The following is a 137,541-nucleotide window of genomic DNA, read 5'->3' as shown; positions in this document are numbered from 1 at the left end:
CTCTGTTAACATATCTGGCATAATGGGTAAGTTCCCTCCCTGTAATTAGAAACGACAGCCTATCAGAACGCCTAACCTGATTTAACCAAGTGAGACATGTTCCTGGGACAACATCGTTGTTGACCCTGGAACAAACATTGTGATTAACCAATCAGATTTGAAGAACCAGTTTATAGATTTTTGTGAAGTGTATGCTTAAAATCAGTGTTGGATGCTTGTACATCAGTGTCATTCATTTATCATATCCTCTGATTTTAGGGATTACTCATGGTTAAGGTTAGGTTTAGGTGTAGAGATATGGTTAAGAATATATTTTTGGAGTAAAATGTTGTTCCAGGGTCAACAAAATATTTTGACCTAGGAACACATCGGACTTGGCAAAATCAGGACGTGCTATCAGAACATGGTACTGCTGATACTGATACTGATGTGTGTGTTGTGTGTGTGCGCTCGCACACATGTGTGCATGTGTGTGCGTGCGTGTGGGGAGGGGTGGTTTCTGCTTTAAAGGTATGTTGTTAGCCGTTTGGCTAATGTTGCAAGAACTCTGGCATATCAATTAACCAATTAATTTATTGTAGCTGGAATATCATCTGCTTTGCGGTGGTGTGTAAAACTGCCATCATTCCCGGGTAGGTTTAGTTTGACTTCAGTGTTTGCGTGGAGTTTGGACTCGCTGTAACTTCCATGCTCCCATTCCAGCTGGGTTTGAGTTCATTCATCTTCAAATAAACTGAGACTTGTGCTGTGAGCAACTGTATAACTTGTCTCCTGATGACCAAAATCTGCTATGTATAGTTTCACTCTTTCTTAATGAGTAAATTTGACAAGTTAATGAATCATTGTTTTTAGCAGGACTATCTTTGGGAGCATTCTGTCCTGTTGGGGGTTGGGGCAATCACTTCCTTCATTAAACAGGATTACGACGATGTTGCTGTTTTGCTGTGTGTTTGTTTATTTGTCCTTCCCACTCTTGGCTGTAGCTGCTCCAACTAACTCCACACTGTACGTGTTGGGCTCCCATCCTAGAATTACCAGCTTTGTAAAAGCATGTTTGTTGTGGTTTTCTTTGGTTTTGGAGATTTGTCTGTTTTCTTTATACTGTTTGTGTATTGCTTTGTTTATTGTATTGGTTTCTTTTATTTACATGTTTCTTGCTAAGTTTGATTTGGCTTATTTTGTAATTTTATAAACCCTCTGTTTGTGTATCTTTTTTAAGTGACAATTGATTTTCAGCTGAATCTTGTTTATTTGTAATTTAAGAATGCCATATGTCTCCAATCAGGCTCTGGTATAACTTTGTTTGTATTTTGATTAATTGTTTTCTCTTGTGTTTTAGGTTTCTGAGCAGGGAGGCTAGTGTAGTAACCTAGTGGTGGCGTTTGGAGCACAAAGTGTGGATTGCCGTGTGTGTGTGTGATCACTTATCTGACTGTGTATGCGTGGGTCAAGAATAATCACTAGGGCTGGCCTACCCTGCTACAGTTAAGCCTTAGTCATTATTATTATGCATGTGTTGTACTGAGTTGTAGTTGTTTAACCCACTGAGTTATATCTTAGTCTGGTCGTTTTAAAGTGTCTTATCTGATTATTGTGAACTTAATAAACATTTTGTATTATGATGCCCATGTCTCTGCCCTCCATGGTAACGAACCTGTGTGCCCATGTTTAGTTCCCCTTACGTGAAAGGGGTGGCGTAGTCAGCATTAACTTAATTCTTGTTTATTGTTCATTGTGCCATTTACTCCTCCGTGGCCACGCTACACATACATTGAATCTTTCCATTCCACATAAAGATATTTCAAGTGAAAAACATGTTCTATTAATTTTTGTTCAAAAGCTTCTTCTAAGAACTGTTCACTGATAGATTATTTGTGAATCCAAAATTAGACCTAACAGGGGCTTATGAATAAAATACATAAATAGTATCAAATACTATTTATTTTATAGAGCGCTCTGGAATGCTTGATTCTGATGGTCATTCTAATCAGTCTGTGGTCAATGTTTTTGCAAAAAGACGATGAACTGGTTGGATGCCTCTCGAGTCCCTTATCTCTTTTATAAATATATTGTATGTCTATTTATGAGAAACTCACCCAGCTTCTTTCTCCGCCTCCAGGTTACTTTGGCAACAAGAGCAACAATCAGTAACAGCATAAACATGGAAAGCAAACACGTGACCAGAACCACATCAGACCTGTAGGGATGAACATTACATTTATTCATTTAGCAGACTCTTATCCAAAGCGACTTACAAATGAGGACAGTGAAAGCAATCAAAATCAACAAAAGAGAAATGATCTATAAGTGCTATAACAATTCTCAGTTAGGTTAACACAGTACACAGAGGGTGGGTTTTTTTAATAATCTAAAAAGAAAACCGATAGAATAAAAAAAGAATAGAGCAAGCCAGTGTTAGAGGTCTTCACACATTCACACACACACACTCACATATATATATATATATACAGTGTGTGTGTGTGTGTGTGTGTGTGTGTGTGTGTGTGTGTGTGTATAGTGTAAGTGTTAGAGGTCTTTACACACACACAGTTGCATAATAAATGAAAATAAAATAGAATACAAAAAGGTTAGAAAGGTAGTTAGATTTTTTTAAATAATAGAATTACAATAGTGAGTGTTAAAGTTAGAGGGTCAAATAAAGATGGAAGAGATGTTTTTTAAGCCGATTCTTGAAGATGGCTAAGGACTCAGCTGCTCGGATTGAGTTGGGGAGGAGGGAACATTTAATTTAAAAGACTGTAAAAGAGACTTTGTGCTTCTTTGGGATGGCACAATCAAGCGACGTTCACTTGCAGAACACAAGCTTCTAGAGGGCACATAAGTCTGAAGTAACAAATTTAGGTAAATGGGTGCAGAGCCAGTGGCTGTAGTTTTGTAGGCAAACATCAATGCCTTGAATTTTATGCGAGCAGCTATTAGAAGCCAGTGCAAATTGATAAACAGAGGTGTGATGTGTATTTCTTTTGCCTCATTAAAAATTAATCTTGCTGCCGCGTTCTGAATTAATTGTAAAGGTTTGATAGAATTGGATGGAAGACCTGCCAAGAGAGCATTGCAATAGTCCAGCCTGGACAGAACAAGAGCTTGAACAAGGAGCGGTGCAGCATGTTCTGAAAGAAAGGGCTTGATCTTCTTGATGTTGAATAAAGCAAATCTGCAGGACTGGACAGTTTTAGCAATGTGGTCTGAGAAAGTCACCTGATCATCAATCATAACTCCAAGGCTTCTAGCTGTTTTTGAAGGAGTTATGGTTGATGTGCCTAACTTGATGGTGAAATTGTGATGAAACTATGGGTTTGCTGGAATCACAAGCAGTTCTGTCCTGGCAAGGTTGAGTTGAAGGTGATGGTCCATCATGCGGCAAGAAATGTCTGCTAGACAAGCTGAGATGCAAGCAGCTACCATCAGATCATCAGGATTGAATGAGAGGTAGAGTTGAGTGACATCAGCATAGCAGTGATGAAGAGATATATTTGTTTTTATCTTAAGAACAGCAGTTCAACCTGGTAAAACTTTGTAATTTAGAGATATCATTTTAAGAAAATGCCTTAAATATCTACTTGTTTTGCTCATCTGTGCTGCTGTGTATGTCAGTGTTAACAGTCTCTGAGACTACTGTTAGAGATCGATGGGTTTCAGCTTGACTCCCAACCCTAGGGTTGTGGGTTCGAATCTCGGGGTGGCAATAAGACGACTAAGAGTGCCTTGAGCACTCTGTGTGCACTTTGGATGGGTTAAATGCAGAGCACGAATTCTGAGTATGGGTCACCATACTTTGGCTGAACGTCATGTCACTCACTCACTTTGTCACTTACTTACCTGTTTGTCTCAGGTGTTGAATCAGATGTCATAGCTCTTGTAAATAGCAGAAATGGAGAAACAAGTTTATTAATGTCATCATTATAGCTGTTTGTTATTGAAGCCCATTTCCAAGAAAATACACTCTTTGGCAAATCAGTATTCTTACATGAAAAGTAGAAAATTTGTATGTAATTATAACTTTTTCATCTCGAAAATTGGACTTTGTCATAATTGTAACTTTTAATCACAAAGCTATGACTCACGTATGTCATAATTTCAACTTTTATTTCAAAATGTCAACTTTCCAACTCAATTTATTTTTGTCATAAATTTAAATTTTAGTTTTGGTTTAGATTTTCAGTTTTATCTCATAATGTTGACTTTTTACGTCAAATTTAGCCCTCATCTCATATTTTTGACATTTTATGTCATAATCATAATTGTGATTTACCAAAAAATGAACTATTATGTGGCAGAAATGGGTTTCAATAGTATATTGAGCATCCAGAGTATTTTACATTGGCTTTTATGGTTTTTCAGATAAATTATTGATTTTATAAATTTCATATCTTAATTAACTATTACAGTTCCTAAGAAGTCTGATAAAGGGATTCAGTCTGATAAACTCTGTGTAACGGTTCCTTACTGTTTATTATATATTTGCACCTAAACTGAAAGTTTTTGCCTTTTTAATTTTTAGCATTTTTGATTTTTACTTTTGTGATGTCACATTAAAATGTTCTGGCTAGAACAGTACTGGATGTGACTGATTTTTAATGCTCAAGAATGTTTCACCTACATGTCTGCCTCCGAGTCAGATGGTGCAGTTGCTGTAATAGTTGTAAATGCTTGAAAAGAAACAAAAATATGTGAGTTTTAATAAAATTAAGAGTGTCCACTTATGGCAAAAGTGGTTTGTGATCTTACCTCTTTTGGGTTCAGTGACTGTGAGTTGAACAGGAACCTGCAGATCTTCTACAGAGCAGCAGTACCAGCCAGAATCAGTCCGTCTCAGTCCAGTCATCAGCACAGTGAAGGATCTTCTCCCATCATCTCTGATCTGCACTGATGAATTCTGGGATGTGTCAGTCCTCCCCACTGTGTAACATCTCTGATCTTTATATCTGCACCACTGTTTGACTTTATTCTGATATCCAGAACTGTAGAGACACTGAACACTGATATCACCACCTTCATGTCCAGAGACACTGCTGCTCACCACAGACACATCAGGAGCTGAACACAGACAGCAAAAGATTAGAGTAAGATTTTTAAATCAAATGGCTTATTGTTTTCCAGAATATATATAAAAGCATGGTTATACACAGTATAAATAGTGTTTGTGGTTATAAAAAATCATATAATTTAATAGGCTATGCCCCCTTCAAAAAATAAATAATAAATAAAAATAATAAATAAATAAATAAATAATATGGTTACTACATTTTACTATAACAAAATCGTGGTTAATTTTTGTATTGTCACACTTGTAACACAAAAAACATATATAATCTGCATTCAGCGATCAGACGAATCCGATCCAGAACGACTTTTACAAGTTGGTTATGAGTTAAAAACAGAATGGTCCAATTAATTCTTGAGCTGGTTTTTATTTTAGTGCATCAGCACACTTACCGTGTGAACCATTCAGCACGGTGTCTGTGATCTGATTCATTCAGAGGAATTATATAATCTTAGTTAATGTTTATATTAGGTCACAAAAAAAACATATTAATTAAACGCATTTTAATAAATTCTGTTCACGTCGGTTCACATTAGGCCATAGTCATTGCCCTGTCACGTTGTCCTTTTTTTTTTCAGCTACAGAGAAAAATATCTATCACATATAATCCAACAACTACCTTTTATATAATTTATAGCATTACCTAGCGACATTATTTATTACAATAATTTGGAAAAATATTCTTACCTGACTCCACCTTCAGATACAAATAATACCCGTCATCTGGAGAGCCACCGATCTCAACAGCACACCAGTAATATCCAGAGTCTGACGTCTTCAGATTCTTCCACTGCACTGTAAAAATACTCTGGGTTGGATAATCAGTGAGGGAATATTTTCCTTTCTCATTTGTATATGCCAATATTTCACATGAAATCCAATATGTCCCCTTACACCAGTATTTACGGTTTTCTTTATGTTTTTTATCATATAGACAGGGAATATTTACAGGTGATCCAGATTTCACTCCGACATTCAGTGCATGTATTATAGCTTCATCTGTGAACAAGATTTAATGTAAATGAAAGCATCCATAATCTGCACATATACGAAACGTAAGAATTAAAAGCTCAAATAAGTTCAACTTAAACAATTTTCAAAATGCACGTTTAACATAACATCATGCAATAGTTTAATAACACTAAAAGGAGAATTGTATGCGTTTTAAGTGTTTTACCTGAGATGTGAAGTAAAATCCCAGAGAGAATAAGAGGGTAAATCATGTCTATAGCAGAGTGCATGTGCATGAGAGCAGCTGGTCACTTCTTGCAGTGTGTCTGTTTCCTCCTGATTCAGAGGAAGAACAGAAATATCGCCTTTAAACCGCATAAGCACCAACAGGTGAGTAAAATTAGCCAGATGCAGCCATGTAATCTCACACTAGCAACAACAAATAACTTTTTTATGGGCTCTAATTTGATTTGTGAATATATGCAAGCAGTATTGACAGTAATGTAATTTCTGTCAAAATGTTTAAGATATAATATATTAAGGCTGAGCTGATGACTTTCTCCATTTACTGCGACTGATTGAACAACATTTTTTCAATATCAGCCACTAAATTGACACAACTATGAACACAGTTTAAGTCAAGTCAAGTCAAGTCACCTTTATTTATATAGCACTCTCAACAAAATACATTGCGTCAAAGCAACTGAACAACATTCATTAAGAAAACAGTGTGTCAATAATGCAAAATGACAGTTAAAGGCAGTTCATCATTAAATTCAGTGATGTCATCTCTGTTCAGTTTAAATAGTGTCTGTGCATTTATTTGCAATAAAATTCAACGATATCGCTGTAAATGAAGTGACCACAACTTAGCAAGCCAGAGGGGACAGTGGCAAGGAACCAGACGAAACCAGTATTTCAATTCCAGGCTGCAGCAAAGTCAGATTGTGCAGAAGAATCATCTGTTTCCTGTGGTCTTGTCCTGATGAGACAAGGTCTTTACAGGGGATCTGTATCTGGGGCACTAGTTGTCCTGGTCTCTGCGGTCTTTCAGGGATGTAGAGGTCCTTTCTAGGTGCTGATCCACCATCTGGTCTGGATTCGTACTGGATCTGGGTGGCTGCAGTGACCCTCTGATCTGGATACAGACTGGATCTGGTGGCTACGGTGACCTCTGAATAAGAGAGAAACAGACAAATATTAGCGTAGATGCCATTCTTCTAATGATGTAGCAAGTACATCGGGTGTTATGGGAAGTGTTTCCGGTTTACCTAATTAATGCCACCCAAAAATCCTTTAACGGATTTGGATTTTAAAAGCATATTAGTATGTTATGTGTATGCCAGGTTAAAGAGATGGGTCTTTAATCTAGATTTAAACTGCAAGAGTGTGTCTGCCTCCCGAACAATGTTAGGTAGGTAATTGCAGAGTTTAGGCGCCAAATAGGAAAAGGACCATTTCAATAATCTAACCTTGAGGTCATAAATGCATGGATTAACATTTCTGCATTTGACATTGAGAGCATACGCATACGCATTTAGATATATTTTTGAGATTGAAAAATGCAGTTTTACAAATGCTAAAAACGTGGCTTTCTAAGGAAAGATTGCTATCAAATAGCTCACCTAGGTTCCTAACTGATGACGAAGAATTTACAGAGCAACCATCAAGTCTTCGACAGTGTTCTAGATTATTACATGCAGAGTTTTAAGGTCCAATAATTAACACCTCTGTTTTTTTCTGAATTTAGCAGTAAGAAATTACTCGTCATCCAGTTTTTTATATCGACTATGCATTCCATTAGTTTTTCAAATTGGTGTGTTTCAACAGGCCGCAAAAAAGTATTATCAGCATAACAGTGAAATATAGCACCATGTTTCCTGATGATATCTCCCAAGGGTGACATATAAAGCGTGAAGAGTAGCGGCCCTAGTACTGAGCCTTGAGGTACTCCATACTGCACTTGTGATCGATATGATACTTCTTCATTCACTACTACAAACTGATGGCAGTCATATAAGTAAGATTTAAACCATGCTAGTGCACTTCTATTAATGCCAACAAAGTGTTCAAGTCTATGCAAAAGAATGTTGTGGTCAATCGCAGCACTAAGATCCAATAAAACTGGAGAGATACAACCACGATTAGATGATAAGAGCAGGTCATTTGTAACTCTAAGGAGAGCAGTCTCAGTACTTGTCACACTGTCTGGTCTCTGTTTCCCTGGGTGTCCACTAGTGGTCTCACTTCCCCATAGGCACCTTACCGTAGGCACTACAATTCCCTCAAAGCCTTGTCCCTTCATCACGGTAATTGCACACCTGTTAATTGCACTCAGGTGTCTTCACTTTCATAGTCATTATCCTGCCTATTTAAACCGTTCTGTTTCTGTTTTTGTTTTTAGAATTTAGAAGATTTAAGATTTTAGAAAAATAAAGTAGTTCATAAAGTCATTACTGCTATGATGTTGGGAAATGTCAACACTTGTTGAGGCTTTAGTTTTCGTTAATTTAGCCACTGTATTGAATAAATACCTGGGGTCATGTTTGTTTTCTTCTAAAAGAGAAGAAAAGAATTCGGATCTGGCAATTTTTAATGCTTTTATGTAGGATTGGTTACTTTCCCACCAAGCAAAATGAAATACCTCTAGTTTTCGGGCTTCTCTCTTTAGGGTGCGAGTATGCTCATTATACCATGGTGTCAGACTGGTTTCCTATAAGCGTAAAGGAGCAACTGTATTTAAAATGCTAGAAAAGAGAGAGTCCATAGTTTCTGTTACATCATCAAGTTGTTCTGAGGTTTTGGATATGCTAAGGAATTCGGATACATCAGGAAGATAACTTAAAAAGTAGTATTTTGTGGTAGAAGTGATGGTTTTGAAAATAGAAACTTTTACCAGACATTTTTAATATCTGATCCATTTTTTTACTCTTATAAAGCTATGCTGTATGAACATGTTTGTGCAGCTACTAACAAGTGGACTACAGTATACATTTTTGTAAATGCAGTTATGCTGGTATTTTCATAATAAAATGTCGTTTGTTTGATATCATATTCGCCACTATATATATATATATATATATATATATATATATATATATATATATATATATGTGTGTGTGTGTGTGTGTGCTGAACTTCTGAGCAAAAAAGAAAATAATGTGAGAATTTGAACTGTGGGTGTTGGACAGAAATCAACCACAAAAACATAAGAACAGAAGCAGTGCTTAAACATTCAAGCAGAAACACTGACTTCTGCTCCACTAACAGTGGTGTTGACTGCTGATAAGCGTAGACCACAGAGAGCGACGGCAGCAGGCCGATACATACATATGAGCTCACCACAATGTCTGTGATACTTTTATACAGAATGAGCAGACCTTTTGTTGACGGCATGCAAAAGATGTGTATACTTATTAGAAAATAAGGCATAGGACAAGGATAGTAACCTGAGACACATACAACTGCAAAATACTTTTTTAATTATTATTTTTTTTTTTTTCATTTTAGCCATGCTTGTTTGGTCAATATACGTTTTGATCATTTCATTTCCTATTTAGAATTCAGTAACGAAAAATGGAAAAATGGTTGGTTCATTAGTTTTTCCGTTGAGTTTAACAAACGGAAAATTAGTTTTTGGCTCGATATCTCATTTTGTCATTTGGTGTTTACAAATCGGTTTAAGGCTTCAATATTTCATTCTCACTTGTGGGCGGTGCTGAAATGCTGCTTTCATCTGTTTGGTCGAATCATGAAGTTTGTGTCTGACTCGTTGCTGTATAAATGGTCAGACTTACCTTCCCAAAAATCCTAGTGACTTTTGTTACCCGAGCAATGAAGGCCTTAACGCTTAATGTCCACTAGAGCGGATGACAGGATTTCTTTTTACATCAGTTTAAATGACAAATATATACATGAATTTCATGTGTACTGCCATGAATATGCCATATCTGTGTACAAGAATAAACTTCACACTTCAATCTGTAAAACTACTTAAAACTTCCCATTCTGGCCTTTTCAACCTACCTCCAAATTTATTTTAAGATATTGTTTATTCACCGTGGTTTATGCATTTAATGTTTGTCCATCTGGAACTTTTATGTTTCATGAGCTCTATATTTTAAGATGTACCAGGTGTTCATAAATCACATGCACTGAATGTAAAGAGCTAATTTCATGGGCTCTCAGTCGTTCTCCTGGAGGGCCTCTGTCCTGCAAAGTTAAGGTACCCCAAATAAACACCTGTCACCTAAGCTAAGCAAGGTCTTCAGGATCAGTAGCAATGTCCAAGCAAGTGTGTTGGAACTGAACTCTGCAGAACATGGTTCTTCCGGTTCAGGACTGGGTTTTAAATCTATGAATGTATTTGTACAGTTGAGTGTCTGCATGCAGAGGTGTACGTCAGTAAGTGCAACGGAAAATGTAATCTATAAAGACAAAATCTTTAGATCTGCATTTAGGGCACTGCCTTGAGGTCTCCATTCATTGGTCAAAACAGACCTCGCACCCCACCACACTCCTGCTAGCTGTCAACATTAACTGCGGCTGGTGCCAAATAAAAATTGGAAATTAGCAAGTCAAATGTAGAATAGAGAGCCACACACTTACACTAAATGTTGCATTGAATAGACTGAATATGAGCAATACCCATGTTACTGTTTTAGCACCATATTTTTAGGCTAGGATATTTAAAGATGCAGTTTTTGTTTGTGTGTGGGGGGGGGGGGGTACCTCTGCAGATATGACACATGAATGTTTCCTTTAAGATTGTCACTATGTTTGCCTGATGTGCCAATCCTTGTGTATTGGAAACAATCTCCTGAATCTGTCTGGAAACATTTTCCAGGCCGTGAGAAGCCTCCAACAGACGTTTTGAAGTAAGGAAGGATAAGCGAAAATTATTTATGTGGTAATTATGTATATATATATATATATATATATATATATATATATATATATATATATTAGGGGTGTGACGATACGCGTATTCGTATTGAACCGTTCGGTACGACGCTTTCGGTTCGGTACGCGGTACGCATTATGTATACCGAACGGTTCGTTGGAGTAATTAATTATATTTGAAAAAAAAAAAAAAAGAGAGAGAGAGAAATATAATGATATGCGTTCAACAAGGTAGCCCAATAACCCAAACAACGTAACAGGCAACGCCCCTGACACTCCCGAAGAAGAAAAAAACACCATCTTATATGTTTATGTTAGGCTACTCAGCAGGCGCTCGCTCACTCAGTACGCGCTGAAGGCTCGTTGCAAAATAGCCAATGCGTTTAACAGACTAGAAATGAGAAGATCCTCCAATAACCAACAGGTCTGGTGTTTGGGTGCACTTTGGATTCCCTTTAAGCTATAATGGTGATGGCAAGAGAGTGGTGGATAAAAAAACAACGGTATGTCGCATCTGCAACATGACAGGGTACACCAGCGGGAATAAAAAAAAAAAAAAAAAAAAAACACCAGCGGGAATATCTGGGATATATGCGTCAGTACTATCTGGGAAAATACGAAAAAAAGGAGAAACATGCACGCAGCAAACTATCCCTGCAGCATTTAGAAACTATAGCTTACAGGGAATCCAACCCAAACACCAGACCTGTTGGTTATTTTAGGATCTTATATTTCTGGTCTGTTAAAGGCATTCGACATTTTGCAACGAGCCTTCAGCGCGTGCTGAGTGAGCGAGCGCCTTAGGGGCCGTTCACATATCGTGCCTAAAAACGCATGGAAAACGCTAAGCGCGTCTTTCTCCTCCTTTCCAAAGCGCTTGGGCAGAAGCGCTCATGAGGCGTCTGTCTTTGCTAAGCAACAATGACGTGCTCTCTCCATGAGACGCGGAAATTTCAGCGAAGGATAAATGGATTTGCAGCTCTAAAAATCGCTTGCAGTAGCTCTGCTACTAAATTTATTTCAAAATTGCAATCCATATACAACTATGATCAGCTGATCCTTCATCTTGGCTGAGCTCTCAACGTTGTTACGGGAAAGGATGAAGCTGATTGGTTAGTTCTTGTCACATGACCCGCGGTGCGCTTGCGGCATTCTGAAAAGTTGAGATGTTTTTACATTTTGCTGTATCTAAAACGTATCGAACCGAACCGAACCGAACCGTGACATCAGTGTATCGTATCGAACCGAACCGTGAATTTTGTGAACCGTTACTATGGAGCCAGAAGAGTCTCAATAAAGATAAATGCACACACTACATTCACATATGAACACACAGGATTCATAGATGCACACACATGATTCATAAATACACACACAAGATGCACAAATGCGCACAAAATTCACAAATGCACACACAAAATTTAAAAAGCACAGAAGATTCACAAATGCATACAAAAATCAGAAATACACACACAATTCAGAAATGCAAACAACATTTACAAATGCACTCAAGATTCACAAATGCACAGGACAAGATTCAGAAATGTATTTCTGATGCACACACACATATATCTTGATTTACAAACTGCTTGCGGTCTGTGAACTTCACTGCATTTGTGTGTGAATTTTGAGACTCCCCTGACTTGGCTCAACACACAAATGCTTTTTTTTTAAACAGGGAATGATCTGCAACCAATCAGATATCTCCCTTGTTTTAGCCAATCACAAGAATGCACCCCATGTGGGGGGATTGTTTACTTATAAGCCAATCACATGAACGTGTTCACACAGCAATTGTATTAAATTGTATGAAAATACAGATGTTTAGATTACAATTCAGGTTTATTTTTTATTATTTTTTACAAAATATAAATTAAAAATGTCTCAATACATATAGCCCAGTGACTGCAGAAAAAAAGTTAACCATGGATTCATAAATTTGCAATAGGCAATTATTTCATTTTATTGAAATATTTTAATGAAAGTAAAAAAAAAATGTTTAAACCTTTTTGAATATTTAAATATATCTAAATATTCTTTTGGATGCAATATAGAAGTCACTTTAATTATAATATTCAGTCCCTACATGAAGAGAGAGTCAGTGGTCCGCTGCGAGAGGAAAGTGGCTCTCTGGCTGCGAAAAGTGGGTCTCCGGCTGTCGTTCGCTTAGGAAAGTGAGTTGATCGCTGCGTGAGGAAAGTGAATCGTTCGCTCAACTTCGCTGCTTGAGGAAAGTGAATCGTTCGCTGAGGAAAGTGAGTCGCTCGCTGGGTGAGGAAAGTGAGTCGTTCGCTGCGTGACTCCTGAGGAAAGTGAATCGTTCGCTAAGGAAAGTGAGTCGCTCGCTGGGTGAGGAAAGTGAGTCGTTCGCTGCGTGACTCCTGAGGAAAGTGAATCGTTCGCTAAGGAAAGTGAGTCGCTCGCTGGGTGAGGAAAGTGAGTCGTTCGCTGCGTGACTCCTGAGGAAAGTGAATCGTTCGCTGAGGAAAGTGAGTTGCTCGCTGGGTGAGGAAAGTGAGTCGTTCGCTGCGTGACTCGTGAGGAAAGTGAATCGTTCGCTGAGGAAAGTGAGTCGCTCGCTGGGTGAGGAAAGTGGGTCGTTCGCTGCGTGACTCGTGAGGAAAGTGAGTCGCTCGCTGCGCAAAGTGGGTCGCTGTCTGGGTGAGGAAAGTGAGTCGTTCGCTGCGTGACTCGTGAGGAAAGTGAATCGTTCGCTGAGGAAAGTGAGTCGCTCGCTGGGTGAGGAAAGTGAGTCGTTCGCTGCGTGACTCGTGAGGAAAGTGAGTCGTTCGCTGAGGAAAGTGAGTCTTTCGCTGCGTGAGGAAAGTGAGTCGTTCGCTGATTGGCTTATAAGTAAACAATCCCCCACGTGGGGTGCATTCTTGTGATTGGCTAAAACAAGGGAGATATCTGATTGGTTGCAGATCATTCCCTGTTTAAAAAAAGGCATTTGTGTGTCGAGCCAAGTCAAGGGAGTCTCAAAATTCACACACAAATGCAGTGAAGTTCACAGACCGCAAGCAGTTTGTAAATCAAGATATATGTGTGTGTGCATCAGAAATACATTTCTGAATCTTGTCCTTTGCATTTGTGAATCTTGAGTGCATTTGTAAATGTTGTTTGCATTTCTAAATTGTGTGTGTATTTCTGAATTTTGTGTGCATTTCTGAATTTTGTGTGCATTTCTGAATTTTGTATGCATTTGTGAATCTTCTGTGCTTTTTAAATTTTGTGTGTGCATTTGTGAATTTTGTGTGCATTTGTGTATCCTGTGTGTGTATTTATGAATTATGTGTGTGCATGTATGAATCCTATGTGTGCATATGTGACTGTAGTGTGTGCATTTATCTTTATTGAGACTCTTCTGGCTCCATACGTTACACCCCTAATATATATATATATATATATATATATATATATATATATATATATATATATATATATATATATATATATATATATATATAAAATCACAATGATGCTGAGCCCTCTGTTTTTCATAACCTCAAATCGCAAATTGAGGATCTGTTGGGGGCAGAGGTAAAATAAAAACTGCATCTTAAAATATCCTAACCAAATCACAATAAACTAGAAGGAACAAATATGGTGCTAAAACAGTATCATGTGTATTGCTCATTTTCAGTCTATTCAATGCTACATTTAGTGCAAGTGTGTGGCCCTCTATTATACATTTGACTTGCTGTTTTCCAAAACATAATCGTTTTTATTTGGCACCAGCTGCAGTAGTTAATGTTGCTTTATATTATACAGCTATCATTGAGCTAAGGTATACCCCAAAACCCAACAACCCCCCCACCCCGCCGCTATCATTGAAGAAGCTGTGTTCACCTCGTGCTGCAGGAGTGTGTTGGTGCAAGGAGGATGGAGATCTCAAGGCAGTGCCCTAAATGCAGATCTGAAGATTTAGTCATCACAGAAGTTGCAGGCCTATCCAAAGTTCCTGAAGAGTTTTGTGTAACAGAAGACTAAGTATAGAAACATTATTCAATTTAGTATGTATTAAAACTAATATTACTAATTTATTTCATAAATTTAACTATATACATTTTCACAATTATTTATTAACGTCACACATACACATACCTAGTGCCTTTTGACTTAAAAGACAAGACTGGTAGATGTTACAGACATATTATCATGGAACTGTTCAGTCTATTATTGATTTTTTTTCCACTTGAACTATTTGCACTGTATTTATCAGTGGGACAATATTCATACAATACTATAACCTAGAAATAATTTAAAGGGGTCACTTGCAAGTCGCAGCAGCACGAATTATGTGTCCAGCAACATCTGATTCAAATATTATATTAATAAACAGCGACGAGCCATGTTTCCATTTCTCGTTACTGAATTCTAAAATAGGAAATGAAATGATCAAAATGTACGCTGACCTTGCTTGTATTAATGCAAACAACAGAGCACTGTACAAGTAAACTTAAAGTGATTTTTACAGTAACCAAATTAAACGGCAATAATATATATTAAAAAAAAAGGTTGTGATGCCATTCCGCTGCTGTTGATTGTGTTTCTCTTGGTCTGTTCTTGTGTTGTTCTCGCTGTTGCTATCAGTGTGGAGCCACAGTGCTGTATATAATGCTGTTTATTGCTCCACCTGCTGGAGACTTCATCGCTTCACTCCCAGGAACATGATCAATAGTGCTGTAGTAGATTATGTCATTAACGGGATCCTGTTGAGAAAGGGATTGTATAATAAACAGGATATATAATTATGTATGAATTAATCAAATCAATGCTTGTCTGGTCATGCTGTATATGACAAATCTACAGGGGCCATTTCAGAAAGGAGGTTAAGTGAAAACTCTAACCCTGAAATGAGGGAAACAGGTTTTCTGTTTCAGAATGGGAGGTTTGTAAAACCCGAAAAAGCTATGGAATAACATTTGGTTCAATAAAAATGAACGAAACTTTATAAAACTGAATGTGACTTTTTCAGAAACTATAAAAAAAAATATGCCATTGCAAAAGAAGAAAAACACAATGAAAGTGAAAAAATGCACAATTTTAACAGGCTCTTCGAATATGCTTCATTTTTTGTTAATGTTTTTCAAAGATTCGTGGATTCTGAATTCATTGTCTCAGATTTCGCTCACGATTCACAGTGTTTCGTTTGGTGTTTTGAAACAAACCTCTCGTGGGGGCGGGCTTAACAGTGATCTATTTTGATTGGATAGTGAACTTTTGATGGACAGGTGCTCTCTGACCGGGAAGTACAGACGCCACTCAGTGGCGCGCATATTGAAAGCTCTCGCGGTGATTTGTACTATCAGAGGCCCGGCGTTTATTTGACTACCGGTTTTTCACTAGCTAGGACCACGCCACAAACCAGCTATGCAGCTGGGGAAGAGTAGAAAGAGGATGAAGGGGTCGAAGGAATGGGATGATGGTCAGGTTGATCAGGGCATCTTGAATTGATGGCTCAGGGAGACTCAGGGTGGGGGTACCGTCTCTAGCATATATTTAGGCCAGACAATGAGGACCCCCTGATACAACCTGATAGAAATATAATGTGGGATAAGGTTGGCTGAATGGATGAGAAAGGGAGGGAAGGGTGGGTTCTCGAAAAAACGAGACTAGCAGAGCGGTATGAGGTGGCCCGGTATATATGGAGGTTTGGAAGTCAGGTGATTGTTTGAGGCGTGGCCCTGCTCCCGTACTTTAGTTAACCTCACTTAACTCCATTTATTTGAGGAATTACGGTACTTCGGTAACACAAGCTTACTTCAAGCTGCCTTGAAGGACAAGAGCACACCTTTACATACTGAGACGATCACATGTCACATTAGAATTTATTTTCTAATTTATTACAGCTGTTCTGTAACCGAAAACTCAAGAGTTTCCCATCTCAGGGTAAGTCAACTCAGAGTTCAAGTTTAAACTCAAATTTGGTTGAACCTCCGTGGTGAAACGGGCCCCAGGCTTAGAGTAGATCTGCATTTCACACAAAACAATATTGAAAATCAACATGTGACTCATTTAATAAACTAAAGGTTCACAAACCCAGTGCATGTCAATTTGTGGCTGTTTTCCTCTTCACTATACATGATTTCACATGAAAGAAATATATAAAAATGGATATGCAAATGTAAAACACTGCTGCAGAAAAATAAATGTACTGTACAGTGTCAGACAGTGACTTCTTGATCCGGGTATGTAATTGATCACAGACACAAATAAGAAACACACCTTGGCAGGCGTCAGTTTCAAAAAAGGGCTGTTGCAAGGAATAACCATCTAACTGATATCTGTGTACTACAGTTGGTAGTCAGTGCCAACAAAAAATAAAATAAAAATGATATGTTAAATAAACATCCAAATATTTTGACCAGTGTGGCTTACACAATGACAAGTAAACTTAAGTCGGCACTTAGCAATTTACTGGCACAATAACTGTTTTGAAGCGTGAATCAAATGTGAGTTACATCTACATTTTGTGAATGTTAAAGATGTCAAAGATGGTTTAAAAAATAAGCCAAACTGAACATTGCTTTTGTCTTACAAACATTATCATAAGTAGTTTCTCATAAAGTAAATGACTTACTGTGTCAGTGGTTGTACTGCTTTTTCTCTCTCTGATTTGGTGTTCATCCTGCTCTTCATTTAAAAAAAAAAATAATAGAGCATCAATAACATTACATTAACAAAATGTATTTATATATATATAGAGAGAGAGAGAGAGAGAGAGAGAGAGAGAGAGAGAGAGAGTGAGTGAGAGAGAGAGAGAGATTGAGCTTTTGAAATATGTTTAAAAATGGAATTGAATGAAATGAATTAAAAAAAGAAATAAAACTGGAGGTCAAACTGACTGGGTCTCCGTCTCAGTCTCCAGATGAAAACACTGATCAGAATCAGTAATAGCAGAAGCGCAGCTATAACTAGAAGCCCCACAGTCAGGAGGTCATTATCTCTGTGAAAAAAAAGAGAAACATCTTAAAATATTTTCAAACGTTTTTTTTAATTATGTGGAACTAATTAAACTGCATAAATGGCACCAGAAAATAAGAAATATCTTTAATATATTAGCCTAATAGTCGTAGTTAGTTTGAGCTTTATTTATTTTAAACAATACAGATGTAGTACTTTTGTGGTTTGTCAAGGATTTAATTTGTATTTCAATCAGGACCACTTCCGTCAATTATATTTAATGACAATTATAATTGCACACAGTTAGTGTTGGCGGTTTTCTTATGTTCTGGGCAACACTCCACACGCCCGTCCATGCAGCCATGCTTGGACAGAGCGGGGAGAGCAGCAAGACAAACCCCCCCGGGGTACAGAACAGAACCATTATAAGCATACATTATTACAATTCACAATTACATGTGTTGTAAACAAAATGTCACGGAGACTGCTTTCAATGAAGACACTGTAAAGAAAGAACAAGTTAGATCAGATTACAGGTTCAGTTGGTCGAGTTGGGGTTGGAGGAGGGAGTTAACTGCAAGCAGCAATGCGATGGAGAGACACTGAATAATGGGAATTTAAATAGACCGCAGGTGATAGGTGTCGAGACTGGATTGGTACACGCCAGGAACAGCTGACTGTCAGCTGATGCAAGCATGACTAACATGACCTGACTGAACTAACGCAATGCTCAATTATTATTATTCTTGTGATGTCATGTTCGCCTGTTGCACTTCTGGGGCCCGCTTCAGAAAGGAGGTTAAGTGAAAACTCTAATTATGTTAACCCTGAAATGAGAGAAACTCTAGGTTTTCTGTTTCAGAATGGGAGGTTTGTCAAACCCGAGAAAGCAGGGTTAGTCAAGCCCATTTCTGAAAGAGAGCTAACTCATACTCAGAGTCAGTTACCGTAGTAACTTACTCTATAAACCTAACCTGGTCAGGAGCAGGTTTCTTCGATAAACCCAGAGTTTCTTTCTGTCTCCTCCAACTTTTTTAAAAAACTTCAGTGATGCAAACTGGAAAAATGCTCTTCTTACTTAGTGTTTTTTTTCCCCCAATTACAAATATAAAAACTAAAATAAAAAAATAATAAAGATATAATTTTCTATATAAGAAAATCATATAAGATACTTAGTCTTGTTTCCTGGGGGGATCTAATTTTACTTTAACTAAAATTATATGCCATTGTGGTAATAAAAATTATCTTAATGCAAATGGAAAACAAGATTATTCTGAGTATCTATTACTGAGAGAAAATCTACTGTAAAATCTACACATTAGAATTTATTTTCAATAAAAATTAACAAAATGTTCTAAAAGTGGAAGTAAAGTGCCTAATTATTGTTTAATAATGATACAACTATTTATAATTGTAATAAATATAATCATTTACAATCTGTTATTATTGCATCCTGTTAATGTATAACAATACTGAGGCGCAAATGTATCTGCATAAAGTATAACTAGCATCTAATTATTTACACTGGTTATTTACATGGTAAATAGAATATATCACGATTTTCACTGTAAATTTTTTCTGTAAATAGCATCTAGAGCTACTTGCACTTAGCCTACCGTAAATAGGATCTATCGCTAAGAAAGTATGTTAATTCCACTTGGTGTAAATAGCCACTGCCATATTTTTCTTACTCTATTGGCAGATCATTTGTAAAATAAGAAAAATCCACTTTAAATATTGTTATTAATATTTTTTTATATATATATATATATTTTTTTTTTGCCCATGAGATACCATAAAAATGATTAGCTACTAGTTCATTATTCTGCTAGTTTTCATCTTTAATATTATGACACTATTATGAATTACATTTGTATTGCGTCTGAAGTATGCAGACGGCTTTTTGGCGGGAGCTGTTGCCATGGTGAATCATAATATCGGCACTCCATTGATAATGGCTTTTTGTGCACGCGCTAAACTCAGAGTCAGTCAATTTAGAGTTGATTAAACCAACTAATTTCATCTGTTCTGTAACCGAAAACTCAGAGTTTCCCATCTCAGGGTAAGTCAACGCAGAGTTCAAGTTTAAAGTCAAAGTTGGTTGATCCTCCTTATTGAAATGGGCCCCTGCAAAAAAAAAAAAAAAAAAGACAATGCAGTGAAGAAATTATTGTTAGAGTAAAAGGGAAAAGAAACTGAAGAAATAGAGCATGACAACAAAATGCAGACAAATATAGATCCATTCCACGAAGATGATTCTGAGAAACGTTATTGAGAAATGTTTGATACTGACGTGACTTTCTCTTTCTCTGGTTTTGCCTCCGTTACAGTGATGTGAACAGGATTAATAACGTTGCCAGCACAGCAGCAGTACCAGCCAGAATCAGTCCGTCTCAGTCCAGTCATCAGCACAGTGAAGGATCTTCTCTCATCATCATCTCTGATCTGCACTGATGAATTCTGGGATGTGACAGTCCTCCCCACTGTGTAACATCTCTGATCTTTATATCTGCACCACTGTTTGACTTTATTCTGATATCCAGAACTGTAGAGACACTGAACACTGATATCACCACCTTCATGTCCAGAGACACTGCTGCTCACCACAGACACATCAGGAGCTGAACACACACACACACACACACACACACACAGCAGTCATTTGAGATGATAAAACACATATTTATCATCAGAATGTTATTAAAATGATTACAAAATCTCTTACCAGATTGAACCTTGATATAAACCTCATATGTGATGCTCATTATTCCTTCAATGTCAACAACACAATAATAAAGTCCATTGTGTTTGTTCTGCAGGTTTCTCATAGTCACAGTAAAGAGACTCTGATCAGGATGATCAATTACTGACAGATCCTGCTCTGTTGTGTTTGTGTATGTGTATGTTTTATCAATCTCTGAGTACCAGGATTTCTTCTGCTGTGTGTATTTCTTGTCATAATGACATGGGATGGTGACAGATCCTCCAGTCTGAACAGTTAATACAACGGTCAGACCAACCATCATAGCTTTCAACACCTAAACAAACAACACGCAAATCATTATTAAATCAAATATTAACAATAAATCACCTCTAAATTAGTTTGGTCTTCTCAGAAAATAAAATGAAAGCAACAGTTGAGCATAAAATGTGCCATTACAAGATGATAAACATGATCTATTAAAAACAAATATCAAAACATTTAATACTCACCTAAAATAAGCCAAAACCCTACTGAAATGTAGAGTATTTTTGTCTTTGGTTGTGCGGCCATTGTGTACGTTTCTCTTCCTGTATCTGAGCTGTTCTAACTTTGGTTGTATAACTGCTGCACTTCCTTTTTCATTCAAAATATGCTGAGCTAGGTGCACGAGGACTGGAATTGAGAACCGCTGGTTTAGAGCTAAAAAAAAATGGCTTGTTTGTAATGGGTTCTATTGTTTTTGTCTTGTTGTGCAGTGTTCTGACTGGGAAAAGCATCACAGTATGGTGAGGTGCACAACATTTCCGTCATGCGCTTGAGATATTCGGCCAATCACAAAGCACTGGATGGCTGGCCAATCAGAGCACACCTCACTTTTCAGACTAAAAACCGATGCATTTCAGAAGACGGGCACAGTGGAGAAACAATAATGTACAATGTGTGGAAAATAATGCTTTTTTAACCTTAACCTTAAACACATTTAATTACACCAAATACACAAAATAATATTTTTCGCATTCTGTATCGTTATACAAAAAGTTGATTTTGAGATGAATTCAAACTAATATCTGTTCAGTCAGGACCACTTTCATCAAAGTATATTTATTACCATTATATTGCATACTGTTCTCACTGATGCAGTCTGAAACTTCATCAAATAATATATTTCATCCACTCTTTTTTCATGTTAGGCTCTGAAGGGAAACAATGCAACAGTGTTTTGGTTTCAAAGCTACCTTTATTGTTTGGTTTCTGTGTTGAGCTGCGTTCACCTCTTTCTTTATTCGGTGGGCGGGACTAAACATGCAGCGATGTATAAGCAGGTGTCGATCTTCTGCGGAGATGGTGTTTATTCACACTATTACATGACAGAGTAAAACATTCTACAGCCTGTTCTTTTGGCAGACTGGATTCAATATAAGCTGTTTTTAGATTAACAAGATATTTCTGAGTTTTGAAACTTACAGGATGCTTTTATAGTACAATGACCTCTTAAATGTTAAAAGATTGAGGGAAGTTTGGTTTCTCAGTTTATTACCCATTTAAATACTACTACTTTTACAAGTGTAATTAAAATGACTACAAATGTATGAAACTTTGAGACTGGAGATTACTGGGCCAGTCACAATACACACACTGGTGGTCTTGAGAGCAAACTCAGAAGTGAAGACCAGGATACTGTTGGGTATCTTCAGCAGGCTTCTTTATTATATCATGCAATTGAAGTATTCAATTATAGCAACCTGACCCATTTTACCAGTCCTGATCTAATCAGCATAAATACTTAAAGACAGCGGCAAAGAGCCATTATACAGTAAAGGTTAGTCTCAGTAATCTGACTCATCTGATTTACAGTAAGAGAACAGGAGCTGACAGGAACCTGTTGGCTTCAAACTTTAACAAAACTGTTAATCTGATGTCATCTTCTTTATAACCATTATTATATTATGGGATACGATAAACATTAAATATAACGTATTTCACCGTATTTTTTCAGATGATTGTATGTCAGGATATAAATTCTTAAATTTGTAACCCCACAGCACAAAACAGGAGGTGCCCAAGACTGTCTCAGGTCTGAAAAATGGCCAAGGTTTATGCCCTTAACACACAGAAGGTATGTGAATCTCATCATGCATCACGTTCAGGAACTCATGTGCCCTGAAATCTTCAAAATGTGAAGAAATAATTCCTCTGTAAGTTAAACAAATCTTAAGATGTTACACCTAATTGGGTAGTAAAACAAAGTTTTGCACATTTAGTTTTGTTGCAAGATGGGTGTTTATTTTACTTAATTATAAGAACCACAATTACTTAATTGCATAATCTTGTTACATAGTGTGACGGCTGGTGAAAGACAGTCCGGAAACAAATGCGAGTTAACAGGATTTAATGAAATGAAGACAAGTAGAACAATGATACACAAAGACGATGGGACGATAACACTCCAGGGAGACGGTGGTTGGTGAGAAATCCGGCCTGAGGTGGAGTGTAGGTGGGAAGTCCGGGTCTTGGTGGCGTGAGGCAGCAGGAGAGAGTGGCACAGGAACTGCGGGGAATAGAGCCGAAGGTAAGTGTCCGTGGCTGAGTGATCGTGCGGAGAGTGGATGAGGTTCTAGGAAAAACACAGACATCCAAACGCAAACTAACACTTTAACCAGACGGGGGTAACACAACGACATGAAACAACGATCTCACAAACACAAGACGTGAGACAAGCCATATATATAGGAGATGAGTAATGAGTGGCAGCTGTTGCTGATACAATTAACGGAGACGCCCACAACTAATCAGTGCAAACGCAGAACACACAGAATTCACAACAAAGTGTAAACAACCCGAGATCACGGTTTACCAACCGTGACAGTACCCCCCCCCTAAGAACTCCTCCTGGAGTTCGCCGAAGGGCCTACCTGCTGATTGAATTCATCAATAAGGGAGTGATCCAATATGTCCCTAGCAGGTACCCAACTCCTCTCCTCCGGACCGTAACCTTCCCAGTCCACCAGATACTGGAATCCTCGTCCCCTCCGTCTCGAGTCCAGAATACGATTAACCGAATATGCTGGTTCCCCTTCTACGAGACGCGGCGGCGGGGGAACCGGAGTAGGCGGATTAATACGTGCATAAAACACGGGTTTAATTTTGGACACATGAAAGGCGGGGTGTATCCTCTTGTACGCAGGAGGTAGTTTGAGGCGGACTGTCACCGGACTAATGATCTTGGTGATAGTGAACGGGCCGATAAATTTGGGAGCTAATTTGTTAGAAACGGATCGCAATGGAATGTTACTGGTAGAAAGCCACACTTTTTGACCCACGACGTAGACGGGAGGCTTTGACCGGTGGCGATCGGCCTTGGCCTTAGTGCGCTCCCTCACCCGGAGCAGAGTCTCACGGGCTCTGGTCCAGGTGCGGTGGCACCTCTGGACAAACACGTGAGCGGAGGGGACCGTGACTTCAGATTCCAGACTGGGAAATGCTGGTGGCTGGTACCCTACACTACACTGGAACGGAGAGAGGCCCGTAGCAGACACTGGCAACGAATTGTGGGCGTACTCCACCATAGAGAGTTGTTGACTCCAGGAAGAAGGATTCTTGGAGACCAAACATCTCAACGTCCTCTCTAAATCTTGGTTGGCTCGCTCAGACTGTCCGTTGCTTTGGGGATGATAACCCGACGACAAGCTAACTGACGCTCCTAATAACTTGCAAAATTCTCTCCAAAATTTGGATATAAACTGGGATCCCCTGTCTGAGACCACGTCTACCGGGAGGCCATGAAGCCGAAAGACGTGATCTAACACAGTAACCGCTGTCTCCTTGGCTGTAGGTAATTTGGGCAAGGGAATGAAATGTGCCGCCTTCGAGAACCGGTCCACTACAGTCAAAACGACTGTCATGCCATTAGAGGGCGGGAGGGCGGTAACAAAATCTAGAGCGATATGTGACCAGGGTCTCGAAGGGACAGACAGCGGTTGAAGGAGCCCATCAGGAGGTCGGTTAGATGACTTACCACTGGCACACACTGAGCAAGCCAAAACAAAATCGCGGACGTCGCGAGCCATACGTGGCCACCAGAATCGTTGTCTAACCAACCCATTAGTTCTACTTATCCCTGGATGACAAGCCATGTTGGAACAATGACCCCACTGGACAACTTCGGACCTTAACTCCTCCGGCACAAATAAGCGGTTCGGTGGGCAACCGGACGGAGGCGTTACCCCTTCTAAGGCCGTCTTGACCTTCGACTCGACCTCCCATACGAGTGCTGAGACAACTAATCTCTCAGGCAAAATACACTCAGGAGTAACGGGACGGGCGGAGGGATCAAAAAGACGTGACAAAGAATCGGGTTTAACATTCTTGGAACCCGGGCTGTACGATAGGGTAAAATCAAAACGACCGAAAAAAAGTTCCCACCGAGCCTGCCTGGAATTGAGTCTTTTAGCAGTTCTAATGTATTCTAAATTCTTATGATCGGTCCAAACAATAAAGGGAACCCCTGAACCCTCTAACCAGTGGCGCCACTCCTCCAACGCTAATTTGACCGCCAACAACTCTCTATTGCCAATGTCATAATTACGTTCGGCAGGAGATAATCGATGAGAGAAAAACGCGCAAGGGTGGACCTTATCGTCTGAAGCAGCACGTTGGGACAACACTGCTCCTACCCCCACCTCTGATGCGTCGACCTCCACCACGAACTGCCGTGTGGGATCAGGGGCGACAAGGATGGGAGCCGAAACAAAGCGGCTCTTTAGGTTGGAAAACGCAGTTTCAGCTGCATCAGACCACCTGAACGGAGTACTGGGGGAAATCAAGGCTGTCAGAGGTGAGGCTAGTTGGCTGTAATTACGAATAAAACGCCGATAGAAATTGGCGAACCCCAGAAACCGCTGTAGGGCCTTACGGGAATCTGGAGATGGCCAATCTATCACAGCCTTTACCTAGTCAGGGTCCATTCGTATTCCCTCAGACGACACGATAAACCCTAGGAAGGGGACCGACTGTGCATGGAATACGCACTTCTCCGCCTTGACAAAAAGCCCATTCTCTAGTAACCTCTGGAGCACTCGTCTGACATGTTGGACATGTTCCTGGAGAGATGAAGAAAAAATCAGTATGTCATCCAGGTAAACATATATAAACTGATCTACCATATCTCTCAACACGTCATTTACGAGTGCTTGGAAAACCCCGGGCGAGTTGGAAAGCCCGAACGGCATAACCAAATATTCAAAATGCCCTCTAGGGGTATTAAAGGCAGTTTTCCATTCATCCCCCTTCCTGATGCGGACCAAATGATAAGCGTTACGTAAATCCAATTTTGTGAATACCGATGCTCCCTGCAACCTCTCGAAAGCTGAAGACATGAGTGGTAATAGATAAGTATTCTTAATAGTAATGTTGTTCAGCTCCCGGTAATTAATACAAGGTCGCAGAGAACCATCCTTCTTACCCACAAAAAAGAACCCCGCCCCCGCTGGAGATGAGGAAGGACGGATGAATCCAGAGTCAAGGGAATCAGAAATGTATTTCTCCATGGCCTCCCTCTCAGGAATAGAAAGAGAGTATAACTTGCCTTTAGGCGGAGATTTACCTGACACTAAGTCTTTGGCACAGTCGTAGGGACGATGCGGAGGAAGAGAAGCAGCCCCGGACTTACTGAACACTTCCTTCAGGTCCAGATACTCTACGGGCACGTTTGGCAATGCCATGATCTCCTTCTGAAAGACAGACACAGGAACAACAGGACAGGCAGAAACCAAACAAGACTCATGACAACTTTCACTCCACAATGTGATAGTGTTCGAACCCCATTCCACTCGTGGATTATGTTTGGACAACCAGGGGTGACCTAAAACAATGGGAGCAACAGGGGAGTCCATGAGAAAAAAGGATATAGTTTCTTGATGATTGCCGGATGTGATGAGTGTGATGGGTTCAGTATGATGGGTGACAGGAGGCAGTTCCTGGCCGTTGAGTGCGGTGACATGGATGGGGAGAGACACAGGAAGGACAGGAATGTTCAGGTGATGTGCAAGTGAAGAATCCATGAAATTACCTTCGGCTCCAGAGTCCAGAAGAGCTTGGCATTCATGATGTTGATTCCTCCACCGCAGTTTCACCGGAAGGAGGGTCAAGGATGTGGGTGAGGACTTCTCGGCGGAGATCCCACCCGATAGTAGCCTCAGGTTTACTATCGGGCTGACTCTTTTACCGGGCAAGAGTAGTTGTTATGATTAGCGCCTCCACAGTACAAGCATAGTCCTTGGGACCTCCGCCGTTCCCTCTCCCTCCGGGATAGCCGAGCTCGACCCACCTGCATGGGCTCGTGATCGTCGACTGAACCGACCGTGTTCTCTCGACTCAAGCGCCCCCTACCGGAAGAGAAGGGTTGTCTGGAGGGACTGTGTTGACGGCCCAGGCGATTAAACCTGGCCTCCACCCGCAACGCCAGGTCAATGAGTTCGTTGAGGGTAGGAGGCAGCTCGAGGAGGTAGATCTCCTGCTGAACACGGTCGGATAACCCATGCAGGAATCTATCCCACTGCGCCGCCTCGTTCCACTGGCACGCGGCCGCCAGGGTCCGGAACTCGATGGAGTATTCAGTGACAGATGAGTGTCCTTGTTGGAGTTCCGAGAGGCGATGGGCGGCCTCCCTGCCGGTCGCGGCCCGGTCGAAAACTCTCTTCATCTCTTCAGATAGGAGGTGGAACGAGGCACAGCACGGATGTTGATTCTCCCACACCGCCGTTCCCCATAAGGCAGCCTTGCCTGATAATAGTGTGAGCGTGAACGCTACCTTGGATTCTTCTGAGGCGAAAGTGCGGGGCTGCAGAGCAAAATGCATAGAGCACTTGTTAAGAAATGTTCTGCAATAAGTTGGCTCACCAGCGTAATTCTCCGGTGCCGGAAGTCGCGGCTCAGGCCGGAAGTGGTCCTGGGGAATCCCCGGGGGAACGGTCGGCGCAGGCGGGGCGATGGGCGCAGTGGGAGACGTGAGCTGATGGATCTGCTGGGTGAGCTCGGACACCTGTGCCACCAGCGCTTGGACAGCGCGTCCGGTGTTCGAGATGCTCTCCTGCTGCTGATCCATTCTCTTGACGCTATGGTGCATGAAATCGGTGAGGGTGTTGGTGCTCGCTGCTTCCATGTTGGTGAGATCGTTCTGTGACGGCTGGTGAAAGACAGTCCGGAAACAAATGCGAGTTAACAGGATTTAATGAAATGAAGACAAGTAGAACAATGATACACAAAGACGATGGGACGATAACACTCCAGGGAGACGGTGGTTGGTGAGAAATCCGGCCTGAGGTGGAGTGTAGGTGGGAAGTCCGGGTCTTGGTGGCGTGAGGCAGCAGGAGAGAGTGGCACAGGAACTGCGGGGAATAGAGCCGAAGGTAAGTGTCCGTGGCTGAGTGATCGTGCGGAGAGTGGATGAGGTTCTAGGAAAAACACAGACATCCAAACGCAAACTAACACTTTAACCAGACGGGGGTAACACAACGACATGAAACAACGATCTCACAAGCACAAGACGTGAGACAAGCCATATATATCGGAGATGAGTAATGAGTGGCAGCTGTTGCTGATACAATTAACGGAGACGCCCACAACTAATCAGTGCAAACGCAGAACACACAGAATTCACCACAAAGTGTAAACAACCCGAGATCACGGTTTACCAACCGTGACACATAGGTACTATACATTTTTTAAGCTTGCAGCTTAGGCTCATACATGAAATGCATTTAGTTGTGTACACAAAAATGTATGTATTGGTGTTTCATCCAGATGGATCCAGCGTTTTGGGAGAGTGAAACCAGTATTATTTGAAACTGGGTGGATAAATCTGAAAACGACAGCCTTGCATTTTCGTGTGTACAGCCATTCCATATAATTTGGGGAAAGATGATGTCATCACCCCACAATGACTCTAATGATCATATGTTATTAGAGATACAGTCATAGACTTTTAAAAAAATTGATAAAAACCATAAAATCTATATTTTAAAAAAGTTATGTAAATGTTATGCATCAATTACTTGTAAATTATATATAAAACATGTATTGATAAAGTCTGAATCTGTACAGTCATCTGAATATGTTTGTTCTGTCATTAACATTGGCAAAAAAACTAATGTTGATCTTTTCTCTTTTCAGGTACTGATTGCAAAACTGGATCAGCTGACAGATTGTTAACAGTTCAGACTGGAGGACCACTTATTATTCCATGCTATTACAACAGAAAATACACAGAACATAAAAATAAATGGTTTTTTGATCATCCAGATCAGAGTTTCTTTACTGTTACTCTGAGTAACCTACAGCATGAAGACACTGGAGCATATTGATGTGCAGTGGAGATTGGAGGAATACATCTGGATGTGACAGAGAAGCTTCAATCAGTTCAACAGTTCAGTGTGTGTGTGTCTGTGTCCAGCTCCTGATGTGTCTGTGATGAACAGCAGTGTCTCTGGACATGAAGGTGGTGATATCAGTGTTCAGTGTCTCTACAGTTCTGGATATCAGAATAAAGTCAAACAGTGGTGCAGCTATAAAGATCAGAGAAGTTACACAGTGGGGAGGACTGACACATCCCAGAATCCATCAGTGCAGATCAGAGATGATGATGGGAGAAGATCCTTCACTGTGCTGATGACTGGACTGAGACCGACTGATTCTGGCTGGTACTTCTGCTCTGTAGGAAAACAGGAGGCTCCTGTTCCACTTAATTTAAAAAACGAATATCACAAACTAATGTTAAAACTCATTCACTTATTTATTTATTTTGCATGTGGCGTAGTCATTGCTTATTTTTTCTTTAGTTTTCCAAAAGCAAGTAATATAGACTGAATACATCAAATCATGCAATTCTGCTTCATTCCTACATTTTCCCCTGACATTTCTGACAGCAGCTTTGAGCTCTGAGAACGATATAATATTTACAGTTTCATTATTCACGTTCATTAAAAGATGAGCAACATATTTAACAAAATCTTTTTTTCACAATGTGTCCTAAATCATAATTTCATTTGTACTGTAATGCAATTGTCAGAGTTCATCTTCTGTATCTCCAGAGCAGTCAGTATCTGTGGAGGACAAGGTTACTCACAGCCCTGTGCACAAACTGAGAAGTTACAGTGTTGGTTATATTCAATAACCACAGAATATTTTACACACACACAAACACACACTGAATATGTGAGAGCATCTCACTGTTATAATAATATAATAATATATTATAATAATATCTTAATCACAGGTAAAAGCCACTAAACATGAGAGCAAAATATGAACACAATGGCACTAAAGTTTAAAGTAATTACATTTACATTTACATTTATTCATTTTAGCAGATGCTTTAATCCTGCTGTAAAAGTGTAAAAGTGATTTACAAATGAGGACAGCATAATTGATAATATAATTTCATTTCTTTTCTTTAATTCTTTATTTTTTTTATTTTTGGCATACTTTTCATGCCAATTATTAATCCTGAGAATGCAAAATACAAATTACAATAAAATTATTTATTTGTACATTGTAATTGACTGTTCCTATGGTGACTTAGTGCTGCAAAAGAGAAGTTTTACTCTGAAAGTTAAAGCAATTTACTGTTCAAATGTTCTTTAGTAATACTAAATGTGGCACTGTGTAAATTGTTGTTGGGAAAAAGCATGATGCACTAATATATAAAGTTAAGTCAATAATATATAAAGTTTTAATGTGCATTACTTGAGTGTGGCAATAAAATATCAAAACTGCTCTCAAAAATAAAATGTGCTATAATTGGCTTTTGTGTATTAATTATTTGTTTGTTTGTATATTTAATTACACATAAAACAATTACATTTGGTCCTCTAATTGGCTGAGGTTCCTCCATCCATAACTTTTTCTAATAGATGCGTTATCGGTGTGCTGCACAGACTGATTGATGTAGCTCAGCTTGCCAGACAACTTCGGTCCTGGAGTGTCGATGTCCTGCAGAGTTTAACTCCAGTCCTGAAAAAAACATCACTTCTCTGTGTGTTAGATGCCTCTCTCCGTTGCGAGCCCTATCAAGCAATTTACTGATTAATCTATCTCTTCTTCTCCTCCTGCAGCTCTTTGTCCCGCATCACTCACCACAGAGCAAGCTCTTGATAATACTTCTGTGAAAACGTGGGAAAAGCTGACGAGGAAGAAGTTGTGATGAAGTGATCTTTATATAGGTGGAGCAAAATACTTCATCGCTCTGTCTATAGCGCATTGGATGTTTACACTGTCAATAAATGAGAGCACAGACTCCAATACATAGAAGGACACATTAATATTAATACAGTTTGATTAATGAGATATATTAATATTTGAGCAAAATATTTTTACAATCTACAGTACATCAAGTGATTTTTTCAACACTCATATATTTACATCTTTGTGCTTAATCATTCATATATTTTCTCTTTCAATTAAATTCAATTCTAGTTTATTTGTATAGCGCTTTTTACGATACACATCATTGCAAAGCAACAGAAAATTAAGTTTCTACAATATTTAGTAGCTTATCAGTGGTGACTGTCAGATTATGTGCATATGACAGGAATTATCAGAAAAATTAATACAAGACAGTCAACCAGATGATGAACACTATTAACAGCAGTTATTATATGATGCAATCACACTTGTAGCAATATTTGTCAGTTCTGTATGTTATTTCAGGGTTAGCATCATCTCTTCTCAGGTGTTCTGGATCCAGACTGGAGCTTGTGTAAATCCCGTGGCAAAACAGAGAAACAAATAAGAGACATCATTAGCATAGCTGTTCTTCCAAAAAAGTAAAATTAATTAGTTTAACCCAAGCTAAAGAATAAGAATGCACATTTGATCAGATGCAACTACACTCACAATTTAAGATACATTATTCGAATGCTTGGCAAAAGAGATGCGTTTTAATCTAGATTTAAACAGAGAGAGTGTGTCTGAACCCCGAACATTATCAGGAAGGCTATTCCAGAGTTTGGGAGCCAAATGTGAAAAAGCTCTACCTCCTTTAGTGGACTTTGCTATCCTAGGAACTACCAAAAGTCCAGCGTTTTGTGACCTTAGGGTGCGTGATGGGTTGTAGCGTGGTAGAAGGCTAGTTAGGTACACAGGAGCAAAACCATTTAGGGCCTTATAGGTAAGTAATGATAATTTGTAACTGATACGGAAATTAATAGGTAGCCAGTGCAGAGACTGTAAAATTGGGGTAATATGATCATATTTTCTTGACCTGGTAAGGACTCTAGTTGCTGCATTTTGGACTACCTGTTTCAGATGGCACATGATGGAGAATTTCAGTCTGTCTACAAAGAGGTTGTGTGTCTACAGAGAAGTAACAGAAGTTCTTGCAAAACTGGATTACTGTGGCTAATCTTATGTAAACTGACTTTGTCTTGTGGCAAGTCTATCCATCCTCTATCTTTCCATCTGTCTGTCTGTCTGTCTATCGGTTTCCCACTATATTTAATATATTGTTTTTTTAATCCAGATCTCAATTACAACTCTCTCTGTGTAAGGATTAGCAGCAGTCCAAATGCATAAATGGTCAGTTTTTGAAACATTTTCTTTTGTGGTCACTTTTTGTGGCCTTTTTTAGACACCAACATCTTTCATTTTGGGTACTAGATTTGTAATGTAGTTAAGTAGCAAAGACCTACTAAAAATTTGAACTACTTAATCTATTCCCATTCCTGAGATTATATAGCTAAATGTGAATTTGTTTTGTTTTAAATTATAAATAATATAATTCTTTGTAAGTGAAGAAAATATATTGTGGCTTTGAAAATCCAAATATATACATGATGTGACAACATCTTGATGGTGTGCTATTATAATTTATCTTTCAGATGGCATTTCTGTCTATCACAGAACTAGAGGAACATCCAGTTATTAGAAAAGTGTTGATAATAAGCCTTATATTTTGTATTTGCTTGATACTTAGTCAATTTTGTAATCGATTGCCTACTTTTGTGAATCATTTGTTTCAAACCAGGATTCAGAGCATGTATAAAACTGCCAGTAAATGAAGATTCATTACATCATATTGTTTCATAATTCCAGTGTTTCTCAGTAGACACGTCCACACACCCACACTTGTGGTGTTTACCAGTTGTCTAGGCTACATATTTCCTGTATTAGGCCCAAATGTTAAGACTTCAAGTATGTGCAATTTTTTTAATAACTGGATGGAAAACAGTGTTATAACAATGTAAGGGATTTATTTTGATTTCCAATACATTGCAGTTTAATTAGCAGAATGCTTGTCATACAGCAGTATATGTCTGCCACTTACATGAGTGAAATTAATTATAAACAAACACAAAACACTTGCCTGTTATGAGCTAATATTAAAACATTATGAACAACTTAAAACAGACAGTCCACTCCTTTTGTTAAAATGTTGCAACGTTTCTTAAGACATCTTAATCATTTCAGTCTAAGTTTTTTATCTCAAAAAAGCTTGTTGCTCAAGGACATGTGACGATGATCTTAAGTCATAGGTTTCTATGTTTCCTGTATATGTATTCCTGTAATATTATTTCCGGTATACATTCTGGTTGTTTTTGTTAAAACAGCCTTCCTGCTTGATTATAAAAGTTGCATACAACTCCATCTCCATACCCTGGAGATTAGGTTGAATTTGTTACTGTTGCATTTTCATTTACACTGCTATCCGCTGCTTTCCAGCCAAATGACAGCTGTCCCCAGCACAGGATTGTGGCACTGCTAACCACTGCTACCAAAATCAGTTTAAACTCATATATGTGTCCATGTGTTGTGAAGACAACAATTAACAACGAGTTGTTGCAGTGGTTAAAGTTTTATTCAAAGTGCGAAGTAAATGTCAGAAGTGTAACTAAGGGGAATTACCGGAATCAGGGATGGACTGGAATAAAAAATTGGACCTAAAGTCTTTCCAGAGGATTTGACTGCTCAGTGCGACTTAATGTCAATGACCGTTCATACCTGATATAATCAATGCATAATTAAATAGAGAGATATAGAATATCCTGTAACACGATGGTGCCATACTTTTGTAAGACTTTGCCGTTTTAGAAGACACTGAAATCATCATGAGATAATTGAGGGTAATTGTTACTTTAGTTATGCGTGACATTGAGGAGAGCAGTGGATATTCTGAGAAGCATTTTACGCAACAGGACAGAAGAAAACCACTGTTTCCATTATTTGTAGGCCTAAATAAAAATAGATTTGTGTATGAAATTGTTGTGTCTAGTGACTCTGGTACAAATCTGACATTTGTACGGTAACGATTGATTTGTACTGTACGTAGTGGTTGTGATCGATTAATATTTAATTAATAATTACAATTACTCTGTCCTAACAATTAAGAAATGCCTATTTACTACAAAGGCTATTCTAATAATCTTTAGCTTTTTCCTGTTTTACAGCTTTATTGCAACACTTTTTGACTTCACCAACGCACACACATATACATATGAATGACTATATGAATGTATTTAAAGCACCTTTCTTTGCAGAAGTCAGTAGTTCTTCATTATGCTGAACAAAGGTACAACAAAACCAGACGATGAACATTATTAATATTATTAATTAATAATTATTATATGATGCAGTCACACTTGTAGCAGTATTTGTTTGTTCTGTTTGTTGATTGAGGGTTAGCATCATCTGAGGTAACAGCTCTTTCAGTAATTTAGTGGGTACATGATCTAATAAACATGTTGTTGGTTTACATACAGTGATAAGTTTATTTAGTTCTTCCTGTCCTATGGTTGTAAAGCACTGCAGTTTATCTTTGGGTATGATGGATGAAACTGAAGTGTTAGACACTGTAGAATCTACATTCGCTATTGTATTTCTAATGTTATCTATTTTATCAGTGAAGAAATTCATAAAGTCATTACTATTTAACGTTGGTGGCATATTTGAATCAGGTGTCGTCTGGTAACTAGTTAACTTAGCCACTGTGCTAAATAAAAACCTTGGATTGTTTTGGTTATTTTCTATGAGTTTGTGTATATGCTCTGCCCTAGCAGTTTTTAGAGCCTGTCTATAGCTGGACATACTGTTTTTCCATGCAATTCTAAAAACTTCTAAGTTAGTTTTCTCCATTTGTGTTCAAGACTACGAGTTACTTTCTTGAGAGAGTGAGTATTACTGTTATACCACGGCACAGTACGTTTTTCTCTAACCTTTTTCAATTTGATAGGGGCTTCTAATGAATTAGAAAAAATAGTGCCCATGTTGTCAGTCATTTGTCAGTCAGTTTGTATTTTTGGGTACAAATAGCAGTTGAGATAGATCAGGCAGGTAATTTGTGAATCTGTCTTTGGTGGCTGGAACAATAGTTCTGTCCAGACGGTAACGCTGAGACATATAGTTAATATCAGTGATATGCAACATGCACAATACAAGGAAATGGTCTGTAAAATCATCACTTTGAGGTACAATAACTATAGCAGTAAGACCGATTCCATAAGATATAATTAAATCTAGTGCATGATTAAAACGATGAGTGGGCCCGGTGACTCCAAAAGAGTTTATTAGGTCAGTAAACGCAAGTCCTAATACATCATTTGTATTATCAACGTGAATATTAAAATCTCCCATGATTAGCGCCTTATCAACTGTAACTAGAAGGTCTGAGAGGAAATCTGCAAATTATTTTAGGAATTCTGTATATACACAGTAGACAGAGTAAGAGATTTCTTTTGCATGTCTGACAGCGTAACATTAAGCAGAAGTATTTCAAAAGAGTTAAACCTGTATCCTGTTTTCTGGGTAACATTGAGAATATCACTATATATTGTTGCAACACCTCCGCCACGACCAGTCTGACGGGGCTCATGCTTATACCTGTCACTTACGAGTGCAAAAAGCATCCAGAGATACACAAACAGAAGAGACTCTGCACTATACGTGGATCATAAGTAATAGTTTTCAAGTTCACTTTTACATGTTTTTTGCATAAATGCTATAATGATTAAATCCACTGGCTCCTTTATCTTCCTGCTTGAGCATTTAAGAGCAGCAGAAAAAAAAAAAGTCTTATTATTAGAGCTACGCAGAGATTATTCATTCAAGAATACTGATTGATTGAACACTTATTTTTTTAAATTTTGGGGTCATATTTTCTCCATATAGACAGAAGTATAAGTACTACTGTATATTATGCTGCTGTCACTTCATATTACAAGGTTGCCAACTCTCACGCATTTGGTGTGAGACACACACATGAATGCTCCTCTCTCACACTTCTGTCAATCTCATGCAAACCACAACCCTGCTTGTGATATGAAATCTTTGTACATTTTAATACTACGTTCTTACAATAAATACGGTTTTGGTGCAGTTAATGTGTTGTAAATCGTAAAGTGTAGCTTTTCAGTTAAAGCCAGAGCCGTGGAAAAACAGAGACAAACGTTGATCTCGGTCATGCGGTCACGTGATCCATAGAGCGCTCCAAACATACCAGAGTTAACCGCACATTTGAATGTGTTTAAGTAGGATTGACCACAGCTTCATTATACAGGCATTATTTGCACCAATTTTAGTAAACATTACAGCATATTATGGTTTGATTATTACGTCGATGACATTTAAAGTATCATTTTATTCTATTATTAGGGTGATGGAGGCAACATTAATATGGTTTTCTTAACCCTAAGGTATTGCTTAAATGATACGTGACCATACAGCACTATTTTTTTTTTCAGTTAAATTAGTGTTGTATATTTTAGTTTAATAATATTTATTTTATATTTTGAGAATATCATTTGGTACTAAATACTATTTGTGCAATAATTATAGTCCATTAATGACTTAAATATATATATTTTTCTAATATGTCTATTTCTTCAATTACAACTAGTGTAGCATTTGAGGTTAAAATAGAGAAATGGTTTTAAATTACAGTGCAAAAAGGCAAAATAGAGTAATTTTGTGGTGAGAAAATAAATAAATAAATATTTTTCATTTGTAATGCCATGGTTCACCTATTTAGTAGGCTGCATGGCTTTTTACTCATTACATTTAGAATATTGCAAGTCAAGCTGAACTTAAAAGTTGGCAATCCTGCTTCAAATACATATCTAATATAAACATGTAATTTGTTTCAACTTGCAGAACTTATGCATGTAAACTGTACTTAATCAGTGTATATTCCCTTTAGTCAAATATGAGATTTACATCCAAAATATTCAAAAGTATGTAATCTTACTTTTTTACTCCATTAAGTAAAAAGTATATATGTATCTGAGGTCTGGGTGATTGAAAAACTACTGATATAAAAGATGAGGGCTAAATAATAATAATAATAATAATAATAATAATAATAACTTTAAAATTCTAAATGAACAGTTTTCTAAAATTGTGTAGCTTTATTTGGTATATTGCTCATTTGTATGATGTTTGGATAAAAGAAAACCTATTTAAATACATTTAACAAAGCATTTAGAAATGTAGACCTTTAATGCATGCACATATATACACTCAGAGGAGCAGAACATAAATCTTTTTATCAATGATTTTCTAATCATCTGATCTTTCAGTTTGATGTGGAGAAAAGTTCTGTGACAGACAGAAACGCCATCTGAAAAATAAAATACAATAGCACACAATCAATAGGCAAATATTAGAACTGTATTATCTATAGTTTGCACACCTTCTATTCCAGAAAATATTTGTATTCATATATTTTATTAAAAAAGCCCTTTTTGGGGTTTGTGGGATGTGCATGCTTTTTTTAAAATTTGCATTCATATATTTTGTCATTTTGCACAAAGACTAGCATAATATATTATGGAATTTTAAAGACAACCGAAGTTTAGATGTTGCTAAAGAATAAATCACACTTATGGGAATTTTTTAATACTAACTTGTACTTCTCAGCACGGATGTCTGTGTTCACACTTTCTGTCAAAATAAAAATAGATTTTTTTCTAACAGCAAAAATTTTATAGTATTGATTATTGATTGACGTTTTGGTATTTGAAAACGATATTAAATAAGTTATACCTTCTTCTATTACTGTGATGTGAGCAGGACTCATTACACCTCCAGCAGAGCAGGAGTACCAGCCAGAATCAGTCCGTCTCAGTCCAGTCATCAGCACAGTGAAGGATCTTCTCCCATCATCATCACTGATCTGCACTGATGGATTCTGGGATGTGTCAGTCCTCCCCACTGTGTAACATCTCTGATCTTTATATCTGCACCACTGTTTGACTTCATTCTGATATCCAGAACTGTAGAGACACTGAACACTGATATCACCACCTTCATGTCCTGAGACACTGCTGCTCACAACAGACACATCAGGAGCTGAACACACACACACACACAGCAGTCATTTGAGACGATAAAACACATATTTAACGTCAGAATGTTATTAAAATGAATACAAAATCTCTTACCAGATTGAACCTGGATATAAACCTCACATGTGCTGCTCATTATTCCTTCAATGTCAACAACACAACGATAACCTCCAGTGTCTTCATCCTGCAGGTTTCTCATAGTCACAGTAAAGAGACCCTGATCAGGATGATCAATTACTGACAGATTCTGCTCTGTTGTGTTTGTGTATGTGTATGTTTGATCAATCAATGAGTACCAGGATTTCTTCTGCTGTGTGTATTTCTTGTCATAATGACATGGGATGGTGACAGATCCTCCAGACTGAACTGTTAATACATGGTTTGTCCAAGTATCGTAGCTTTCAACACCTAAAAAACAACACACAAACCATTGTTATGTTCATGATTAATATTAAATCACTTCTTAATTAGTTTTGTCTTTACATAAAACAGATTTACATATACATACATATTCTCTCACCTAAACTGAGCCAAAATCCGATTGAAATGTAGAATATGTTTGCCTTCATGTAGGAGGCCATATCTTTTCTCTTTACTGATGTTTCCTGTTTGAGGTTTTCCCTATGATACAGAAGTATAACTGGTCAACCTCCGTCTTCTGTCATATCAGGGGCTTTTGCACTGGGTATTTATAGGAACTAGACACAAGGGCGTTCAAAAACTACATTTTCATAGAGTTATATGTAAACTCTTTTACACAGCTTTTTAAAAATGGTAGTTGGCCAATAAATGTAAATTTACGTCATTGATACTCCAGTTCGAAAGCCCCTGTTATGATGAAAGAGAAAATGCTCTTCTTGCACCAACTGACCAAGGGTTGTCTGTCTAGACATCACATATTGATAAAAAAAATACAATTCTTCCCATGTTTGATGTGTGATCAGGATAAATTATCAAAAGTTACATTAATTAATGTTCTGGTATCATTAACTAAGAATGACAAATACTGCTATCTAGATTACTGTCAATAGCCCTATTTGGACGGGACTAGTTTCAGAGGGGGACGTTAAAGAAATTTCTGCTTCACAGACGTACTTTGAGATTTTAATCCCGTCTGAATCTGCCATGTCTGTCTTTTTCTCACACAACCTCTGTAAAAATTCCAGAGCAAATTACCTATGTTTTTCAAACTCTGCAGTACTCAGAGACATCTTATCCCGTCCGAATGCGAATGTCTGTGATTGCCGAAAATATTTTTTCCAAAATGCTTTTTCTTGTGTTTTGCTCAATGTGAACTACCATCTCTCGCTATAACGCTGGTATTCAGGTTTCTACTTTTTGCTCATCAATAAGGGATGTACATGTGTTTGGTACACTGCGAAGAAATAAAAAAAATTTAATCTACAAGACCCAAATCACGTAAACTGTTAAGATTAGCTACTAGTATCAGTTTCAAGTAAGATTATATTAATTTCTGGGCTTGGGCGCTGCATTGCATTCTAATGGCCATGTTGATGGCCTCATGAATATAAACAGACAGCAAGTCGAATGAGAAGAAGCGGAGTTGGGAGAAAAAAAAAGATGTTAAAATCGCAAAAAGGTTGTGGGATTTACAGTGATACGATAAACAGGGATGTCAGGTATGTGGACAAAGTGAAACAGATGTTTTCAAAGCATCATTTTGCTTACTTGAAAGCAACCTAAGCGTGATGTTGGCTTTTTTAAGATAACAGCGTGGATGTTGTGAGAGCACGATTTCACGCCAATCTGTAAGCAAAGTCACGTTAGACCTGTCAGCTGTCAGCAGAAGGAACAGAAAGATGTTTCCCTTATTTTGGATGAATAACCCTTATTTTCAATATCACCAAACCTGTCCCTCACTTTACCTGTATGTAAAAGTGGTTTGCAAAACAGTATGACCACAATAAGGATTCAAGGATGAAAACAGAGAAATATAGAGAATCGCTATCTATATAATGAGAGTACTTAGTAGGAATATAGAATGTGAAACATAGAAATACATACATATATATATATATATATATATATATATATGTATATATATATATATATATATATATATATATATATATATATATATATATCCATCAGGACTGCCTATGCATAGGGGATCTTGTGCAATGCCCCTGTGTATATGTATTGTATGTATGAATTGAGTCAATGCTGAAGCGGGTTACATTTATTTATATGCAGTAGGTGACAAACATGCGAATGTATTAACTCATGCCCCAAAAAACACAACAGTGCAGTAACGTGTGAGTCACGTTGAGTCACTACATGACAACAATAGCAGCAGTAACATATGCAAATATAGATGAGGATACATGAGTATTATTAAAGTGTTCATATGATGCTGTTTAAAAGAACATTATTTTGTGTAATAATTGGTTTAGGCGGTTTAAGGTTAAAAAACAACAACAACACATTGTTTCTCCTCTATGCCCTGCCTTTCTGAAATGCGTAGATTTTTAAAAAGCTCATCATTCTAAAAAAGGTAGGTGTGCTCTGATTGGCCAGCTATCCAGTGCTTTGTGATTTGCTGAATACCTTAAGCATGTGACCGATATGTTACGCCCCTTTTACTGTGCCGTGACCCAGACCAGCAGCACAAGACTCAGTCCAGTTTCTCTGCTCGTGCACATCCCATCATCAGTTCTCTTTTAGCAGTTCAGTCAATATACTGTTAGGAGTAACTGAATAACTTGAGATATTGGTTTATATCGCATCAGAGGGAGTGTAAGGCACATTTATAAATCAAAAAACTTAAGCAATTTGTGGATTAGTGCATACTGCATATGTGAACGGTTTTAAATGATTCATTCCGATTTGGTGGACTGGTTTGACCAGTTCACAGAGAAGATCGGGACACCAGATGAGACAAAACCAATAAAACCCTTTACAAATGAGTCATTAGTTGCATCCAATGGGGACATAATTACTGATTATAAATGACTATTGTGTATCGCGCTGCTTAAACATAAAACCATGTCTGCATTTGTGATCAGAGAAACAACAAACGCTCTACACTGATCAAAACTCAAATTTGAATCATTGGCAAATTATTCAAATATATATAAATTAAAAAAAAAAAACGTACGTAGAGGCTGTGAGTCAAAAGTGTCAGACTGTCCATCTTTTTAGAAACAGCCATTGTGCCACAGACGTATTGCAGGCTACTAGTTCAGGAAACAGTCCACATCCTCCATAAAATGTGCAGCACACAACTGAATATTTGGGTTGAACTTTTCTGGAACAGTGTTGTAAATACAACTTAACCACTGATTTCTACTTGTCCTCTTTGGAAGACCAAACAAAGTTTCGCTTTCATAATGAAACACAGCATCTCCACAACATGGTGACAGCAGCAACAGCGAGAATCAAAAGGTATGCCTTCTTTCTTTCTTTGCTGGTTTAGCAGGGTCAGGACGAGCCTTAACTTTTATAAAGAATATCTCTTCGGGTTTGAGAATTTAGTCTTTGCAACTTTACAGATCTTCATGCATCAAGAGCTTTTAACACTCCAAAGAGAAAGGAACACTTGAAAATGCACCATATGACCCCTTTAAGATTATTCTAATAAAAATTATTTAACTTCATGTGCAATGCAGTCAACATTAAAGTGTCTCACTCTTGAGGTTTCTGGGTAGTGGGTATTAAGGCTGTATCCTTCTCTAGTTCTCATTTTACAATTATAGAACAACTGGAGGGAGTCGATGCTGAAGCCGGTTACATTTATTTATATGCAGTAGGTGACAATCCACCACAAGTAAAGATTTTAATAGGACTTGAAACAGGATGTGACTCACATCTTTCACACTGCAGTCAATGTTAGTTGAGAATAACGACTCATTGGTAAAAACATACACATCACAATTCACTCATAACATAAGGCTTGTGCTTACAGAAAAATTAATGACATAAAATATGCACTAAAATTAAAGATGATCTTCCATTTAACTTACATTTACACTGTTATTGGTGATGCGTTTGACACCATAGATCATGACATACTCGTAGATCGATTACAAAACTATACAGGTATTCAAGGGCAGACTCTAAGACGGTTTAGATCCTACCTGTCCGATCATTACCATTTTGTTTATTTAAATGGGGAGTCATTTCGTTGATCACCAGTAAAATATGGAGTGCCACAAGGATCCGTCCTAGGTCCCCTTCTATTTTCAATATACATATTGCCTCTTGGTAATATTATTAGAAAATACGGGATTAGTTTCCACTGTAATGCTGATGATACTCAGCTATATGTCTCAACGAGACCAGATGAAACTTCTAAATTATTTAAGCTAACAGAGTGTGTTAAAAATGTAAAAGACTGGATGACCAATAATTTTCTCCTATTAAATACGGATAAGACAAAGATGTTAATTATTGGACCAAAAAAAAAAATGTACACAGAATCTTGTAGACTACAGTTTGCAACTAGACGGATGAAAACCACAAAAAAAAACCTACAATTAACTTTGGATACTTACTACACAATTGCCATAACTTCCAAAGTGCCAAAAATGCAGTAATGACCAGAAGTACAACCCCACACACCATGAGAGGAGACTCACAAAGAGGACAACTGAAACAGATATGTTTGTTCATATATGACATAAAATGTATTTATGTGTTCATAATAAAATGATATACAGAAGTATGCTGGTGTAGAGCAGAAGGTCACCTGTGAGGGTCATTAGAGCTCATTACAGATGGATTCCTGACTGTTGTCTTCAGATTGTGGATGGGAGACGCTGTGCTCACTGGCATAAGGACAGAAATCAAATGCAACATGAATAGAGATTATTTATGCAAAGGATCAGTGATGCAATGAGGCAGAAACAACATAACATCATGTGCCATCAGTAACTGCTTTCAATCGTGTAATGCGGGAGAGAGGACTCAAAGGCGAGAGTTGCAATTACAGTCTTTATTTGAAACAGAGTCTGACCGCAGGCAATCTATCTTAAATGAGAAAACAAAGAACTGAAGACACCCGTAGGCTGGGAAAAACTTGAACACAAAAACTCCTCTATGGCAGAGAAGACCACAGCACTGGTGAGGAACACAAACTAACGAAGAGGCTGATGAAGGGAGAGCTCCAAACAGGTAAGTCGAAGTAGTTCTTGGCAGGTAGGGTTCTGTGGATGTATGACGAGCACAGAGTAATTCTAGCAGTGGTAGCAAAGTAGTGACAGGGCAGGGCAGGGCAGGGCAGGGAAGGGCAGATTCACTAACCAAAACGCACCTGTGACATTAAACAATCTGACAATAGGACAAGAGAAGAGAGGGTTAAAAAAAAAGCCAAGATAATGAGACGGGATGAGGAACAGGAATGAGCCTAATGGAAGTGAGAACAGCTGTCAGTAATGAAGTGGAGGGTGATGGGGAAAAGGGAGAAAGAGTGACCAGCAGAGGGAGACAGGACCATGACAAATAGATTTATCTTTATTTGCATAGGTAAACAACTCTCACATTTCCTCTGATTATGTAAGAATGTTTGAGTTCTGCAAGTAATTGATGCCCTGTGGTGCCATCCCAAAGAGGTCCAAAATCACTGTGTCCAGCTGGTGGAATGCCCTCCGAATCTCAATTCAAACAGCGAGTCTCTACTCATTTTCAAAAAACATCTAAAGACTCATCTTTTCGCCAGCACTTAACCAACTAGGCATCATGTATGACAGTCAAAAATGGGATATGAGCTGCAAAATGACCAGATCCTGCCATTAGCTATAGAAGACATATCTTGTGTGTATAGGGCTTACATGTGGATATGAAGAAGCAATACAGAAGACCTGTATTTCCTGTAAATGCACATATATACACCTCAATTTTGCCTATATGTGGCATATATATGCATATATTCAGCATATATATTATCATATATGTGCATATATGCAGCATATATTGTGCATATACACTGCATATAGGTTTCATATATGTGCATATATCCACATATAGGTTTTTTCCATGTGGGAAGGAACAGAAATAGGGGCAGACACAGACAGTCCATGGTCCTGACAATATGAATGTATTTAAAGCACCTTTCTGTACAGAAGTCAGTGGTTCTTCATTATGCTAAACAAAGGTACAAGAAAACAGTCTCAGGTTTAAAAAAATAATAAAAAGTTTAAATAATGCTTATTTGTTTCTGTAAACTTTCACACATCCTTCACACGTTCTACTATACTGTGTTAGTTGAGAATAACTTATGAGTGCAAAAATCATCCAGAGTCCAGACACATCCAGACACTGCAGTAGTGGATCATAAGTATAACTTATCCAGAATAGTCAGAATGCTATTTTAAAGTGCAATGGAGGAGATAAAATGCCGAAAGTAGTGATACATTATCTGTATTATAAACAGCACTGATGAGAAGAAGAGATAAAACCAACATAAAGTATACTTGCTTTTCAAACTACACATCATCATCAATACTAAAATTTTAGTTTTTTTCCCCCCATACTAATAGTTTTCTAATTCACTTTTACATGTTGTTTGAATATAAATGTGTGTTGGCAGTGTGTGTACACAACCACCCTATAATCTTCTCTTCCGTGTCTGAGGTGAGAGAGTTCAAAACAAAGCAGTTTGTGATATCCTGTTCACGAATTAATCATTCGTTTTAAATGGTTCACGTCTCCAATACGCATTAATCTCCAATTTCAAAACATTATGAGTCTTCATTTACTGAACTGACATGATTTGGCAGTTTGTTCGCACTCTTAATTGCTGGTTGTAAATAAATTATTCACAAAAGTTTTGAAGCTTGACAAAGTAGTTTATTTATTTATTATTATTATTATTATTGTTGTTGTTGTTGTTGTTGCTTAATGAAATGTCAATGAAATTTAGATTTAAGCTGTGTAACAACTGCTGTAATATTAGAAAACAAAATATTGTTTTCCCCATTACTGTTAACCTTAACATTAGGCTAAGAAAAATCCGAAAAATACCTTCATAACTATCCACAGCAGCAATGATCACGAGCATCATACTGAAAATCTTCGCAGGGCAATTGTCGTTTGTTGTATATTAAATAGCCCACTGACAATGACAATCATGCATGTGAGATGATTCTTGGACGACACAAAACTTGCATGAACTATGTGTTTTAATGAATGTTGATAAGAAATGCATAAAAATTATATCGTTCATGTTTATGTAGAGATAAAAATGTCCAGCAGATGGCGCTACACATACAGAAAAGATATTTAAAAAAGTGTGTAAGCAAGGTATATAAACTTTTTAATGCAGACAATTATTATTATTTTTTTAAATGTGCAATTGAAACTAATAAAAGTACAATTCAAAGTAAAATTCAAAATATACTTATTTTAAAAACGATTTCAATGCAACTAACAAAACTGCATTTACTGTAAGTAACCCAAACAATTATGTAGGCCTAATGTCGACTTCAAAGAAAGCACGAAAAGAAACGTTACAGAATATTTCAACTCTTTCTAAAGTGTTGATTTGGTCATGTATTATTTCTGAAATGTACCTGTCATGTAATATGCATATCTATGTACAGTAGGCCTCAAATAATTAATTTTGCTTTCTCAATATTACATATGTTAAGCACTGAACCTTCACAATTATTTATTATTTACAGTTATTGACTTCCACTTTCTCATAACTTCATTCAGAACTCACAGGTGAGAGTTTATTTCACAGAGCTGTAGATCACTTCAGTTTCTGGATTCACTGATGAAGAAGGCTGTGAAGAAACAAGATCAGCTCTGAGAATCTCATTTCTGCATCACAACACTTAGTGTGTCATTTCAGGGCCAAAAGTGTCACATAATGGACATAATGGATATGCAAAAATAGTCATTTACAAACAAATTTCCCACTCCCTGTCAAAACTGCACATCACTTTAATAAAAAATCTCAAGAGGAGACACTTACTGCTTTATGAAAGGTAATCACAGAACTGTAAATCACTGAATTATCATCCACCGAGGCAGAAGACTGTGAACAAACACACATGACAATCAGCATCTCAGTAAATGTAAATGAGTTTTGGGTGAATGTGTTCTTCTCTGAAGACTTCTGGATTGCAAGAGTATGTTAATAAAATCCTAAAATACTTACTGTATTTCTGGTGCTGTTGAAATGCCCTTCTCTAATTTGCCCTCTCTCTGTCAAAGTGAGATATGAAGATTAAATCCCATTATATTTTACTCTATTAACATCCATTGAATCTTTCAATTCCACAAAAAGATATTTCTATGATATTTCTATGTGTTTGCATCAAGACGATGAACTTTATATTTGACCGATTTTGTCCTATAATTGTGCTATAATTGTGGATGCCTCTCAAGTCACCTTATTATCTCTTTTATAAATATATATTATGTCCATTTATTGATTTATGAGAAACTCACCCAGCTTCTTTCTCAGCCTCCAGGTTACTATGGCAACAAGAGCAACAATCAGTAACAGCATAAACATGGAAAGCAAACATGTGACCAGAATCACATCAGACCTGTAGTGATGAAGAGACATATCTGTTTTTATCATAACAACAGAATTTGTAATTCAGAGATATAATTTCGAGCAAATGCCTTAAATATCTACTTGTTTTGCTCATCTGTGCTGCTGTGTATTTCAGTGTTAACAGTCTCTGAAGCAGCTGTTAGAGATCGATGTGTTTCAGCTCTGCAATTAAAAATAACTATGGTGCATGTAACAGCAATACAGTTACTTTTATGAATGACTGAATAACAATGTTTACACTTACCTGTCTGTGTCAGGTGTTGAATCAGTAATCATAGCTCTTGGAAATAGCAGAAATGGAGAAACAAGTTTATTAATGTGAACATAATCTTATCATTATAGCTGTTTGTTATTGAAGCCCATTTCCAAGTGCAGAACTCTGACATAAAAAGTATACATTTTGCATGTATTATAACATTTTTCATCTCGAGAATTAGACTTCGTCATAATTGTAACTTTCAATCCAAAAGTTATAACTTATGGATGTCATAATTTAAACATTTATTTCAAAATGCCAACTTTCCAACTCATATTTTTGTCATAAATTTTAATTTTAGTTTAGTTTTAGATTTTCAGTCTCATAATGTTGAGTTTTTTGACATTTTATATCATAATCATAATTGTGATTTACCCAAAAATGATCTATTATGTGGCAGAAATGGGTTTCCATAGTATATTGAGCATCCAGAGTATTTTGCATTGGCTTTTATGGTTTTCAGATAAATTATGATTATATAAATTTCATATCTTAATTAATTATTACTGTTCCTAAGAAGTCTGATAAAGGCATTCAGTCTGATAAACTGTGTGTAACTGTTTCTTACTGTTTATTATATATTTGCACCTAAACTGAAAGTCTTTGCCTTTTTAATTTTTAGCATTTTTGATTTTTACTTTTGTGATGTCACATTAAAATGTTCTGGCTAGAAAAGCATTGGATGTGACTGATTTTTTAAATGCTCAAGAATGTTTCACCTACATGTCTGCCTCCGAGTCAGATGGTGCAGTTGCTGGAATAGTTGTAAATGCTTGAAAGAAACAAAAATATGTGAATTTTAATAAAATAAAGAGTGTCACGGATGGCAAAAGTGGTTTGTGATCTTACCTCTTTTGGGTTCAGTGACTGTGATGAGAACAGGAACCTGCAGATCTCCTACAGAGCAGTAGTACCAGCCAGAATCAGTCCGTCTCAGTCCAGTCATCAGCACAGTGAAGGATCTTCCCCCATCATCATCTCTGATCAGCACTGATGGATTCTGGGATGTGTAACATCTCTGATCTTTATATCTGCACCACTGTTTGACTTTATTTTGATATCCAGAACTGTAGAGACACTGAACACTGATATCACCACCTTCATGTCCACATACACTGCTGCTCACCACAGACACATCAGGAGCTGGACACAGACAGCAAAAGGATCAATAAGATTTTTAAATCAAATGGCTTATTGTTTCTAAAATGTAAATGTTTAAACTGTATTGATATCGCAAAAAAAAAATACTTTATTTCTTTATTAATTATTAATTAAATTAATTAAATAATACTTTATTAATTACCTTATTTTTTTTTAAATAAATTCTGAACTCGTTCCTTAGGAAAATTAATTGTGATTTTAATATAAAAAACATGCTTATAAACTGTATAAATAGTATATTGAATAAGTTAATAGGCTACGCATCCACCGCACAGTTCATGAATTATAATTTTATATTCATATGGGTTCACATTAGGCTAAATTGCCCTGTCAAGTTCTCATTTTTTAATTCTTCTTTTTTTTCAGCTACAAATATCTATCACACATAATCCAACAACAACCTTTTATATGATTCATAACATTACTTAGCAACATTATTTATTACAATAATTTGGAAAAGATATTCTTACCTGACTCCACCGTCAGATACAAATAATAACCGTCGTCAGTGTTATAGTCTCCGATCTCAACAGCACACCAGTAATATCCGGAGTCTGAGGTCTTCAGATTCTTCCACTGCACTGTAAAAATACTCTGGGCTGGATAATCAGTGAGGGAATATTCTCCTGGCTCATTTGTATATGCCAATATTTCACACGAAATCCAATATGTCCCCTTACACCAGTATTTACGGTTTTCCTTATGTTTTTTATCATATAGACAGGGAATATTTCCAGGCGATCCAGATTTCACTACGATATTATGCATTACAGCTTCATCTGTAAACAAGATTAAATGCAAATGAAAGAATCCATAAAATAAATATCAAATAATTCAAGTTAAAGTATTTAAAAAAAATGCAAGTTTAACATAACACCATGCAATAGTTTAATAACACTAAAAAGAGAATTGTAGCGTTTTTCTTAGCGTTTTACCTGAGATGTGAAGCAAAATCCCAGAGAGAATCAGCGGGTAAATCATGTCTATAGCAGAGTGCATGTGTATGAGAGGAGCTGGTCAGGTTTCGCAGTGTGTCTGTTTCCTCCCGATTCAGAGGAAGAACAGAATTATCGCCTTTAAACCACATAAGCACCAACAAGATGCAGCCATGCAATCTTACACTAGCAACAACAAATACGTTTTTAATTTATGGGCTCTAATTTGATTTCTGAATACATGTTAGCAGTGATGACAGTAATGTAATTATTGTCGAATGTTTAAGAAATAATATGTTAATTTTTAAATATCTGCCACTAAATTGACACGAACGCGATTGAAGCACACAAACTGTAATGTTTAATTGCTAGGTTGTTTTTATTATTGCTTGTTCAATCATTTTCTCAATCTGTGCTGTTTTACAACATTTATTTATTTATCTGTTTATATTTTTGAGTTAAAACACTTCAAATAAAATGGGCTGGAGTTGAAGGAAAGAGATCAAGGGGGTTGGAATAAATCATTTTGAAAAAGCTAAATATGATTAACAAAATAAAAGCATGTTCAAACGCTAAATTGTCTAAACAGCAAAACATTTGTAAACAAACATGACATAGGCCTAAAAGAAAATTATATCAAAGTTTGAGAAAACAATGCAAAAAGTATCTGATATATATATAATATATAAAAAGTAATCTTACTTTTCCTTAAAATAACCCCTAATTATGCATTACATTTTTATCATTAGGCTACTATTAATAATTTAACGGTAAAATAGTTTTGGGAAACTTCAATCAGATTTCACAAGACATTTTTAATATCTGATCCCTTTTACTATTATAAAGCTATGCTGTATGAACATGTTTGTGCAGTTACTAATAAGTGAACTACAGTATACATTTTTGTTAATGCAGTAATGCTGGTATTTTCATAAAAAAATCTGTTGTTTGATATGATATTCGCCACTATATATATATGTGTGTGTGTGTGTGTGTGTGTGTGTGTGTGTGTGTGTATATATATATATATATATATATATATATATATATATATATATATATATATATATATATATATATATATATATATAGGCTATACATATACATTTTAGTGGTGGGCCTTTATCAGCGTTAACGTGCTGCGTTAACGTGAGACTCTTATCGGCGATAAAAAAAATATCGCCGTTAATTCTCAAAGATGGGTTGGAAGCTGGGTCTATACTAATCAAGCTATGATGACTAACCTTGATATTTTATATAACTGACTGGCTGAGGAAAGCCTAAAAAGATACTCAGGACAGTTGACGGGCCACTGCTGCTCATCGTCACGAAAGCTTATCTTTTTCACGTGTTTTTAAGCATTTCCGCTTGTGGATAAAGCATCCAAAACAAGACGTGGAAAAGCTGAACTAGCGCGCTGTGTTCGGTGCGCACGAGAGAGATCGAGCGCTGCGTATCACGGGCAGCGACACTGAACCGAGCCCTCTTCTGCGAAGTTCTCCTCGAAGTCCCTCCTGCACCTAAACAAACAAATACAAATGCAGTTTGAACAAACAAAAAGATGTGAAAGAGCCCAATTCAGTACTCGCTGTGTTCTGGTGTTCAGGGCTGGCAGAGAAAGACGTCTCAAAACACTTGAACATCGAATTTGCTTATTTTTGCTCTTGTGCCGACAAATATATACAAAATATGTCAAAATATCCACCTTGGAAATTATGCTCGAAAAAACTGTCAGTTATTTCTTAAGTGAAAGTGAAAGCTGAGGTAAAAAATGGGATGCATATATTGGATGTGTTCATTGTCTCTTAAAGTGACCGCGCCTAATTTAGCTACTGGCTGCTGTAATGTTAATCCAAGAAAATGAAAGAAAATCACTCACTGATCTTGACTGAATTTCTTTGTAGTTTTAACAGTCAAACCAAAAATTATTTAGACACCAGATATAATTTTTGAGATATATATATATATATATATATATATATATATATATATATATATATATATATAGCAAAACTAATAATGTGAGAAATGTTGAATGTGTCTGAATAAATGTAGGTTCGATTGTATATTTAATTTTTACATTGAAGACTATCCAGTGCTATTTTACATGGAATCCGTTAACATGGGTGCATAAAAAAAATGCAACGCATATGCACTGCAGACGGGGTATGTGTGAATCAGGCGTAAGGTTGTTTGCACCTTGTGCAATGTGGAATTAGTTTACAGCTTTTTCAAGCACTTTGTGATACATTTTGGAAACAGGAGATGAGCCCCTTTTCTAATGCACCACCTAGCTTGATAAACCCCTTCTCAAAGACTTTCTGTTTGTCAATTTTATTTGGGTAACACACATATTCTGAATGCCTTTGGCAAAATTCGAATGAGCCATTTTAATCTAGATTAATTTCAAGATCACAGTGAGATTAATCTAGATTTAAAAAAATGTATCTATGCCCACCACTCTAATATATATATATATATATATATATATATATATATATATATATATATATATATATATATATATAATTTTGATTCAACTATTATTTATTTATTTTTTATGTATGCAGGCCCCATTTCTTATCTGTATCTCAGAAAAGATCTTTATAAGCACAGTTCTGTATTGCACTGGTTCCTGTAAAGAGCACGCTGAACATCTGAGCAAAAAAAAAATAATAATGTGAGAATTTGAACTGTGGGTGTTGGACAGAAATCAGCCACAAAAACATAAGGACAGAAGCAGTGCTTAAACATTCAAGCAGAAACACTGACTTCTGCTCCACTAACAGTGCTGTTGACTGCTGATAAGCGTAGACCACAGAGAGCAACGGCAGCAGGCCGATACATACATATGAGCTCACCACAATGTCTGTGATACTTTTATACAGAATGAGCAGACCTTTAGTTGACGGCATGTAAAAGCCATGTATACTTATTAGAAAGTAAGGCATAGGACAAGGATATTAACCTGAAACCAAGGCACATACAACTGCAAAAAACATTTTTCATTTTAACCATGCTTGTTTGTATTAAAGCAAACACCAGAACACTGTACAAGTAAACTAACATTGGTTTAACATTGAACAAATTAAACGGCGATACTGTAATAAAGGGGGGGGGGGACACTACAAAAAAAAAACAGTTGTGATGACAGTCCTCTGCTGTTGATTGTGTTTCTCTTGGTCTGTTCTTGTGTTGTTCTCGCTGTTGGTGTCAGTGTGGAGCCACAGTGCTGTATATTATGCTGTTTATTGCTCCACCTGCTGGAATCTTTATCGCGTCACTCCTAGGAACATGATCAATAGTGCTGTAGTAGATTATATAATAATAAACAGGATTTATAATTATGTAAGAATTAATCACACCAATGCTTGTCTGGTCTACTTGCATTAGGATTTTCATCATTTATAGTGCTGTATATGACAGGGGGTGTCAATTTGTGGCTGTTTCCCTGTTCACTAAACATGATTTACATGAAAGAAATATATAAAAATGGACATGCAAATGTAAAACACTGCTACAAAAATGTACTTCACAGTGTCAAACAGTGAATCCTTTACCAGGTATTGATCACAAACACAAATAAGAAACATACCATGGTCCATGGCAGGCATCAGTTTCACAGTAGAAATAACCAACTGATATCTGTATACTACAGTTGGTAGTCAGTGCCAACAAAAAATAAAATAAATATTAATTGTTGAATAAACATCTAAATATTTTGACCAGGGCAGCTTAGACAATGATAAGCAAAATTTATTTTTTTGCCACTTACCAATTTACTGCCACAATAACTGTTTTGAAGCGTGAATCAAATGTGAGTTACTTCTACATTTTGTGGACATAAAACAGTCCCATAAAACAGCACTTATAGAATAGAATTTTAATTTTAATCCCCTGTCCCCTGGTTCTGCCTCCGTTACAGTGATGAGAACAGGATTCATTGCATCTCCAGCAGAGCAGTAGTACCAGCCAGAATCAGTCCGTCTCAGTCCAGTCATCAGCACAGTGAAGGATCTTCTCCCATCATCATCTCTGATCTGCACTGATGAATTCCGGTCCTCCCCACTGTGTAACATCTCTAGGCCCGGTTTCCCGATAGCGCTCACTCTTAGCGCGCTAAGAAGACATCGAAAGATATATCTTACCAAAGTTATGTTCCTAAGTGTGTTCCCCGATGTATCCCTTAGAAAGATTCTTAACACGCTGCCTCTTACGTCCAACGTTACAAGAGCGCTGTCCAAAGTGAGGGTGCTGAATTAGTTGTCATCAATTGCTCAGGAATCGATTTTCCACTTCACGCGAAGATGCAATATACAGCGTTAAGACAGACAACATGTTCTCTGCAAATGAAACATTCCTCAAATTATTACAGTAACATTTATTTTAACATCGTTTAAGTTATCAGTAAAATATAGACTATAAATTAAATTATCAAATGGTAATATGTTCACACGATATGTTTTGATGGTTAGACTAACTGGGTATCCCTCGCTAATCATCCACCCTCCGTATCCCGCTGTGCCTCTTGTGCTGCTTCTTGACATGGGTTTAACGACTTATAAAAAGTATATAATACACTTCTATATTAATGGTAAAGTACTTTACAATCAGAATTGATTGGCAAGCAGCTGCAGTTACTTCTGTTTAATGTGGTATTGATTGCAATTGGTTTGTTTTTAATAAAAAGCAACCGATCTACAATGAACAGAGAGAGAGAGAGAGTAGATACAGAATATGCTGGGGAAGCAACGTAAAAAAGGGCACCAAGCCTCTCGTCAGAGGAACTTGAAGTTTTGCTGGACCTTGCTACCAGGTCAGATTTCACACCCCTATGGTCCACTATAACCTGCACGTTTATGGCCACGTCTCCCTTTCGCGATGAGTAGCCTACCCCTGATCAATCACTGATGAATTGGCGATAGGGATGAGTGTGCCAGGATGTAATCCCCGGCATGGCGCAGAAGGGCGTTGGTGACAGGGCTTAAAGCAAAATTCCGCCGCGTTAGCGCAGGTCTGAGAAAGTCCAGCAGCTCCATAATGAGTTGTCTTGGGAGACTAATTTCTTTTAATATAGCCACGTCAGGCAAAATTTTGCCGAATAAAAAATTGACATTGACTAAACGGCTCCGTCTTTGATTCAATGCAAGGACACGTTGGATCGCTGCCATAGTTGGTCGCTTACTGGACACTACCATGCTTACCCATTTATAGAGCTTAGTCATTTAGAGCCAAATTGTTTGCCAGATTTTAATCATAAAAAAATTGATTGCCAATTCGCTTTAATTACATTACGAAAAAGCCTAGGCTAATTACCACCACATAAAGTCAACTTCATAAATAGGCCTGTATCCATTGCGAACATAATTTATTATGAGTCTTAAAAAATAACATAAAATCATTGTTGAGCCACAATATTGTCAACATACCATAGTTTGACTTGTACTGCGCTGCGCTGGTTTCTAAAGACTGCTGTACAGTAGCGTCTTTAGCTCAAACAACACTAAGAGAGAGCTTACGAATGGTCCAGGCCAACCTTACGAAAGTATGACTTACAGAAGATATACTTAGCGTACGAACGTGTCGGGAATCGTGCCATAAGGTTAAGAGAGAGGTTAAGGAATAGGTTAAGAACTATTTAGCGATAAGAACGTTTTGGGGAACCGAGCCCTGATCTTTATATCTGCACCACTGTTTGACTTTATTCTGATCTCCAGAACTGTAGAGACACTGAACACTGATATCACCACCTTCATGTTCAGAGACACTGCTGCTCATCAAAGATACATCAGGAGCTGAACACACACACACACACACACACACACCAGTCATTTGAGAGGATAAAACATATATTTAACATCAGAATGTTATTAAAATTAATACAAAATATCTTACCAGATTGAACCTTGATATAAACCTCACATGTGCTGCTCATTATTCCTTCAATGCCCACAATACAATGATAATCTCCAGTGTATTTGTTCTGCAGGTTTCTCATAGTCACAGTAAAGAGACTCTGATCAAGATGATCAATTACTGATAGATTCTCCTCGGAGATGTATTTCATATCAATATCTGAGTACCAGTATTTCTTCTGCTGTGTGTATTTCTTGTCATAATAACATGGGATGGTGACAGATCCTCCAGTCTGAACAGTTAATACTTGGTTTAACCAGCCGTCGTAGCATTCAACACCTAAACAAACAACATGCAAATAATTATTATGTCAAGAATTAACAATAAATCACCTCTAAATTAGTTTAGTCTTCTCAGAAAATTCAGTGAAAGCAACACATACAGCGGACCATAAAATGTGCCATTACAAGAAGATAAACATGATCTATTAAAAACAAATATCACAACATTTAATACTCGCCTATAATAAGCCAAAAACCTACTGAAATGTAGAGTATTTTTGTCTTTGTGTGTGCGTCCATTGTGTTGTTTCTCTTCCTGTATCTGAGCTGTTATAACTTTGGTTGTAGTAACTGAGCAATTCCTTTTTACCCTCATATAGCACTATTAGTACATTACCCCATGGTCGAATTCAGAGGGGATGGTGTTCTCAGTTTCTTTTTTCAGGGTGGGGGGGCTGAAATCAAGTGATTTTGGTCAATATTGATAATTAAAGCTGCAGTAGGTAACTTTTGTAAAAATATATTTTTTACATATTTGTTAAACCTGTCATTATGTCCTGACAGTAGAATATGAGACAGATAATCTGTGAAAAAATCAAGCTCCCCTGCTCCTCCCAGTGTCCTATTGCCATTTGCAGAAATTCATGCGCTCCCGGTAAGAAACAACCAATCAGAGCTGCGGTCCGTAACTTTGTTTGTGTTCAAAATTTACAAAATGTATATAATAAGCGAGTACACCATGAATCCATTTTCCAAACCGTGTATTTAGCTTGTCCTGAATCACTAGGGTGCACCTATAATAAGTGTATATATTTGGACTATTTTAGATTGCTTCGGGGGTACCGCGGCGGAGTAACCCAGTACCTTTGTGATTCTACATAGACATAAACAGAGAGAAGTAGTTCCGGCTACGATGTTCTTCCACAAGACTCAAGCAGTTCTGTTAATTAACCGCTAGAGCGTCAAAATTTACCTACCGCAGCTTTAAACAATATTTTGGTAAATTTGCTTTTGTGCTGAAACCTTGGCCTGTCATGGATAAATGCAATGATTCGTTCAAAACGCATATTTTCCTGTTCCCCAATGTGCATCCTAAATTCTATGTGATATTTTTCCAGTAGATAGGCTGGATAGTATGCACATTGGGACGCAGGAAAAGTGTTTATCTGAATGGGCCGTTGAATCACTGGCTCACTTGTTCATCAAAAACCAATTCATTCAATGAAGGAAACACTATGCAATACTATGTATGCACTGTTGTATAAAATTATTGCACATTTGTGCTCGCGCATGTAGGCCTACTGATATTCAGAAAAGTACATTGCTTGTGCAATGAATATTAAAACATTAAAACTCATACATGGGTATTTTTTCTTTAATTACTTAATCCAAAATGTTATTTTACTTGTATTCTAATAAGCTTCATCGCGCAGTGAATGCTTGTTTTTGTTTGGTTTTTGTAAAGTTTATCACAGGTGCATCTCAATAGATTAGAATATCATGGAAAAGTTCATTTATTTAAGTAATTCAACTCAAATTGAGATTCTTGTGTATCAAATAAATTCAAATGATTTTGGCTCACATTTAACAAAAACCCACCAATTAATTCTCAACAAATTAGAATACTTCATAAGATCAATTAAAAAAAAAAAAAACATTTTTAGTGAATTGTTGGCCTTCTGGAAAGTATGTTCATGTGGGATTTTAAAGTAAAGAAAAAAGACATTTGCACAGGATTTTAACAGTTTAATACAGGAAGTTATTTTGAATGATTGTAACCGAAACAGTTGGTTACAAACATTATTCAAAATATCTTTCACTTGAGGGTGAATGACAATTTTCATTTATTGGTAGCTATCCTTTCAACAAAACACACAACTTTAATAGTGTATGTACATACGTTCAGTTGTTATAACGTTAATAAGTAATGTAATATTTTGTATTTTTCCAGCCATCCGGTGAAATTAAGGATGTTGTGAAAGAACTTGATGAGGGCATCCTGACTGTGACTGAGGAGCAGCAAAGTGATGTGCTTCCCAGGGAATAACCAACATTGCTCTCATTTGGACATCTTGTCATCACTGACATCTCCCCTATCCCCAAGGTGTTTGGACTTCTAATGGGTCCTACCTCAAGTGCATGAAATACACCAATGAGGCTCTGCAAAAACTTAAGAAGAACAGCTGCTTCCACCAATGTTCATGATGTGTTCATGGGCTCCACAGCAAGCTCTTCCATAAAAAGGTTTTTTTTTTAAAAAAAAGAAAATAATATTTAGGTAATTTATTTTGAGCATTTCACAACTTTTTAGAATGCACATTAAAGTGTATCATGTTATGACTTGCAATATGCATGTTCTCATGAAAACAAATGTTGTTTCACGTATCATTGTCATATACAGTAGTGTACACATTTTCCTTCAAATTGACAAGTGCTTTTGCTTTCCTTTTTCTGTTTCTTGTTTTCTGACCACTAAATAGCATTATGATGGGGGAGGGTTTGGAAACTTTTAAGATTCTTCTATTGTTAACAATTATGTCTGGTCATGTTGCATTATGAAATTTAGAATCTGACAGTTTAAATCTTTGTGCTTTCATGTGCAATCCATTCATATTTTATTATACATATGTACAGTACACCCCTTTTTTAACTAAATGTGATTGCTTTTGCCTTATATATACATATATAATATCTTGGTTTCTCATTTTGACCAATAACGTGCATTATGGTGGGGGGAGTACATGTAAACTCATGATGCTATTTTCATTCAAGTACAAATTTCTTGTATAGTTCCTGATCTCAATTACAACTCTCTCTGTTTAAGGATTAGCAACAGTCCAAATGCATAAATGGTCAGTATTTGAAGCATTTTCTTTCGTGGTCATTTGTTCCTGTTTTAGACACCAACATCTTTCAGTTTTTGTCCTAGATTTGCGAGCTAAACTGGGTTGTTTAGTGTCATGTAGTTAAATTATATATAATATAATGCTTTGTAAGAAAAAATATTGTGGCTTTGAAAATCCAAAATATGATGTGAAAAGTGTTGATAAGCCAAATAATAAGTATTTACTTGATATTAGCCCATTTTGTAATCTGAAAATTTTGAAAATTTCAAGTATGTGCAAATATTTTGATGGGAAAACAGTGTTGTTACAAAGTTAAGTGATTTATTTTGATTTCCAATACATTGCAGTTTAATTAGTGGAATGCTTGTCATACAGCAGGATATGTCTGCCACTAACATGAGTGAAAGGAATTATAAATAAACACAGACCACTTGCCTGTTATGAGCTAAAAGAAAAACATAATGAACAACTTAAAACAGACAGTACTTTTGTTAAAAAGTTGAAATGTTATTTCAGGCATCTTAATTATTTCAGTCTAAGTTTTCTTCTAGAAACAGCTTGTTGCTCAACGAGACATGTAGCAATGATCTTAAGTCAAAGGTTTCTATTGTGTTTCTTTCTTCCTGTATTCATTCTCTGTGGTTGTTTTTGTCAAAACAGTCTCGCTGCTTGATTATAAAAGTTGCATACAAGTTACAAATGTGTCTCTTTCAGAGATCTGAAATCATTTATTTACATTATGAAGAAGAATTAAGAAAGGGTTCCCTTCTCTAGTACTCTCACTCTCTTTCTACTCAATTATAGTACTACTGGAGTGAGTCATGCAAAAACTAGTTATTTTAGTCTGTTTTGTGATCAGAACGTAGGAGAAATGGAGTAGAACTCTGTGATGAGTGGGTGGGGCCAAGGGCCGTGGGAACGGGTGAGTCCTACGTAGGAGATGGAAGGATATAAAACTGATGACAGTGAAGGACAAGAGAGGACCAGGCCTGGTCTTTATTTTATGTTTGGTTTTTATTTGTGTGCATCAGTCGTCCGTGAGGGGCTAATGCGCTGTTTTGTGTTTATTTTACATTTACATTTTATTCATTTAGCTGACGCTTTTATCCAAAGCGACTTACAATTGCTACATATGTCAGAGGTCGCACTCCTAAGTGCAGTGAAGTGTCTTGCTCAGGGACACATTAGTGTCTCACAGTGGATTTGAACCCGGGTCTGTCACACCAAGGGCACGTGTCTTATCCACTGCGCCAACACCACCCCTTTTTTTCACATTTTGAATTATTAAAATTTCTGTTTGATTGTCCACCGGTTCCCGCCTCCTTCTTCCTGATGATTAGGAAGTTTGAATGCATTACATAGGTCTACATCCTTTTTTAATAAAACTTGCATAATTACACACAATGAAAGCAAGCAAATAACTGAATTTAAACCAAGTTTAAAATTGTGCTTAAAAAACACATTCAACTGGATTCAACAAAAGATTTTTGTATATACATTATTGTTTACAGTATATACATTAACTGATACTGAATCGAGATCAAACCCAATAAAAAAAAGAAAGAAAAAATATTATTATATTACTCATTTGTTTGTTGCTTGAACAAGATTAAATCATATTTAAATACATTTATAAGTATTTAGAAAATGTAGACATCTAATGCATGCACACATACACAGAAGAGCAGAACATCAGTCTTTTTATCAATGATTTTCTAATCATATGATCTTTCAGTTTGATGTGGACATACAGAAACGCCATCTGAAAAATAAAATACAATAGCACACAATCATTAGGCAAATATTAGAACTGAACATGTTTCTGCACCTTCCATGACAGAAAATATTTGTTTTAATATATTTTATTAAAACATTTTTTTGAGAAGTTGCATCACTGTGCAAACAATTCATTTTCTTTCTTTGCTTGTAATTGTTCCATTTCTGTCCTGCACCTGAGCCCTTTTGTGGTTTGTGGGATGGTTATGCCTTTTTAGAAATTTGGATTCATTTGGATACACACTTTTGCAAAACTCTTTACACAGTGAGCACAACAGAAGTCTATGTGGGCTAAACTGAGGATCAGTTATCATTGCTTTGGCACAAAATGCATTCATTGACTACATCTCTCAAATTTCATGAATTCTTTTCTCACTCAGACACAACAACTGCCAAAACTCTTTGTACAAACAGGCCAATTTACATGCTTACATACTGTTTTCAAAACTGTTAAAGTTATGTTCAAAACAATAACGATACAAAACTAAATACAGTTTTTTACAGACGCTAGGACACATTTCTCAATACTTAGGTCACTTTTGCAGAACTCTTCACACAGTTCTCCTAACCAACTTTCAGCTTGGCAAAGCAGTTCATTTCACATTCAAAATGCACTACAACTACAAAACACTTTCTTCATGTCTCAAATCAATTCATTCTTCCAGAACACTAGCAAAGGTTCACAGCAGACAAACACACTTTGTCACCCACAAAACAAAGACCTAAAAAACACTAACAACATGTAGCATTATATGATGCTTTCTTGTGGAAAACAAGGATACATCTCTGTTTATAAATCACTGCAATATATGATACTGGAATGAATCAGACATGATGCAGAATTTGTCAATATTTTATGTCGTTTATTTATTTTTATTTTTATTTTTTTGCACTGAGTAAATCCAAAATACAAGAATTTGTATACACACCATCCACTGATACAGATACAATAGTAATGCTAATTAGTTATTAGTTATTAGTTATGTAATTGTTATTATAGCATTTAATTTTAAGATTTAAAATATATTTCATTCAAATATTACTGTAGAAATGTAGTTGAATGTCTTATTCAGTTTTGTATTATGTTATTGTTTTGAACAGAAGTTTAGCAGTTTTGAAAACAGTTTGTAAGCATGTACAAATTGACTTGTACATACAAAGAGTTTTGGCAGTTGTTGTGTCTGAGTGAGAAAAGATTTCATGAAATTTGAGAGATGTAGTCATTGAATGCATTTTGTGCCAAAGCAAAATGATCCTCAGTTTAGCCCACATAGACTTCTGTTTTGCTCACTGTGTGAAGAGTTTTGAAAAGTGACCTAAGTATTGAGAAATGTGTCCTAGCGTCTGTAAAAAACTGTAAGACAGCAATTTGCTACATTTCTACAGTATATTTTAATATATAAATATATTTTAAATCTTAAAATCAAATGCTATAAAAACAACTGGACAATTTGTAGATTAGCATTACTATTGTATCTGTATCAGTGGATGGTGTGTATACAAATTCCTCTATTTTGGATTTACTCAGTGCAAAAAAAACTAAAATAAGTAAACGACATAAAATATTGATGAATTCTGCATCATTTCTGATTCATTCCAGTAACATATATTACAGTGAATTGTAAACAGGGATGTGTCCTTGTTTTACACAAGAAAATATTGTATAATGCTACATGTTGTTAGTGTTTTTTAGGTCATTGTTTTGTGGGTGACAAAGTGTGTTTGTCGGCTGTGAACCTTTGCTAGTGTTCTGGAAGAATGAGTTGATTTGAGACCTGAATAAAGTCTTTTGTAGTTGTAGTGCATTTTGAATGTGAAATGAACTGCTTTGCCAAGCTGAAAGTTGGTTAGGAGAACTGTGTGAAGAGTTCTGCAAAAGTGACCTAAGTATTGAGAAATGTGTCCTAGCGTCTGTAAAAAAAACTGTAATATATTATGGATCATTAAAGACAACCGAAGTTTATATGTTGCTAAAGAATAAATCACACATTTGTTGGGAATTTTTTTATACTAACTTGTACTTCTCAGCGCCGATGTCTGTGTTCACACTTTCTGTCAAAATAAAAATAGATTATTTTTCTAACAGCAGAACTTTTATAGTATTGATAATGGATTTATACTATTTGAAACCGTTTTAAATAAGTTTTACCTTCTTCTACAGTGAGATAAACAGGATTCAGTGTCTCTCCTACAGAGCAGAAGTACCAGCCAGAATCAGTCCGTCTCAGTCCAGTCATCAGCACAGTGAAGGATCTTCTCCCATCATCATCACTGATCTGGACTGATGAATTCTGGGATGTGTCAGTCCTCCCCACTGTGTAACATCTCTGATCTTTATATCTGCACCAACGTTTGGTTTTATTCTGATATCCAGAACTGTAGAGACACTGAACACTGATATTACCACCTTCATGTCCAGATACACTGCTGCTCACCACAGACACATCAGGAGCTGAACACACACACACACACACACACACACACACACACACACACACACACATTTATTTGTGATTATAAAATACACAAGGAATAAAAGAAAGAGTTTAAGAGAACTGAACATCAGAATGATATTAAAACAATTATAAAATGTCTTACCAGACTGAATCTTGAGATAAACCTCGTATGTTATATTTGTTTTGTTTTCTCCAATATCCGAAACACAATAATAATTTCCAGTGTGTTTGTTCTGCAGGTTTCTCATAGTCACAGTAAAGAGACTCTGATCAGGATGATCAATTACTGACAGATTCTGCTCTGTTGTGTTTGTGTATGTGTATGTTTGATCAATCACTGAGTACCAGGATTTCTTCTGCTGTGTGTATTTCTTGTCATAATGACATGGGATAGTGACAGATCCTCCAGTCTGAACAGTTAATACATGGTCTGACCAACCGCTGTATCTTTCAAAACCTAAACAAACAACACACAAACCATTGTTATGTTCATGATTAATATTAAATCACTTCTTAATTAGTTGTCTTTACATAAAACACATTAAAACACAATGAACAGCACATAATTTGTCATTTCAGAAATGATGAACAGGATCCATTCCAAACAAACACAGCACAATATCATTCTCTCACCTAAACTGAGCCAAAATCCGACTGAAATGTAAAATATGTTTGTCTTTGCGTAGGAGGCCATATCTTTTCTCTTTGATGATGTTTCCTGTTTGAGGTTTTCTCTGAGATACAGCAGTATACTGTAACAGGTCAACTTCTGTCTTATATCATGTTTGTACTGTGTATTTATAGGAACTAAGTTATAGGAACTAGACACAAGGGCGATCGCTGAAGAACATCTCGGTTACGTATGTAACCATGGTTCACTGAATAGGGAACGAGATGCTGCGGTGACGTCACCACGTATGGGAACACCTTCGGTGTGACGAATGTCTGAAGCCCTATACCATCCCGCCAATCCTATTGGCCAAATAGCGCTTGGCACCGCCCTACGCATGCGTACGCATCGTATACCCGGGTGCCGCGCGCCATTTCGCTCAGATTTCATGACTGAAGAAGAAGAATGCTATCAAGGTACGGCACGGCCGGGACCGCAGCATCTCGTTCCCTATTCAGGGAACCATGGTTACATACTTAACTGAGATGTTCCCTTTCATAGGTCACTTCGATGCTGCGGTGACGTCACCACGTATGGGAACGCTATACCAAAACGCCTGACGTACCTGATAGCTGGGATCCAAGGAAGTATCTGCTCAGCGGAGAGAACCCGGGAGCCAGGAGCCATCCTCACATTCAGACTGTAGGACTAGATAAAAGTGCTCGGTGAGGACCATCCTGCCGCAGCACAGATATCATCCATAGAAGATCCACTGAGAAAAGCTTGAGAAGAAGTCACAACTCTAGTGGAATGAGCTTTAACTCCTAAGGGCGAAGCGAGTCTGCGCGCCTCATAGGCCAAAGATATTGCCTCCACCAGCCAATGGGACATGCACTGTTTGTAACCGCATGGCCTTACTCTTTTGTCCAAACAGACAAACAGCTGGTCAGACTCACGCCATGGGGCTGTAAGATACACATAAGTCTTTAAAGCCCTAAGGGGCAAAGACCTAGATCTTCTGACCCTGCCTCAGCAGGGGACAAAGCTTCCAGGACCATTTGCTGAGAGCGAAAGGGATTAGATGTGACCTAGGAACATAATTAGGCCTCGGTCGCAACAACACCTACATAGATCCCGGTGCAAATTCCATGCACGAGGGTGAGACAGAAAGAGCCTGTAAATCCCCAACTCTCTTGAGGGAGGATAAAGCCATAAGAAGTGTCTTCAGAGTCAGGATTTTAACTGGTACAGTTTCCAAGGTCTCAACAGATGCCCTAATAACCCTGCAACACAATGGATAAATCCCATGAAGGACTCGCACGGGGCGGAAAGGCCTCAGCCGTCACGCACCCTGTATGAAACGAGAAACCAGTGGATAACGGTCCACTGAGGTACCGTCTATATATTTGTGGTAAGCTGAATAGCTGCCACGTAAACCTTAGAGTGACTGGCGTCACTCTATTCGAAAAACGATCCTGAAGGAACTGCAGCACTGAAACCACTGGGCAGTAAACTGGATCCACATTACGATTTTCACACCAGGTCATAAACAGTCTTCACTTGAAAGCATATAAGCATCTCGTAGAAGCTGCTCTAGAATTCAGAATAGTCTCGGTAGTTTCAACAGAAAGACCGGGACATACCAACCCACTCTGCTCAGAGGCCACGCCCACATTTTCCAAAGATCTGGCCTCGGGTGCCAAATCAGTCCCTGTGCTTGTGATAATAAATCCTGTCTGAGGGGAAACTTCATGGAGAGCCCGCTAACAGACTGATCAGGTCCGCAAACCATGGCTGCGTGTGCCATCGCGGAGCCACGAGTAGTAGCTGTTCCACTCCGTCCAGCCTATTAGGATAATACCGCTGGGATCAAATGAATCGGGGAAAAACATACAGACTGGTCCTGGGCCAACTGTGAGCTAACGCAGCAAAGCCCAGGGGCAATGGGGAGAAGCATAGTGGGCAATGCGTAGGCCATAAGAGATTCATCGTTTGGGGTGTAATCTCCATTGCCCTTGTTCCAGAGCCTGTCTGGATAGCATATCCGCTCCGAAGTTCAAACGTCCGGGGACATGAACAGCTCGGATAGACAGAAATTTGTTCTGAGACCAAAGAAGAACATGTCTCGCCAGCCTGCACAGGGGGCGAGAGCGTAATCCTTCCTGATGATTCAGGTATGACACAACCGCTGTGTTGTCTGATCTAAGCAGCACAAGACGGCCGATCAGCAGATTCGCGAATTACCAGAGAGCCAGAAAAACTGCCAGTAATTCCAACCTGTTTATATACCAACTGCGTTGTGCCGCTGTTCACACTCCGTGGGGTGGTCGCCCTTGACAAACAGCACCCCAACCGGTCAAAGACGCATCCGTCGTGACGGTCTCTGGGAAAGCACAAATCCCCAGCCGAACTCTGGTAGGAGAAATTCGGTTGGCATCCATAGTTTTAACAACATCACACAACTCCGTGTCACCGAAATCGTCCGATGCGGAAGACAACGGGGTGAAATATTTCATCTTTTCGCCCATTTTTCCACTGAAAAGGGCACATGTGAAGTAACCCCAAACAAATTACTGGGAATGCCGCTGCCATTTGACCTAAAAGTCTGAGGCGCAGTCTCGCTGTCACTGTGCAACCCACTTTGAAGCACCACACGCATGATGCAATCGACTGAGCGCGCGGGACAAAAAGCTTGGCTGTCATCGCGCGAGAGTCCAATTCTATTCCCAGAAAGGTTATCCGTTGAGAGGAGATAAAACACTTCTCTGAAAATTCGTGTGTAAGCCCAGGCTCTTAAGTGATTCAGCACAAGAACCCGATGAGAATGTGCTTGAGTCTGCGATTGCGCTAAAACCTGCCAATCGTCTAAGTGGTTCAAACACGGACGCCCTGGAGCCGCAACGGGGCCAGAGCTGCATCCATGCATTTTGAGAAGTACGGGGTCACAATCCGCCGTCTCTTTTCTTTTTTTTTTTTTTTTTTTTTTTTTTTTACAAAATAACGGCTGTAAAAACCCTGCCTTCATCTGAGAGGGGTGTACATCTACTATAGCCCCTTTGCTCAGGAGAGTTGACATCTCCTGTCGCAACTTCGCTATTTCCATCGGTTTATCACCGTGGAAAGAATTCAGCGGAAAGAGGCGGGCCTCTTAAAAAACTGAATAGTGTATCCATGACAAATTGTGCGTAACACCCATTGAGAAATCCCGGGCAAGCGTTCCACATGGCCCAAAACCGTACTAGCGGTCTCAAAATTTCCACTTTCTGCAACGCTGTAATACACATTAAATGTCTGTGCATGGAAAAACCTGTGGCATTTGTGCACAGGGGAAGTGTATGCATAAGAGCCATTGCGTCCCGTTGTGTATAATCCTGAAACGTGTCCACGGCAGGAATTAGGCCAACGAATTGAACATCGGGCTCTGCTGCTAACGAAAAGCGGCGGCTGTGCGAGCCGTCATAAACGGGTCGTCTGTGTAGGACCCTTGAATTGCCCCTCGAATTCTGAAAGCTGGATTGCGCAGAGTGTCTGAGGGATTTTTTTTTTTTTTTTTTTTACTTTGGCGTTACAGCCCGATCCAATGCTGCTCGAAGTGCTGTTTGCTGCGAGACAGTCAATGTTAGAGAGTAGGGACAGCAGTGAGAGTGTTGGATGTGCATTAGCGGTCCAACAGCACTCTATAGTGGAGGGCACAGTCCCTGGCAAACATGAAGGAAAACGCATGCGTAAACTCGCTGCATTTCGTTGTGTATAATCCTGAAGCGTATCCAAAGCAGGATTAAATACACCAAGGTAAAAATCGGGCAACGCCGCTATTGCGAGAACGTGGCAGCTGTTTGAGCCATCATAAACTGGCCATCTTTCCCAGCCTTTTTTGCCGTCCCTCAACTCTGAAGGCTGGATTGTGCAGAATGTTTGAGGGGGGGCGCTCAAATGATAGCTCAATCCACTGATGCTTGAGGTGCCTTTGCTGTGAGACAGTCAATGTTAGAGCGTGGGGACTGCAGTGAGAGGGTTGGATGTGCACTAGCAGTCCAACAGCACTCTTTAGTGGAGGGCACAGACCCTGGTAAACATTGAAGGAAAGTGCATGCGTCAAACTCGCTGCGTTTCGTTGTGTATAATCCTGAAGCATGTCCACGGCAGGATTTAATCCAACAAAATAAACATAGGGCCACGCTGGTAGCGAAAACGCGGCAGCTGTGTGAGCCATTATAAATTGGCCATATTCGCCAGTCTCTTATGCCGTTCCTCAAACTCTGAAGACTGAATTGTGCAGTGTCTGAGGGGGCGCTCAAATAACAGCTCAGTTCAGTGACGCTCGAAGTGCCTGTGCTGCGAGACAGTCAATGTTCGAGCGTGGGGTTAAGAAAGAGAATAAAATTTGCCGAAATAGACACGACTCGATACGTCTTCGACGAGACTTAGGTCGCGGCGGAGTTCGACGCGATCCGTTCGGCTAGAGAGGTAGTCAAACGGCATCGCTATATAATAGCAGTCCGCCATGTCACTTAATCATGGCAAAAACCCACGCTGTTTGTGATATGCGCTGATTAAGGCTGCTTCCAGGACCTCGAAACCTCTTGGTGGATGTCCGTGAGAAGGGTAGTTTATCCACCGCGCGGATAGCCACATAATAGCACACTGAGGAAGGGGAGGCGCGTTTCTCCTGTCCGCTCGGAGGGAGAGAACCGCATATGAGAACCGCGTATGCCGGCCAGAGCCTACTCTGAGTTCGAAGCCGCGGTTAGACAAAGATAGTATAAAAGCAAAACTGCTCTGAATTAACGCGCTCGAGTGGGGAAGAGCGAGCAAGTGGAAAAACTCCAGTGTATCACAGAAGCGAACGGTGGGGGTTAGACGCGAGGCGACTTAAGAAATAGACTCCAGAGCGCGGATACTTTCTTTATTTTACCATAGCCGTAGGCTATCACAGAGAGAACATGTAGAGAGGGTGCAAACTAATTTCTTATGAGTGCCTCCCTGTGATAAACCCATTATGACTCATCGCGTCCGCGAAAGAGGAGTTAAACACTGCTCGAAGAAAATCGCTGGAGAACGCGAGATGATAGGGCACAGATGATTCGCTATTCCTGAAGGAATGAAATCTGAGCGAAATGGCGCGCGGCACCCGGGTATACTATGCGTACGCATGCGTAGGGCGGTGCCAAGCGCTATTTGGCCAATAGGATTGGCGGGATGGTATAGGGCTTCAGACATTCGTCACACCGAAGGTGTTCCCATACGTGGTGACGTCACCGCAGCATCGAAGTGACCTATGAAAGGGAACTGCATTTAATACGTAAACTCTTTTACACAGCGTTTTAAAATGGTAGGTGGCAGTGTTTCATATGACATGTTTGGCCAATCAATGTACTTGTACGTCACTGTAAAGCCCCTATTTATCTTACTTAGATGAAAGAGAAAATCTTTGGTGCACCAACTGACCAAGGGGTGTCTGTCTAGACATCACATATTGATTTAAAAAAATGTTTAATGGGTGTTCAGGATAAATGATCAAAAGTATCAGTTTTAATTTGAAACAATAATTAATGTTCTGGTATTATTAACTAAGAATGATAAATACTGCTATCTATAGTACTGTCAATGTCTGCATATATTAATACACAAGTTGATGAATTAACATGAATACATTACAAACATACATGCATTAACAATGAATGTTTACAGTAGTATATTTATTCATTATCAGGAATAAATATACTAATGTTTTTTCGTATTTTATATATCGTTCTGAAAAAGTGATTTGTGCTCTGATTGGCCAGCTATCCAGTGCGTTGTGATTGGCTGAATACCTCAAGTGTTTGACGGAAATGTTACACCTCTTCCCATACTGTGATGCCGTGCTCCAGACCAGCAGCACGAGACTTCACCTGCTCTGCTCGTGCACATCCCATCATCAGTTCTCTTTTAGCAGTTCAGTCAATGTACTGTTAGGAATTGTTACTGTTAACTGAATAACTCAGGATATTAGTTTCTATCGTGTCAGAGGGAGTGTAAAGCAGATTTTAAAAAATCCAAATAATTTAAGTAATTTGTGGATTAGTGTGTACTGGATATGCTAACCGTTTCAAATGATTCAGTTTGATTTGGTGGACTGGTTTGAACAGTTCACTAAGAAGATCCCATTAAATAGAAAGATTTGTTCGCAATTCGGACATCAGATGAGATAAAAACAATAAAACCCATCACAAAAGAGGCATTTGTTGCATCCAGTGGGGATATAATTACTTATTATATTGACTTATATACTGTGTTTTTACATGTTGCTTATCATGCTGCTTAAACATAAAACCATGTCTTCTTTTGTGATCGGAGGAACAACAAGCGCTCTACACTGCTCAAAACCCACATTTGAATCATCATTGGAAAATTATTCAAATATAAAAAAAAAACGTACTTACAGGCGGTGAGTCAAAAGCATCAGACTGTCAGACCGCAAAGCTTTCACAATGAAACAACGTCTAAATGATATGGTGCCGGCAGCAACAATGACAATCAAAGTTACCCCTCCTTTCTTTAAGTGAATATTTGGGCGGCGTTGCAAATCCTCCCACATCGTGACGTAGAAATGTGTGTGTGTGTGTGTGAGGGGTGTGTTAAAACGAGGCGTTTTAGGTGGTTGTGGTTGTCTCTTAACTTTTATAAAGAATATCTCTTTGGATCTGAGACTTCAGTTTTTGCATCTTTACAGAGCTTTTTCATGCACCAAGAGCTTGTAACACCCCAAAGAGAAAGGAACATTTAATATCGCATCATATGACCCTTTTAAGATTATTGTAATAAGAATTATTTACTTCATTTGAAATGCAGTTGACATTAAAGTGTTTCCCTCTGGGTATTATGGCTGTATCCTTCTCTAGTTCTCAGGGTTACATTTATTTATATGCAGTAGGTGACAAACCACCACAAATAAAGATTTTAATAAGACTTGAAACAGGTTGTGGATAAGTCACTATTTCTGTACAGACGTTAATAACAGAGGAAAGCTTTTTATAATTTACTGATTAAACCCATGGCAAAAAAAATATATTAAAAAGTGAGATAAGGACATATTCTCAGTGCATTTGTTTTTGTAAGCATTCACACATCTTTCACACTGCAGTGTTAGTTGAGAATAACCACTGGTCATTGGTAAAAACATAAACAGCACAATGCACTCATAAGGCTTGTGCTTACAGAGAAATACATGACATGAAATATCCATTAAAATGAAAGATGATTTTCTATTTAACTGTTACATGTGCAATATCAATATCAAAATTGTCCCGGCCTCCAGTTTCTTCAGTCTGCGGGACTCTCTTAGACTTCATAATGAGACTGAGGGCCTTATCATAAACCCGGCGCAATGCAACACAAGGTGCAGCGCAAGTGTGTTTGCTAGTTTCAGTCCGGCGCCGTTCACATTTTCCCATCCAGTGCCACATCGTTTAATTAGCAAATGCATTTGCGACCATTTGTGCTCCCGTGGGCATGCTGGTCTAACTAGCTTGTTTAACCATTTGTGCTCCACACTGCAATTGTGTTCAGTGCAATACTAATGAATAGAGACTGTGGCTTCTGGTTTAAATAAAATAAAATAAAATGGTTTTCAATGTAACATTTACTACAAATTATATATATATTTTTTTTTAAAATACATCTCAAACACAAAGATTCACTTCAAATGTGATTACCTAGATTTGTTACAATAAAAACACCACAGGACCACTGAATCTTTTTTAAAGGCATTTAATTGGATTCAACAACTTCCAGAGAGTTTAAGAAAAGTAGAAAAATGAAGGAACAAGACCAGAACTTATAGTAAATGATAATTCTCTCAAAACATATCTTAACATTGAGAGCTCTGCAGACAGTTGTGTTTGTTTGTAGTTGTTCTGTGCTTGAGCTGCAGCATTTGGTCTTCATATCTGTGAAAATCAAACAAGATTCATCATAGCTGGTCGCAAAATACCAGATTAGTTCATCTTGAGAAAAAAAGTTATAGAAAATACATTTAGAGACAGTTAAAAAATACAAGTGATGCGACAAAACACAATTATTTTCCATTTACTAGAAATAATTAATTGTGAAATTAATCAATATGAAAAATATCCTTTGTTTTTTGCAAGTTCTTGATTGTGTATTACTATTATAGTAATGTGCACTAGAAAACATATCTTCTGAAATACAGAGCAAGTTTTACACAGCATTTTACACAGCACACAGTGACATACGACTTGCAAAGTGATATATCCGCTATAGAAATAAGATTTAAAGATAATCAGATGTAACATTTCTAGAAATGTCAAAAAAAAGATGCATCCAGTGCTTAAATCCAAAACAAAAAATTTAATCCAAACAGAAAAAAAAACTAATCGGCGGATGCTGTTAATTTTAAAAATACTGAAATATTGGCTTTGGTGATATATATCGAATCACTGATTATTCAAATGTGTATTTTGCAGGGATTAAAACTAGCCATTTGATAGTGATGATGATTTTAAAAAACTCTATATTCATGGCAATTGATAGCTTTATCTTGAAGGAACATGAACATCAAATTCAGATTAAAGCAATGAATGTTAATTTCATGCACTTGTGTGCAATGGAATATTTTCATTGCCACAAAGGAGGAAGCATGCACGGCTGTATCAGTCCTCTCTTCTACATCAGGCAAACCAGTGTTCATTATATGTAAGCTATAGAGTTTCTAGATAAATTAATTTATACTGAGCAAGCCGTTTACAGTGTATTTTAAATTATCTGGGTGTGATGTTTATCTGCTATCTTTTTTTTTCTGCTGTCTGAACCATGTGACATCAACATAAGACACATAAAAGTGATGCTGAAACATTCACAAGGTGTTACTGGAACACACACCTGCTGTAAGAGGCAGAGACCAGACGCTCGCATTCAGCCAACAAAATTGACGATCACTAGATGCAGAACAGTGTGAGCAAAGAGGAAGTCAGCGAACGCTCTCTCAGGAGACACGGTCAGGAAATCTCTTTTATTCTGAGGGTTGATCTGGATGCGAAGACAGACTGAAGATAGAAGAAAAGCCAAATATTATTAACATATCATATTCATATCAACATATATTATGAACATTAGGTAAAGTTAAAGTGGTTAAAGATTAGAGAATATTGGATGCTATTATTTATCTTTTTGATAACCAGATTTATGCACATTTGTATTTTTTTGCTTTTTTGCTTATGACAAATAAATAAAACTACGCATATTTATAATTATAATATAATGAAAGTTTATATACATATATATATTGTATACATTAAATGTCATACATTATGTATACCAAAATCTTAAATATAGAAATATTAATACAGTATAAATAAAACACCAAGAACATTTTTATTTTCCTTTGAAGGCCCAAGAAGCCCTTACAGACATTATGAATGGAGTTTGGGAAATGGAAAATATATAAGTTTAACAAGTATACTACTACTGAAACAAAATACATTTTGGTTCTTGTCATATATGATTAAGTAAGTGTTAATACCAGCCAGAATGAAGCATCCCACACACGAGATGAATCCCGATAAGAAGCTGTTGAAGGGAAAGGTTCCCACTAGTACACAGTACAGGAACTGGAACACTCCGGTCAGCAGAATATACAGCAGATACGCGTCGATCATCTTCAGCTTGTTCGGTGTGCTGCTCCTGTACTCCTCCACAAAACGCGATATGACTGAAAACACTGAATTAGACATTGTTTCTGCAGGAACAGTGCACAGAAACCCTGGAAATCAAGCAGCGCGGAAATGAATGACGTGTAAGAGAGAGACAGGTGTGCGTCCTCTAAACATTCCCACGGCTAAAACGGCAAGTGAACTTTAGTTCCGCGGTGCTTGCAAAGAAATTAAACTAATCCTAGCCAAACATCACAATTTTCTCCAGGAATAATTTTCCAAATCCACTCAGAACAACCAGAGACAAGTGTGAAACAAATGAAGTATCGGTTTTTAAATCTCAAATTCATAATGTATTCAGACATTTTTCCCCCATGATAAAAAAGATTAATCCATATCACCTTATTAGTACACTGAAGGTTTGAAACCTCAACGTTTCATTATAAACATGTTCACAAATTAAGATAAGTCCCGTTTCATAACATTTCACCCAATTGTTTTATTTCTGTGGCGCGGTTCCTTTAAGGGCGCTGACGTCAGTGTTACAAAACAGAAACACAACTTAAAGAGACGCTCTGTGTGTGACAGTTCCGGTAGCGATATAAACATGACAGTCTGTTCTTGTGGATCTTTTCTGTATTATGTTTCATACTAATGTCTCCTGCAAACGCCGCGATGCAAGACGAGACTGACGCCGAGTAAGTAACGAACCGTGTTTTTACTGATACTTTCATAATACACTCTTGAGAAGCGAGTCGATTGTGTATCATTAAGTTTCCTATTATTATAAAACATGTTATACATATGTTAAACATGTAACTCTTTCAGAATCCATGCAGTGAGTCATAAAAAAATAAAGGAATAGATTTATTCATACTTGGTCTGTCATGATTTGTTCAGGGTGATCTCATAACGTTATGCAAAGTCATGCTGAGCTGTTACATCACTGTGGTTATGGCTCGGTTTTTGAACTAAATAGCATATACAATAATTTACAACTTAACTTTTCTGTGTTCTTATTCGTTATTGGAGTGTTCATTTTTAAATTTAAGATTTAAATGTTGATTTAAATGTAAATGGCAATTTCCATTCAAATGACTTACAATACAGATCATAAATAGCATGTTATAATAGAGATGCTACCAACATAATTGAAATCTTTGTTGTCTTATTTCTCATTTCAGTGGTTTTTTTATTTATTTATTTATTTTTATTATTATTTTTTTTAAGCCTAACATTTACATTTGAAAGATTAATTGTACCTTTTATTCACATCATGTACAGTACGGAACATAAATGAAAAATATTTAATAATAAAGTGACACTCCTAAAATATTTAAAATTTACATCTCAGTTTTCTGTCTTTTTATTGTTTATATAATTAAGACTTAAATTGATTAAATGCAAATGCCAACTTACAAATACATATTGTACATTACCTACCATAAATAAAAATGTGTTTTATAATAAAGTTATTCTCCTTAACTTACATTTTCTGTCTCATTAAAGTATTCATTTTTAATTTTAAGACTAAAATGTATGAGTATGGGAAAGACCACACACACACACACACACATATATACATTTTATAATAAAGCGATGCTGCTAAAATTACTTAACTCTTTATTTAAAACACTATATTTCCTTGTGTGCTTGCATATGAATTATGACCTCAAAGCATTATTAATACTGGTTTTATTGCCAGCAGGTGACAGGCTTGTACTGTGTATAAAGGCAGGTGACGTAACGCTGTATGTACACAGACCGATGACATGGACAGTTCATAGTCCTTCCTACTGCTCTCATCCATTCATTGACATTAGATTTTTCTCTTTTTCTTCAGACAGACCTCTGGGTACTGGTCCTGGTGGCCCTCTTGGAGACCAACATCCATGTCGTTATTGAAAAGTGCCGAATCTAAAATTCTTGCCTGTAAGATCCTCACTGTCACCTTTTAATATTTAGAAATTTTGTCCAGTTATAATATCATAATATCCTATTCTATTATGTGGTTACACTTTAATTTAAGGTGTCCTTCCTTGTTACATTATACATTATACACTTATTATAATAACAATACATTATGCATAATTACATGCAAGTAACTCTAATCCTAATCCTAACTGCTGTAAATTCATGTAGTTCATTAATATTACTCTGTACTTAAATGTATAATTAAACGGTAAACACCTTAAAGGGGTCATATGATGCTTTTTTTTAAAGATCATTATTTATCATTTACCATTATTTTTGGTGTAACAAAATATGTTGACATGCTTTAATGTTCAAAAAACACATTCTTTTTCAAATACTGTACATTATTGTAGGTCTTCTATGCCCCGCCTCCCTTAAACGTTTAGTTTCCTACAAAGTCCCTCCTGACAAGCACAGTCTCCTCTGATTGGCCAACTAACCCAGTGAATTGTGAATTGAATTGTGATTGGCTGAACACTGCAAGCACTCCATAATCGCAAGCTTCATCTTTCAAAATAAATGTAAAGACAATTAATAATGTCCTTAGTCAAGCCCGAAAGAGGAACAGAGTGGTGTGACACACATTGATGAAGCTTGTATGTGTTTGCATTAAACAAACCACAGACGGTTAAGACAAGCTGACTCCACTGTGTGACCCTGTCTCTCTCTCTCTCTCTCTCTCTCTCTCTCTCACACACACACACCCACACACACACACACACACACAAACACATACACGCGAGCGCAAAACTCTGCATTTGAACAGTCTATTGCAAAAACTTAAACTAATAACAAACACACTTACAGTAGCTGATTCAGAAGAGTCAGATTGTTGTAGCAAAGTCAGAATGACCTCCTCTCCTAGGTTCTTAAAGATTCTTAAATGCATCTACTTTCAGAAGCCTGAAAGTAGTACTTTTGTTTTCGTCTAGATACTGAAACTATGCCTTATTTCTTTGCATGAACATTTTGGCGGCATTATGCAAACATATCCACATAGTGATGTAGACAGGTGGGGGTGATAGAACGAGCCATTTTGGGGGAGTGTGGTTGACTCCTAACTTTTATAAAGAATATCTCTTTGGATTTGAGACTTTAGTCTTTGTAACTTTGCAGATCTTCTTCATGAACCAAGAGCTTGTAACACTCCAAAGAGAAAGGAAATATTGAAATCACATCAAATGACCCTGTTAAAATAAATAATAACCTTATTTTATTCATAATATTATATTTCTTGATTACATTTTATTATTATTTTTTTATTTATCCCAAAATATTCTGTCCATTCTGCCTGTTGTTCAGGTCTCCAGAATGACGTGTGGTCCAGATTTGTGACGTTGTCAAATCAAAACAGAATATGGACCCTTAAAGTCACCAACAAATCATCCCACAAACACAAAGACCAAGGTAGAGTTTCTATTCCTCTTCTACAGTGGCTGTAAAAGTATTTTGCACAGTTGGATATTGTCTGACCCAGACCGTGTCCCTGTCTCTCGATAGCTGCTAAGACGCCCCTGGTGATGGTCCACGGGTTTGGAGGGGGTGTCGGTCTCTGGATCCGTAACCTGGACACTTTAAGTTGCTCTCGACCCGTCTACGCCTTTGACCTGCTGGGCTTCGGTCGCAGCTCTCGCCCCTCGTTCCCGTCTGATGCCTCATTGGCTGAGGAGCAGTTTATTACTTCCATTGAGCAGTGGAGACAATCTCTGGGACTGGAGCGCATGATCCTATTGGGCCACAGCCTGGGTGGTTACCTAGCAACTTCCTATACAATCCAATATCCAGAAAGGTACAAAAAGCTTATAAATTAGAGTACAATAAATTGTAATGGTTTATAATAACAGCTGTCATTTGCTGAGCTATAATTAATTGAAAAAAAAAATAATAATAATTGTTTTCATACAACACAAAAGATGTTCGTAAAATATTTAATGATCCTTTTTTAATTGCAATAAAATATTTAAATTTTTATGTCATGCATTGTCAAATTTTTATTAAAAATAGCAGCTTTTGGTAGTCTGAGCAAATAATGAGTCGAAAAGGTATGTTTTTGCAAAAGTAAACCAAAATATAAAAGCAAAATGTAAATGCAAAACAAATCATACAAAATATAAAAGAAAAGAAAAATAAAAGAAACAAAAAGTGGTTGCTGAATTGCTTATGTTACTCTGTTGGTTGAAAATGTCTGCTAAATGTATAATTGTTAATGAAATACATAAATATAAATAAAACAACAAAATCAAAAACACAAAAATCTAAGTAATTTTAAAGGAATATTGTACAAGCACACTTTGAAAAAAAAATCATCAAATTAATTCTATGGGTTTTAAAATATGAAACAGTAAAAACAGTATATTGTTTTAAAAAATGAACACAAAAGAATTCTGACATCTTTTGGTTGTCAGCATTGTGGAGGATGTTCTAATTGTTAATATAATGAACTACAAGACCTTGACAGTAGTTGTGTTTTGTGCACTAGAGTCAGTCACCTCATCCTGGTGGACGCCTGGGGTTTCCCTGAGCGACCTCAGCCTCAGTTACAGGGGTCAGGAGGTCAAGGGTCAGAGGTTAAGAGGGTCTCGCCCCCTCGCTGGGTGAAAGCTCTGGTGTCGTTGTTCAGCTTCTTCAACCCGCTGGCCGTCATCAGAGCAGCCGGACCCTGGGGTGAGTAGAAGGAGCATGATGACAGCGACTGCCTTACTGTCCACTAGCATCCTAACTGAAATGTAATCTCATATTTACTGATCTGGAGCAATTTTCATAAGCTTTGCTCCTCACATGAAGTGCACAGGACATGCAACAGCCTTCATCAGTAAAGCTAAGCTGCATTGCTTCTGCTATAATGACAAGTCTGCTAATTTTTATATTTTTCTTTATAAAACTAGGAGTTTCAGTAAAGTAAAATCATAAATAATAAATTCCATAATTCTAATAATGGAATGTTTTTCATGGCTCACACTTATTAACAATGAAAGTTTCTTTTAGTTCTTCATACTCAGGAATAGTATTTTCTCCCTAATAAAATATTTGAGTTTTTTTGTGATGTGCAAAATGTATATAAATTAGTTTATTTTAAAAAAATAACCTAATTAATTTTTTATAATAATTTTTGCATTATTACATTTTTATTACAAATTAATTTAAGAATGTCTTTGTCTTTTCTAGGTTGTTATTTCCAATTTTTATTTACATGCGTAACTTTCTACCTGATATATTTAAGAGCATGTCAAAAATTGTGAAAAATTATTTACATATATATTAAAATGTTTAATATATATTGAGAACCACTACTCTATAATAATCATAAAATACTTAACTATAAAAGTAGTGAAATATTCTGATTTGTAATTAAAACTGATTATACACACATACACACAAACATTTTTGCAGTGCATTATGGGATTGACTTCTTCATAAATCTTACATGGGATTATGCCTTAGACTTGAACAAAACTGGAACAAATATTGCTAGGTGAAGTGAAGTTAATGTCCATAATCTGTTATTAAAGACATCAGGTCACATGTGTTCATGCAGGTCCAGGGCTGGTAAACCGATTACGTCCCGACTTCAAGAGGAAGTATGAGGATCTGTTTGATGACGACACCATGACGCAGTACATTTACCACTGTAACGCTCAGAACCCCAGGTACAGTCCTTATACACATGCATTCTCCCAAAGATGCAGAGGAACGTGTATCTATAATTATCTTTTCCTTTCAGTGGTGAGGTGGGCTTCAAAGCCATGTCTGAGTCTCTCGGCTGGGCTAAGAGGCCGATGGTTCAGCGTGTTCATCTGCTGCCCCCGTCGATGCCCGTCAGCATGCTGTACGGAGAGCGGTCCTGGGTGGAGTCATCCACTGGAAACACAGTCGCTCAGATCAGAGGCAAAAGCCCCACCAGCATCACGGTGAGAAATGATCGTGTTTGCACTGCAGAATTCACTATACGACTATACGACTAAAAGTCTTTTCTCTGTACAGCTGATCGAAGATGCTTCCCATCACGTCTACGCCGACCAGCCAGAAGAGTTCAACCGAGTGGTTGAGAGTATTTGTAATACTGTAGACTAAATATGATGCACATTGGTTTGTAGTTGTGGGCATTTGTATTTTTGAAAGTTCTGTCCTGGGTTTGTGGGATCAGGTTGATGGAAACATTTAAAGGCAAAGCTGTTCTCACACCTTGTCATGTCAAATTCTGATTTTACTATTTGTGGCCTTTACTGTGGAAATGCTCTGTGATTGTACTTGCATGATTTACTGGAAGCTGGTTGTATTTGTATTTTCTAACCTATATTTCTTCAGATTTCTTTACAATCATGGACTGAGAAATCATCCTTCCTGTTTAACCTGTGTAATGAATGCACTGACAATGTTTGGACAGTCATATTGACTAAAAGATTATTAATTATCCATTTAGCATTATAAAGGATTGTCTGTTTTTATAATGATCATATCTTAATACACTGCTGTACCTTTAATAAGATGTGTCTGCAAAGACTTATATATACTTCTGCAGTGGCCATTTTTGTTTTTTTTTATGTATATATTTATAAACGCATATACATAGTTTTATGACATTATATATTATTATCATATAGTATTTTAACTATCCCTTTTAATGTTGTTTATCATGACAATCTTTAAAAATGAACACAACTTTTATGAATCCCGAAGCTTATGCACCACGGTCACGTGACTTTAACTTTTTCCATGAAAGGTTGAGTTACAAATAAACGAGTTTGCAAGAGCGTGATCATAAACACAAATGAGCAAGTAAAAACGGACTTGAAAGTAGAAGAGTCAACCTCAACAGTCGTACTATTGCTCATTAAGTCACTTGATAGAATAAAAGCTTAAATTAAAAATAAATCAAGAGTGGTGCATTACTGTATAATGTTGATTAGAATAAACGTGATCGTGAGCTTGTCTTATCAGACCCTAGTGTTGAAATGCTAAATCATTTCTGTTTGGGACCAGTAAAATAGTAATCCATGCAGAACTCGACTTTGTTTTTGAGAGCTGTTCTCATTCCTCTTGTAATTACAATTAAGTAACACTGCGAGGCGCTAGATCCAGCATTTTGCCTTTTGAAATAATTAGATACACACTGAATTAAAGTGGCATGAAACAGTGCGCCGTATGCAACCACAAATGTTTCAAACACTGTACCTATCTAGTAACATTGTTACATCACAAATGTTTTTTTATCCAATTTTGTGCTAACATGGGAATTTAATCTACATAAAATAGTTCAATAAAACAAAAATTAAATAAATACCTGACCGTGTTTCTGACTTGTTCATTCTAGAAATAGAAAGTATTGAATGCATTTCAGAGTGAGACACCACATACAATCTGCATTGTGTGTGTGTTTATTTTATTTTTTGTACACTGCACATCTTGACAAAATATATTAGGAGATTCAGGACAGGTAAATACAGAAAATACACAGCCCATAGATTCCAGTATAAATTGTGCACTGCTATGCATTACAATTGACTTTAACATTATTTATTTATTTAAACCCCACCAAGAAACAAGTTAGAGCAGGTGTGCAATGCGGAAAGGGAAAGAATTTATGAACATATTATTTATATATACTCATCACCGTGTTATCCATGAGTGAATGAATTAGTGGAAAACAATCTGAAATGCAGCAACACTCTTAATTGAGGCAGAGCTGATTGGTGTGAGCAGATTGTTCAGTAAACCTCTTCAACAAATCTAATCTAATCACAGATGACATTTGTTCCAAACCAAAAATACATTATATAAACAATACAAACAAACTACCTTTATCTCCATAAACACCTAATAAGCAATAAAGTGTTACGGTCTTCATATATTTTCATAGTTGAAGGTTCCCAGTTTTTGTAATAGCAAAATGATGTGAGGATACAACAGCATTATGCATCAGACCAATGCAGCTCGATATGAAATCATTATTAATATTAATCATTTACTCAAAGGAACATTAAATGAGTCAATAATAGTCATCATTGTGAACAGTATGCAATATAAGGCACTACAGCTGCATAGAAACTAAATGCATGAGCTACATGCGTTTATCCACAATAAAATATATATTTTGTAGGTCATCAGTCATCACATAAAATTTTAATACACGTTAATATATCGGCTTACTTTTTCAGCAGTGAACAGATCCATTTGATCAACTAAACTAAAGTAACATTTAATAGACACAATAAATCAAAGCAATACAGTATTTTAAATTATGTCTAAAATGAATTCAAAACAAATTTCAGATCAGGGACATACAGTAGGAATGATTGTATGTGAAAAAGAGGCTATTTCTTGAAGAGATAACCACATGGCTCAATGTAAACACTTTATATGTGCAGTTACTGATGATGCTGATAGTGTGAGTGAGTTCACTGGCTCTCGTGAACGTCGATGTCGGTCACACCGTGCACCTGCGACAGCTGTCTGCAGTCCAGAGACGCCACCAGCTTCATCTTGCCTGCTATCAAGGGGACGAAGTGCTCCGTCACCGTCACATTGGCATGTTTGCCCACATCACTGAGAAAACAGAGAAAGAGAAGACAAGAAAGAGAGAGATTAATGCAAACATTCACAATACAATAAAAAAAATCTACTTCAAAGATTCACGAGCAGAGATCTGAACTGAGTGCAGGTCATTTCGCATTTACTATGATTTGAAGTATAGGTTTTATAATTATTATAGTACACTATTATAGTGTTTATTCATATTTGGAATTAACTTTTTTTTTTTTTTGCTCTCATTTTTAGTTTTGTAATTCTGTAATTAGTTTGTCAAAAAAAAAAAAAAAGATTGGTCATTTTAATGGAGCAAGAGCAGAGAAAGTGAATTGTGTACAGGTCAGTGTTATTTAGTATTTTATATTATATGTATTCTATTACAGTTGTTTGAATCTATTATTGTAACGTATAACAGTATTTATTAATATTAAGAAAAAGGCTATTTAAATATTCATTTTTAGATTAATTTTTTTGTATTATTAGTTTATATTAGTTTATTATTAGCTTCATTCCGATTACCAGTGGATCCTGTCTGAATTTCAACCACAATTTAGACCCATATCTTAATTTTGTAGAGATCAACCAACTATTTATTATAATATGCAACATTCAACAAAACTCTGCTTGTATTGTATTTTATTGGAAAAGGGAGATCATAGATCAGAGCGCTTTAGCAGTTTGAAATAATCTTCTATAAAAATATCCTACAGGGCTGTTTTATCCAGTCCATAATCATAATAATCCTGTTGGGAACTTTGTCCTTTGGGATCTAGATTTTATGTTGTGTTTTGATCATGTAAGAAATTCCCATTAGGATCCTTCAGGATTGTTTCCAAATGTTAGAACTCCGAGAGGAATCCTGCACACATTCCGCTCAGGATAACTCTTACCCGACTTTGATGGGATGGAGGTCTCTCAGCCCGAGTCCTTCCACTCGGATGACCACATCACGCAGAGTACAAGGAAGAGGATTTGTGAATGTGATCTTCACGGACATCTCCTTGCCCACATATGCCTCTCCGATAGACTACAACAAGAAATGTTGGAGATTTACAAACCATCTCTGTTTTGACATGGAGCAAAACATTCAGCAAAACCTGTATTGTGTAAAAAGCGGCTGAGGATTCAGGAAGTCTCACCTCGATGTGGAGATCAGGTGTTCGGAGCCTAAAGCTGGTCTGATTGGCCAAAACCTGCTGGGTCTCAGTGACCCGTCCTGACAGAGTCAGCATGAGCGCGGCCTGGTCCACCAGCTGATCCTGATACTGTGTGTATGGCAGCACCCAGTCAAGAGTCTTCTCTGGAGGACGTGAAATAGACACAAAGAGATCATCAGCAATGCTTATTTATTTACAGTAATAATACCAATTTTACTTATTTTCAAAAGGTATATGTATAAAGGAAAACCGATTCTTTTGTTTATTAACATTTTATTAATTACTTGATTTTACTTTGTCATTTTAAGAAATAATTTACATTCATATATTATTTTACTGAAAATAAAGTAATAATAAAAAAATACAAGTATAAAGTACGCAAAAATAAAGTTTTGTAAACAAGCTCATTGATTTTGCATGCTTAATTCAATTTATTTCAGATATTAATGTGTTTAAACAGTGTGCACACTGGTACAATGGTGCGAGTAGCGTGCTAGTACAGTGTGCACACTGGTACAGTAGTGAGAGTAGCGTGCTAGTACAGTGTGCACACTGGTACAGTAGTGAGAGTAGCGTGCTAGTACAGTGTGCACACTGGTACAGTAGTGCGAGTAGCGTGCTAGTACAGTGTGCACACTGGTGCAGTAGTGCGAGTAGCGTGCTAGTACAGTGTGCAGTAGTGTGAGTAGCATGCTAGTAAAGTGTGCACACTGGTACAGTAGTGCGAGTAGCGTGCTAGTACAGTGTACAGTGTGCAGTAGTGAGAGTAGCGTGCTAGTAAAGTGTGCACACTGGTACAGTAGTGCGAGTAGCGTGCTAGTACAGTGTACCGTGTGCAGTAGTGAGAGTAGCGTGCTAGTACAGTGTGCACACTGGTACAGTGGTGCGAGTAGCGTGCTAGTACAGTGTGCACACTGGTGCAGTGGTGCGAGTAGCGTGCTAGTACAGTGTGCACACTGGTGCAGTAGTGCGAGTATCGTGCTAGTACAGTGTGCACACTGGTACAGTAGTGCGAGTAGCGTGCTAGTACAGTGTGCACACTGGTACAGTGGTGCGAGTAGCGTGCTAGTACAGTGTGCACACTGGTGCAGTGGTGCGAGTAGCGTGCTAGTACAGTGTGCACACTGGTGCAGTGGTGCGAGTATCGTGCTAGTACAGTGTGCACACTGGTACAGTAGTGCGAGTAGCGTGCTAGTACAGTGTGCACACTGGTACAGTGGTGCGAGTAGCGTGCTAGTACAGTGTGCACACTGGTACAGTGGTGCGAGTAGCGTGCTAGTACAGTGTGCACACTGGTACAGTGGTGCGAGTAGCGTGCTAGTACAGTGTGCACACTGGTACAGTGGTGCGAGTAGCGTGCTAGTACAGTGTGCACACTGGTGCAGTGGTGCGAGTAGCGTGCTAGTACAGTGTGCACACTGGTGCAGTGGTGCGAGTAGCATGCTAGTACAGTGTGCACACTGGTGCAGTGGTGCGAGTAGCGTGCTAGTACAGTGTGCACACTGGTGCAGTGGTGCGAGTAGCGTGCTAGTACAGTGTGCACACTGGTACAGTAGTGCGAGTAGCGTGCTAGTACAGTGTGCAGACTGGTGCAGTGGTGCGAGTAGCGTGCTAGTACCGTGTGCACACTGGTGCAGTGGTGCGAGTAGCATGCTAGTACCGTGTGCACACTGGTGCAGTGGTGCGAGTAGCGTGCTAGTACAGTGTGCACACTGGTACAGTGGTGCGAGTAGCGTGCTAGTACAGTGTGCACACTGGTACAGTGGTGCGAGTAGCGTGCTAGTACAGTGTGCACACTGGTACAGTAGTGCGAGTAGCGTGCTAGTACAGTGTGCAGACTGGTGCAGTGGTGCGAGTAGCGTGCTAGTACCGTGTGCACACTGGTGCAGTGGTGCGAGTAGCGTGCTAGTACAGTGTGCACACTGGTGCAGTGGTGCGAGTAGCGTGCTAGTACAGTGTGCACACTGGTACAGTAGTGCGAGTAGCGTGCTAGTAAAGTGTGCACACTGGTACAGTAGTGTGAGTAGTGTGCTAGTATGCCAGTCCGAACAAACCCAAGCTCACCTTCCTGTGGGTTCAGCTCCACATTAAGCGTGTCCTTCTTCACGGTGTCCTTCAGGACGCCGGTGTAGTACATGACTGCCACCTGGCTGTGGAGGGTGGTTCTGCGCGGCTGAGAGCTGCTGTTCTTCACCACGATCTTCAGCTGAGCGTCTTCTCCCATGCGTGGACCTTCTCCCTCCATCTTCACCTCCACCTGCACATCCTCAGCAATGGGACTGGAGTAGACGTTGGGTTTAGAGCCGTAGCGACAGGCGGTTTCCACTGCGATACGCTCCTCTTCTGAACCTGATGTGACACATTAAATAAGATAATTATACTGTATGTATCCTACATATTTCAAAATGTTTTCTTTTGTGTTGAGCAGAATAAAGGTTTGTGGGTGAGCAAACATTGAGAGAATTTTTAGATTTGGGTGATCTGTCACTTTAAGTCTATTTTCTTATTGGTTTATATTTTGTGTAGCTGAGTAACTGAGACGATGCTGATCTTTTTTCCTGTTGGTGAAATTCGGTGAATTTTAAACTACCCATTCAGAGATAATGACAGGTATTTTGGTGAAAAGGCTGAGTGATTACGGCAGAGGAATGTTAAGCCATTTATCGCTGGTTTAAACAGATATTGTGTGCTCTTGGCTTCCTCTGTCCTGGCATTAGAAATCATTTCTGCTCTGTGTTGCTCTGGTAAGACAGCATCGACTAAGAACATGAGTTTAACTCCTGATTGTATGGATAAAAATCTCACAAAGAAAGGTTATATTGCTCCCTAAAAAAAAAAAAAAAAGTTTTTCAAAAAAATGTATCGTATGTATACATGCATGATAATGTATATTCAAATAAAAATTGTCATTACAAATAATAAATTAAAATAATTTATATAAAAAAAATGAACATTAATAATTAATTAACAAAGTTGGATGCTTTGTTTTTTATAAAAAATAAAATACAAATAAATCTTAATATCAAATCAACGTCTTTAGTAACAATATGACATTTCTTCACAGCTTTTGTGAGATTCACTCATATTACAATCTATTTATTTTTCTCCTGGCATTTGGATCTACTAAAGGAAACTACACTAGTTCCCATACGAGTGTTCTCATGATTTTAATAGCATGTGATTTCATCATTATATATACGTGGGCCGTTTGTATTACGCAATATTTAATCAGGGCTTCTTCTTTGACAGCTATAGTTTATGCTTCCTGTGTTTCAGGTTGGTACAGGCAAAACAAGATACTGAGATTGATGTCTGATGTGCGTTTCTCACCTTCAGGATATTTGTAAAGGTGTGTGATGTCGACACGTTCGTCCGAGCCCACAGCTTTAGTGCTGATGCAGTGGCCGACTGCTTTCTTGTCACTGTGGATCTGCTTGAAGGTGCCATCCAGGTTCCTCTGCCAGTAGATCTTATCACTGTTCACCTGCAGCAGAAAAAGCACAAGCTTACAGCAGAAACTCCTTAAAGAGACGAGTCTGTCAAGATATATACAGGCTTCAAAAGATGCCAGCACGTCAGGACCGGCCTGTTCTGAAGCACATTCACATTTAACAGAATCCACAAGTCTCTTAACTTCTGCACTGTGAAGTACTCCGAGTAAAACAGCACATTTCAAGAGAAACATGAGAGCAGGGCGATTCTATCCATTATGAATAAAAAAAAAAACCCATAAGAACAGATGATGTCCAGTGTTGATATTAAAAATCACTTTGGGTTATCAAATACAGCTGAAATTTAATAAAATATAAATACAGTATTAGATGAAAAATGAAGCAATCTTAATGTTAACTAACTGAAAGGAAGCAAGTTTAAGCTGCAGTAGAAAAAATACTCAAATAAAACATCAATTACTGAAACTAAAAATAGAACATGAAAATGAAAATTTATCTAAATTTTTATAAATATTATAATAGTAGTATATAAATAACACTCAGATAGAATATTTATCATATAAGAAATACATAATAATTACTCAAATATAGTGTAATCCAAGACATCCAAAAAGGAAAGTTTTGAAGAAATTAGCAAGTGCAAGTTATTATATTCTAATGAACAAAAAAGATGATGAATTATGCACAACCGCATGAATATAAAATTATAGTATTTTCTGGAAAAACAAGAAGTTGCACATGAAAATAAGTCACAGCGTGTCAAAATTGCATGTCATATTTCAGAAATAATGTAAAACAGCTGTAAATAAAACTAAATCTTTACAAATATTATAAACATGTATTTTAATTCTTACTACATAAAAAGTCCCTGAAATGAAACTATATTCAGAACAGAACAGGAATTATATCGAAATAAATACAAATTTATTATAAATACCAAGTCTAAATGTATTTCTTATATTAATAATAGATCTGAATATCAGTCACTTTGGAATATAAGTTTCAGTACGTTTCATATTATTAAAAAAAACGGATTATATTCCAGAAAAATATAATTTTCAATGAATGTGCACTTCAAAATTTGATTTATCTGTAATGCACGTTTCTAGACAGAAAGGATGTGAATGCATCTTCTATGGCTGTTTATATGAAGATAATTTGACGTGTCTGGACTCACCTCAGCAAAGACGAAAGGGGTGTCAAATTTAAGGTAGACCTGTCCGGAGCGAATAGCGGCCAGTGACGCTGGGCCACAGCGGAACGTCCCATAACTGGTCTCCTGAGGTGTGGAGTCCACGGCCTGCCAGCCGCCCAAACCAGGAGGCAGATCCGGACGGGCCATCCAACAGTCGTTCCACACATGGAAGTTCCTGCAAAAGAGAGGAAATCACAGGAATGATACACCACTACAACAGCATGAAACTATTTCATGAAAATGAACAAATCCTCACCACACAGAGTCCGAGTTGAGATGATTGATTGGTTCCATATTCTCATCTAAATACACATCTGTTGTCAAGGACACATCCGTGTCATGTGCAGACTGGAAATTAGTTACAGAACGGGTAGGAATACCTAAACATCTCAATACTGGGACAGAGAGAGAAAGAGAGCATGAGTTTAGACATTCTTGTAAATATTCACTATAATAATATACATTACTGTTCAAACTTTTGGAAGAAATTCATTCTTTTATTCTACAATGATACTGCTCACTTTGACTTTAAGATTAATACATTTCATTTCACCTAAACTTTATTATTTCTTCCCACTGAATTATTCACTGAACTTTTGTTTGATTACAGTAGGTCTTATTTACTGTGACTCTATAAACAGCATAAAAGTAAAAATGGGGGTAATGGGGTGGCCTACACTTCTGCTGTCCAATCACAGTCGCTCTCTTTTGTGTTTTTGGGCTTGATGATATTGTGTTGACTGATGCATCTTCAGAAAGCAGCATTTTCAAACGCTAGATACATCTAGCACTTATCTGTGATTTTTTATTCACAGTTAATGCTTTAATATTAAACTCTTTAAAATCTCAAACAAGAACCGTTAGAGGTAGGTAGAAGAACGTCTGAAAATCTAAAGAAACTGTTTCCTCTATAAAGACCGGAAAGATTCCATGGATGTTAAAGCTTCTTCATGGAACCATCAATGCCAGAAAATAACTTTATTTTCTAGAGTCTCTATGTCTACAGCTGGAATCCTGAATCACTAACCCCAATCTTTCCTGCCGTACACAAAGCCAAGCGGAGACTGTTATCTGTTCACACACACACACACGCACACACACACCTGTGGTCGTGACCCCAGAAAACACCCAGCACTGGCCGTATTTGACGGGCGTTCCTCTTTCTCTGTGGTACTGCCGGAGGATTTCAACACTTCCACTCCAGGCCGTGGGAGACGTCCCGCCAGCGTAATCCCCCGACCAGTTTCCCTCCAGAACACCAAGGTCATCCGGAGAATTGATCTAGAAGGGACAGATACATTCACTAACTATAATCAGGCTCTCTTCACAGATCTGTTCCAGCTGTGTTGCTGGATGTGTGGCACTCACCATGGCAGAAATGACTCGGACCACACTGACAGGATCTCCTCTTCCCGAGGGAGGAACATCGCTGTTATCCAGCACAAACAGACAGGCCTCCAGAATCCCTTCATCAAACTTGATGGAAGAGAGAGAGAGAGAGAGAGACAACCAGGTAAAATTTTAAAACTGATGCCAGATTTACCATAAACACCACATATAAACAAAATGAACTGTGGTTTGGTGAGATGACTTTTCCTGTCTAAGTGGGCAGTTCTTGTGAGAATAAGTAAAAAAAAAATTAATAATAAAAAAGGTTCACGTTTTTGTGATATACATCACTTTTATTCAAATCGACTTACAAATGAGAACAATGGAAGCAGTCAAAATCAGCATGTGGGGTTTAAAAAAAAATCTAAATAGAATTAATGTTAAAACTATTAAATATTGTTAAACATTTCATGTAAAACTAAAATCAGAAATTAATTAGAAATGTTTCACCGCCAACTAAATGAAATACAAATGTTTAAGTTGAACTACTAGAATTACAAAAAAAATAATAATATAAAGTAACATTATTATTCCATTCAAGTGAACAAAATTAATAAATGTAACAATGAAAACACCATTTATGTGTGGGTTTTAATTTTTTTTTTTATATATTTATCTTCGCACCTGGCCGAAGTTCCACGTACGAGCTCCAATCTGCTTCTCAGTGCCATAGTAGATTCTTCCAGTGTCATTCAAGACGTACTCCTTCAGCTCTTTCTCCCCCTCCATGTACACCGTGTCATCTGAAGAGAGAGAGAGAGACATGAGGGACCATGAGCAGACAGTTACAGGATTTAATACGGTGGTTTGGGTCATTTTAAATTACAGTGCTCTGTGCTGATGAAACCGCAAACTTTGGCAATAAAAAGCATAAAATAAATTCTTAAGGTAAGGATTTTCCACTTGTTTGAAATGTGAAAGTTATGGAAGAGGACATCTGAAATAAACATTTAAGTGTTTATTTTACTGCATTTTATCTATTTGCATCTGTAGATTTCAGTTTTTCATTGAATCATCAGAATGAGTTCAAACAGCTGATATTTTAGCATTAGTTGGAAGATAAAACATCTTGATCGATTAGTTTCTTACAAACATGCAGCTTTTCATTAAAGTCATTCATTGTTGAGTGCTGTGGATTATTGTGATGTTTTTATGAGCTTTTAGACTCATTCTGACGGCACCCATTCACTGCAGAGGAAACATTGGTGAGCAACTGATGCAGTGCTAAATTTCTCCAAATCTGATGAAGAAACAAACTCATCTACATCTTGGATTGCATCAGGATGGGTACATTTTCAGTAAATTACATTTTTTTTGTAATATATCCTTTGAAGTAAGCTTGAACTTTATTATTCTTACCTTCACACCAGGGATTGAAGAGCATGTAGATGTCTTTGTCGTGGTCATGCGTGGTAGTTTCGCCTGTCTTCAGGTTTTGTGTTGTGATGGTCAGCTTGTACTTCCCGATAACAGCAGTGACGGGGGAGTTGACAGAAAGCCTCACCCTGTTGTCCTTCTGCTCCACCATCTTTGCCTCCCAGCGTTCATCCTGGAGCTCGTCCACCAGCGGTATGATGATGTGTGTCTTCTTCAACACCTGCGGGAGAGACCCTGCATGAAGACATCACACATATGGGTTAAGACATTTTCAGAATTTTATTTAAAATACTAAAGAAACTAAAACTAAATATAAAGTAAATAAATTCAATTGATATCAAATATACAGACTTAAGATTTCACTCAAAAAAGAGAGAAAGCCAAAGAAGTTAATAAATAAATAAATACATACATAGTTTAAATATCTATAATGATTTTTTTATATATTTATTTGTAATTAACAATTGGAAAAAGTCTATATTTATACCAGTGTACTTGAGGTTTTTACTGCATGTTTAAAAGCAGCATTGAACACTGAAAGCATGTATTCCTGAAATCTGACCATATAGTTCCTGAGATTTAACTTCGTGCTCACCTGTCTTCATTTCCAGGTGAAGTTTATCTGTGTTTGGGTTGAAAGGTCGTGAGAGGTCGAGCTCTATTTGAAAGGTCTGTCCTCTGCGGATGATGAGCTGGTCACTGCTGTATTGATCCGTGTGATGCTCCGTCTTGTTCTGATCTGATTTCTCACTCAGCAGATCCACAGAGCGCACTGCTAGAGTCAACTCTGATGAGAAAGAGAGAGAGAGAGAAGAAAAAGATAGTTTGAGGAACTTCAGCTGAAGTGTATGAAAAGAAGTCTCAAATCTCATCCTCAGACCGAGCTCCTCACCGTCCAGCTCTGTATCTCCGTTGAGAGCCACACCATCCACGTCACCGCTCACATCATACGGGTTACTTTGTCTCCGGTAGAGACATAGACAATCTCTTTGAAACCTGTGCCGGCATTCGCACGCTTTCCTCACGATGGAAATGGGGTTTTCACCATGAAAACGTCCGAGAGCGGCGTTAATTCGGATTGATAGTCTTTGTCCTGGCATCCTGCAAAACATCATACAAAATAATTAGATGGAAAATAGTGTAAAGATTTGGAATCCGCACGCAGACAATAAATATTTAGCAATTCATTCATTGATGATGATGTGAAGCAAACACAAAGAGAACGCAAATGTGATTTTAAAACTAAGATTCATAATGAAGGACAATCAAAGAAATAAAGAATTGTTACTTTATAAAAACATTTAAACTGATGTTTGTTTGACATGCACATTTTATATGAAAGAGCATGACAGATGTGCCCCAGATTGCCATTAAAATATATGTCAGTAATTATTCAAAAATGATCAGTGATCACTAGCACTTTGGTACAGAAAATATTGAATGAAAAGGAACAGAAATGCTGACGTTGCATGTGGATTCGTTCCCAGTGACGCTGAATAAAGTCAAAATGAGAACCACGTGTTTCCTCCAAATGGCCTTGTGTTCTCAATCTTCTCAACTTGTTTTCTTCTGTTTTCTCAAGACTTTTCTCACAATCACCAAATTCCGTTTGTGAGACATATTCCTTTCAACTTAAACCAGACATTCCTCTGCAGTACCTTCTCAACAGGGAGTAGATTAAATGGACAGCAAATTGAGACTTTTAAATATTCTTCTCATCAGATTTTCCTCTTCAGGCCCCAATAATCTCACTTTTAAACTTCTCAAACAGTGCTCAGATTTGCAGAGATACAAACAATACAATACAATACAATACAATACAAATCTAAAGATTTCAATATAAACTCGATGATCTGGTATTCATTTTAAAACTCCCTGCAATCACCCCGAACACCTCACATTCTGTATTAGTCTCTCTATATCTGACACATGTTTCACGGCTTGAGGTCTCTACTAATGAGCGGAGGAGTTGAATCATGAAAGTGTGAGATGAGAGAGACAGAAAATGTGCAGTGCTGGTGGAGCTCCCAGGACCGAGAATACATGGATGTAATACATCAACAAAACATAACTGGGAGCTTTTTTAAGTCTTTAGCTATAAAACAGGCCAATTACTCGGAGCATGTTACTGATCAGTTATCCTCTTATTTAAATGTATTGTAACAATTTCATAAATTTTGCTGACTTCCATCATCTTTTGCCTCTCAATTAGTTTGCTTTTAAACACATCAGAGCTAACATGTTTGGTTATGTTTACCTTTCAGTTAAAAAAAATACAGTCACCCCACTGCAGGCACTACATTTCCACAAAAGTCTGTCCCTTTCATCACTGTTAATTGCACACCTGTTAACTGCACTCAGCTGTCTCCACTTTCATCGTTTTCACCTGTCTATATAAACCGGTCTGTTTCTATCAGTTTCGTGGACTCCTTGTTTTCGGTCACCCGGCTTTCTTGTGTTTTTTGGACTGCGCTTCTGTTATTGACCTTTTGCCTGTTGGACTTTGATTTTTTGGATTACCCTATTAAAACACTGCAATTAGATCTCTTGTTTCGTGTGTGCATTCGTAACAATCATGCAGTCAGTATCCAGCTTTAAATGTGCTTCTTGCCAAAGTATAAGAAATTATTCGAATGAAAAAAAGCATCAGCTTTTATTATGCAACGTCTATGCTTAAGGCATATCGAACAAATACCTACATAATTACAGAATAACTGTGGCTTGTAAACTTGGTTTTCGTTTCTACTCCAAATACAGAGACACTAATGCTGTGTTCACACCAAACGCGAATAGAGCGTCAAATTCGCGTCTACCGCGCCTAGTTTGCCGCTTGACCATTTTGATGCTGTGTTCACACCAAACGCGAATAGAGCGTCTGGCGCGAATGATTTCAATGTTAAGTCAATGCAAAGGCGCGTTTACGCGCGTCTGGAGGTCTCGCGGCGCGAATGGGGCGTTAAGCGCGGCGCGGAAGACGCGAATTCGCCTCATTCGCGCGTCTAGTTCGTCTAGTTCGCGAAACGCGCGTTAAGCGCGAAGGTGCTTTTTGTGCATTTAGCGTTTGACGCGAATTCGCGTCTGCCGCCCGAGTTGAAAAATTTCAACTTTGGCGTCAATTCGCGCCGCGTTAACCAATCAGGAGCCTGCTAGGAGTCACTCATTCAACAGTATGTTCCTGCAGCCTCCGGTTGTGCAGGAATACCCTTCTCCACTCATTCAACAAGGAGGAACGACAGATGTTGTCAGTGAGCAGTCAACCGGAGCTATATGACAAAAGTACATATTTCTATAGAGACAGGAATAAAAAGGACATATATGTATATAAAAAAACATATTAATAAATAAATTGAATAAAGGCCAATTGATAAGAAACGTTTCATTTTACCCCAAACGAATTATATTTTATCTTGAACCACTAAAGAGACATCAGAGCCAGCGGCAAATGTCAGAAGGTCTAGCCGAGCCGAGGCTGCTCTCGGCGGATACATGATGACGGAGCTCCCGCTGGTCGCATGAGCTCATCTCCGAGATCGGCGAAACACATTTTTTTAAATAGACGCTGTCATTGTAAATAGACCACATATCTGAGTTTAAAACAACTACATTCTCGCCTGAAATACTTTTAAAACTGCATTTCATGACACAGTAACAGTAATATTTTGAAAATTATCCGAATAAAAATGGCGGTTGAAAATGCTGCGTGAACTCAGCTGGCAGAAGCCCCCCCATGACGCGAATTCGCGTCTGTTGTGAAGTTAATTCCACGCGCGAATGAAGCGAATTACTCGCGCGAATGAAGCTAAATGAACGCTAAATGCACAAAAAGCACCATTCGCGCTTAACGCGCGTTTCGCGCGCAGCGCTCTATTCGCGCGTCAATTCGCGTCATTCGCGCGAAAAAGACGCGCGAATGAGGCGAATTCGCGTCTTCCGCGCCGCGCTTAACGCCCCATTCGCGCCGCGAGACCTCCAGACGCGCGTAAACGCTCCTTTGCATTGACTTAACATTGAAATCATTCGCGCCAGACGCTCTAATTCATACCTGTCAAGTATCCCGTTTTGGCCGGGAAAGTCACGTATTTTACCCTTCTTTCCCGCCGTCCTCCCGTATTAGTATTTTCCCGTAAATCTCCCGTATTTTTTTTTTTTTTTTTTTACCTGCGTTATTAATAAAATAATAATAATAAAAACGTTCCCAATCTGAGCTCTGTCACTAGTCTCGCGATTACTCCCACCTGTAGTAGCCTGTCGCGAGGGGTGTGTGAGGTCAGATGACATGAGTTATAACGTGGGAAAAACAACAACAACAAAAGAAAAAACAGAGACGGATGATGGATGCTACAATAGAGAGTGAAGGCACACCTGCCAAAAAAACAAAACCCATGTGTAAATACCGTGATAAATGGGACAGCGAATTTACTTTTTTTAAAGAATGCAAAGTCTGCAACAAATTGGTAAAACAACTCACTAAAAGAGTAAAAGAAAAGTTATGTGAAATGAAAAGAAAAACTGTTAAAGAAAAGCAATATGAAATGAAAAGAATGTGTGGAATTAAAATAAAATGTAAATGTAAAGACATCAATGTTAAATTAACAGAAAATATGCAAATAAGCCTTTAAATAAATGCTCTTCATATATACCCTTTTGTGTTTTAATTTGGGCTATAACACCTGTCTTAAATGTAAGGGATACTGGAGCTTTGTTGGGGTGGTGGGACTGCTCGCAATGGGCGCTGGAAAATTTCCCTTATTTTCAAATCCAAAACTTGACAGGTATGCGCTCTATTCGCGTTTGGTGTGAACACAGCATAAAAGTGTTTACTTTCTATGTGGCATCTCACAGAAACCGTTATAGTTTTTATGATCATGGACGATAATCTTCAGAAAATTAAAACTTGGAAAAACCTCCCAATAATTCAGCGCATTACAGACACATTTCTTCACAGAACAAACAGCGAGAGTAACACAAAAACGAATAAAAAGTTTAGACTTACTTTTTTGTTTTCCTCACGATATTCTTAGAATGTTCTTCAGATATACGTATGAGTTTCAAGACTGCACGCGAACAAGCTCGCAGCAAGTAGAAACGACACTGCTCTCACGCGAGGTTTATAAGGCCCCAGTTCACCCAGTTGGCCTAATTGGTGACATCATCGGGAACCGAGAACAAGAACCGGTTCTGTTTTTTAAAAAGAACCGGAACCGTGAGCAATTTCTAAGTTTCGGTTCCGACAACATTCCTACGCGACAAGTGACCAAGCAAGCGCTGTGAGCAGCCTTGCGCAATTGTTTCGATGATTAATTACTGAGCACATTGATTCCAATGACGCAGATTCCACAGACGCGCTGTGCTGCGCTGCGTCGCGTCGCGTCAACTGCCGAACACGTTCTGTCTGTAGTGCACTCTCGCCTTTGATAACTGCACGTCGTTTTGTCTGACTGCACATACAGCACCTGCCATCACAAAATTACATTATATTTGTCCCATATTGTCATTAATATACATAGGACTACTGACTTCAACTTGCACCACTAAATAAATAAACTGTTATTGTTATGTAAGTTTGAGGTATATATTAGTGTACAGGTCATTTCAAGAATATTAAAAAATGTGGAAACCACTCATTGCATCACAACATCTCCTGACTGCATTATTATTTGTAAAATAGGGGCTTTATGGAGAGTGCGTATACATGGTTATAAGTATAACAGTTCATATTTCATTAATTTCGAGAAATGAAGGAGTGTCTCAGGCCTCAAGGGACTATTTGGCCAACCAGATTATTCCTGCCTGAAAAGCAAAATGTTATTGATAGTGTAAAAAACATCAACATGCTGATTGATTGACATTACTCATAACTTCCAGCAACACTATATTCAGTGAAGGTAAAATAGCAAAAAAACAACAACATAATAATAGTTCATTTAAATGAAACTAAAATCGGAACCTGAAAGTTTGTATACTGTAATATATGCTGAATTTTGACATTGCCAACCTTTAAATTAAGTTGACAGTAAGTAATAAAAAGAATTGAGCTTTGAGTAGTTGAGTATTGTGCATTTTTCCTTACCACTTTTTTTTTATAGTTAATTAATGATTTTTATGGAACCGATATCGAAACTGGAACCGTTAGGTGCAACAGAAACCAGAAAATTTCTAACGATTCCCAACCCTATCCTGCCCTCACAGGTGTGTCCACATTTTTGACCAATCGGATGGTCTCTAAACGTCTCTCTTTGACTCTTTCTTTGATATGTTCATCCCATGATTTAATATAAGACAACACAGAAATGTCTTTTCATTTCATTGAGTGGTTAACTTTTGTTGATTTTTCGCTGTTATTGTTTATTAAGGTTTTTGAGACTATAATGTGCTGCATTCTATTAACTCAAACTCAACTGAATGCAGCCGAGGTCAAAAAGTCAGAGGAACTTAAGGTCAATAGTAACTTTTCTGAGTAATATATTGTGGTTTTCAGTAAAACCATTGCATAGGAACAGAAAACCTCAGAGGTCACAAAAGCAAAAGCACGTGACTAAATGCAAGATAGTCAGCATTTTTATATGATAATTTTTTTTTTGCGTATTGCCATGTGTGATTTTCTGACACAACTGTACACTCTCGGAAAAAAAGGTACAATTTTGTACCAAAGAAGGTACAAAGCCTTGTCACTGGGGCGGTACCTTTTACTGGTACAAAATTGTACCTTAATGTGAAGTAACAAATTTGTACCATTATAGTTTGTACCTTTAAGGACATGATTTGTACCATGGAAAACCAAAATGTACCTTTTTTTTTTTTTTTTACTTACTGGTACAATATTGTACCTTTATCTAAGGTACAAATTTGATCCTTTAAGGTACCACCCCAGTGACAAGCCCTTTTGTACCTTAACCGTGTCAAATATGTTCCTTCAAGAACTATTAAAGGCCATTTTTCTATTGAATAAAATCAATTTAATATGAGAAACAATACACATAAATACATTGTATTTGAATATTTGTTACAGGTTATTTTGTAAAATACATCTCTGCAGTTTACAATGAAAATTTCAAACATTTTTAACAGGACATTTCTCCATTTGCTACAAAATATTTCACTAAAATGTCACAATATGTCAATTTCATTTTCCCATCTACAAAAAAAAAAAAAAAAAAAAAAAAAAAAAAAATCACAAGCTATTCACAATACACATAAATACATGTTTGAATACTTTGTTACAGGTTCAAATATTTCTTGTTTTGTAAATACATCTGTACACTTTACAATGAAGATTTAAAACATTTTTAACACAAAAACATTTCTCCATTTATAATATAAAATATTTCACTAAAATGTCAATGTCAATTTCATTTTCCAATCTACAATAAAAATTCACAAGCTACTCACAATACAACTTAGACTTTTAAATTTTTAACTTCCACACAATAGCCTTGAATTTACATAACATTAACAGTTTTAAAAGAGTAATTAAATTATGTATATCATTATAAACATTTTAATGAGATGTAAACCTAATGTTTTGTAGGTGAGTGACTATGCATATCTGGCTCTTACATACAAATGGTCATCAACCACATAAAGGTCAAGTGCCTATTGGTCAAGTTCCTCTGCTGGCATCACACAAAACCAATCCTTATCATTTGAAACACGAAATGCATGGAAATTAGAGTCAAACGATTGTGGGAGCAACAGTTTCCCACACACTATCCACAATGTATCTACACTGAAAACGTACTTAACCTGAAAGAATAAAGGAACTTCCTCTGTATGCACAACATCAATAACAAACACATCTTTGGTGCTGTACTTTACATTATTTACATGTTGAAGTGTTTTACCTGCAAAATCTATGGCTTGACAACTTTTGTGACTTTTAAGTGTATTTTGAAGCTCTCTGGGTAAAGATGTAACTTGAGTGCGTATGCTTGTTCCAGTCACTTTTTCATAATCACTCAACATGCTTTCTGATGAAAACTCCCAACACTGTTTGAATTGGTGTCTTTTGCTTAAGGAAGCAGCAATATTCATGAATGTCTGTGAGGAACAATTTGGACATGCATAGGGTCGTGGCATCCTCTCAGTCTAAGATAAAATAATCCTGACGACAGCAGTTGGCAATGGTTTGTCACCAGGTGCAGTTAGCTTCAACACATGCCTTTGGAGAAAGAGATGTGTGTTCCTGTTGTATGAGGGACGAAAGGTTGAATACAAAATACGTGCAAAAAGCAGAGAGAACACCGTCCTCCACCCCAACTGCTCAGCAAAGATCCCTTCATTTTCACAGTGCTGAAAATTCTCTTCTGGCTGAAGACCTGTTTCCAGTTAGACGCTCCCAAAATCTGTACAGTGGGATATGGTGTGGCTGGTTCTTCCTAAACAGAATGGAAAAAACAATATTACAAACATCAAAAGGAAATCTGGATTAAATTCATGTTCCCAATGACTAGTTACAACTGTCTATCTAAACTTAAGCCAGAATAGTTTTTATATCATCTTACTTTCATGGATGCACCGAATAAATTCAGGGCCAAAACTTCTAGATGCACTTGGCCGAAAACTACTTTTAAAAAAATAATTATTAATTTCTTATTTAAAAAATGTGAATGTTTTACTCTCGAATTAGTGATTTAACATCCCGCCCCCCAGGCAGCTTATAGCCTGTATAAAGACGTACAATATTCAATTTGTATTTTCAATACAAGCTGTCTAAACGGAAAACATGCATACCACAAAGACTCTCTGCAACAGCTTCTCTTCTGGCATCCTTGTAATGTGCTTCTATAACGGATTTCCCCTTAGCCAAACTCAAAACATTGGACACAATTTTGCTTAATTTTAATTAATGTTATTTCTTTTCTCACCATAGTATAAAGCAACAGTTCACACACCATGCTCTAATGGGAAACTATTTTTCAGCACTGAACTAGTGAATATTGCCATAATAGAATAAAAAAAAAAAAAATTAAACTGTAGCAAGAACAAACTGGTGCTGAAACAGCAGGTTTCATGACCTTTTAAGCATGTCTATAAATTGTATATTACATTAATGTCTAAAAAATAAATATTAAACAGTTGACTTACATATCCATTTCCCTCTGCATCTCTCAGGTAAGGGTATTTGGAGATAAGAGCCTTGACTGCACAAACATAGTCACTGTTTGAAGGATATCTATCAGAAGATAAAAAAAAGTGCGCAAATTTACTACAAATGTTTACCAGGGTTTGGAATTTAAAAAACAAAATAGTGTTTATTAAACTTACAGTGTGTGCTGAGCCATAGTCTCGTGCAGCACTCGTACAATTTTATGCCGGTAAGTGCTGATCTTATGACATGGTTCTTTGTTATCCAATTTTAACTGAACATCCTTTGGGAATTTGGTAGTGAGAAGACGAGGAATGGGGCTGAAATTCTTTGCTCTTGGCTGTTTAGACAGAGGAATGACGCAGAATAGAGATGAAACAGTATGAAATGTTCATATCACGACTATAGTGACCAAAATGATCTCTGAATTTTAACAGCATTAGCTACGTTTATATGGACACAATCAGAATGAAATCAATACAATTGATGAATCCGAACAATGTGTTTACATGAATGATAAATAAAGTAATCGGGTTGATGTGCGCGTTTATGTGTCACAAGTTTCAAATCAGATTTGATGTTTTGACATGGGCACACTGCACAAATATACAGAGTTTCCGGCTGTTCGCGCATAAATATTCTCCTCTATTGGTTATTTCTTTGTTTTAAACAGCAGACATAATATTAATTTGTCTCTGGTCATAATTTAGAGCAGATTAACCCTTTTGCCGTGCTGCTTATTGATCACGCAGGAAAAATGCCCCTCACCACGGCCAAAACCAGACATCTTTGGATGAGAATCCAAAACAAGGACTGGTGGGACGTTGTCCTGCTTCACTTCACAGAGACGCGAGTGAAATTAGGATTTTAGAATGACGGGAAACTTATTAATATGACACTTTATTCAACAGGAAGAACAGCTCGTTCCACGCGTCATACGTCATTACGCTATTTAACGTCATTGCACAGTCCTTTCAGTTTTCAATCCGATCAAGTGTTTAAATGTTCTCTCGATTTCAATCCGATCTAAATTTCATCTGGATCAAGCTAAATCAGATCGATTAAGGTGTTTACATGAAGGTTTTTTAGTCCGATTGAGCCATCAATTCAATTACAAGTGTCCAAGTAAACGCAGCTATTGATAAAATGTTCTGGAATGTTCAAAAAGTACTCACATATACTGAAATCACTTCACAGAATTGTATGTTGAAACCAACAAAAATTAGCAGCATTATGCACTTTTTGTAACATAAAATGATGGCCAGATTTTAAATAAACAAATTAATTAACCGACTTAATTCATTTGGACTTATTTTACGCTCTCTTTATTGAAGTTTTGAAGCATCAGAGTTTTGGGTTAATAGACTTCTATTAGTATAGAATACTATAGTAGTATAGTTACTTCTGTGAAATCTTTCAGACTTTGAAGTGCAGTTTTACTGTGCTTTATCAAGACTGACATCAATGTCATTCTGGCAAAAAAATTAATACAAAATTTAAGGACTTAAGGAAAATCAGTCAATCAGAAGAAAATATAAGGGAACATAAATAACAAAATACTAATACTTGCCTCAAAGCTGAAGGTGTAGTCAGACTTTCAGACGGTTCTTCACTCTGGTTCTCTTCAAGTTGTTGGATAAGTTTGATAAATTTAACTTGCTTCTTAAAAGACTTCTCAAAAAGTTGTGCTATCATGTGATCCGTGAGACCAGCACTGACAGTTTCCCCATCAACTTCAAAATCTAAGAGTCAAAGAGACATTTGCTAAGTTTCAAAAAACTTACAATGAATGAAATGTATATGACTTATAGATAGGGCAGAATCAGGTAAGGTTAATCACACTATTTTAAACACAGGGAAAGAGTGATGGGCAGAACACAAGTCACAAGTTTGTCTGGACTTTTGCAAGATATATACTTTTTGAACATGCACAAGACGGACGTTATTTGTATATCGGAGTTGGGTTTGGGCTGAAAACATGAAATGCACAGAGTTTAATAGGTATGAAACCGTATGTGTAACGAATGTCAAACGTTAAATTAATGCCTGGTTCAGATTACACGATAACATTTAACAGATCAGTTTGACGCAGGGTGTCGTGGGGATTCATAAACCACAACGGGCGTCGGGACGCAAGATTCAATAGTTTCATCTCGTATAGTGTGTCATAACTGCCCACTGCTCCGGGTGTGTGTTCACAGTGTGTGGGTGTGTTCACTGCTCTGTGTGTGCGCGCGCACTTCGGATGGGTTAAATGCAGAGCACGAATTCTGAGCATGGGTCACCATACTTGGCTGAATGTCACGTCACTTTCATAATTTGCGACAAACAATGTCGCGTTTGCGATGCTTCACGACATCACGACTAGCATGTTTAATTTTTAACGGTCATCCACGACGGTTCTGTCAAGAGTGAGTGTGTACGTGAGCGAGCAACAGTGAGTGAGTGAGTGTGTGTGTGTGTGTGCGCGCGCGAGTGAGTGAGCGACAGTGTGTGTGGGCGAGACACCGTGACTATCATAACTGACACAAAAATCTTACTGCATAACGTTAACTTAATTTACCAGAATTGCAGCACACAAACTGAATCACTTTATACTATAAGCGGACGGTTAATAGCACTGGATTCGTACATAAGCTAAATAAACTTGCTAATGCCATGCTTAAATAGCTGTAACATTTTATACATTTTTGATTTGATTAAATATAAAACTCACCTTTGAATTTTCTGTTTTCTTCCTCTGAGAATTCGAGTCCGGCCTCTGTTAATTTTAATAGGAGTTCTTCTGACGACATCGACGACAAAGCCTTGGTCGTCTGCTTCCCGCTCTCCGTTCTGTTTGAAAATTCTTTGGCCAATCAATGTCGTGTTGCTATGCCTATGACATATTGTGTATTGTAACGTAATATTTAAGTAATTAACTGCTTTAAAAATGTCAAAAAGTGTACACAAATGGATAACAGCATTGCATGCTGTCGTATTCGCTAAATTTACGTTTCTAATTTCGCTTTGAGTAGTTGAAACATTTAAATTGTTTGTCACATGTACTAATTATATAAACACTATAAACACAAATAATCAAAACTCACCTTTACGTTTCATCTGCAAACTATTTAATCATTTAAATCCACTTTCTTAATATTTTTGAGCTTTTAAGTCGAAAAAGACAAGCAAAATGCCTGGACGTGTGTTTCAGAAGTGCTTCTTCCCGCTCTCTCCGTAATGACAGAGAAAATTCTGTAACGGCTGCAGCAGCGCTGCCGAATTCGACCAATCAGTGTCTTGTTGCTATGCAAATTATTTAACACAGCAACCAATCGTGCATGAAACAGTAATTTGGTCGGATTGCAAAGGAAAGCAAACGACAAATTGCGTGGATACCAATGATAAATGTATTTCATCATGATTGTCTATTAAAATATTTATAATAAAAACTGCATGTATTTTGTTTTATAAATATCACAAAACCTAGTGGTTTTCACATGTTTTTAGCACTATTATCAGAACTGTTATGATAATGTACATTTAAGACAGTTGTATAAACTCATTTAAATATTTTAATCATATCTTTACTATTTAATCATTTTCGTTCACAGAGATTGTATGCTATTTGCAAATGTAATAATAAGGGAGCTGTCTATCAAGGTTGACAGGTATTCAATGTACCCTTATTGTGAGAACAATTTTGTACCTTCATTTCAGTTGTACCTTAAAAGGTACCAAACAGTATCATCAGAGGTCTTTCCTGTACCATTTAGGGTACAATTATTAAAAAGGTACAAAACCGTTCTTCGAGGAACATTATTTGTACCACCATGTACCTTTTTTTCTGAGAGAATATATTACAGTTTCACATTTCTCATGCCACTTGTATTACTCTTTCTCTCTTCTTATAAATAATAATATTTTTACACAATACTAATTATCACCCCTATATTGGAAATATCTTGCTATTTATGACCTAAAAGGGAAAATTACTGGGCAAAGAAGCATGGCATAGTTGTGACGTAAAGACAGTGAGTTACACAACTTCTCTCTGATAAATTGGAGGAGCTCAGGAAATAAGCGAGAATAGTGACGGCACACTGTTATATGTAAAAGTTCGCCACTCATTTCTGTTTTTTATATTTCATAATGTACAGAGGCTGTGATGGTTAATAACATCATTTACTGATTCATAGAGACTGTAGTGGAAAATAAATAAGCAGTCAAATCAAAATATGTAATCTGGATGAATTATATGAAGGTGTGTCTTATTTTTTTTATGTGAACAAAAATCTATTGAGGAAAAGCTGTTAGGAAATATATCATCATGAGCAGTGTAATTTAATATAACTAACCTGAGTTAACTACCAAGGAGTTGAATATTCACAGAATTAGGGTGACCATCCTGACACATCCCAAAAAGTTCAGTAGAACCACTGACCTTGAATAGAGTTCCCTCATGAGCTATTTACTGCTCTAAATGACTCTTTGTGCTAAAGGACAGTTTTGGATTCAGTATAAGTGATTCAATGCATGCTATTTTTACTAGATTTGCAGTAGGCTACATAGTAAGTATATGTGTATATTGTGTGAATTTTATGTTTGCACAGAATAACCTAGAAGTGTGCAGTATACAACAAAGCACAGTATCCCACAATGCAGTCCACGTGGCTTGACCTTTAAGTTTTCGCCATGTAAGAAAAAATTTATATGTACGTAATTATTAAATAAAAAGTCAGAATAGAAGTCAGAATTATGACTTGAGAAATAATTATTTATTATCATCAATCAAACAGTACTGTATTTACATCCATCCTTATTTTACTCGTTATATTGAGCACAGTATTCATATTTTCTTTAAGTAATGCACATTAGTGAAGAGTCATTTATGAACAATGTATTTATTCTGAATCTGTTGCATGACAAATGAACTAAACACTCAGACTGGAATTCACAGGTCAAATGTTGAACAGACGTAGCAAAATTATGTCCTTAATGCAGCATTTTGTTAGCTTTAGTATGAATATGGAATACAGATATGAAAAAGTGCCCATGCTGAAACAATCACCTTAATATTAATTTGCACGTAAGATCCTATAACTCAGCATTAGCCTATGAATGGTCTTGCATTAGTAAATAACTCTACTAATTTATATATGTGTGACATGCACTACTGAAATGCCACTGTTTGGATCGTTTTTCACTTATGGTTTGATATGCATTGAGATTTTGGGGTTTTAATAACCAGGGTGTTGCACAGATTCCTCTGACAGCAACTGACTTTAATACTGGGACTGGACTGAAGAATGATGCAGGCTGCCATGCTAATGCACCTCCGGAAGTAAGAATCTAGAGGAATGGATAAGAAAATATAAGAAAAAGAGGTTATTCGACCATGCTGATCTATTTTTCACTGTAAAAGTATTTTTATACATTATTTTATTTTTAATTGTGTGTGTGTGTGTGTGTGTGTGTGTGTGTGTGTGTGTGTGTGTGTGTGTGTGTGTGCAAAATCCAGTTATAATACTAGGAAACTCACAGGGAGCGATAGTGAATCTGGCAGACACACAGGTGTCTTTTTTATAGCCACACGTCTCCTGAGTGGTCACACAACTTCCTCCAGGGGAGCCGGGGACACAGTTATAACATTTCAGGGCAGATCCTACAACAGTTATTAGGCTGATTAAACAACATCTGATTATGAACAATTAATTTTGTGACACTTCAAGTGATCAAACTCTTTAGATAAAGATTGTGATCTAAAACAGTTTGGTTTTAAACAAAACCCACCATTCGTCAAGATCAGGACGAGAACAAGAGTCAGCAGCAGAACCTTCATCATTCTGCTGAATGAAATAGAAAAATAATCAGTTTAATATTCTGACTACAATATATCATGGCACAATATATTTAAAAATTACAACAATACGTATTGTTAATACTGGAAGGTATGGTATATAGTTTACCTAAAAAATAAAAATTGTTTGCATCATATATGTTAGATCCAGAGCTCACATGAGCTTTCATATTTATTAACTGTTCAATTAAAATGAAAATACATTGTTTTATGAAAATATATATATATATATATATATATATTATGTATTATAATTATAAATAAAATATTTAGAGAATGTTAAGCATATTAGCACAGTTATAGATTTTATTCAAAATGTAATATTTGATCAAAAAAATATTATTATCATTATGAATATTTGTTTTTTGTACTATTGTGGCTTTTTATACTGTGATAATTTTGATGATACTCTATTCATAAAGTAGCACATAATATTTTATATTATAATATGAAATAATATATTGTAAATATTAAAATAAATATATATTTTTTTATTAATTTGGTTGTTTTTAAGAAAAACAGTTTAATTAAGCTTATTTTTAAGATATTATCAAATCAAATTTGGAGTTATGTGTTTCACTCCCTGTCTGATAGGGTTGTCTTCTAACTAGAAGTTGGCCTAATTGGTGACATCATCCAGCACTAGGGTCGGGAACCGAGAACAAGAACCGGTTCTGTATTTTAAAAAGAACCGGAACCGTGAGCAATTTGTAAGTTTTGGTTCCGAAACGTTCCTGCGCGACACGTGACCAAGCGCTGTGAGTAGCCTTGCACAAATGTTTCGATGATTAGGCGTTTCCCATAAACGATGCCACAACCTGAATAACAGAACGATAAAAAATCTTCACTCAATAATAACTTGACAGAGTGCGATACACACTGCGTGTTCTTATGCCGTGGTGGTACTTATACGGGATAGTTCAACCCAAAAATGATTCTGCCGTTAATTCTGTTGTTAATTACTTGCCGTCACTGTCCTCCGCCATTTTTGAGAGTCCCATGACACAAACACACATGTTGTTTTTGATGTAAAAAAAAGTATTCTAGCTTCATAAAATTATGATGAACGAGGGTCTTAAAGGTTTGGAAAGATATAAGGGTGAATAATGACAGAATTTAAATTCTTGGGTGAACCATCCCTTTAAGTAACATTTACACCCCTCAGTAAAGGCAAGGTTTGAAACTTAAAAATACATAGCCAGTATGAAAGAGGTGCCGTAAAGCCTGAACACTGCAGTTTCACTTCCTTTACACTATTATTAGGGTTTAAGGGAAATATGATTGCTCTGCTGCAATAAACCAGTCATATCTGCTCTATGAATTGAGGAAGAATTTATATTGTAAGAAATATTCATAATGTTAAAGTAATTAAATACCAAATCTTACCATGCTTAAAAAACAACAGACACCATCACAGAATTTGTAATGGTTTTACTTGTTATAAAAGGAAATTGTACTGGTTATAATAGAAACTGTAATATACCCAGTGGGTCTCTACTGTTGACCATCACCTTCTATTGGTGACTTGTGAAAAAAAAAAAATTGGAAATGGTTTTAAAAGTCGATTGTTTGTAATGTTTGAAATAATTGTAGTGGAAACCATTGTATTTTTTGTGATAGTTTCTATTTTTTTATTTTTTTCCAGCATTCAGCAGTGATCAATGTACAGTCAATTCTGTGTCCCTGATTAAAACTTTGAAATTAATTTAAACTTTGACATTTTTCTTTTTGACTCATAGCTCACATACAACAACAAATTGACTTAAACTGCCCATAAATTATAATGTGGTGGGTTGGGAGTGTGTGTGTGTGTGTGTGTATGGCGAGGGGGGTGGATTTGGGCGAGACTTGGCCAGTGTCGTTTCTACTTGCTGCGAGCTTGTTCGCGTGCAGTCTTGAAACTCATACATATATCTGAAGAACATTCTAAGAATATCGTGAAAAAACAAAAAAAGTAAGTCTAAACTTTTTATTTGTTTTTGTGTTACTCTCGCTGTTTGTTCTGTGAAGAAATGTGTCTGTAATGCGCTGAATTCTTGGGAGGTTTTTCCAAGTTTTAATGTTCTGAAGATTATCGTCCATGATCATAAAAACTATAACGGTTTCTGTGAGATGCCACATAGAAAGTAAACACTTTTAGTGTCTCTGTATTTGGAGTAGAAACGAAAACCACGTTTACAAGCCACAGTTATTCTGTAATTATGTATTTGCTCGATATGCCTTAAGCATAGATGTTGCATAATAAAAGCTGATGCTTTTTTTCATTCGAATAATTTCTTATGCTTTGGCAAGAAGCACATTTAAAGCTGGATACTGACTGCATGATTCTGCTTATGAATTTAGTACAGCACTATGATTTGACAGGGTGGGGAACTCAATGAAAACCTCTAGTTAACATACATTCATACAGATCTCAGAATATCTCTTATCATTGTCTGCTGGCTTCTGCACAAAAGAATAAAACAGTTAATGTTTGAGAAGTTTAAAAGTGAGATTATTGGGGCCTGAAGAGGAAAATCTGATGAGAAGAATATTTAAAAGTCTCAATTTTCTGTCCATTTAATCTACTCTCTGTTGAGAAGGTAATGCAGAGGAATGTCTGGTTTATGTTTAGTTGAAAGGAATATGTCTCACAAATGGAATTTGGTGATTGTGAGAAAAGTCTTGAGAAAACAGAAGAAAACAAGTTGAGAAGATGGAGAACACAAGGCCATTTGGAGGAAACACGTGGTTCTCATTTTGGCTGTTTATTTAGTCACTGGGAACGAATCCACATGCAACGTCAGCATTTCTGTTCCTTTTCATTCAATATTTTCTGTACCAAAGTGCTAGTGATCACTGATCATTTTGGAATAATTACTGACATATATTTTAATGGCAATCTGGGGCACATCTGTCATGCTCTTTCATATAAAATGTGCATGTCAAACAAACATCAGTTTAAATGTTTTTATAAAGTAACAATTCTTTATTTCTTTGATTGTCCTTCATCATGAATCTTAGTTTTAAAATCACATTTGCGTTCTCTTTGTGTTTGCTTCACATCATCATCAATAAATGAATTGCTAAATATTTATTGTCTGCGTGCGGATTCCAAATCTTTACACTATTTTCCATCTAATTATTTTGTATGATGTTTTGTAGGATGCCAGGACAAAGACTATCAATCCGAGATAACGCCGCTCTTGGACGTTTTCATGGTGTTTCTGCCAGCAATGGCCAGGCCATCTCAGAGAAACACAGCGGGTCCATCGCGAGGAAAGAGAGCGGATGCTGGCACTGGTTTCAGAGAGCTTGTCCATGTTGTGTCCGGAGAAAGAGCAGCTCGAATGATGTGAGCGGTGACGTGGATGGTGTGGCTCCCGGGGACGTAGAGAAAGAAAGACCGACTCCACCGACTCTCAACGGAGATACAGAGCTGGACGGTGAGGAGCTCGGTCTGAGGATGAGATTTGAGACTTCTTTTCATACACTTCAGCTGAAGTTTCTCAAACTCAATCTTTTTCTTCTTCTCTCTCTCTTTCTCTTCAGAGTTGACTCTAGCAGTGCGCTCTGTCGATCTGCTGAGTGAGAAATCAGATCGGAACAAGACGGAGCATCACACGGATCAATACAACAGTGACCAGCTCATCATCCGCAGAGGACAGACCTTTCAAATAGAGCTCGACCTCTCACGACCTTTCAACCCAAACACAGATAAACTTCACCTGGAAATGAAGACGGGTGAGCACGAAGTTAAATCTCAGGAACTATATGGTCAGATTTCAGGAATGTATACTTTCAGTGCAGTAAAATCCTCAAGAAAACTGGTTTAAATCTAGACTTTTTCAGTTTTTTATAACAAATAAATATGTCTAAGAATCATTATACATATTTAAACTGTATGTATGTATGTATTTATTTATTTATTTAACTTCTTTGGCTTTCTCTCTTTTTGAGTGAAATCTTAAGTCTGTATATTTGATATCAATTGAATTTATTTACTTTATATTTAGTTTTAGTTTATTTAGTATTTTAAATAAAATTCAGAAAATGTCTTAACCCATATGTGTGATGTCTTCATGCAGGGTCTCTCCCGCAGGTGTTGAAGAAGACACACATCATCATACCGCTGGTGGACGAGCTCCAGGATGAACGCTGGGAGGCAAAGATGGTGGAGCAGAAGGACAACAGGGTGAGGCTTTCTGTCAACTCCCCCGTCACTGCTGTTATCGGGAAGTACAAGCTGACCATCACAACACAAAACCTGAAGACGGGCGAAACTAGCACACATGACCACGACAAAGACCTCTACATGCTCTTCAATCCCTGGTGTGAAGGTAAGAATAATAAAGTTCAAGCTTACTTCAAAGGATATATTACAAAAAAAAAAAATAATAATTTACTGAAAATGTACCCATCCTGATGCAATCCAAGATGTAGATGAGTTTGTTTCTTCATCAGATTTGGAGAAATGTAGCACTGCATCAGTTGCTCACCAATGGTTCCTCTGCAGTGAATGGGTGCCGTCAGAATGAGAGTCTAAAAAGCTGATAAAAACATCACAATAAGCACTCAACAATGAACGACTTTAATGAAAAGCTGCATGTTTGTAAGAAACTAATCAATCAAGATGTTTTATCTTCAAACTAATGCTAAAATATCAGCTGTTTGAACTCTCATTCTGATGATTCAATGAAAAACTTAAATCTACAGATGCAAATAGATAAAATGCAGTAAAATAAACACTTAAATGTTTATTTCAGATGTCCTCTTTCCACTTGTTTGAAAGCTGAAAGTTATGGAAACCACATCGTCTTACCTTAAGAATATATTTTATGATGTTTATTGACAAAGTTTGCGGTTTCATCAGCACAGAGATTGCAATGTTAATTAATCATGTTATGCCACATGCAGTGATGTATGAAATCAAGTTTGCGTAGATAGACGATGACTCTAAACTTTTCTTTTATCTGAACTCATTCATTCACAAGAAGCCAATGCACACCTCTATTGAAGCACGTCTCTGATATATTCAGCCTGTAATATTGCACAGGCAACAATTAATGCAAAATAACATGAAGCTGCAAGTTTGCATTTGCAACCGATTGACTTACGTCAGTCTTCAGGAGAAATGAAGGTTTTCTTGTAATCCATGTCTTCCAGCAGCTGCTTGTCTGCAGGTACTGGCTGTAACTCGCAAATAATCTTGTCCTTACAAGAGTTTTTACATCATCTCTGTCAAGCAGCTTTGAAAAAGTGTTTACAGTTCACATTGTTCCTGTGGCTCAGTCGTAGAGCATTGCGTCAGCGGTGCAAGTTTGTGGGTTTGATTCCCAGGAAACACATGTTCAGTAAAAACTCTTAGCCTGAATGCACTGTAAATTACTTTAGATGAAAGAGCTGGCTCATTACAGTCATTCTTTCTGTATGGTTTTGATTCTCTTAAAAGATCTGTCTAAACCGTGATCACTATCTGTTTCACGATGTAGACTCATTATGGTGTTGCATCTGATAAGAATCATGAACTAGATAAAACAATGCAATAATCAGTCAAACAATAGAAATGCTCATCAAAATAAATAAATATATATTATTATATGTTATATAAAATAAATAAATAATCAAAATAAATAAGAACTTATTTAATGCATATAATAATGAAATAACTTTTTTTTTTTTTTTTTTTTTACATGCTTCTGCATTGATTCAAAGTGTTTGAGTCCTTATTAGTCTAATAGTTTAAAGCTAGTTTTCTCGGGTGGTTTAGGATTTGCCCTCCTTCCTGCACTGAATGCCAGAGATGTTTTGTAAGGAAAGAGAGGTCTGCCAAAACACCTTTCACTCCAAGCACTGTAAAACTTTTCTCTCTCTGCTTTTTTCCCTGATGTTTCTTTTACAGTTCCACCTCATCTGGATTTTCACATGTCAAATATCCTCCCTCTCCCGCTCTCTTTCTCTCCCTTCTTGGCCCCTTGTTCACTCCAGGCTCTTTCCTTTCATTCTTTTCTTTTTTTCAGCTTGTTTTGTTTTATAACACTAATTTTTATGCTCTGTGCTTTTGTTGAAAGCTGCTGGCTCGTTCCTGCTCTGCAAAACACTGTGAACTCTGCAAGAATGTGTTTTCATTTAAACAATCTTTCAATAACTGGGTGTAGCTGGCTTCAACTAGACATAACTTGATTATTTACTCAATAAAATGTAGAGAATGCTTAAGCAGATTCAAATAAAGAGGTAAAGTTAAGCATTTCTCAGTGGATGTAAATTTGTTAATTGGAATATTTATTTTTTTAAATCATACATTGTTATTTTGGTATTTTCATACAGATTTCTATAACTTTAGCAAATGTATCCCTAATATTTACTGCTGTTTATTTAGATTTCCCATTTATAATGATGGAGAGTAATGACATTAGGAACTAGCTTTTATTAATTAAGGTGATTTTACAAAAGATTAACTGGGGAAAAAATAAATAATAATAAATTAAGAAAATGTTTTCCCAAGAAAGCAAAAAATAAAGACTCATATTATTTTCAGATTTCATTTTAATTTTAGTTTTAGTAATTGTTTTTGTTTATTAATTTTTCAAATATTTCATTTATTACTATATTTCTTTTTATTTAATTATTTGTCATTTTTATTTTAAAATACTTGTAATTTCAGTGTACTAAACTTGAAACAACATTTATTTTTATTTTTACATTTGTTTACATTAAGTTGACATTTTTCCATCTAATATTTATATTCATTTTATTTCAGCTTTATTTCAATAAAGTAAATTATTTTTAATACCTTTAATACATTTTAAATAGCAATACCAACCCTGTTTCAGAAACTGGAAAATTGGACATATGCTGATTTTATTGTGATATTGTGTTAAAGGAAAACTAATATGATTACATCTTTAAAAAAAAATAATTTCCAGTATATAAAATCCCCTTCATAAACTAAAGTATGTATGAGCCTGCTGTGTTTTTTTGTCTCAATGCTTCACTCTTTCTGGCCTCTTTCCAATACACTTTCTCTTGCATGACTCACTTTTCCATTCATTTTGTAATCTTTTCAATCGTCTGGCATCTTCTCTAGTCATTTCCGTTACATTATGCCTCAATTTTTTTTTCCTTTTCCCGTTTGATCGCACCTCCCCTCTTGTTCAGACAATAACCCCCAGAACACAGAGCTTTTGATGAAAACAGAGCACAGTAGATGCCCTGCTGTGGCTCACATTGATGACATCACTGCAATTTAAATTTAATTTAAAATGACCCAAACCACCGAAATAAATCCTGTCTGCTCATGGTCCCTCATGACTCTCTGTCTCTCTTCAGAGGACACGGTGTACATGGAGGGGGAGAAAGAGCTGAAGGAGTACGTCTTAAATGACACTGGGAGAATCTACTATGGCACTGAGAAGCAGATTGGAGCTCGTACGTGGAACTTCGGCCAGGTGCGAAGATGAATAATGCACTAAGAATAAAGCAGAATAAAGCACTTTCTGGGAAAAACATGCTAGTGGACAAATCCTTGTGAGAACCTTATACAAAAAAGAACAGAGATATAAAACATAATGTTTGACAAAAACTACCAGTGATCAGTGAACTGATAATTTCACAGCAATACTTATTTTATCTGCCATGGAAAGAAAATGTAATGATTGTTATTTTTCTGTATCTACACCACATACTTATATTGGTCAGTGTTATTTTCATATTGTTTTAACAATTAAAACACACACACACAAACACACATATAAATAGTGTTTTCCTTGTTACGTTTAGTAATTTTGTTCACTTGAATGGAATACTAATATTAAATTTGTTAATAATTTTTATTTCATTTTTTTGTAATTTTAGTAGTTCAACTTAAATGTATGTATTTCAGTTAGTTGGCCGTGCAACATTTCTAATTCTTAATTTCTGAGTTTTACTTTTATTTCAGCTTCATTTCAAAAATCATTTCAAAAATCAAAAACAGTATTTAATAGTTTTAACATGAATTCTATTTAGTTTTTTTAAGCACCACATGCTGATTTTGACTGCTTCCATTGTTTTCATTTGTAAGTCTCTTTAAATAAAAGTGTCTGCTAAATGACTAAATGTAAATGTATATCACAAACACATGAAGCTTTTTTTTTACTTATTCTCACAAGAACTGCCCACTTAGACAGGAAAAGTCATCTCACCAAACCACAGTTCATTTTGTTAATATGTGAAATTTACAGTAAATCTGGAATCAATTATGATATAATTGTAGACTGGCTTGGAAATAAAACCATGTGATTACTGTGCTTACAAAATAGCAAAAATGTGTGGCAACTTTGCAACCAGAATTTTGGGCCATGCTTAGACTTGTGATTTTACCTGGTTGTCTCTCTCTCTCATATCAAGTTTGATGAAGGGATTCTGGAGGCCTGTCTGTTTGTGCTGGATAACAGCGATGTTCCTCCCTCGGGACGAGGAGATCCTGTCAGTGTGGTCCGAGTCATTTCTGCCATGGTGAGTGCCACACATCCAGCAACACAGCTGGAACAGATCTGTGAAGAGAGCCTGATTATAGTTAGTGAATGTATCTGTCCCTTCTAGATCAATTCTCCGGATGACCTTGGTGTTCTGGAGGGAAACTGGTCGGGGGATTACGCTGGCGGGACGTCTCCCACGGCCTGGAGTGGAAGTGTTGAAATCCTCCGGCAGTACCACAGAGAAAGAGGGACGCCCGTCAAATACGGCCAGTGCTGGGTGTTTTCTGGGGTCACGACCACAGGTGTGTGTGTGTGTGTGTGTGTGTGAACAGATAACAGTCTCCGCTTGGCTTTGTGTACGGCAGTAAAGCTTAGGGTTAATGATTCAGGATTCCAGCTGTAGACATAGAGACTCTAGAAAATAAATTTCTTTTCTGGCATTGATGGTTCCATGAAGAAGCTTTAACATCCATGGAATCTTTCCGGTCTTTATAGAGGAAACAGTTTCTTTAGATTTTCAGACGTTCTTCTACCTACCACTAACGGTTCTTGTTTGAGATTTTAAAGAGTTTAATATTAAAGCATTAACAGTGAATAAAAAATCACAGATAAGTGCTAGATGTATCTAGCGTTTGAAAATGCTGCTTTCTGAAGATGCATCAGTCAACACAATATCATCAAGCCCAAAAACACAAAAGAGAGCGACTGTGATTGGACAGCAGAAGTGTAGGCCACCCCATTACCCCCATTTTTACTTTTTTGCTGTTTATAGAGTCACAGTAAATAAGACCTACTGTAATCAAACAAAAGTTCAGTGAATAATTCAGTGGGAAGAAATAATAATGTTTAGGTGAAATTAATTGTATAACTCTTTAAAGTCAAAGTGTGCAGTATCATTGTAGAATAAAAGCATGAATTTCTTCCAAAAGTTTGAACAGAAATGTATATTATTCTAGTGAATATTTACAAGAATGGCTAAACTCATGCTCTCTTTCTCTATCTGTCCCAGTATTGAGATGTTTAGGTATTCCTACCCGTTCTGTAACTAATTTCCAGTCTGCACATGACACGGATGTGTCCTTGACAACAGATGTGTATTTAGATGAGAATATGGAACCAATCAATCATCTCAACTCGGACTCTGTGTGGTGAGGATTTGTTCATTTTCATGAAATAGTTTCATGCTGTTGTAGTGGTGTATCATTCCTGTGATTTCCTCTCTTTTGCAGGAACTTCCATGTGTGGAACGACTGCTGGATGGCCCGTCCGGATCTGCCTCCTGGTTTGGGCGGCTGGCAGGCCGTGGACTCCACACCTCAGGAGACCAGTTATGGGACGTTCCGCTGTGGCCCAGCGTCACTGGCCGCTATTCGCTCCGGACAGGTCTACCTTAAATTTGACACCCCTTTCGTCTTTGCTGAGGTGAGGCCAGACACATCAAATTATCTTCATATAAACAGCCATAGAAGATGCATTCACATCCTTTCTGTCTAGAAACGTACATGTTACATAAATCAAATGTCAAAGTGCACATTCATTGCAAATTATTTTAGAAAACAGGTACCAGTTTTTTTACCCATTATATTTTTCTGGAATATTATCCACTTTTTAAAATAATATGAAACGTACTGAAACTTATATTCCAAAGCGACTGATATTCAAATCTGTTATTAATATAAGAAATACATTTAGACTTGTTATTTATAATAAATGTGTATTTATTTCTATATAATTCCTGTTCCTGAATATAGTTTCATTTCAGGGACTTTTTATGTAGTAAGAATTAAAATACATGTTTATAATATTTGTAAAGATTTAGTTTTAGTTTTATTTACAGCTGTTTTACATTATTTCTGAAATATGACATGCAATTTTGACACGCTGTGACTTATTTTCATGTGCAACTTCTTGTTTTTCCAGAAAATACTATGATTTTATATTCATGCGGTTGTGCACAATTCATCATCTTTTTTTTCATTAGAATATAATAACTTGCACTTGCTAATTTCTTCAAAACTTTCCTTTTTGGATGTCTTGGATTTCACTATATTTGAGTAATTATGTATTTCTTATATGATAAATATTCTATCTGAGTGTTATTTATATACTACTATTATAATATTTATAAAAATTTAGATAAATTTTCATTTTCATGTTCTATTTTTAGTTTCAGTAATTGATGTTTTATTTGAGTATTTTTCTACTGCAGCTTAAACTTGCTTCCTTTCAGTTAGTTAACATTAAGATTGCTTCATTTTTCATCTAATACTGTATTTATATTTTATTAAATTTCAGCTGTATTTGATTACCCAAAGTGATTTTTAATATCAACACTGGACATCATCTGTTCTTATGGTTTTTTTTTTTATTCATAATGGATAGAATCGCCCTGCTCTCATGTTTCTCTTGAAATGTGCTGTTTTACTCGGAGTACTTCACAGTGCAGAAGTTAAGAGACTTGTGGATGCTGTTAAATGTGAATGTGCTTCAGAACAGGCCGGTCCTGACGTGCTGCCTGAAGCCTGTATATATCTTGACAGACTCGTCTCTTTAAGGAGTTTCTGCTGAAAGCTTGTGCTTTTTCTGCTGCAGGTGAACAGTGATAAGATCTACTGGCAGAGGAACCTGGATGGCACCTTCAAGCAGATCCACAGTGAGAAGAAAGCAGTCGGCCACTGCATCAGCACTAAAGCTGTGGGCTCGGACGAACGTGTCGACATCACACACCTTTACAAATATCCTGAAGGTGAGAAACACACATCAGACATCAATCTCAGTATCTTGTTTTGCCTGTACCAACCTGAAACACAGGAAGCATAGATTATAGCTGTCAAAGAAGAAGCCCTGATTAAATATTGCGTAATACAACAGGCCCAATGTATATATAATGATGAAATCACATGCTATTAAAATCATGAGAACACTTGTATGGGAACTAGTGTAGTTTCCTTTATTAGATCCAAATGCCAGGAGAAAAATAAATAGATTGTAATATGAGTGAATCTCACAAAAGCTGTGAAGAAATGTCAAATTACTACTAAAGACATTGATTTGATATATAACGAATAACGATTTATTAGTATTTTTATATATATATATATAAGAAACAAAGCATCCAACTTTGGATTAAAACTGTAAACACACACACACACACACCTTATTTATTAATTTACAGTATATACACAACTGTTAATGTTTTACATTATTTGTTATAGCTTAATATACATGATATCGATAAATACATTGAAATACATTATACATTAATGACTATTTATATTGCACATATGTACATATAAATACATTATAATATAAATACATTTATTTTTGTTCTCTAAATGAATTACTGTAAAATATGTATTGTTATTTTAATATTTAAAATATTTTATTTATATTAAATTAAATGATTTTCGTATATGTTCATACTTTTTTATATAAATTATTTTAATTTATTTGTAATAACAATCTTTATTTTAATAGACATTATTATACATAAAGAAATTGTGTTATTGGCAAAAAAAAAATTTAATAAAACTTATTTTATTTTGAAGTTTGTTTGTTTTTTCTATTAAATTTTTTAGGGAGCAATATAACCTTTCTTTGTGAGATTCATCCATACAATCAGGAGTTAAACTCATGTTCTTAGTCGATGCTGTCTTACCAGAGCAACACCGAGCAGAAGTGATTTCTAATGCCAGGACAGAGGAAGCCAAGAGCACACAATATCTGTTTAAACCAGTGATAAATGGCTTAACATTCCTCTGCCGTAATCACTCAGCCTTTTCACCAAAATACCTGTCATTATCTCTGAATGGGTAGTTTAAAATTCACCGAGTTTCACCAACAGGAAAAAAGATCAGCATCGTCTCAGTTACTCAGCTACACAAAATATAAACAAATAAGAAAATAGACTTAAAGTGACAGATCACCCAAATCTAAAAATTCTCTCAATGTTTGCTCACCCACAAACCTTTATTCTGCTCAACACAAAAGAAAACATTTTGAAATATGTAGGATACATACAGTATAATTATCTTATTTAATGTGTCACATCAGGTTCAGAAGAGGAGCGTATCGCAGTGGAGACCGCCTGTCGCTATGGCTCTAAACCCAACGTCTACTCCAGTCCCATTGCTGATGATGTGCAGGTGGAGGTGAAGATGGAGGGAGAAGGTCCACGCATGGGAGGAGACGCTCAGCTGAAGATCGTGGTGAAGAACAGCAGCTCTCAGCCGCGCAGAACCACCCTCCACAGCCAAGTGGCAGTCATGTACTACACCGGCGTCCTGAAGGACACCGTGAAGAAGGACACGCTTAATGTGGAGCTGAACCCACAGGAAGGTGAGCTTGGGTTTGTTCGGACTGGCATACTAGCACACTACTCACACCACTGTACCAGTGTGCACACTGTACTAGCACACTACTCTCACTACTGCACCAGTGTGCACACTGTACTAGCACACTACTCGCACCACTGCACCAGTGTGCACACTGTACTAGCACGCTACTCGCACCACTGCACCAGTGTGCACACTGTACTAGCATGCTACTCGCACCACTGCACCAGTGTGCACACTGTACTAGCACGCTACTCTCACTACTGCACCAGTGTGCACACTGTACTAGCACACTACTCGCACCACTGCACCAGTGTGCACACTGTACTAGCACGCTACTCGCACCACTGCACCAGTGTGCACACTGTACTAGCACGCTACTCTCACTACTGCACCAGTGTGCACACTGTACTAGCACACTACTCGCACCACTGCACCAGTGTGCACACTGTACTGGCACACTACTCGCATTACTGCACAAGTGTGCACACTGTACTAGCACGCTACTCTCACTACTGTACCAGTGTGCACACTGTACTAGCACACTACTCGCACCACTGCACCAGTGTGCACACTGTACTAGCACACTACTCGCACCACTGCACCAGTGTGCACACTGTACTAGCACACTACTCGCACCACTGCACCAGTGTGCACACTGTACTAGCACACTACTCGCACCACTGCACCAGTGTGCACACTGTACTAGCACACTACTCGCACCACTGCACCAGTGTGCACACTGTACTAGCACGCTACTCTCACTACTGCACCAGTGTGCACACTGTACTGGCACACTACTCGCACCACTGCACCAGTGTGCACACTGTACTGGCACACTACTCGCACCACTGCACCAGTGTGCACACTGTACTAGCACACTACTCTCACTACTGCACCAGTGTGCACACTGTACTAGCACACTACTCGCACCACTGCACCAGTGTGCACACTGTACTAGCACGCTACTCGGACCACTGCACCAGTGTGCACACTGTACTAGCACTCTACTCTCACTACTGCACCAGTGTGCACACTGTACTAGCACACTACTCGCACCACTGCACCAGTGTGCACACTGTACTAGCACGCTACTCGCACCACTGCACCAGTGTGCACACTGTACTAGCACGCTACTCGCACCACTGCACCAGTGTGCACACTGTACTAGCACGCTACTCTCACTACTGCACCAGTGTGCACACTGTACTAGCACACTACTCGCACCACTGCACCAGTGTGCACACTGTACTGGCACACTACTCGCATTACTGCACAAGTGTGCACACTGTACTAGCACGCTACTCTCACTACTGTACCAGTGTGCACACTGTACTAGCACACTACTCGCACCACTGCACCAGTGTGCACACTGTACTAGCACACTACTCGCACCACTGCACCAGTGTGCACACTGTACTAGCACACTACTCGCACCACTGCACCAGTGTGCACACTGTACTAGCACACTACTCGCACCACTGCACCAGTGTGCACACTGTAATAGCACACTACTCGCACCACTGCACCAGTGTGCACACTGTACTAGCACGCTACTCTCACTACTGCACCAGTGTGCACACTGTACTAGCACACTACTCGCACCACTGCACCAGTGTGCACACTGTACTGGCACACTACTCACATTACTGCACAAGTGTGCACACTGTACTAGCACGCTACTCTCACTACTGTACCAGTGTGCACACTGTACTAGCACGCTACTCGCACCACTGTACCAGTGTGCACACTGTACTAGCACGCTACTCGCATCACTTCACCTCTATAGTTTTTTATATTTAATTTAGGAAAAACTACTTTTCTAGTTTAATTTTAGGTAGCAATATAAAACAAATGTATATCTTTATAAATTAATAATATATTTATGTTACAGTACATAGACATCTTATGTGTAAAGCTCATAAACATTGCTGATGATCTCTTTGTGTCTATTTCACGTCCTCCAGAGAAGACTCTTGACTGGGTGCTGCCATACACACAGTATCAGGATCAGCTGGTGGACCAGGCCGCGCTCATGCTGACTCTGTCAGGACGGGTCACTGAGACCCAGCAGGTTTTGGCCAATCAGACCAGCTTTAGGCTCCGAACACCTGATCTCCACATCGGGGTGAGACTTCCAGAACTTCCGCTTTTTACCACTGTGCAGTTCATTCGAACACAATTCTGGTTTCTCAAAACAGAGATGGTTTGTAAATATCCTTAATTTCTTGTTGTAGTCTATCGGAGAGGCATATGTGGGCAAGGAGACATCTGCGAAGATCACATTCACAAATCCTCTTCCTTGTACTCTGCGTGATGTGGTCATCCGAGTGGAAGGACTCGGGCTGAGAGACCTCCATCCCATCAAAGTGGGGTAAGAGTTATCCTGAGCGGAATGTGTGCAGGATTCCTCTCGGAGTTCTAACGTTTGGAAACAATCCTGAAGGATCCTAATGGGAATTTCTTACATGATCAAAACACAACATAAAATCTAGATCCCAAAGAACAAAGTTCCCAACAGGATTATTATGATTGAAATTCAGACAGGATCCACTGGTAATCAGAATGATGCTTAAATAAAATACAATTTAAAAATGTAATTACCTAATATTCAAAAACTTAAATTGAAATAAATCTTAAATGACAAAAGTTGCTTTGGTGTCAAACTGAAATAAACAGCTAAAAGCTAATTCCAAATATGAATAAACACTATAATAGTGTACTATAATAATTATAAAACCTATACTTTAAATCATATTAAATGTGAATGACCTGCACTCAGTTCAGATCTCTGCTCATGACTCTTTGAAGTAGTTTTTTTTATTGTATTGTGAATGTTTGCATTAATCTCACTCTTTCTTTTCTTCTCTTTCTCTGTTTTCTCAGGGATGTGGGCAAACATGCCAATGTGACGGTGACGGAGCACTTCGTCCCCTTGATAGCAGGCAAGAGGAAGCTGGTGGCGTCTCTGGACTGCAGACAGCTGTCGCAGGTGCACGGTGTGACCGACATCGACGTTCACGAGAGCCAGTGAACTCACTCACACTATCAGCATCATCAGTAACTGCACATATAAAGTGTTTACATTGAGCCATGTGGTTATCTCTTCAAGAAATAACCCTCTTTTTCACATAAAATCGTTCCTACTGTATGTCCCTAATCTGAAGTTTGTTTTGAATTCATTTTAGACATCATTTATTTAAAAAACTGTATTGCTTTGATTTATTGTGTCTATTAAATGTTACTTTAGTTTAGTTGATCAAATGGATCTGTTCAATGCTGAAAAAGTAAGCTGATATATAAACCTGTATTAAAATTTTATGTGATGACTGATAACCTAAAAATATATATATTTTATTGTGGATAAACATATGTAGCTCATGCATTTAGTTTCTATGCAGCTGTAGTGCCTTATATTGCATACTGTTCACAATGATGACTATTATTGACTCATTTAATGTGCCTTTGAGTAAATGATTAATATTAATAATGATTTCATATCGAGCTGCATTGGTCTGATGCATAATGCTGTTGTATCCTCACATCATTTTGCTATTACAAAAACTGGGAACCTTCAACTATGAAAATATATGAAGACCGTAACACTTTATTGCTTATTAGGTGTTTTTTGGAGATAAAGGTAGTTTGTTTGTATTGTTTATATAATGTATTTTTGGTTTGGAACAAATGTCATCTGTGATTAGATTAGATTTGTTGAAGAGGTTTACTGAACAATCTGCTCACACCAATCAGCTCTGCCTCAATTAAGAGTGTTGCTGCATTTCAGATTGTTTTCCACTAATTCATTCACTCATGGATAACACGGTGATGAGTATATATAAATAATATGTTCATAAATTCTTTCCCTTTTCTGCATTGCACACTTGCTCTAACTTGTTTCTTGATGTGGTTTAAATAATTAAACCTACTTTCCATTTCTAGTATGAACAAGTCAGAAACATGGTCAGGTATTTATATTTATATATATAAAATATCTCAAAATCCGAAATGCTGGATCTAGCGCCTCGTAGTGTTACTTAATTGTATTCAGAAGAGGAATGCGAACATCTCTCAAAAACAAAGTCGGGTCTAGTCTAGGTTCTGATAAGACAAGCTCACGATCACGTTTATTCTAATCAACGTCATACAGTAATGCACCACTCTTGATTTATTTTTAATTTAAGCTTTTATTCTAATAAGTGGCTTAATGAGCAATAGTACGGCTTCAGAGGTTGACTCTTTTACTCACAAGTCGGTTTTTACTTGCTCATTTGTGTTTATGATCACGCTCTTGCAAACTCGTTTATTTCTAACTCAAACTTTCATGGAAAAATTTAAAGTCACGTGACCATGGTGCATAAGCTTCGGGATTCACAAAAGTTGTGTTCATTTTTAAAGATTGTCATGATAAACAACATTAAAAGGGATAGTTAAAATACTATATCATAATAATATATAATGAAATAAAACTATGTTTATGCGTTTATAAATATATACATAAAAAATAAATGGGCCAATGCAGAAGTATAGTATATAAGTCTATGCAGACACATCTTATTAAAAGTACAGCAGTGTATTAAGATATGCTCATTATAAAAACAGATAATGCTTTATAATGCTAAATGGATAATTAATCATCTCATCTTTTAATCAATAAGACTGTCCAAACATTGTCAGTGCTTTCATTACACAGGTTAAACATTTTTATTCTCAAAAAATGTTAGCCTGGATGCACTGTAAGTCGCTTTGGATAAAAGCGTCTGCTAAATGCATAAATTAATTTAAATTTAATTATTATATAGTACAGTACAGAGAGAGAGAGAGAGAGAGAGAGTGAGATGTTATTTCCGGGTCTAATACAGCTGGTTTCCATTGACATATTGTCCCTCCGAGTCTTTGAAGCATTTGCTTACTAGTTTTATTCTTTTGTTGTTGTTGTTGTTGTTGTTTCAGTCATTTAACTTAAATGTGTATTTCTATTTTTTTTCCTGGCCTTTTTAGTTTATTTATTTATAGATTAATAAAAAATAAAGAAAGAAAACGAGTTATAAAGTGTACAATAAAGCACAATCAAGCCCTTATATTATAATCACATTGCACTTGAATCAAGTTGAAGGTGTAATCTGCTGATTGTCCTGCAGGTGACTGCATAAATCTGTCTTCTTACGATGCACTTAGGTCTTTACGATTACTCCAGATCACTCTACAATGATTTCCAAGTGCTACTATGTGTTACTATGCTTTTGGGAAACAGACCGTATATATTAAGGTCAATCGTACGATAATTTTTACGAACTTCTTTTAGGCTTGCGAAGCTTTTTGGAAACTCAAACCAGAACTGATTTTTGCACATTAAACACAATACACAGACTACAAAAACTGACAAATTGTTTGCCACTCACTTAAATATGCAACATAATGACATTTTGCAACAGCCACTCTGTCTGTGTGAAATGTCTGTTTTTGCATAATATATACAGCTTCACCTGTTGTACTTTCATCTCCTTTTTAAAAATAGTTGTCAGTGTACAGGAAGTGTACAGTTTGTACAGTGAACGGTTGAAGCATTTGAGTAGATCTGAGGTTAGAGGGAATCTGTAGGCTTACGTTTATCTACTGTTAATTAAATGTTTGTGATAACAGACAGTTTAGAAATTTTTATTTTTTATAAAGTCAACAGCAACAAAAAAATGAAATCAAAAAATGTAAATGGATCACCAACAGCAACTCATTTTGATATTTATTGCTATTACAAAATCTGTAAATAAGATAGTGACGCCTCTTTAATCATTTAATATTAGCAGTGTTATGTTCTGAATTGACAAACACGACTGTTGCTCTGCTGAATACAAGTTTGATACGTCACACTGTTTTCAACCTTGGTTTTGAAACATTTAAAAATATCACATTGCCCAATGTACCATGGAAATGATGTTACTTTTGTTAGTTTACTTGGCATTGTGAAATAAGGTGGATAAGGCTTAGCATTTTAAAATAAAACAAATATGCTTTCCGTCTAAAACAAGTCAATTTTGTGTAGTCTAAAAGTGATCGCTCCCACAAAATCATGTCTGCTGACCTGAAACAGAACAATAACAGGGTGGTCTTCCTAAACCGGGGTGTTGCACAGATCCGTCTGACAGCACTTGACTTTAATAGTGGGACTGGACTGAAGAATCATGCAGTCTGCCATGCTAATGCACCTCCGGAAGGAAGAATCTAGAGGAATGGGAAAGTGCATGAGTGTCATTGTTCATGTGTTTGTGTGAAAGTCCTTCTAAAGCTCCTGTATTTTTGTGCATCTATTGCACACATGATGGAAACTCACAGGGAGCGATAGTGAATCTGGCAGACACACAGGTGTCTTTTTTATAGCCACACGTCTCCTGAGTGGTCGCACAACTTCCTCCAGGGGAGCCGGGGACACAGTTATAACATTTCAGGGCAGATCCTACAACAGTTATTAGGCTGATTAAACAACATCTGATTATGAACAATTAATCTTGTGACACTTCAAGTGATCAAACTCTTTAGATAAGGATTGTGATCTAAAACAGTTTGGTTTTAAACAAAACCCACCATTCGTCAAGATCAGGACGAGAACAAGAGTCAGCAGCAGAACCTTCATCATTCTGCTGAATGAAATAGAAAAATAATCAGTTGAATAATCTGACTACAATATATCATGGCACAATATACTTAAAAATTACAACAATATGTATTGTTAATACTGGCAGGTATGGTTTAAAGTTTACCTAAAAAATAAAAAGTTTGTATCATATATGTAAGTCCCAGAGGTCACATGAGCTTTCATATTTATTAACTGTTCAATTAAAATGAAAATACATTGTTTAAGAAAATAAAATAAAATATTTAGAACATTTTAAGCATATTAGAACAGTTGTAGATTTTATTAAAAAAAAAATTATTATTAAATATTTTGTTTAATTAATTTTGCTGATTTGAAAGGATGATTCCCAAAATTGCATTTTGTTTGTTTTTATTTTTCATCATAATACTGACAATGTTAGAAGAAATATGGTTCAGTTTTCATGATAGTATATCATAATTCAAATTGCACAATTATTTTGATTTTGAGGTGAGAAATGACCTGCACCTTAACAGAGTTATTTTCTCAGAGTTATTGTTAAATTATCTTCCAATGCCTTACTCTTCTGGACAAACCAGAGAACAATAGTAGTTTAGATCCAATAGTGTTTTATGATTTCAGAGAGAAAATACTATTACTTCAATATCTGAAAATATTACCACATTTTTTCAATAATTCCATTAAAGCTTAATCTAAAACCGAAGTTAACGTAATGTTAACGTACCTTGACTTGGAGCAGAGCCAGAGCTGAGAAGAAGTTGGTTCATATGAACCTGTGTCTGTCTCTTGCATTTCTGCACCAATGTTAAAATCAAACCTACTGCATGCCCTTGGGGACAATTGATAAAATGTTAATGTTTTGTAGGATGATGTGTTGTGCAAGAGCAGATGTTAATTCATACACGGTCTAAAGCACTCAGTCTCAGAAATTTGCACATTGCACATGCATACAGCAGAAATACACAAAATTGTTTGGCTAGTTGTTTAAACGCAACATAATGACTTTACACAATACTTGTATAGCATGCTACACTACTGTTAGAAATGTTTGTTTATATTGTAAAATGTCTACGGTTTTACCAACTCTACTTGTCATGATTCATCTAATTTTTACCACTAGTTTTCAGTACACAGTAATGACAGATTAGAGCTGAGAGCGACACCAGGTGGTTTGGACTGGGAGCTGCACTCAGTACTGCACAGGTTTTGCAATGTCTAGGAAACGTTTTTAAAACTCTTCACACAGTTATCCTAACAGCAGTCTGTATGTGGGTTAAGCTGTGGATCATTTTACATTGCTATATGTATATAGTTATAAATGAAGGGTCATCCCGTGTCAACTCAGTTCCCACTCAGTTTGCTTGTCTTTTGTTATTCTGGTTCTTGACCATCTTTCCTTTTGCTATTCTTATTTTACAACCCCAGGGTTCATTTTCAGAGATATTGGGATATCAATGTGGCTTTAAGAGTAAATGGTTAAACTGTTCACATTTTTAGTGGTCAAAATCCAAATGTTGGTCACTTTGCATTCATGATACTTTTTATTTAAAAGAGGAATGTCTGGAGAACAAAAAACTTTGAAACTTGAAATGTATCTTGTTTCCCTCTATAAAAACAACTGCATCTAACTTTTCTGTCTGAGTTTGTTAGTTTTCCTGTGAGCTTTGTAACTCAAGTAGTATTAAAGATTCTGGTTCTTGAGAAACTTTTTAAGGCCATATATGATTCAAACCTAAATGCAGATTTCAATGTAAATAGTTGAGTTCATTTTCATTGGTCGAAAAAATATCACTTTGCATGCTTGTGTCATTAACAAAGAAATGGCCATTTAGCTGGTGCAATAACTTTATTTCACTTTTGAATTTCAGAAACATGCATCTATTCAAACTCTTAAATTTGAGTTAGTCTTTTCAGTTAAATTGTAAATTGTTCACATATTCCAAAATTATTTATCCGTGGCAAATGCTGAAATAAATCCCCAACATGAGTAATTCATATCATAAACTAAATCTGTATTACTGTAAACATGGCAGGTTCATGTTCTGAGTTGACAGAAGTCCGTCTAAATGATGATCATGTTATTGCAGAGATCAGAATGGCAGCATTTCACTTTCATGGCAGTGTTACTCGAGAGAATGAGACACTCCGTCGTACTGCTGCATCTCCGAAAGCTCATGACTAGAAGAAACAGAGACATCAAAATCAAACATGGTTTTCCTAAAATGCAAAGAATCACATTACAGGTTCAGTTTGGTAGCATCCGTCAGTGTTATTTATGTATCACTGAGATACTATTATAGTTTTCATTAATAGTTTGAATTAGTTTTTATTTGTATATTTTCATTTTTTTTGTGGTACATTCGGAATTAAATGTGAGATTTTGAAGTTGACCGTATTTTAGAACATTCTTCAATAATATAATGCATTTATATCTGTCTACAGTGTGAAGCTGACAGGAAGGTTAAACTCACAGGGAGAGAAGTTGAATCTGGCCGCGATACAGGCGTCTTTTCCAAAGCCACAGGTCTCTTGAGTTTGTGTGCAGCGCGTCCCACTCAAAGGGACACAGTTGTTGCATTTCAGGGCAGATCCTGCAACACAAAGTGCTTGCGTTATCACCAAATCAGCCCTTAACCTTTATTAGAGTCTTGAGCATGAGTTCTTTAACAGTTTGCACAATCAGAGTCATATTAAAGAAAAGAAAAGAAAAAATTTAGCCAAGGAAACATTTCTCTTTTTTTCATTTACTAAACTAAAACAAAAATGTATAAAAACTAAAAAGACATATATAAATAAAATACAAACTAATAAAAAAAAAAAACATAAGTTTACTTAAACTTTAAATAAAATGTAAATGTAAAATAGGTAAAATATATAATTAGTCAATAGTCTCTCAGTTGAAAAATGTTAATGTTTAACCTTTAAATTAGAAACTTTTAACTCACCGTAGTTCAACACCAGAACAAGAACAAGGGCCCCCAGCAAAGTCTTCATTATTCTGTCGATCAGAGCTGAAAATATTACTTATAATTAAAAGTCACCAATAAGAGTGGGAAAGAACCAACAAATGAATGCAATTCAGAAACAAACTAATCTATCAATATCTGTGTGTGTTGTTTTATTAACTTACCTCCCAAGTGATGTAGTATTGGGTGTATTGTAAGTTTATAATAAGCACCCGTGTGTGTCTCTTATATACCTGTCATGTACTCAGGAATGAATCATTTCCAGTAATTCTGGAATTCCCAAAGTGTTTTAAACTAGATTATTGTGTTAAAATGAGTTCACAGACACTCAATAATCATGTGCTTGTGCAAGATCCTGTTCTACTACAATAAACCACTTATTTTAAGTCCATTAAGGAAGTTTTCTTAAATATCAACTGTGTTTGGATATCTAACTAATCTATTGTGGTTGTGTTTTCCTCTTTCTCAAGAATGAAAGGTCTGAGAAGATGATGGATGGTTTACAGGCACTGACAGATGACAAATGTTTTCTTTGGTATGAGGATTGGCAGGAAAGTTCAATATTGTGTATAACAAAACTGAGGAACACAAGATCCCGAGGGGGACAGGTGATCAAGAGATCAATTATTACATGTCTTTTAGTGACGTAGTTTACTGGATATGAACCACTTTTGCTTGTTGTTTGGAGTCTGAATCTGTTCAACAAGTGTTTACTGCGTTTGAAATGTTTCAATGAGTGTAAGTTCATTTCAAGTCCAAGGTTCATGTGTGCACACGGCTTTAATGTCTGTTGAATTTAGCTCGGCTCATGGTTTATTTAACTGCAGATAAGATGGAATGAAAGATGACCGTCTTTTGATCAAGCAGTGATTAATTATGTAATGTAAAAACATGTGATGTAAAGCTCATCAGATCTATATGGCAGTCAAACAGCAGTTGTGGTTTACCATATTTTATTTTCTTAGTATTCTTGTCTTGTTTTACATTTCAAACATCTAGAAATCCATACCTTTACTAGAAAAGCAAAATAAAAAAATATTAAGTATTAATATTAATATTAATAAGTAAAAATATTTTATGACTTTTAGTGTTTTTATGTATTACTTCTCAAAGAAATGTGTATTGATTTAAGAATGTTTAGATGGGAAAGACGTTTTTTTTGCAGTATGATCACATATCAAATGCATGATGAATGCATCAGAACCGTAACAAACATCTGATTTTGACATCATGGAAAATTATGACTTTTACAATACCTCACCATTGAAATCTCGGTTTCAAAAATATTTACATTTGAAAATTTCACATATTATTTATAATTTCATATTTTATGTAATATTTCACAAATATTTATATCATTTCATACCATATTATTATGTTTATATTGTTAATTGATTTATTTGAGATAAATTGCACAGTTATGTTCTGGTTGTTGTTTTACATTTTTTTCAGTTCTGAAACTTAACCCCTTTGTATTTTCTCATTATGACTCTATTAGTATGCAAATTACACTCACTTGCAGGATTATTAGGAACACCATACTAATACTGTGCTTGATCCCCTTTCACCTTCAGAACTACCTTAATTTTACGTGGCATTGATTCAACAAGGTGCTGAAAGCATTCTTTAGAAACGTTGGTCCATATTGATAGGATAGCATCTTGCAGTTGATGGAGATTTGTGGGATGCACATCCAGGGCATGAAGCTCCCATTCCACCACATCCCAAAGATGCTCTATTGGGTTGAGATCTGGTGACTGTGGGGGCCATTTTAGTACAGTGAACTCATTGTCATGTTCAAGAAACCAATCTGAAATGATTCGAGCTTTGTGACATGGTGTATTATCCTGCAGGAAGTAGCCATCGGAGGATGGGTACATGGTGGTCATAAAGGGATGGACATGGTCAGAAACAATGCTCAGGTAGGCCGTGGCACTTAAAGTGTACCAAGAAAACATCCCCCACACCACCACCAGCAGCCAGCCCAGTGGTAACAAGGCATGATGGATCCATGTTCTCGTTCGGTTTACGCCAAATTCTGATTCTCCCATCTGAATGTCTCAACAGAAACCGAGACCCATTAGACCAGGCAACATTTTCCAGTCTTCAACTGTCCAATTTTGGTGAGCTCGTGCAAATAGTAGCCTCTTTTTCCTATTTGTAGTGGAGATGCGTGGTACCCGGTGGGGTCTTCTGCTGTTGTAGCCCATCCACCTCAAGGTTGTGTGTGTTGTGGCTTCACAAATGCTTTGCTGCATACCTTGGTTGTAACGAGTGGTTATTTCAGTCAAAGTTGCTCTTCTATCAGCTTGAATCAGTCGGCCCATTCTCCTCTGACCTCTAGCATCAACAAGGCATGCTAAATATCTGGACTTGTCGGCGATTCAAAATCATGCTGTCTGAAAAGTGTTCTGACTGAAAACTACATCGCAAAGACCGACAGCCAATGAGAGCGCAAGATACAGAGCAGTGGGGAGTTCGGGGAGGAGTTATAGACCACAATATCAGCAAGTATGGCTTCATTTCAGAAAAAGGCTTTCTTCTCGGTCTATTTGGACCCATGAAATGGAAAATAAATTAGTATAAATTTAGCAGGAGCACCCGTGTCTGTTTGACGTTTCATCTGAGCTATCCCAGTCTCACATGAAAACTCCGGTCTTGCACGTGTGATATCGCGTTGTTTCCTTGTCACATCTCATGGGTGTTTGGTTGTGAAACACAGTTTGCATGCCAGACAGAGCTGTCGGCTATTCTTCCTATTTTAAAGTCATGCAGTGTGAAACCTTCTGTCGCCGATCCATCGTGCAGTGTGAACACAGCAGTGACTGAATGCTGGCCAAGATAGTCATGCAGTGTGAAAAGAACAGTGACCCGACTACTTTGAAAATCGTGCAGTCTGAACTCGGCTTAAATGCATTGAAGCAACTGCATGTGATTGGTTGATTGGATAATTGCATTAATGAGAAATTGAACAGGTGTTCCTAGTAATCCTTTAGGTGAGTGTATATGCACTAATAAAACTGCTATATAATATAGCTTGTGATATAAATATAAATAAATGTTTTTTTTTAATAATTTACAAATACAAACAATTTTCTGTGAAGTGAGAATGTATTTGTTTGAAATCTGTATTACAAAGCAAGTAAATCAGATAATCAACACAAATTCTAGCATGCTTTATTTGAATATTAATGACCAACTTGATACATACCAACTTTTTATTCATAAATTCAACAACAACAAAAAACATGCATAAACACATGTAACTAGATTCATACTATATTACATTGAAAGCTGTTTTAAGAGCATGCAGATATATAGCAGCGACCGATCAGTCAAAGGTGTTGCAGAAGTCCTTCTGACAGCACTTGATGTTGATGAAAGCGTTCTGTTTCACCATCTCACAGCCTGACATGGACATGCACTTCTGGTAATGTCCATCTGTTTCAAACAAAACCACAAGACATTTAATCAAATGTTTTCCAAACTCTAATTGTCATCCCATTGAAATCAACAGATGGCTTCATCTGGTGGGCTTCATCACTCACATGGGCTTCTGCGGAACTTGGCAGCGGCACACGCGTCTTTGTCCGGTGGACAGGTTACGAAGGTGGTCTCGCAAGCCCCTCCTGCTTTCTCTGGGACACAGTGCAGGCATTCCAGAGCCGAGCCTTAAACACACGGGACAATATTTGATTTCACACTTCACGTTTGTGCATGAACACAGAGCTTACAACACATTTACATAAACGTAAAGTATTTTAAAACCTTTAACACTGTGGTTTGGCAAGTTGTTGCTGCTCACATGTGACATTTCAGACATTTCATCTCTACTAGAAATGCAAAACCTGTCCACACAGGTTATTTTCCTTTGTGTTTTTGATCTGATGATCTGTTCTATGACAACAAAATCAATTCATGCAAAATTTCATCACACAAAGTGTATGCATCATATTCAGTCAGTGCATCATAGATTATCTTAATACTCACCAATTTGGAAATGATTTGGATATGTAGGCTACATATTTTTTATATATTTGTTTGATTTAGTATTTATTTGATAAAAAAATATACAGTACACTGTTCTTAATCTTGCATTATTATTTTTTTTTTTATGCATTTTCAAAATCCTAAACCTTTGTGTATTTCCAGACTTTTGGACCCCACTTGTTATTATTATACAGTCTCATAAAATAAAAAGTACAAAAGTTGTCACTGGGGCGGTACCTTTTCAAAGGTCACACCTTAGTACCTAAAGAGTCCATATTGGTACCTAAAGTGTACATATTACCTATAAAGTACAAAAGTGTACCTTTAGAAAAGGTACCACCCCAGTGAAAGCTTTCATACTGTGATTGATTGTTCTATTATCCTGCAGATGATAAGCATTAATAACTGCAATACATTTCAGTCTGTGAGTCACTCATCTTAATGTTTCTACATGTAAAGGTTACCTGCAGTAACATTTTCTTACATTTTATGTTAATATTGCACATATTTACTGTACACATTTTTAAAATCATTTACATTTCAATGCACATGAACATAACCATCTTTTCCTTTTGTGTTTGTGGTTTGGACATTTTTTGTACTTCTCCTTCAGACATTTCAGACATTTCATCTCCACCAGAAATGCAAACCTGCTCACATGCTATGCAGTACTTCAATACTATACTTCTGAATATATTTTTTCTTATATTCCTTTCCTGTATGTTTATTATCATGTATATTTCAGCACACATTGCATAGTTACAATGCGTCATAGATCCCAAGTCTGTCATAGATCCATAATCTCACTCACCGCCAGTCACGACCAGCACGAGAACAACAGCCAATAAGAGGAACTTCATCATTCTGGAAAACAAACCGCAGAAGAGAAGCGACTGTTGAATGTCTACACTTATTACATTTAAAGAAAAAGTAAAAAGACAAGAGTATTAAAATACTAGACAACAACCAACCAAGGCCAAAGCAAAGGATCATAAACGTACTAAAAACAGACCATTACTCTAATTAGTCTGAAGCAGCTATATACTCAAAAGTCATATTTCCCAGATCTTGTGATTTATGATGCGTGCGTTGCTTATTTATATGTTTTAATGTACCGTAAAAAATAATTTCCATAAATAAAACTGTGTGTAAAGTGTAACTCACCTTTGTATGGCGTTGGACTGAGTAAAACTGTTCTTCTCTCTGTCTGTATGACTATATGAAACCTCAGTTTTATCCTACAGTTTCTTATCAGCTCCCTCCTCTCTCTCTCTGTCTTTCTGCAAACAGACCAAGCCCTGGTCATATGCAGCACAGATAAATATATGGTCATTACACAGAAAAATGAGACAACATTTCTCAACTTTATGTGTGTGACTTTGTGTGTTCCCAGCTCTTCTGTTTACAGGGTGTTGTTCTGTGGTGTAATCGCATGTAGAGATGTAGATGTATGCAACTTCCTTCCTCCAGCTTTCCATGCAGCTGGGGTCATGCAGAACCATAGACTGAACGATAGATAGATGGATGGATGGATGGATGGATGGACATGTTTATGTTCCTCAGCTGTGTTGTGTTTTGACTGTGTTCCAGCAGCAGCAGCAGTCGTTCTCGCACCCAAACACTGACAGTAAATCAGAGCTTTAACAGTCGATTGTGCCATTGTGCCTCTCGCCCTCCTGAACTCCGATATCAGCAGAGCAGTGCAAGAGAAACTGTCCATGATGCAGAAATCGCTAAGCTCTTCATTGTGCCGCTTTTGTGGGTAAAACCTCGCGATAACTCTTCAGAGCGTATAGGCCACATATATCAGACAGTCCGGATGTTTCCCTCCGGTTGCTCTCTCTGTCTTTCTCTTCTCTGTCACTCCACTGGATAGTTGCTCAGGATCCGGGCAGAGAACGATGTCACAGTATTCAGGGAAGGTGAGTAGTACATTTCAGGGTATATTGTCATTTGCTGACCAGCTAAAGATAAAGATAAAGTTTCATATATATACTGTACATTTTGCAATAGATTTTGGCAAAAAAAAAAATATATATATTTTTCTTGTTTTCTTTTTTTTTTTTTTTGCATAATGTACACTTGCATATCTACAGTACCAGTATATGCATCTCATGCACCCAAATTAATGCACTCTTAAATGAATGCATACATTTACATTACATATCCAAGTGCGCACATTCCATGCTGCATAACTCAACAATAACATTATGTACATATTTTTACCTGTGGCCTCAAAAAAGAAAAAAGAAAACCTGAAATAAAATAAAATGAAAAAAGTTGAATAACTATTCGAACAATAAATAAATAAATATATTACAACAAATAATTTATTAGGTTTTTAATTTGCTCTAATAGCTGGGAATTATAATGAATATGTAATTATACATTATGACATTTGAATGTTTTTCAGCCCATTCATACTGATGCTTCCCTGATTATCACAAACTATTTTTTGCAATTTCGACCTCAACTTTGTTAACTATGGTGAAAGATATAAAAAAGCTGAATTTGACAACCGAAAAGTAAACTTCATGTTTAGGCGAAATGCAAATGCATGTGCATAACTAAGAAATGAAAGATTTTACATTATATGGAACAAAAATTATTGTAGAGCCTGGTGATGTCAAAATGCAACTGTATATTTCTGCAGTCTGTGTTTGAGGTTTTCACTGTTGTGACCAAATTTCCTCTTAGAGATCAAACTGTGATCTTGATTAAGATCAAGACACTTTATCTTTTCAGATATAATGAAATATAGATAATGTCTCCAGCATTTGACATTTCACTGCGACAAACTGCCTTATTTTTCTCTAATCAATTTGAAACATACATTTTTTTAAGATTGTCATTTCATTAAAAAAAATTTCAGAAGTAAAACCATAAATTGATTAATGCAGTTGCCCAAACAAGCTATTCTAACTTACATTTGCTCCATATGCTCTGCTGGGTAGATGCCAGGATGGAGTAAGAAACTTCACAAGATGGAAAGTGTGATGTTGATTAATGAATCTCACGCTGTGATCTCATGTAGTTTCAGTTTCACAGAGTCTGTTCACCACCGGTGACTGTAGCTGAATCAAAAAACTCAATAAACCAAGAGATGTTCCTCTTCTCCCAGATAGTGTTCTACGAGGGGAAGTGCTTCACAGGCCAGAGGCTGGAGGTGTTTGGAGACTGTGAAAACTTCCAGGACCGTGGTTTCATGAACAGGGTGAACTCCATCCGCGTGGAGAGCGGGGCCTGGGTGTGTTTCGATCATCCTGATTTCAAGGGACAGCAGTACATCCTGGAAAAAGGAGAGTATCCCGACTTCCAACGCTGGAACGCCCACAATGATCACATGGGCTCCTGCAAGCCAATCAAAATGGTGAGGATCAAAACACTTCATGAAAAGATGAAGAGTACTGCTAAGACAAACCATTTTCACCCATTGCTAGTTAATTTCATAAACAATTACAGAGAAACGACAGCGTGACACACTGAATTGAGTGTGACGTTGAAGTAGAAAAACTGGAATGATATTTTCATGTAGAACATACTCCAATAAACTTTATTAAGAAGATTTTTAAACAACAGTAGCATGCTGCACTGTTGCATGACATCATTAAATTGTTTAAATCAAGTTTTTCATATACATTTTTATTAACCTTTGATAGTCCATTTGGGATCATTTATCAGTTAATTGCATTGTGCAATGTGGGACAAAGTGTCAAGGTTATTAGAGTAAACCAATACTACATCTAAACCCAGAAAAGAAAGTTGAATTAGACAGAAGCACAAAGATCGCAACTGTATTTTATGCAATATTGATTTATTTACGACTCTTTTGCCAACATTTCTCATTTTCATTTACTGTAGTTTAACTTTATGTATAAAATAACTCAAATTACAACTTGAGCTGAAATTTAAATAAAAATGTAAAAGTATAGAATTACAAAATGCTTAAAAATGTAAAATTTTTGGACATTGCATGCCGTCAAGGGTCACTCTTCTGACCTCTGAAATTTGACTGTATGATTTTTTTTAAATGTGATACTCACCTCTTTTATAATGTGCTTGACTGTGTCTGTCAGCACGGGGAGCACTACCGGATGGAGCTTTATGAGGGTCAGAACTTCACCGGTCAGTGTGTTGAACTGTGTGACGACTGTGCCTTCCTCCAGAGCACCGGATTCAGCAAGAACTGCCTCAACTCCATTAAAGTCTACGGAGACGGAGCGTAAGTTCTTCAGGGCCAAACCTCAAGCGCTGCTTTATTAGTTATCAAGTATTTCTCCAAAGTCTAATTTTCAGAATATGATAAAGCTGTTTAATCTCTACTGAAGCAAAACTGTAAGCTGTTTAAAGCTATTTTATAAAAAGTACATAGAGCGGAAGCTCAGAATCTTTCAATGCTAAATTATTTGCATCAAGTTTTGTATATTAAATATATGCAACATGATGCATTTGAGAAAACTCATTTTTGCATGTTTGCATGCAAACTTAAAATAATACAATTGAAATGATGTACAAATGTAACAATGGTCATAAATTTTGAATGTCATTCATATAGAAGAATAAATTGAAAAACATAAAATAATTTCTCTCTTTTTTTCCCCTCTTCAATTTTAGTTGGGTGATGTACGAGGAGCCGGACTATCGTGGCCGCATGTACATTGTAGAAAGAGGAAACTACTGCTCATTTATGGATTGGCAAGCTGAGAATCCCAACATCCAGTCTATCCGCAGGGTGGTTAACTATTTCTAAACCGTTACGTCCCAAAACAGCCTCACTTACAAAGGAAAATCTATGTTTTAAAAAAGTATACTTACCCCAAATAATAAATCAAATGAACTTAAACTTTGATGTACATTACTGAATCACACAGCTATGTGCTTTTTATCTTCATGGAATTTCATTGATGAATCAGTTATTTGAAAAGGAAATGCAATTAGCACAGACATATTCTTGTTTGTTTTATTTTGTATTTGTGCTGAGGCAGTGAGCTGAAATAAAAGTGAATTGTGAAAAAGTTGCTGTTCTCTCTCTCTCTCTCTCGATTCAATTGAATTCAATATGTGCTTTATTGGCATGACAATTTTTACAATGTATTGCCAAAGCAAAGTGTTTACACTGAATCTATAACAGATATGTATTTAAAATAAGAATAATAAATAAATAAATACATGCATTTATATAATTAAATAAAATAGAATAAATCAATTCTATGAACAATTTAAAATTCAGTGTGGTGGTGGTGTGTGTGTGTGTGTGTGTGTGTGTGTGTGTGTGTTTACACATGGTTTTACAGTCTACATCAAATCATTGTTTCATTTTCATGTGTGCTTTTAAGGATTTTCTTAGAAGATGTGATGAATTGGCCAAATATTCAAATATTTTATTGATGTTCTCTACAGATAGATTGACACCATCTCGATTGAGAGGATAAATTCTGTCTTGAAAGATACTTTTGGATGGCCAGTTTGGTTAAGCTCCATCTCCCTGGAGCTGTGGGCTCCTGGTGTTTGTTTCTTAGCCTCTGCCAGAGCTTTCAGGCTGGTGAAGTTTCCCTAGAACATTATGGTTCCATTATGGTAGATATTCTCAGTTAGAAATGCCTTGTTAGTGTCATTTTCTCCATACATTTGGATTTGTCTGCCACTGCAGATTCCTATTTTTCTATAATGTTTCTAGTACAGTTTTTACACAAAGATTGCAGTCTGTTGTGTAGAGGAGCAGATCAGTGATGATGGCTCTGTCCCCTTTGTGTGAAACGTCTCTGGGTTGTTCTTCAGCAGACTGTATTTATAGTCTTTCTTGTCTTTTGCGCTCCTGATATTATGTGGGTGTGATGGAGTGGGTGAGGGGCTCTCCTGCAATGCCTTCCATTCTTGTTGTTGTTTTTCGTCACTTTTTACTGTCACTCTCAGACTGCGGCTAGTTTTCTATACTTTACAATATTTCAACTTAAAAAAAATATTTCTAATTCTGTCTCACTAATTTGTAATAGTATTTTAAAATGCAGTACAGATGGAGATTCAGTCCTGCCTGTTATTTGGATGTGAACTGATACCAGTGTCTTCTGCTTTATACAGTTTTCCTCCTGATTGCTCCATTTCAGTGCTCTTTAGTTGCCTTGTTGTAGAAGAAGCAAAGAAATTCTCAGATATCACGGTCACTTTAATATTCCTCACTTTTTTCTTTAGTTTAGGCCTGTTTGACTCTAGAGATAGAAATTTAGGAACTCAAGTGGATCATGACTCTCTCTCTCTCTCTCTCTCTCTCTCTCTCTCTCTCTCCATATTATTAATGTTCTTTAAAAACGAAAACATTCCCAGTTACCTCTGAAAATATATAACCAATATTTTGGATACACACATTTCACAGCAAAAAAATCATATGCATTCCAACACAGGAAATGTTAAGCATTTTACTTCAGAATATGAGTTATCCACCAGGGGGCAGAAGACATAAAAAAGACCACCCCGAAACCTCCCTAACAACTTCATAGCAACACAATAAAACACCGCCCACATTGCCCCAGTCCTGCATCACTTTATAATTATATATTCACAAGGTAATGTGACACACACACAGACACAATGTATATATAATTATATATATAAAAATAAAAATATACAAAAATTAAGTATGCAAATATACAAAAGTAACACTTGACTGCTTAATAGTTCACCCAAAACAAACATTTTACGGAAAACATGCCATTCACTTGTAAATTGAACTTGCCTATTTCTCTCCTGAAGAAAACTTTTTCACTGGAGAAAGCAATATTATGGATAGCAAATGCATATTTTAGCCCGAAGCAAGGGTTTGAAGGTAAAACATCTCAGTGATGGATCTATTTCTTACAAACATGCAGCTTTTCACTTCTCAAGATGTAAACTGATGAGCTGGAGTGGTGTGGATTATTGTGATGTTTTTATCAGCTGTTTGGACTCTCATTCTGACGGCACCCATTCACTGCAAAGCATCTGTTGATGAGCAATTG

General features: G+C 37.1%; 13 protein-coding genes, 1 long non-coding RNA gene and 1 pseudogene across 17 annotated transcripts; 3 read left to right on the top strand and 12 right to left on the bottom strand.

The window, feature by feature from the left end:
* Positions 1-4,617: 4,617 nt before the first annotated feature.
* LOC113079317 (polymeric immunoglobulin receptor-like) lies at positions 4,618-6,322 on the bottom strand. The gene is made up of 4 exons (XM_026251565.1): positions 6,243-6,322; positions 5,753-6,064; positions 4,750-5,058; positions 4,618-4,670 (listed from the first exon to the last, which is right to left on the bottom strand). The coding sequence occupies exons 1-4, from the start codon at positions 6,310-6,312 to the stop codon at positions 4,618-4,620; spliced, it is 744 nt and encodes a 247-aa protein (XP_026107350.1). The 5' UTR covers positions 6,313-6,322.
* An 8,966-nt stretch (positions 6,323-15,288) lies between these two features.
* On the bottom strand, positions 15,289-18,087 carry LOC113079306 (uncharacterized). Its single transcript, XR_003281683.1, has 3 exons — positions 17,767-18,087; positions 17,502-17,554; positions 15,289-15,630 (listed from the first exon to the last, which is right to left on the bottom strand). It is a non-coding gene; the product is annotated as an uncharacterized LOC113079306 (long non-coding RNA).
* Positions 18,088-19,989: 1,902 nt separating this feature from the next.
* LOC113079305 (polymeric immunoglobulin receptor-like) lies at positions 19,990-21,098 on the bottom strand (annotated as a pseudogene).
* Positions 21,099-37,426: 16,328 nt separating this feature from the next.
* LOC113079316 (polymeric immunoglobulin receptor-like) lies at positions 37,427-38,472 on the bottom strand. The gene is made up of 4 exons (XM_026251564.1): positions 38,379-38,472; positions 37,955-38,266; positions 37,538-37,862; positions 37,427-37,454 (listed from the first exon to the last, which is right to left on the bottom strand). Exons 1-4 carry the CDS (start codon positions 38,437-38,439, stop codon positions 37,427-37,429), a joined length of 726 nt encoding a protein of 241 aa, XP_026107349.1. The 5' UTR covers positions 38,440-38,472.
* Positions 38,473-45,203: 6,731 nt separating this feature from the next.
* Positions 45,204-54,735, bottom strand: LOC113079315 (CMRF35-like molecule 8). The gene is made up of 9 exons (XM_026251563.1): positions 54,633-54,735; positions 47,491-47,784; positions 47,365-47,413; positions 46,630-46,665; positions 46,467-46,547; positions 46,274-46,374; positions 45,981-46,027; positions 45,795-45,857; positions 45,204-45,603 (listed from the first exon to the last, which is right to left on the bottom strand). Exons 1-9 carry the CDS (start codon positions 54,733-54,735, stop codon positions 45,550-45,552), a joined length of 828 nt encoding a protein of 275 aa, XP_026107348.1. The 3' UTR covers positions 45,204-45,549.
* A 6,766-nt stretch (positions 54,736-61,501) lies between these two features.
* On the bottom strand, positions 61,502-62,718 carry LOC113079314 (polymeric immunoglobulin receptor-like). The gene is made up of 4 exons (XM_026251562.1): positions 62,586-62,718; positions 62,095-62,409; positions 61,646-61,948; positions 61,502-61,548 (listed from the first exon to the last, which is right to left on the bottom strand). The coding sequence occupies exons 1-4, from the start codon at positions 62,644-62,646 to the stop codon at positions 61,502-61,504; spliced, it is 726 nt and encodes a 241-aa protein (XP_026107347.1). The 5' UTR covers positions 62,647-62,718.
* A 7,580-nt stretch (positions 62,719-70,298) lies between these two features.
* Positions 70,299-72,396, bottom strand: LOC113079324 (dolichyl-diphosphooligosaccharide--protein glycosyltransferase subunit dad1-like). The gene is made up of 3 exons (XM_026251578.1): positions 72,086-72,396; positions 71,446-71,609; positions 70,299-70,493 (listed from the first exon to the last, which is right to left on the bottom strand). The coding sequence occupies exons 1-2, from the start codon at positions 72,294-72,296 to the stop codon at positions 71,479-71,481; spliced, it is 342 nt and encodes a 113-aa protein (XP_026107363.1). The 5' UTR covers positions 72,297-72,396; the 3' UTR covers positions 70,299-70,493; positions 71,446-71,478.
* A 353-nt stretch (positions 72,397-72,749) lies between these two features.
* LOC113079323 (protein ABHD4-like) lies at positions 72,750-78,700 on the top strand. Of its 3 annotated transcripts, none has more exons than XM_026251576.1 (9): positions 72,750-72,913; positions 73,924-73,966; positions 74,059-74,147; positions 75,492-75,596; positions 75,690-75,978; positions 76,669-76,853; positions 77,725-77,836; positions 77,911-78,097; positions 78,171-78,700. In XM_026251576.1, the coding sequence occupies exons 3-9, from the start codon at positions 74,108-74,110 to the stop codon at positions 78,258-78,260; spliced, it is 1,008 nt and encodes a 335-aa protein (XP_026107361.1). In that variant the 5' UTR covers positions 72,750-72,913; positions 73,924-73,966; positions 74,059-74,107; the 3' UTR covers positions 78,261-78,700. The 3 variants fall into 3 exon arrangements, with proteins under 3 accessions (XP_026107361.1, XP_026107362.1, XP_026107360.1); XM_026251577.1 differs by having other exon boundaries at positions 73,921-73,966; XM_026251575.1 differs by lacking the exon at positions 73,924-73,966.
* An 841-nt stretch (positions 78,701-79,541) lies between these two features.
* Positions 79,542-94,416, bottom strand: LOC113079322 (protein-glutamine gamma-glutamyltransferase K-like). The gene is made up of 14 exons (XM_026251574.1): positions 94,278-94,416; positions 90,177-90,385; positions 89,880-90,071; positions 89,267-89,518; positions 88,532-88,650; positions 87,887-87,994; positions 87,622-87,799; positions 86,775-86,913; positions 86,501-86,693; positions 85,202-85,355; positions 83,936-84,220; positions 81,854-82,014; positions 81,605-81,741; positions 79,542-80,732 (listed from the first exon to the last, which is right to left on the bottom strand). Exons 2-14 carry the CDS (start codon positions 90,382-90,384, stop codon positions 80,585-80,587), a joined length of 2,274 nt encoding a protein of 757 aa, XP_026107359.1. The 5' UTR covers position 90,385; positions 94,278-94,416; the 3' UTR covers positions 79,542-80,584.
* A 9,138-nt stretch (positions 94,417-103,554) lies between these two features.
* Positions 103,555-104,275, bottom strand: LOC113079313 (CD59B glycoprotein-like). Its single transcript, XM_026251560.1, has 3 exons — positions 104,145-104,275; positions 103,894-104,016; positions 103,555-103,703 (listed from the first exon to the last, which is right to left on the bottom strand). The coding sequence occupies exons 1-3, from the start codon at positions 104,194-104,196 to the stop codon at positions 103,555-103,557; spliced, it is 324 nt and encodes a 107-aa protein (XP_026107345.1). The 5' UTR covers positions 104,197-104,275.
* Positions 104,276-107,341: 3,066 nt separating this feature from the next.
* LOC113079300 (protein-glutamine gamma-glutamyltransferase K-like) lies at positions 107,342-121,488 on the top strand. The gene is made up of 13 exons (XM_026251547.1): positions 107,342-107,636; positions 107,743-107,934; positions 108,279-108,530; positions 111,520-111,638; positions 112,579-112,686; positions 112,774-112,951; positions 113,659-113,797; positions 113,879-114,071; positions 115,242-115,395; positions 116,703-116,987; positions 118,951-119,111; positions 119,221-119,357; positions 119,870-121,488. The coding sequence occupies exons 1-13, from the start codon at positions 107,342-107,344 to the stop codon at positions 120,015-120,017; spliced, it is 2,361 nt and encodes a 786-aa protein (XP_026107332.1). The 3' UTR covers positions 120,018-121,488.
* A 1,220-nt stretch (positions 121,489-122,708) lies between these two features.
* LOC113079299 (three finger toxin MALT0052C-like) lies at positions 122,709-124,403 on the bottom strand. 2 transcript variants are annotated; one of them, XM_026251545.1, is made up of 4 exons: positions 124,318-124,403; positions 123,563-123,618; positions 123,312-123,434; positions 122,709-123,202 (listed from the first exon to the last, which is right to left on the bottom strand). In XM_026251545.1, the coding sequence occupies exons 1-4, from the start codon at positions 124,383-124,385 to the stop codon at positions 123,093-123,095; spliced, it is 357 nt and encodes a 118-aa protein (XP_026107330.1). In that variant the 5' UTR covers positions 124,386-124,403; the 3' UTR covers positions 122,709-123,092. The 2 variants fall into 2 exon arrangements, with proteins under 2 accessions (XP_026107330.1, XP_026107331.1); XM_026251546.1 differs by having other exon boundaries at positions 123,563-123,615.
* A 1,102-nt stretch (positions 124,404-125,505) lies between these two features.
* On the bottom strand, positions 125,506-126,764 carry LOC113079309 (CD59 glycoprotein-like). Its single transcript, XM_026251556.1, has 4 exons — positions 126,724-126,764; positions 126,539-126,616; positions 126,065-126,184; positions 125,506-125,771 (listed from the first exon to the last, which is right to left on the bottom strand). The coding sequence occupies exons 2-4, from the start codon at positions 126,585-126,587 to the stop codon at positions 125,656-125,658; spliced, it is 285 nt and encodes a 94-aa protein (XP_026107341.1). The 5' UTR covers positions 126,588-126,616; positions 126,724-126,764; the 3' UTR covers positions 125,506-125,655.
* Positions 126,765-129,847: 3,083 nt separating this feature from the next.
* Positions 129,848-131,861, bottom strand: LOC113079325 (CD59 glycoprotein-like). The gene is made up of 4 exons (XM_026251579.1): positions 131,714-131,861; positions 131,361-131,413; positions 130,108-130,230; positions 129,848-130,000 (listed from the first exon to the last, which is right to left on the bottom strand). The coding sequence occupies exons 2-4, from the start codon at positions 131,410-131,412 to the stop codon at positions 129,891-129,893; spliced, it is 285 nt and encodes a 94-aa protein (XP_026107364.1). The 5' UTR covers position 131,413; positions 131,714-131,861; the 3' UTR covers positions 129,848-129,890.
* A 502-nt stretch (positions 131,862-132,363) lies between these two features.
* LOC113079303 (gamma-crystallin N-A-like) lies at positions 132,364-135,533 on the top strand. The gene is made up of 4 exons (XM_026251550.1): positions 132,364-132,471; positions 133,671-133,919; positions 134,626-134,771; positions 135,164-135,533. The coding sequence occupies exons 1-4, from the start codon at positions 132,451-132,453 to the stop codon at positions 135,297-135,299; spliced, it is 552 nt and encodes a 183-aa protein (XP_026107335.1). The 5' UTR covers positions 132,364-132,450; the 3' UTR covers positions 135,300-135,533.
* The last annotated feature ends 2,008 nt before the right edge of the window (positions 135,534-137,541 follow it).

This window comes from Carassius auratus, unplaced genomic scaffold, assembly GCF_003368295.1.
Source record: "Carassius auratus strain Wakin unplaced genomic scaffold, ASM336829v1 scaf_tig00027603, whole genome shotgun sequence".
Taxonomy (NCBI): Eukaryota; Metazoa; Chordata; class Actinopteri; order Cypriniformes; family Cyprinidae; genus Carassius; species Carassius auratus.
This window is presented reverse-complemented; position numbering and strand designations above follow the sequence as displayed.

Coding starts and splice junctions, on each gene's coding strand:
- LOC113079323 (XM_026251575.1), top strand. CDS start 72,870: ATGTCTCCTGCAAACGCCGCGATGCAAGACGAGACTGACGCCGA. Junction 72,914..74,058: donor CAAGACGAGACTGACGCCGA/GTAAGTAACGAA, acceptor CTTTTTCTTCAG/ACAGACCTCTGGGTACTGGT. Junction 75,979..76,668: donor ACAATCCAATATCCAGAAAG/GTACAAAAAGCT, acceptor TTTGTGCACTAG/AGTCAGTCACCTCATCCTGG.
- LOC113079317 (XM_026251565.1), bottom strand. CDS start 6,312: ATGCACATGCACTCTGCTATAGACATGATTTACCCTCTTATTCTCTCT. Junction 6,065..6,242: donor GATTTTACTTCACATCTCAG/GTAAAACACTTA, acceptor TCTTGTTCACAG/ATGAAGCTATAATACATGCA. Junction 5,059..5,752: donor GTATCTGAAGGTGGAGTCAG/GTAAGAATATTT, acceptor GTCTGTGTTCAG/CTCCTGATGTGTCTGTGGTG.
- LOC113079299 (XM_026251545.1), bottom strand. CDS start 124,385: ATGCAAGAGACAGACACAGGTTCATATGAACCAACTTCTTCTCAGCTC. Junction 123,619..124,317: donor TGGCTCTGCTCCAAGTCAAG/GTACGTTAACAT, acceptor TATTTCATTCAG/CAGAATGATGAAGGTTCTGC. Junction 123,203..123,311: donor CAGATTCACTATCGCTCCCT/GTGAGTTTCCAT, acceptor CCATTCCTCTAG/ATTCTTCCTTCCGGAGGTGC.
- LOC113079309 (XM_026251556.1), bottom strand. CDS start 126,587: ATGAAGACTTTGCTGGGGGCCCTTGTTCTTGTTCTGGTGTTGAACTAC. Junction 126,185..126,538: donor TGTTCTGGTGTTGAACTACG/GTGAGTTAAAAG, acceptor TTTGTGTTGCAG/GATCTGCCCTGAAATGCAAC. Junction 125,772..126,064: donor CAGATTCAACTTCTCTCCCT/GTGAGTTTAACC, acceptor TGTTTCTTCTAG/TCATGAGCTTTCGGAGATGC.
- LOC113079303 (XM_026251550.1), top strand. CDS start 132,451: ATGTCACAGTATTCAGGGAAG. Junction 132,472..133,670: donor TGTCACAGTATTCAGGGAAG/GTGAGTAGTACA, acceptor CTCTTCTCCCAG/ATAGTGTTCTACGAGGGGAA. Junction 133,920..134,625: donor CCTGCAAGCCAATCAAAATG/GTGAGGATCAAA, acceptor TGTGTCTGTCAG/CACGGGGAGCACTACCGGAT.
- LOC113079313 (XM_026251560.1), bottom strand. CDS start 104,196: ATGATGAAGGTTCTGCTGCTGACTCTTGTTCTCGTCCTGATCTTGACG. Junction 104,017..104,144: donor CGTCCTGATCTTGACGAATG/GTGGGTTTTGTT, acceptor TAACTGTTGTAG/GATCTGCCCTGAAATGTTAT. Junction 103,704..103,893: donor CAGATTCACTATCGCTCCCT/GTGAGTTTCCTA, acceptor CCATTCCTCTAG/ATTCTTACTTCCGGAGGTGC.
- LOC113079315 (XM_026251563.1), bottom strand. CDS start 54,735: ATGAGAAACCTGCAGAACAAATACACTGGAGATTATCATTGTATTGTG. Junction 46,028..46,273: donor GAGGCTGAGAAAGAAGCTGG/GTGAGTTTCTCA, acceptor TCACTTTGACAG/AGAGAGGGCAAATTAGAGAA. Junction 45,604..45,794: donor TGATTACCTTTCATAAAGCA/GTAAGTGTCTCC, acceptor GTTTCTTCACAG/CCTTCTTCATCAGTGAATCC.
- LOC113079300 (XM_026251547.1), top strand. CDS start 107,342: ATGATGTTTTGTAGGATGCCAGGACAAAGACTATCAATCCGAGATAAC. Junction 115,396..116,702: donor CCTTTACAAATATCCTGAAG/GTGAGAAACACA, acceptor GTGTCACATCAG/GTTCAGAAGAGGAGCGTATC. Junction 119,358..119,869: donor CTCCATCCCATCAAAGTGGG/GTAAGAGTTATC, acceptor CTGTTTTCTCAG/GGATGTGGGCAAACATGCCA.
- LOC113079325 (XM_026251579.1), bottom strand. CDS start 131,412: ATGATGAAGTTCCTCTTATTGGCTGTTGTTCTCGTGCTGGTCGTGACT. Junction 130,231..131,360: donor CGTGCTGGTCGTGACTGGCG/GTGAGTGAGATT, acceptor CGTGTGTTTAAG/GCTCGGCTCTGGAATGCCTG. Junction 130,001..130,107: donor CAAGTTCCGCAGAAGCCCAT/GTGAGTGATGAA, acceptor TGTTTGAAACAG/ATGGACATTACCAGAAGTGC.
- LOC113079314 (XM_026251562.1), bottom strand. CDS start 62,646: ATGGCCTCCTACGCAAAGACAAACATATTTTACATTTCAGTCGGATTT. Junction 61,949..62,094: donor TTATCTCAAGATTCAGTCTG/GTAAGACATTTT, acceptor GTGTGTGTTCAG/CTCCTGATGTGTCTGTGGTG. Junction 61,549..61,645: donor TTATCTCACTGTAGAAGAAG/GTAAAACTTATT, acceptor TTATTTTGACAG/AAAGTGTGAACACAGACATC.
- LOC113079316 (XM_026251564.1), bottom strand. CDS start 38,439: ATGGCCTCCTACATGAAGGCAAACATATTCTACATTTCAATCGGATTT. Junction 37,863..37,954: donor TTATATCCAGGTTCAATCTG/GTAAGAGATTTT, acceptor GTGTGTGTTCAG/CTCCTGATGTGTCTGTTGTG. Junction 37,455..37,537: donor GGTATAACTTATTTAATATC/GTTTTCAAATAC, acceptor TTATTTTGACAG/AAAGTGTGAACACAGACATC.
- LOC113079324 (XM_026251578.1), bottom strand. CDS start 72,296: ATGTCTAATTCAGTGTTTTCAGTCATATCGCGTTTTGTGGAGGAGTAC. Junction 71,610..72,085: donor GGGATGCTTCATTCTGGCTG/GTATTAACACTT, acceptor TTCTATCTTCAG/TCTGTCTTCGCATCCAGATC.
- LOC113079322 (XM_026251574.1), bottom strand. CDS start 90,384: ATGCCAGGACAAAGACTATCAATCCGAATTAACGCCGCTCTCGGACGT. Junction 90,072..90,176: donor CGGAGATACAGAGCTGGACG/GTGAGGAGCTCG, acceptor CTTTCTCATCAG/AGTTGACTCTAGCAGTGCGC. Junction 88,651..89,266: donor CTTCAATCCCTGGTGTGAAG/GTAAGAATAATA, acceptor CTCTCTCTTCAG/ATGACACGGTGTACATGGAG.